This window comes from Myotis yumanensis, unplaced genomic scaffold (assembly GCF_028538775.1).
Source record: "Myotis yumanensis isolate MYYU_CA2020_CCGP unplaced genomic scaffold, mMyoYum1.0.hap1 SCAF_15, whole genome shotgun sequence".
NCBI lineage: Eukaryota > Metazoa > Chordata > Mammalia > Chiroptera > Vespertilionidae > Myotis > Myotis yumanensis.
Window position 1 is genome coordinate 15593282 of NW_027223766.1, and position 144179 is coordinate 15737460.

Genomic DNA, 144179 nt, shown 5'->3' on the forward strand with positions numbered 1-144179 from the left:
AGTGTTGAAAGATTATCTATTCCATGCTCTCAAAGGGGTTACAATCCTTGAATAAAGTGAGATAATAGAGGTGGATAGAATTCTATGGACACAGAGAGTCTTTAGCCTGAGTGGGTTGGAGAGAGGAAAGGATGGGTGGAGTTGGGAAAGGAAGGCTTCAGGAGGATGATCCACCTTATCCTGAGTGATGATTGGCGGTGGCCAGACATGGAAGGGGACACAGGTGTACCCGAGGTGGAGAGAAGCCAAAGGATGTAGAAGTGGTTCTCTGTGATTGGGGGACAAGGAGAGTGGTGAGAAATGGAAGCTGTGGCTGGAGAGACAGGTTGGGGTTAAAAGACATGTGAATCAACCAGTAACCACCTCATCTGAAAGGACAGAACCAGGTTTTGTGGCACTGTATGCTAGGTGTCTGTGATAAATGTTACAATTAGTAGGAACTATACCATCACCAGGACTTGAGTCTGTTTCATAGTTCTGGGATATGCAAATGTCTTCTGTAAAGAACACATAAATTGATCAAGTGGAAAGGACAAATAATCAGGAGTCAGAAGGTCTGGATTTGAATCCTGACTTGACTGACTTCTGGCAATGTCTTGGAGTGGAGTTTCTGGGATACAACCCTTCAGAGTCATTTGCCCTCCCACGCCAAAATCACTTTGCAAGAAAACATTCTTTGGCTGATTCTGAGACTTTAAGTTTGAGATACCTAGTTAACTGATGAAATTTCACAATAGAGCACTGTGAACTTTTAGCTCTTGATGTATGTTTAAAATATGTGTTGTGGTTGATTTCACATATGTTGCTTTAAAGGATTTTTTTTCCTAGGAGTGCTCGAGACTTTGTCTGGTCTCCCTTATGTTGTTGGGTAGCCTTTCCCTTAAACCTGGTCCTCTTGTGGCCAGGCACTGCAGGTAGGAGGCAGGACGATGGCCTGCTAGGTCTATAACAGGGGCCGAAGAGCCAGATCACTGTGACTCAGAGGCTCATGCAGCTGTTCCCCTTGCCCTGTCCCTCTAAGAAAGTTCTGTCCTTCTGGCCAGATAAAATAACCGGATGCTTCAAGAACCTATATTTTGGGGGGAAATTTGGCTTCCCTATAACTACTACCATCCCTTTCTCCTTTATTGGGTTGCAGTGAAACTGGCCGAGAATCCATTTCTTCCCCTTTATCCAGGAATTCTCCCTCTTCCTACAATTGGGTTCTGGGAGGCCAGGAGCCAAAATAAAAGCTTACTTGTAGTTTCATACATACTCTGTAAAATGTCTGTATAAATAACCCACTATAATATAATAAATGTGCCTTATTTTAAAATTAGTCTTTAATCAAATCAATGCAGGCCAGTCAACTAATTACTCTGGGTTTTAGAATACTTCCATACATCAGAGCTAAAAATCCACAATGCTTTAATACTAGGTTATGTCTCAGGTTCCTTATAGCTCTAATTTCTTCACATTTGTAAATATCAGTTTATGCAGGCATAAAACATCACTGTGCACAGCTCAAGGCTTAGCTATTATTTCCTTTATTCCTCTTTCCCTTCCTATGTAATGGAAATGTTTGATGTGAAAATTTAACAATATTCGGAGTGTTGATTGAATTTTCTCAATTTGTCAGGACAAGATCTGTGATGTATGTTCTTTGGTGTTTAAATTTCTCGGGAAATGTCAGTTGGCACTTGGTGATTACCCTTGGTATATACAGGTTATTATATTACTTCTATTTCAATTATCCATGTTTACTATTTCCTGTCTTCTTACATAAAAAAAAAAAAAAATTTGCTATGAAGAGAGAGGATTTAGAAGTCAGTTGGGTGGCAACCACCACTGGCTCCAGAAGTTGGTGGAGACATTTGTTTTCACATGGGAAATAAGAACCACATTAATTACTTTAAGAGGGCTGCCATTTTGGCAGAGGTCAATAGTGTATTCTAATATAATATCCTAACGTTTTTAAAAAATTTATCAAAGTTGTACATGTTTGAAACAAATAAAATAGTTTCGAATGCCTTAAAAAACAGTCTTGCCCTGGCCAGTATGGCTCATTTGGTTGGGCACTGTCCATGCACCAAAAGGACACTGGTTCAATTCCTGGTCAGGGCACATGCCCAGGTTGTGAGTTCAACAGGAGGCAACTTATTGATGTATCCCTCTCATATCGACATTTCTCTTTCTCGCTTTCCCTTCCTCTCTCTCTGAAATAATTAAAAAGATATTTAAAATAGTCTTATACATACTACCATTATTTTCTATCCCAGAAAGGCAACAAGTTTAATCTAACTATTTTGATAGTTATCTCTATATCTCAAAAAATATTGTTCTTGGTTGTATTATTAACGTTTCAATTTTAGTCCTCCACTGAAAATAGAAGACAGGCATCAGCTGTTTTTCACTTTCTTTTTTTCTTTTTCTTTTTTCTTTTTGGTATATATTTTATTGATATTTTACAGAGAGGAAGGGAGAGGGATAGAGAGTTAGAAGCATCGATGCAAGAGAAACATTGATTAGCTGCCTCTTGCACATCTCCTACTGGGGAAGTGCCCACAACCAAGGTACATGCCCTTGACCAGAATCGAACCTGGGACCTTTTAGTCCTCAGGCTGACGCTCCATCCACTGAGCCAAACCGGCCAGGGCTGTTTTTCACTTTCTTACTATCTTGCACACACAAGCATACTTCCTAAAACTTTGTCATTATTTTACATTAGAATTATGATGTAAATGCTCTTGAAAGCTTAACATTTTAATATATAATAATTATTTTTCCTGTTCTGTATGCTTTATTTTCACTGGAATTAACAATTGTCTATTTTTTTGTTTGCTAACTTTTATATGTATTTATTACTTATTTAACCCCCTTTAGTTATGTAAATCTCCTCTCAGTATGTTCAAACACTTAAAGAGAATCTACCACTTTTATCTTCATGAATAAGACTCTCTCAGAGGCTTCTGACCTGCTTTAGTCTGGATGGTTTTTCCTTATTCTTACAGCAAGAAAGAAATCTTCTTCCACCATCATCTTGGTGGTTACCATGATCTCTCCTGACCTGAATCTCTTGCATCCTGAGTTCCATGCCTTCTTTTTCTCTCTAATCCCTTGATATGTGACACGTCCTCTTTTAGCTTCGTTAAATAGAAAACATGGGGGTTAAGAGCTTTCTATTAATACCATCTGAACACTTCTTAGTTGTTCCAGGTATAAAATTTTAGTTTGGTGGTAAACTTTCATAATTTTGAAGATGTTAATCCATTATCTTATATCTTCCAATGTTGCTGTTGAGAAGTCTCTATTAATTTTTAAAAATCATTTCTCTTTCTTTTTATAAACATCATTTTGATTTCTTTTCTCATTTAGAAGTTTGTTTTTCTGCAGTGTTGCTGCACTTTTACATATTATGCTGGGTACCTAGTAAATCCTTTTATCTGCAAACTTGTATCTTGAAATTTTCTTGAATTATTTTCTCCCTTGCATTGTCTCTGTTCCTTTATATATAAGTCCAAATATCTGGATGTCCTCTAGTTACCTTATCTTCTTGCTATTTTCCGTCTACTTCTCTGTTTGCCCTACTTTCTGTACGATTTTTTTCAATCTTATTTCCTAAATTTTTATTCAATTTTGAAAATTTCTGAAATTATCTTTTATATATTACTATGAGGCCCGGTGCACAAAAATTTGTGCACTCGAGGGGGGGGGGGGGGTCTCCCAGCCCGGCCTGTGCCCTCTCACAGTCTGGGACCCCTCGGGAGATAATGACCTACTGGCTTAGGCCTGCTCCGGGGTGGCAGAGGGCACGCCCAATCCCTAGGTGCAGCCCCTGGTCAGGCTCAGAGCAGGGCCGATTGGGGGGTTGGGGCGCCGCCCCCTGTCACACTCAAGGCAGGGTCGATAGGGAAGTTGCGGCGCCACCCCATCACGCACAGAGCAGGGCCCATCAGGGGGGTTGGGGCTCCATACCCTGTCACACACAGAGCAGGGCCCATCAGGGGGGTTGGGGCTCCATACCCTGTCACACACAGAGCAGGGTCGATCAGGGGGTTGAGGAGCTCCCCACTGTCACTCACAGAGTAGGGCCGATAGGGGAGTTGGGGCACCGCCCCCTGTCACACACAGAGCAGGGTGGATCAGGGGCTTGGGGCGCTGCACCCTGTCACACACAGAGCAGGGCCGATCAGGGGGTTAGGGCGCTGCACCCTGTCACACACAGAGCCACAGGGCGATCAGGGGGTTGGGGAGCTCCCCCCTATCAGGCACAGAGCAGGGCTGATCAGGAGGTTGGGGCGCCTTCCCTTGTCACAAACAGAGCAGGGTGGGTGGGGAGGTTGTGGCCCCGCCCCCTGTCACACACAGAGCCGCAGGGCAATCAGGGGGTTTGGGCGCTGCCCCCTGTCACGCTGATCCCGGTGCTGGGAGGCATATTACCCTTTTACTATATAGGATAGAGGCCTGGTGCACGGGTGGGGGCCGACTGGTTTGCCCTGAAGGGTGTCCTGTATTAGAGTGGGGGTCCCCACTGGGGTTCCTGGCCAGTCTGGGTGAGGGGCTGAGGGCCGTTTTCAGGCTGGTGGGTGACTGAAGCTCCCAACCACTCCTTTTTTTATTTTATTTTTTTTTATTCTGGGCCAGCTTTAGCTCTGAGGCCTCGGCTGCTGAAAGCTGGTTTCTGGCCTTTGTTTTTCCTTCTGTATTTGATACAATGTTGTGGTCAGGCTGGCTGAAGCCCGGCTGACTGAAAGCTGGTTTCTGGGGTTTTGTTTAGCTTCTATATTTGCAACATAGTTGCTTAGAGTTGCAGCTGAGAGGCCAGCAAGTCAGGCGGGGAATGTTGGAGTTCGCCATCACTGGAGCAAGCAAGCCTCCCTGTTCGCTTCAGTGCATGGCTGCCGGCCGCCATCTTGGCTGACAGTTAATTTGCATAAGGATATGCTGATTAGCCAATGGGAAGGGTAGCGGTCGTACGCTAATTACCATGTTTCTCTTTTATTAGTGTAGATTCTAAGATTTTTTTCTCTAAATATCCTTTTTTCCAAGGATGCTATATCTTCCCTTCTCTCTTTATGATATTAATGTCTTTTCTTTCTTTAAAAAAATATTTTCTTCCCTCTCTCTTATCTCTATGCCTTACTTTTTTTCCCCACTTGTTCCTTTTCCTTCTAGCTTTCAACTTAGAATATTTTCTTAAATGCTTGGTGGTTCTTGGTGGTACACTGATATAGAAAAGTAGAGCAATAAACAGCTGATGGATCTGCATGCATGCTGGAGGGCTTGTGGAGTAATACAATTACCCACTAGAGAGCCTTAAAGAGTAAATCCCATGATAGAGCCAAGGGAACATTTAATATTCTCAGGGGCCAAAATAAACAACCTGTTTATATACTCATCCAGGACAGAAGTGTCAAGTCATCTGGCTCCTACTCTGCTATATGATACTAGAGGCCCAGTGCACGAAATTCGTTCATGGGGGGAGGGGGGGGTTCCCTCAGCCCAGCCTGCACCCACTACAATCAGGAACCCCTCTCACAATCTGGGACTGCTAGCTCCTAACCACTCACCTGCCTGCCTGCCTGATTGCCCCTAATCCCTCTGCCTGCCTGCCTGATCTTGCCCCAACTGCTCTCCCCTGCTGGCCTGATTGCCCCTCTGCCTGCCTGACCTCCCCTAACTGCCCTCCCCTGCAGATCTGATCTCACCCCCAACTGCCCTCCTCTGCCGGCCAATCTGGTTCTGATTGGTCAGTTTCTATGCCAGTCAGCGTCAAAAGCTCCGCCCCTAGGCAGCCATTGGCTCCTCACAGTTGACCCAGATTTGGTTCTGATTGGTCAGTTTCTATGCCAGTCAGCGTCTCTGGGCCTATCAACAGGGCCTGATCAAAAAGGCAGGGCTGATTAGTAGCCCCAGTGGAGGTCTGGAGAGAAATGGAGGTGCGCCTGCTGACCAGGCAGGGAGAGAAAGAGAGGCAAGTTCTGTTCAACAGCTGCCACAAAGGCTACAGATCAGACCCTGCCTCTCTCTCTGCAGGCCTCTCTCCGGACCTGATCCACAGCCCCCTAGGCAGTCAGTGCTGGGTTGGGGCACCTGCAATGCCCCAGTCTGACTTCCAGTCTGGTAGAGCCTTCGGTCGTAATTGGTCCTTACAACCATGGCTCTTTATTATATAGATTACATATACCTTTAGCACTCTAGAGCCGTGGTCGGCAAACCGCGGCTCGCAAGCCACATGCAGCTCTTTGGCCCCTTGAGTGTGGCTCTTCCACAAAATACCACGTGCGGGTGCACACGTACAATGTGATTGAAACTTCATGGCCCATGTGCAGAAGTTGGTATTTTGTGGAAGAGCTGGTATTTTGTGGAAGAGCCACACTCAAAGGGCCAAAGAGCCGCATGTGGCCCACGAGCCACGGTTTGCCGAGCCGCAGTTTGCCAACCACTGCTCTAGAGGAACTAATATTAAAAATAACAAACAAAACATTGTTTCACACCTAAGGTTTTCTTAATATTATAATCCATTTCACTTTAAAAAATTGTTATAAAATACACATTACATAAAATTTCCCACCTTAACCATTTTTACATTTACAGCTCAGTAATAAGTACATTTACATTGTGGTGCAACCAATCTCCTGAACTCTTTTTATTTTGCAAAACTGAAACTGTGCACCCATGAAACAACTGCCCAAACCTCCTCCCTCAGCCCACCATTCTACTTTCTATCTCTATGAATTTGATTACTCTAGGTAACTCATATATGTGGAATTATACAAATGGTCTCTTTGTGACTGGCTCATTTCAGTTAATATCATGTCTGCAAGGTTAATCAATATTATAGACTAGAGGCCTGGTGCACATAATTCATGCATGGGTGCAATCCCTAGGCCTGGCTGGCAATCAAAGTGCGAGCATCTGGCATGGAAGGGCAGATCCCAGCTGACCTCTGGGCCCTGGGCAGCACCTGATTGGTCACCCCCCTACGCCTGAGTCATGGGGCCCCCGCCCAGCTCCCTCAGTGCCTGGGAGCCAGGCAGCAACCCTCCCCCAGCCACCGCCACTGGTCGCCATCTACAAGGTGATTGGCAAAGCTATTGGGCCCCGCTCACACCCACCTTGGCTTGGTGCCCTTGATCACCTGCTCCACCATCCCACCGCAGTGCCATTCTCGTTGGGGCCCACTGGGGTCAGCAGCACCTCCACTGACGCCCACTGCTAGCGCTACGTCGCCGACGCCCACCATGGTCCATGCTGCCCCCTAGTGGTCAGCACACATCATAGCAAGCAAACTCCCGGTCGAACTCCTGGTCTAGGGGACAATTTGCATATTAGGCTTTTATTATATAGGATGTGTCAGAATGTCCTTGTTTTTGAAGGCTTAATAATATTCCATTGTATGTATACACCACATTTTGATTATACAGTCATCTGTCAATAAACACTTGGGTTGCTTTCACCTCTTGGCCATTGTGAATAATGCTGCTATGGACATAAACATGCGTGTACAATATAATCCTTTTCAATTAATTCTGCTTTTGCTCAGAACCTTCTTCAAAGGTCTCTAAATTTCTTCTCATCAGTGTTTTGTTGAAAATTTCTCTTTCTTCTCCATTCTCTCCTCACAATTTCTCTGTAGCTTTTATGGCGCTCAGTTTCAAAACGGATAGTAATGACCGCAAAAGCTCAGTAGATTCTAAACAACAACCCTGATGGGCTGTAATGAAGTTTTCATCCGTCCTCAGCAAAACGAAAAAAGGACCTTATAATCAGGGTATTAAAAAAATAATAAAACAGCCCTGACCAGTGCGGCTCAGTTGGTTAAGCATTGTCATGTGTACTGAGAGGTTGCCGGTTCGATTCCCAGTCAGGGCACATATCTGGATTGCAGGTTCGATCCCCAGTCAGGGCATGTACAGAAGGCAACTGATCAGTATTTCTTACATCGATGCTCTCTCTCTTTCTCTCCCTTTCTATATCTAAGCATATCCTTGGGTGAGGATTAAATATAAAACACAGTCTATTCCATTCTATTATCTACAATTTTGGTACTAAAAATTGTTTCATGAGGACATGCTGATAGTTGTTTTGATTAACACTCTTACTTGAGCATTAAAGTTGGAAATATTCCAAAAAGTTGGAATCTTAAAAAAAAGAATCTTAGAATTCTTTATATATGATAGAGTCACCATTAAGTGACCTCGGTGTAGTTCATTTTCTTAGAGCACCTTCCTGGTCTATTTAATATGTATCACTCCCTCAGTTATTTAGCATGACACTATGACCGCTCTACACAAGTAGCAGCATAATGCATGAATATGAAAGACATTTGGAAGTCACAAAAAATATTTAACTCAGATTTTATAAAGATTTTAAGTTATGATCTTTAAAAATAACCTATTTTCTTAATTATGATATTCCTGAACTCAGTCCTAAGAACATAGCTTTAAACTTCTGCAAAAAAGGGGGAAAACCTTTTATTCTCAATCTTTTCTAATGTAATCTAATTTATATGACTGGATGTCTGAATGAGGAGTCTTTCTAGCTAAAATTTAATAAGAAATTGTTTCTGAGAAAAGCTTAAGTTGAGATTTCTATAAAGAGCTGGACCTGAGATCAAGGTGGACTTAGAGAACACTTTCTAATGAGCTTAATTGTTCCTGGTGCCACATTCTCAGAAGAAAACAGCCTGAAAATGATCGGGATCCAAGGAAGGAAGGGGGATGCTCTCGGAAAGCTAATGGGTTTTAAAAGCCTCATCATCTTCATCCAGTGGATATGGGCAGCATTAAGCAGTTGGAAGATGGAAAGTGCTCTCTGAGAGTACAATTTTAATATTATTAAGCTTCTCACAATGACTTGAAGTTTCTTGTTCAGAAAAGTGCTGAAGAAACCTTAGCCCTGTTGAGTTAGAATAATGTGAAACCTGGATTGGGGGCAGCAATAGTAATTGGAAGCTGATAACACAGAGACAAAGGAAAGGGTTCACCTTACAGAGTTCAACAGCAATAACTTAGGAGGGAGAAGAGATTTCTCAAGGTCAGCTGAGACGAGAAGGGGATCCTCAGAAGTTGTTTGACTAATCCCAAGAATAGCAGCAATTATGGCACTGTGAGCTGCTGTTGGTACATTATGTCATTTGAAGCAAATTGGGTCTTCTAAGACAATAAAAGCAAAAGTACCTTTTTGATATATTAAATTATCTTCCAATGTTTAAAAGAAAGTATATTTACTTTAATGAAAAAGCACTCTCCAATGGTTTAGAATAAGGACATTCCTTATGCAGGTGAAATACAATGACTCCTGTAGTGTGAACAGGCCCGATCACTGGAGAGATCCCTGGAATGTGACAGTCAGAGCTGCAGACCCGGCCTCACGGCCTTTGTCTTTTTTATACCCATCCCAAGAGACTATCTCCTGGCCTGGCTTCTTAAAATTCGCTGTCCCTTCTTTAAAGTACTAGGCCCCAGAACACCAAATCCCTTCTCCCCCACCCCACCCCCACCCCTCCAAAGGAGTCTAACCTTTTCACAAAGAATATTACTTAAAAGAGGCTGGGGAGAAAGGCATATTTAAGAAAATATATCTTTGCGTGAGAAATTTCTATGCAAGGCCAAGGCAAGCATAACCAACACAGAATCCTCACTTTGGATTCCTGGTTCCCAGAATAGTTCTTATTTGTATCATTATTTTGCCATTTAATGGGATTTTGTTTTCTTTCCATCTTGTCCTTTTCTTGGAAATTGTTAAAAATCCCCATTTAGAGCTCAAATCCAATAAAACAAAATAATCAAACTCTCCTGGTTCAAACTTCTAAGACCCCCTCAGGTCCCTGCCACCCAGTTCCAGATTCCTATGTTTCCAGTTGCAGGTCAAGGTTGACACCTTGGAGCCTCAGGGAATGACTCAGCCCATCACCAATTCAAGGCACATCCTGGGGACTCTATGACAGTTCACTGGGGTTAATCCTTCCTCCCCACACTATGGTATCCCCAAAATACAAGATCAATGTGATTTTAGTATATTATAATATCGCATGTTTTATTGGTTAAGTGCACTAGGAACTGATTTGTGACATGTGCCCTGTGAAGGCACATACATGGGCTGATGAAGATCTTAGCAGAGTGCTGCAGAACACTGCCCTTGGACCTTGTATCTGTACGTGTTCTCAGTTGCAGACAACAGAATTCATTCAACCTATTTTAAGCAGAAATGGATGTGTTTAAGGGCGTTAGGTTGTTATGTTACCTCTCTAATGTCATAGATGTACACTTAGATGCTACACAGGCTTCGTGGAAGGAGGGGCAGGGAATCCCCAATGAACAACCTCAGTTTTGTTCTTACCTTTCCATCTGTTGAACATCAAATGCATAAGGATCCATTTACCACATTAAAGGTAGTGCAGGTGATTGTCCTTGTATTCAGAACAAGGGAGAGAGTGGCATCACTTCCCTTTGCACTGTCAAGATATCTTATCAGAGTTAAACTGGGTCACATCAAAAAAAAGCTACACCTCACCAGTGGCTTCAATAAGCACTTCAATTGCCTGCATCTTAAACAACATCTGAGGCTTTATTAGGTAGTTTAGGAAACACCAGAAACAGTTTTTACTGGTGAAATTTGTGGCTTACATATTATAAGTAACAGCTCATTGGTATAAAGTATCCAAAGTATGTGGCTTGACTAAAGTGATTGAGAAGTATTTTCTATCCTTGCATGAACAGGAGAAGAGAATCAGCAAGGCCTGTGCCCTGCACTCTGAGTGAGAACTTTCAAGGACTGAACCTTAAATGGCCCCATGGCCAACCATTCATTAGAAGATGGTGGACAGAACTAGATTTTATAGAGATTAAACAATTTGTTGATGAGTGTCTGTAGACAGAATTTGATCTGATACTTGTTTGTATTATACCTGGTAAAAAGATCATGGAGGAGTGGCCAAACCTTTGCAGTCTTTTCTATGACTACTGTCCACCAAAGAGGACCTAAGATTTATGCAATACCAAACTGGCTCAACCCATTTATAACATTTCACTCTACCTCTTCATGTGCAGTTCTAAGGGAGTTAAATAACCAGCTCAGCACAATAAGAAATCTTCATTTCAACTATGTTTAGCTATCAATCTGTAACTGAAATCCAGCACTGCCTAAAAGAAATATGAGCGTTGAAAAGTTAAAAGAAATATCCTCATTGCTACCTTTAAAAATCTAGTTTGCATAATTTATCTGACTTTTTCTGGTTGTTTCAGTAAGAGAGTAAGTGCTGTTATGCTATATAACCACATGCTTTGTCCATCTACTTTTCAGTATGTACAACTTCCCATTATGAAGTATAAAAAGAAAAAAAGTGTCTACAAAAGAGTAGGACTGATTCCATCTAGGTTAGGAGTATTCTCATAGTGGGGGTTTAAATAATGTGGTTGAGAGTTATTATCCAGTGCTTCAGTATATAGTTCCGACCTTCTCTGCATCTCCCAAGAAGCATTAACAAAGAACCAGTCTGCTTCATAAGGTATATATGAATGTCTAATTACTATGCTGTACACCTGTAATTAATACTGTATGTTAGCAGTAATTGGAAAAACACAACAGTCTGTAGAGCAGAAGTTGAATTTCATAATCCTTATTTAAGAATCTTCCCTTCATAGGGCAAAAAGCCAGAAAATAAAACAATGAGTACCTAGAAGAATATACTATTAAAGGAAGACAAAAAGTGATCTCTCCTACTCTCCAGGAAGGAGGAATGTTAAGTTTGCAATGTCAGGTAAGCAAGCATGACCACTGAGGGCAGGAAGCAGTGGCAGGAAAGGTTAACAGTTATGATAATAGCAAAAATAGGGGAAGTACTGATAACAAAATCAACTGATGGAGACTGAAAACTAACACAAGGTTGGTGTTTCCCCATATCATAATCTGTTCCAGCAAATGACAGCAACTTCTATTGGCCAACCTTGGGTTTTGTCTACAGCCAACATGTGGTCTTGTCTGCAAAAACAAAGTCAAGTAGTTGAGGATAAAGAATGTATGATAAAGTGAGTTAGTCACTGGAGGGTTTTGGTTGCAGGTTGCAGAAATTCCAACCTAAATTCTCTTAAGCAAAAAGGCAATATACTGGCTCTCACCAAAGTTGAAACTGTTTCAGGCATGAAGAATAGTGGGAACTTGATCCTCAAATAAAAATTGTGGCTATTCCTGAAAAGGGGGAGGATGGATGGTCAGAAAGATAATCACAAATGTCCACCTCAAAATATACCAAAGACATTTACTGAACAATGGCTAAAGTGGTAATTTTGAATTTCACTTGAGTCATGAACTCCTCTGAGAACCTGATAAAATTTGTATTCCCCAAGGGAAAAAATTATATACACATGAATAAAACAATACAATTTTTGTTGATTTCCAGACTCCCTGACATCTATTTTGGTCCCATGAATCCATGGGGCATTAACTCCTCAAATTGTAAATAATGGAGGCAGTAGGACAGGAAGTTATAGAGAGGTGACACCCTTCTAAAGTAAACTGATGAAGTCAGATGTTTTTCCTCTGGGAGTATCTGAAAATTCTGAGCATGGCTGAGGATAGACTTTAGAAGACACAGAGGGATTTTACAGGAGAAAGGAGAGACAGGCAAAGGTTTTAGTGGTTATATGGGGCTAGAATAATAAATTGGAGACTTATGGGGTTTCAGTGTATGGTAAATATCCCCATGGGCCATTTTCTGAGTCCCAGGTCTGCAGAGGAAGCTGAGGAAGAATATAAAACACTTCTAAAAGGCAGAGTGGGATCCTGGGCAGTTTCACTACCTAAAAACACAGCCAGTATTCCTCAAGATCCTTGCCAGGATGTAAAGCTATGTATAACCCATTTGGCAATTAGTTTAGTAGCATCTAAAAAGACCACCTGAGAAACTCCAAAGGCAAAAAAATTTACAATGTTTCACGACTACGCAGGCAAGCACCAAAACATCTCAATGAAAGTTCCCATTAAAATACATCTGAATCAGACCTAGAATAAAACCCATTAAAACTTCAACCCAGCCGAAACCGGTTTGGCTCAGTGGATAGAGCGTCGGCCTGCGGACTGAAAGGTCCCAGGTTCGATTCCGGTTGAGGTCATGGACCTGGGTTGCGGGCACATCCGTAGGAGATGTGCAGGAGGCAGCTGATCGATGTTTCTCTCTCATCGATGTATCTAACTCTATCTCTCTCCCTTCCTCTCTGTAAAAAATCAATAAAATATATTTTTAAAAAACAACAACAACAGCAAAAAACTTCAACCCAGCCCCTGACTCAGCACAATCCTTGACTGAATTGTTCATTTTTTCTCCCTCTCTTCCTAAGAAAGGAAATATGAAAACCTCTCTGGTGAGAAATTACATCAACTACAGCCTTTATGGTTCTTTCAACTAGAGTCTGTATGGTTCTTTACAGTATTTTTGTCCCACACATAATCAACAATTTCTAGACAGAGAACAGACCCATGAATGATCTAGATATTGGGGTTAACAAACAAGGTTATTAAAAATCCATCAACAGCAGTAAGGTAGTGTTTCACCAGTGCAACAGCAAGCAAACTGAGCATAGGGATTGAATCTATACTCCAGAAACAAACCTACAGATATTTTGACACCTGCATTATGACCAAGCTGACCTGGAAAGTACACTAGATGAAAACAGCTTTCTAATAACGGTGCTGGGTTATTAATTACATGTTCATATGAGGGACAAGTGTACTTTGACTCCCCACTTCACAACACATATAAAAATCAATTCCATATAGGCTGTAGATCTATATGTGACTGATGAAATATCAAAGCTTTTAGTAAGAAATGTAAGAAGTCATCTTTGTGACTTGAAATAGGCAGAGACTGTTTAAAATACTTAACTCAGGATGCACTGAAATAAAGAAAATAGTTGACAAAGAAGAGTATATTAAAATTAAGAACATCTGTATATCAAAAGATGCCACTATATATGCATAATCCATGGACAAGGACAATTAGGTGGTGAAAGCCTGGGGTGGAGGGTGGGGGTGGGCTGGAGGGGTTAATGAGGGAAATAAGGGACATATGTAATACTTTCAACAATAAAAATGTTTTAAAAAGATGCCACTTAGAGAGAATAAAAACAACTCAGAATGAAAGGCATTCTCTTACATATACTGAAAAAAGACTCTTCTCTAGGAGATATAAAGAACTTTTACCAATCCATTGAAAAACATAGACATCTGAAATATTTTGATAAAATATTTTAATATATACATCACCAAAGAGGATAGTCAAATAGTCAGTAAACCGGTAATAAGTGCTCATTGTTATCAGGGAATTGTACATTTAAACCACAACATGATACCCCAATACTCCTGCCAGAAATAAAACATATAAAAAGATGGAAAATGCCAAGTGTTGGCCAAGATATGGATAAACTGGAACACTTACACAATGCAGGTGTGAATATAAATTGATATAACCCATTTGGAAATTAGTTTAGTAGCATCTATTGTAACTGCATATACACGTACCCTATGATCCAATAATTCTAGGTATATACTCGACAACAGCAACAACAACAACGAAAAAACCCATGAACATACATTTGCCAATGGACATGAAATAGAATTTTCACAGTGGCACTGTTTGTAAAGCAAAACACATGAGAATTCCCAATGTCAATCAATAGTGGAAGGGGCAGGTGAATGGTGGTAGATTCACACATTGGAATATATGCATCAGTGAGAATGAATGATTTACAATTACATAAACCAATTCCAAAATATCTCATCCTAATAATGAATGAAAATCCTAGCTACAAAGGAGTGTTACATCTATATAAATTACATAAATAGGCAAAGATCTGATGTGAGAAGCCAGGATGGTGATCATCCTCGGGAAATACGGGTATTAAGACAAGAAGCACAAGTAGGTCTTCTGAGGTTCTAGTAATATTTTGTTTTCATCTGGGTGCCATTTACACATGTATGTTCTATTTGTAAAACGTAGTTGAGATTTCCATTACAAAGTTGTTTAAAATATACACAAGATACTAAAATGAACCACCATATATTCATGTAACAATATTCAGCTACAATGATCAGTTTATGACTACACTTCCCATATTGTTTTGAAGCAAATTCCAGACATCATATCACTCATTTCATGTGTAAATATTTTAGTCAGAACCTCTAAATTATAAAGCCTCTTTTAAGAACATAGCCACAATAACATTATCCAAAAAATTGGTAACAATCCCTTCATTTATATTTTAAAAATGCAGTTAGCCTTCAAGTTTCCAAACAGAGCATCTACACAGTTTTTAATGCAAGAGAAGTTTATTCAATATGGGATCTAATTCCTGTATTGTTTTTATTGTTTTCCTGACTTATTTTTTCATCTGTTAAACATCTATAAGCAAGTTTACTTAGTTACTAATGGTTTGTTTAATGAATAAATGACAATATTCCCTGAATGTTATTGGTATATATATATACACACACACACACACAATCACACTCTTAAATCTATGTATAAAATGTCCCCCTTTCTTATGAATGTCTATGATCAAGTTTTCTAGTTTTGTTAAAATTTTTTTACTATATCCTATTTTTGGAATGATGCATATGAGTAAATTTTAAAATTGCTTTTAAAATTTGATATTTTAATTTACAATTATAAGAAGGCTCTTAAGATAATTCAAGTGGCAGAAAATGGAAATTTAGCTTTCTGCAATAAATTACAGCTTTGTGGATTCCAGTGACATATAATAATACACTGGCCATGTTTATCGATGCGGTTTGGATATTTATATGAAGGAATTATGGTGCTTCTTGAGCACAGGATGTTTAAACCCAGGATATACTCTTTTATGCTGGCAAAAGGAATTTACATCACCCTGACCTATATTTACTCAACATGTGTTGATGTTAGGAACCTTGAGTCATCACTGAGGAAGTTGGCCTAAGCACTTGCAGTAGGATGGTGTTTTTCTGGAAAAATTTCCATGAATAAACATTTATGGTGATGGCAAGGCTACCAATACTGATCCTTCCTGCACCTTAGTGATCTCAGCAACAGATAAGCAAGACATGGAAGAAACTCCAGCTAATTATTTAGGCTTGAAAATATGGTTAATGAATGGTACTGTGCCCAGTAAAGCCAAAATTGGGGAGCTCATCTCTGCTTGATTTTGATTGATTTCCCCTTCTTCCAACTCCCAAGAGACATCTTCCAAATTTGTGCCATTTTTAATAAAGAAAAAAGGGCAGAGGTAAAGGCTTTTTGTTGCAGTTGTTTCATTTTTAGAATGAGGTACTAGTACTTTCCCTGTGTCATCATTGGCATTTCATTGAGAAATTGGGAGAGGCTATGTATCATAAGATGTGATGATGTGATTTACAGTAAGAAATTTAAGTTTGGTCCTCATCCCCCTTTCTGGCACAGAGCTCCTAAAACCATTGGAATTTCTTAAGTAGAGAGAGCTTTAAAGTTATCTTTGTTTATATTGATTTAACATAATGTTCACATTGTTATCATAACAATAATGATATGTTAATGAAATGTTAATGTCAGGTGATGTGTTCACCTAAAGATCGAGGCTTTTTCCCTGTGGATCCAACCTTGTGATTAGAGTATTGAAACTTTCAGTCTCACTCCCTGACCTCCTCAGAGGGCAGAGGGGCTGAAGGTTCAGTGATTGAGTTCAATTTCCAATGGCCAATGATTTGATCAGTCATGACTATGTAATAAAGCCTCCATTAAAAAAAAAAAAAGGACTGGGTTCAGAGAGCTTCTAAGTTAGTGAACACATGGCAATTTAGAGGAGATTGATGGGCCTGTGCATGGAAGCTTGGTGCCCTTCCTCCATACCTTGCCCTATGTTCCTCAGTTCTATTCTTTTATAATGAACTAGTAATCTAGTAAGGAAAATGTTTCCCTGAGATCTGAGCCACTCTAGCAAATTAATTAAACCCAAGGAAGAGGTGGTAGGCACCTCTGATTTATAGCCAATTGTCTGAAGTATGGGTAACAGCTTGGACTTTCTACTGATGTCTGAAGAGGGAAGGGGCAGTTTTGTGGGACTGAGCCCTTAATCCAGTGGTTCTCAACCTGTGGGTCGCGACCCCTTTGGTGGTCAAACGACCCTTTCACAGGGGTCGCCTAAGACCATCCTGCATATCAGACATTTACATTACGATTCATAACAGTAGCAACATTACAGTTATGAAGTAGCAACGAAAATAATTTTATGGTTGGGTCACAACATGAGGAACTGTATTTAAAGGGCCAGAAGGTTGAGAACCACTGCCTTAATCAGTGGAATCTGATGCTATCTCTCAGTCAGAAATGAGAAGACTTGTTTATTGGTAGTGGGAAACCTCCTCCAACACACACATTACTATTGCGTCCCAGGCCCTAAAGAGAAGGAATGTTTTTAACTGCAAAGGAAACAAAAGCCTTAATTGTTTTATTAACAAAAAGTACAGAGTCAAGTAGTTCCAGAGCTAGTTCAAAAGCTCAACAGCAGTGTCACAGACAGATTCTCTCCTAGTTCTGTGCCACTCTTAGCATACCAGCTCCCATTTTCATGCTGCTTGCCTCTTGTCACAAAATAGTTGCTGCAGATCCAGGCGTTACATCTTCACTAGACATGTCCAAAAATGAAAAAAAGTATGCAGAGTCCTGGTCAGGTAGCTCAGTTGGTTAGAGCATCATCCCAATACACCAAGGTTGCAGGTCCCATTTGCAGCCGGCACATACAAGAAGCAACCAAATAAATGAATAGTTAGAACAAATCAATTTCTCTCTCTCACTCTCTCTAATCAATAAGTTAAAAAATTTAATTGAGCATTATGCTAAGCAAAATAAGCCAGTCAGAGAAAGGTAAGTATCACATGATCTCATACGTGGAATCTAATGAACAAAATTGACTGATGAACAAAATAGATCCAGAGACAAAAGCAGAGAACAGACTACCAAATCTTGGAGGGAAGGCGGAGGAGGGTAGATGGGTGGGAAGAGATCAAAGAACTTGTATGCATATAGTATACATAACCCATGGACACTGACAATAAGGTGGGGAAAGCCTAAGGCTAGCGGTGGGGGCAGGCTAGAAGGGATCAATGGGGAAAAATCGGACATATGTAATACTTTCAACAATAGAGATTTAAGTTTAAAAAAAAATTTAAAAGGAGGTATACAGGTAGAAAAAGGCCTTTCATCAGACGGTTTTCTCCTTCAATCAATGAGAAAAATTATTCTCAGAAGCCCACTGCTCCCCAAATTCCCCAATGTCTCCAATTCTAGGTATTCACACCCAAACCAATCACTGGCAAAGTGGAATAGGATAACCATGATTAGTTTATCTACGATGGCTTAGTAACTGGGGCTTATCAGGCAAAACTGATGTTATCCAAGAAAACAATGGAACAGGTGTCAGGTAGATAAGGAACAACATCTGTCCTGGTTTTCACAGTGGTTGTCTGCTACCCACCATTTTCAACAAAAGTCCTCACATGAGTTTTCCAAAACTGCATTCTCTAATGTGTTATATGGAAGCTGGCCAGATGTAGGTCAACAGATATCAACATGAAAAGCAAGAAAAATAATTTATTTCTTAGTACTTCTGGGGCATAGACATGTCCTATATACATATATACATACATATATTAAATATCTATTTTTAACCGAAGGCTCATAAATCAGGTCACTTTACTAAACTTGCTCCAGCTAATTAATAAATTGAAATGAGGATAATATTTGAGCAGGTATTTTCAATCCTACAATAACACTATAAGGAATCAGTAGAAAGGACTGTGAACAATTGAATGCAAGTTCATCGCCATGACACAAAAATCATTAAAAGCATATGCACTCTAATGCTATTTCATCTTTATATACCAGATCACCAAGTGATTTTCCTCAAACCAAATTAACACTGCGAAATGTATCAAAGCATTCCAAAAGACAGCACAAAAGTCCACCAAAAGAATGTAAAATCAACAGATGAAGATGGAGATTATATGGTGATTATTATTCCGGAACAAACACATCTGAGTTTATCTTCTCCCCAAATATTTATTGCATTTGCTAAGACAGTTTTCCTGATGCTTTAAATTTTTCATACGGCTACCCACCCTTCTGACTAGGAAACAACACTCAAATAGTGATGAGGCAACTTGATAGAAAATCAGACATTTGGCAATTATAGACACCTAATATGTTGATCATAGTGGAAGATTCCTAAAATTGGGAAATTGCCTCTTGAAAAATCGTAAGACTTGACAATACAAGGCCCATGTTCCCACATCAAAACCATTACCTAGAGCCGAAAATCAATTACATCTTTTAGACCAGTGCTTCCCAAACTTTAGTGTTAAAATACCTATTTGGCCACAGCAGCTCTGAGGCTGGGCCTGAAGTTCTGCATTTCCAACAGGCTTTCAGGGAATGTCCATGTTGACAGTCATGGACCACACTTTGAGCAGGCTTTGGACAGGACATAGGCTCCCAGGTGAGCCACTCGTTGTGTTACGTGCACAGTACTTTTCCTTTCCCCACCAAGCCCTAGTCATTTATGACTGTGGTCTGCCTTGCAATCTTTGCTCTACTTACTCATTTTGGTTCATTTTATTACTCCAGTGGTCTCAACAGGACTTAAAGTTCAGACCTCCCTCTTGAAGTACCCACCACCCAGAAATAGTCATCTCAGACAGAATTCCCCACTCATGTACCCACAGGAATCCCTCCCAGTTCCTGCTCCTTTCACCAGGCTTTTATCCCCGTAAGGGGCCACCCCCACTCAGACCCTGATCATCACCTGCCTAATCGTCTCCTTGTTTTTAGGGTTTTGTGCCTTCAGCCCATTCCTCACACCAGCGCCAGACTAATTTTTCCAAGCAACAAACTGAATGCTGCTCCACTTTTCTGGTGTCTCACTCAACCTACAAGATAGGAGATAAGTAAAGCCTTTGATGATCTCACTCCCCTACTATGCAGCCATTCACTTGCCTCATCAGTTTGATGCCATGAGGGCATCGAAAAGCTCTGCCAGATTTCCAGGCCCGTAAGCGCTTTCTGCTTTTTTTACTGCCTCAAATGCCTCCTCCACATCTCTCAACTCCTGAAATCACACGTAAGGGGTTTTCCCTGTAAGGGATCTCCTTTCCTGCCAAGGGCCATTTGGATATCCGCAGGCCACACAAAATTATCGACTTAAAAATCAGCCCTAACCGGTTCGGCTCAGTGGCTAGAGCGTCGGTCTGCGGACTGAAGGGTCCCAGGTTCGATTCCAGTCAAGGGCATGTACCTTGGTTGCGGGCACATCCCCAGTAGGGGGTATGCAAGAGGCAGCTGATTGATGTTTCTCTCTCATCAATGTTTCTAACTATCCCTCTCCCTTCCTCTCTGTAAAAAATCAATAAAATATATATTTTTAAAAAATTAGCCTGCTCTACTGGGTCAAACGTTCAATTTTATTTCAAAATGTACATTAAGATTTATTTTAAATGTTGTTAGATATAAACACACACACACAGACACACACACACCCCTGATATTTCCCTTGATGTTTTCCGAAGCAGGGAAACACATTTTAAAGAAAGGGTGATTATGTTCCCGGGCTCTCACTTCGGCCTTCACGGAAGATGAACTGGCTGTCTCCCTTTGTTTGGGTCACCTCCCAATGGGCATGATAACCGATCCGTCCAATATTCACCGTGATTTGGATGAATTTTGTACCTTACTGAGCAATCGAGCAATTATCATTTGTTTTTGTTTTCTCTAACTACAACACAGGAGATTTATATCTGAAGGACTCCTCTCGGGCAGGCAATTTGTCTGGTCTCCGTGTTGACAGAAGAGGAGAATAATCGCGTGGGCAGAGCAATGAAAGGGGGAGGTGAGCAACTTGACTCACGGAGATTAGGAAATGTCAGAACTGACACCAAGATGCTAGGGAATCTCTCAACAATCCTTGAAAGCCGCACACAGTCGTCGCCCCTTATCCTTGCGGATGCCCCATGGATGCCCCGCGGGTTCCCCATGGATACCCCATAGATGCCCCGCGGATGTCCCATAGATGCCCTGCGAATGCCCCACGGATGTCCCATAGATGCCCTGCGGATGCCCCACGGATGTCCCATAGATGCCCTGCGGATGCCCCACGGATGTCCCATGGATGCCTGAAACCAGACAGTACCGAACCCCATATACACCATGTTCTCTTCCGCACCTACCCACCTACAATAAAGCGTAATTGCTAAATTAGGCACAGTAAGAGATTAAGAAGGACAGCTAATAAAACATAACAATACACTGCAAGAAAAGTGACGAGCATGGCCTCGCCCCCTCAAAGCACCTCCTTAGGCTGCACTCACCCTTTCCGTGGCGAAGCCGGAGGGTAACATGCCGGCGTGACCAGGGGAAGGAGGTGACCAGGCATCGCGACGGAGCCTTGGGGTCGGTGGGGGGACTGGAACACGAGCACTTGGAGGCGACCGCACAGGCCGTCCTGCAACCAAGATGGCGGAGCGCCTGCCGCGTGGACCCTTGGCTGGAGGGACGGGTCACGTGGGGGGGGCGGAGAAGCAAGATATCGCGAGACTTTACCCCCCTCTCGGAAGGGCCTGCCCGGGGACACCTACAGCTGTTTAGTTCTGGAGTTTTCCGTCCGTGTTTTCAGCCTGCGGTTGCCTGCGAGTAACTCCACCGAAAGCAAACTGACCTCGGGGTCGTTTCCTACCAATGTGGCCTGAACGTCCTCGTCCTACAAATGAGGGAAATGAAGGGCCCGCTTCGTAAGCTGCCATGTAAATGCAATGGGATAATAATTGTGAAGCACTGACATGAGATAACAAGTTCGAAACCTGGCCCCTGTGATGATGAGTGAGTGTTGGCATCGATATAACAAACAATGTCCAGTAATTACTGTAAGCATCCTGGTGACTCTGGAATGAGGCGGAAGCAGAAGGCATTCTTTGCCTTTTATTACAGTGACTCGATTAAAAAATGACTCCATGGTTCTTTCCCTGAGGGTCTATCTGATTCCCAAGAACCACAATGAAGACCTTTGGCTTCAGAAGAGCCCGAGATGCAATGTTCCGCCACCTGAAAGGTCCCTGGACGTTCTGTTGTTTGCGCTCCTAATGCTTTCTCCTGTTACTGAAATGGTCGCCCGCATAATAAATAAGCATTTTGTAATGCTGCTGGTAAAACCCTGATGACATGCTTTACCGTTTAATAGCATTTTTTTTCTGACATTGTCTAATTTGTTCCTAATGTCACCCTAATGAGGCTGGTTTATTATTTCTAATTAGTGTCCAAGTGATCAGAAATTTGCAGTAATTAAATGTCCAACCTAAGGTTACAAAATTGCCAGATGGCAGGTAGGGACTCAAACGTTGGTCCTCTTATTTCAAGTTCCAGGTCATTGTCTGACTTTTTGGTCTCTTAGTTTGGAAAAATCTGGTTCAGCAGAGCATTTGTGAAATCTTCTGTGGCTATGGTAACTTGGAAGTGGTTTTGCGGATTTCTTACTGGGGTAGTGGACCAGCTTTTGGAGCGTTCTCTATATTTGTTTTGTAATAGGGGGCTATTGTATTTACTTCATCCCTGGCGAACCCCCCCCCCCCCCCCCGCAAAAAAAAAAAACCACACACAAAAAACAAACAAAGGTAAAAGACAGGTTACTTCTTTCCTTTTTCTTTGTAATAACCCACCATAGTATACATTTAAAATAAATGCAGGTCATTCTCCACTTAAGCTTCTCATAGAATGTTTTGTGAAAAAAGAACACCATTTCAGTTTTTAAGTATACAAATGATTGTATAACCAAATATCTTTCTTAGTTGAATTTCAGAATCACTTTTATTTCTTTGGAATTGTGTTATTGCAGATAATAAAGTATTACACTTTAATTTTTAAGAGTTTATTTTCTTAGTAAAACCACAATTTTCTATTCTACCATTTCCAGTTTTGCTAATTTTCTATAAGCTGTTCCTTTTCCTTCAGGGATATTGTCCTGCACATGAAATGTTATTAAAATGTTCATTTTTGACAACTAAATAATAACTTAGAATATTATTACTCAGGATGAGGGTTTGAAAAATCCTTTCATATTCAGCAGACCTTGAAACTTTGTTGTTATAAACTCCACGTCATTTCATGTATAGCATCATTTTCTATCATTTTGACATTGAATTACTGAAAACATGGCAAACTACAAAAATCATGTGCATTATCATCAACAAATTTCTGAACAAATTTAGGCAGAGATGAAACTCTTCACATGGAGAAATATCAGGGTTGGAGTTTCAGTAGTTATGAACTAGAGATTTTTTTTTGTATTCAGAATGTAGTCAGATTTTAAACTTTGCCCAATATCATTATGAAAACCATTAAAGTCCATTCTATCTATAATTAAATCACTTCAACACTAAACTGTACTATTATTTATCATAATAAACATGATATTCATACTGAAACGCTTATTATTATAGATTTAAATTCTCACACAGCTCCTAGCAAGGTCATTAGTGAGATTCTAGTTTCCATATTAAAAGGATATTTTTGGTCCCCATTTTCTTTATCATTTTTGCAGATTTTGCAGAAAAGTTAAAATTTATAAAATTTTGAAACACTCTCATTTCATGGCTTTCCTTCCTTCCTATCTGAACACACCCCACCTTTATCATCCTCTTCTCTCCTCCCCAGGAAATCAGAAACCTAGAAGTCATTCTAGACTCTACTTTTACTCATCTCACCCTCAAATTGTCCTCCAACTTCTGTGGTGCCTATGTCCTGGAGGTCCACTAAATCCTCCGTCCCTCTTTATTTCCACTGCCACGGTTCAGGACTTTATCCTTCCTGACTTCATGATCATTATGCCATCTTTATTGATATTATTGACCCCACTCTTGGCCTACTTGGTTCATCCCCTACAATGCTATTGGAGGGAGCTAAAAAAAAAAAAAGTTTTAAACCCTATAATATGGACTACCCAATTATAAAAGCATCCACAGTTCTTTCCTTCTGCTCCCTCTGGAGAACCCATGTTGTTGCAATTCCTTAACGTCACCATCCTCTCTCACTTCATGATTTGCCCATGCTCTTCCTTCTGTCTGTGATGATCTTGTTCACATGCATCTTCCTTCACCGCCCCAATTTTCTCCTGGTTAGCTGCTACTCATCAAATAAGATGAGCTTTGCTTCCTTCAGGGAGCCTCCACCGACCCATAGTTGTGGGCCCAGAGAACCTGCAGAAGGGACTATCAATAAAGACGCCTCCTCTTCCTCCTAAGCACTACATTTCCTGGCCCCCCTTGCAGGCCCCAAACAATACCCCTCCAGCTGCTCCGGGCTTTTTCCTCTTCCATCTTATCTGTGGTAGACACAGATACATGCTTATGGTATGAGACATTTGTCATGATAATTTTCTATTGGGTAACTCAATTTTGTCTCCAATTTACTGGTATATAACAGATTTAAACAAGTAAATGACAATGTTGCAATCCTTCATTTACTTTTCTTGGTATTCTGCCTTTTATTCAGTAGAAGAATGGTACAGTACTTAGTTTTCTGCAAAAGCTAGATAATTCTCTTAAGGTTACCTATTAACTATTTTGATTTGTGGCACTGGATTATCAAGAAGCTATGCAACTGAGATAAACTTATAAGCAATAATTAAATTAAGTGATTCCTTTTCAGTAGCCAGTAATCAACTTTTAAAGCTCGAGTTATGAAAACTTAATGCTCATCCATCAATTATATTAGGTAATCTAATAAAAAGGCATAATATTGACTCTTAGAATGACACGCCCCTTGTATAATTATATGGGACTATAAAAGTGAGTGCCACCTACTGCCGGTGAGAAAAGGAACAGTTCTGTGCTTGGGTATTTTTGCCTGTGTAACTTCTGAAACAGGATGTCAAATTCCATGAATGAAGGTAAGCATAATTTTTATTCAATATCCTGTAACTTTCATATTTTTAAGGAATAATACACATATTTCAGATGTTAGATGAGTCAAGGTTTCTGACATAAAGAATTAGTTTAATTATAATAAAAATTATATATCTGAAATGCCAGTTTGGTTCACCACTGTAAGGAATGTAGATTGTCATTTTATATTTGATGTGATTGAGTTTTAGTGTAACTTAGATCTCATCATGAATTGAATGAAACAAAACTTTATTTCACATCTGATTCTGTTTGAACTGTTTGAGCTATGGTTGTTCAGAATTCATCAAGAGGCTTGGCAGATAGCATAGAAACAAATTTAAAATTTTGGCTATTGCTTCTAGTTAAATAATTAGAAATAAAATAATTCACAATGTAAAGATTAATTCTATCATAAAATTTTGGCTGTTGCTTTAGGTAAAATAGTTAGAAATAGAAATTTACAACATAAAGCTTAATTCCATCATCTGATTAAGTTAAGGCATAAAATATATACTGTTTTATAAGAACATAATACAAATAAAATAACTATATATACCTTACTTTATCCTAAAATTTGGAATTATGTTCGCCATGACACAATGAACTCTTAGCAAGGTTTTCCTTACCTAGGAGGCCAACTTAATTAGCTTTTTAACCATCTGACATTTTAAATAATCTTATCAGATTTGCATTTTATTAATGGCTCTGATAATCTCTCTAGACCACGGTTGCCAAGGGCCTTGGGAATGGTGCTGTGTATCAGCTGGTCTTGTGGGAGGCAGACAGGACAGAATCTGCTTCAGGTTTCTCTGTAACAAAGTACGCTGCGTTTCTCTGGTTCTCTGGTAGAAAAAAGCATTTCACAGTAAAATGTGTGTGTGTGTAATTATCTCACAATTTGTCCATATTAACCAGAATGTTCCATCTGGGACTAGGTGTCACCAAACTAGCACATGGCCTGGTGAGCAGTAGAGCCTCGTGAATATCAGTTTCCTCCCTTCCTCCTGACTCAATCCTTTTGTAATGTAACTTAAATATGTTAAGATGTGCTGTATAAAAAAAAAATTCCCTTTCCATGCAATTTGGCAGAAACAGCGTAGAATTTTAAAAAATCACCTAGGAAATAAGATAAAGCGATCTGATTAAGATCGTTGTCTGAGTACACACACCTATTTTCCTTCCCATCTGTAATCCTATGAAATGGCAAAGAATATATATATATAAGTTTTTGTAGTAAAGAGTAAAGTCAAACTAAGGTGGGTAAACAAAATAATTCCACCAGCAATCTAGAAATGTTAAAGACTTCTGGAAAAATGGAAGGCAGACAGGACCAGATCTACAGAGATGTAAAAATAAAGGAAAACTCCAGTTAAATGTAGGCAAAGCAATGCTGAGATGGGAAGAATGATGGGGGAACCAGTGACCACAGGACACAGAGATGGTCTGCAAGTGTTAACTGAGGAGCAGCAACAGAGAGGCTAGGAGGAAGGAAGGAGTAGGTGTCCTGGGACCCTCCTGCCTGCACCCCTCTAAAGCTGAAGTTCCCTGGCCCTCAAGGTCCTCTCTCAAAGCTAAATGATGCTTGCCATTAGGGCACACCCTCTGCCAGGCTTCCAGAATGACCCCTTTCAGAACCCTCTTCATTCTCTTTTTGCCCTGGTGACCCTTTTCAGCTAAGTGTTAGGAGAAAAGCAATTGATCAAAGTAAATTGACGATAACAAATAGAAAACCTTAATATTCCTCTGAGGCATTTCCTTTTTAAAATGAGGAACTAATAGATGTAAAATGCCAGCAGACAATAGTGACTCAACGATATTCTTTCTCCATCCCTCTCTGAATCTTTTTTTTAGATTTTTTTTCTAAATACATTACCCACTCCAACCTGATAGCAGCTGATGCCTGGTCTGTACTCACTGGGTGCAGATGCTGATGGGAAACTGCAGGTGGTAAAGCTGAATGCTGTATCCTCCACCAACCTTCCAGCAGGCCACATGGGTTGATGACTGGAGAGAACCTCAGTATTCACCTTCTAAAGAATTCCAGTCCAGGGGGTGAAATTGATGGCAACCTGTCATTTCTATTGGAAGAGTTGAGGGAACCTTCCCTTAGTGCCTCAATAGCATCATGACCACCCTACCACCCTTGAGTTCAGCCCAGGGTAGCCCCTAAGTCAGGCAGTCCACATACTTGTATTTAGTGCTGGCTCTATGCCAGAGCCTGCATCCATGCAGACTTGTGTCAGGTGTTGGAGACCACCACCTGGATATGACCACCCAGGGTCTCAAAGGGGTGCAGTGTGTCCAAATAAAAGATGGGCCAAGTTTTCTCCTGTGCAAGGTGCAACAGCTTTGGAAGGAAGTCTGTTGCTTCCTAACCCTGTGACCTAAATACAGTGGCAACAGTTTTAGAGGTCCCACTGTCTGCACCTCAATGAAGAACTAGCCTCTCAAAGGAGAGGACACACCTTCCACTCTACAACCGGCACCTATGCCGTTGATTATGCAGGCAGTGCAGGCCCATGGAGATAGGCCTTTCCAACAGAGCTGATGGTAAACAGCCATCAACTTGACTTCTTTAACCCAACAGTCATTTCATTAGCCATTCTGAAAAACCAAACCTGAAGTGTATTAGTATTGTTATCCACAGGAAATGTATCCAGAGGAAGTGGGACCTTCTATTAGAAAATAGGAGTTGTTCTAAAGACTGTATCTCCAAAGAGGCTTTTAAAATGAAACGGACAAGGAAAAACAGGCCCAGTGGCTTTTAGAAACAATAAATTCTAAAAAATAGAAATCTTCCCAGTGTCCCCAGTTATTATCTCATTCTCCCCCACCGCCAAGGTTGTTGGGTAGGGCATGTGTGGGGTGGGGGCTCAGTGTTTTTGTTAGCTAGACCCACCCTGACCTGACACCTAGACTGGGATGGGGGTGGAGGTGGGGAGGGGAGAGACAGGAAATAGGCGCTTTCCGCCTAAAGTGGTGAGTGAGCCCTGGGGACACGCGGTGCGCCGCCCCCGCACCCCCTATCTCTGCGCGCGGGGCCACGAGGTCACCCCACACCCCTTCTCCTTCCTGCACTACAAGTAGCTGAGGCCCGAGCGCTCCTCGCAGAAGCTCCCGGCCTCGCGCGGAGCAAGTTTTCCACGTCCCGGGACTGCCCGGCGGACCCGCCTCCCGGCGCCCGGCGGCTCACCGCGCTCTGTCGCCCCAGGTGCCCGCGCGCAGCAGCTGCAGCAGGTGGCGTCCGGGGTGGGGACCATGAGGCGCAACCTGAGGAGGATGCTGCGCACCGGGGGGAAGAAGGAGCCCCAGGGCGTGGTCTACCAGGGCGTGGAGGACGACATGGACGACTCCAAGGACTCCTTTAAGGTACCCTGGGCGATCGGCGGGCGGGAGCGTGTGCGGTGTCGCCAGACCGTGTTTTGTAGGTTTTATTTCAGACTGAAGAGCTAAATGGCTGTACCTGGAAGTCGGATTTCCCGAAGTGCCTTGGCGGTGGGAAGCATTCTTGTCCCGTGGAGTAAAACGGAGAAACCAGCACCTGAGGGAAGCATTACAGGACTCATAGAGTAAAGAATCCGGGGGCGGGGAGGGGGTAGGAGGGGCGGGATAGACCCTGCGGAGAGGAAGGCCCTTTGAAGATGGGTAGGTGGTCCATGGGGTCCCAAGGACTGGGTGGGGCTTCTGTTGCTTAAGCTGTTCCCTGGCTTCTGCTCTGAAGGCAGCATGAGCTACCGCCACCCTCCGATGGTGCAGTCTGAGGGCGGAGGCTCAAGCGCTCAGAGACCCACCCCTGGGTTTCCTCAGGTTGTCAGCAGGGGGAAGGGTCTCTTTTCAGACGTTAATCATCTTTACAAATGCCTCTCAAACCCCCACCACAAACCCCTTTCCGCAATGGAATCCTATGAACAGTTCCTGTGCATTTGCGGGGAGGGGGATTATTCAGATACACACTTTACAAAAGTGGGATGTCGCAGAGGCTTGCACTTTTATTTCCTCACAAAATACATTTCAGAATGCTTTTCAGATCAGCACCTGGAGAGGCGCCTCACGATTTTTAGCAGCTTTATAGTATTCCCTTCTCTGGATGCATTTAGCCAGTTCTGCATCCGTAGACACTTGGGCTGTGTCTAGTTTTGTTTTGTTTTATTTCATATGATGATTGAATGTATCTGCGAAGGGAGATGTGGCTTTGTCTGTCTGTCTACTGGTACCTTAGTGGGCATGTTTCGTATGTTAAAGTCCTAGCAGGATCAAGAGGTATGTATAACTTTCATTTTGGTATAAATTAAATTGACAAAAATCCCTCTAAACAGGCGGCAGGAATTGATACTTACCAATTGATACTCACGTGTGTGTGAGCCAGACATGTAGAGTAAATCGCATAACCCCACAAACCAGGCCTCCCAAGCTGAGTCTATTGGCACATCCACACAGAATACTAGCTTCCTCCTCAATAGTAGCAGGTCTTAATGTATTTAATATAGTTAATGAAGAGTAGAGCATTTAGGATTCATATAATAAACGGTAGGTTGAAATAAGTAAAACAAAATCTCTTAAAATTTTGATCTTTGATTTTTGCTTCATGACCTTTTGGTTTCATCCCTACTACGGAGATCATGAGTGAATTTCCAGCCTTAGAATAGTGTATCTGAAACTAATTTTATGGGACAGGAAAAAAATTATAAAAAATTGGAAAAATCACACCAGAAATACTTCCTTTGCGTACCTAAGTGAAGTAGTGCCATTTGTGTTGTGTTAGAAGCCACATTAAAACTTACAGAGGGAGGGAGGGCTTTATATATTTTATTTTATGACCTGCAGCAATTCCAGATCATTCCATAGAATTCTTAATGGTGAGAAGAATTAGAGATCACTACATAGAACACTCGTCATAATTCTGAACTCTAAGGATTTCCTGATTAAAAAGATACTGTGTACAATATTTTCTCCAGCACACACACTACCTCAGGAATACTAACAAAACTGAAGGATGGCAGAAACCTCACAAGATGAGAAATGTGGTTAAAACCATCTGACTTATACCTTTGCCCTTTCCCGATGACTTTTCTTCAAGAATTAATATTTGCCCTAGCTGGTTTGGCTCAGTAGATAGAGCCCTAGCTGCAGGGTCTGCGGTTCTATTCTGGTCAAGGGCACATGATCCCCAGTAGGGGGCATGCAGGAGGCAGCCAAACAATGATTCTCTCTCATCATTGATATGTATATCTCTCTCTCCCTCTCCCTTCCTCTCTGAAATCAATAAAATATGTATTTTTAAAAAGAGTTAATATTTTAGCATTTGACTGTCCATTTGTTTAATCTCTCACCTTAGCTTCCCTATTTTTGTCCCACTTATATGCATTCCATTAAAATAACCTGAAACAGATGTCTTTGATCTGTTTTAAAGAATTTGCTTCTTTAAAGGTGATCTAGTCTATTATGTTCTGTGTGTAGTTATATAATGTGACATACAAAACTACACTGAATGGATATATAATCATTGGTCTAAATCACAATTTTGGCTTATTCCAGAACTTTCTTTAAGAAATCCTTCCAAGGCTGACTTGGTATGTACTGTTCAGACTGACCATTCAGCGCCTCTGATGAGCCTGTATAAAGTATTTTGATGTGCTTGTGCCATTGTGAACTCAGCAATTCCTTGGGAGCATCTGAACCACATACTTGTTCCCAAAAGTGTTTAACAGGGTTGATTGCTGAACAGACCTATAAGTGGCTCTTCCTGGCTCTGTGGGGTGAGCAATGAGGTCCCTTTATTATCAGTGAAAGGACATATCAAACTCAGGTGCTAAGATACTTCCAGACAGAGTTAGGTAAACACTTGTTTGATAGGGTAAGACCTTGAGAATACTTATTTCTGTGAGAAGCCCATTTTTAAACTTAGTTCTGAATATGTGGACACGGTTGGATACCCCTTGTCATAGGCATCCACTAAAGGTATATGAAGCTTATGTAGAATTGTGTAATTGAAAATTCAGTGACACATCTCCATTTAAGGGCCTACCATGGAAGAGTGACTCCTTAGGTACTATTCTGTGTTAATGGAGCAAAAATCAAAGATCAAAATTTTAAGAGATTTTTATTTTATTTTATTTTATTATTTTTTAAAAAATATATTTTATTGATTTTTTACAGAGAGGAAGGGAGAGGGACAGAGAGCCAGAAACATGGATGAGAGAGAAACATCGATCAGCCGCCTCCCGCACACTCCTCACTGGGGATGCGCCCTCAACCAAGGCACACGCCCCTGACCGGAATCAAACCCAGGACCCCCGAGTCCGCAGGCCAACGCTCTATCCACCGAGCCAAACCGGTTCTGGCTATTTTATTTTTTAAAATATATTTTTACTAGTGCCCCAGTGCACGGATTCGTGCACATTGAAAGGAAATTAATTAGAAGGTGGCCGGTGGGGCAGGACTGGGCTAGATGGGCCAGACACACCCTGGAGCCAACCTCCTGCAGTCCCTTTCTGGCCGGCCACACCTGGGGCAGCACGCAGCTCAAAGGGCATCTGAAGAGTGAGTGGGATCCCTCTGGCAGATGGGGTTCCTCAGCCTGGCCTGGCAGAAACCAGCTCTCTGACATCCCCTGAGGCATCCCGGATTGGGAGAGGGTGGTTCTCCGGTGATGTACCCCAGAATCGGGCTCCCTCCTCTCTGGTTCTGGGGTGCATCACCCGAGAACCACTGCTGCCAACTGACTGCAGCTCAGCAGCTCCTGCATTGAGTATATGCCCCCTGGTGGTCAGTGCACACCATAGCTACTGGCCAGTCAGACAGTCGCTTAGCCTTTTATATATATAGATTGATTTCAGAGAGGAAGGGAAAGGGAGGGAGAGATAGAAACATCAATGATGAGAGATAATCATTGATCGGCTGCCTCCTGCACACCCCACACTGGGGATCAAGCCCACAACCTGGGCATGTGCACTGACCGAGAATCGAACCCTAATCTCCTGGTTCAGAGGTCAATGCTCAACCAGTAAGCCACACCGGCCAGGCAAGATTTCATTTTATTTATTTCAACCTGATATTTATTATATGAATTCTAAGTGCTCAAGTCTATTAACTGTATTAAAATACATTAAGCACATTAAAACTTTATTTTAGTTCATGATAGTTTTTAATTTTAATAGTGGGAAATGTTCTGGTCATCTGTAAGATAAGGAATCACGGGTTTTGACCCTATATTGCCATGTGTCAAATGTGACCTGTCATAGTCAAAAGTAGAATTAAAGCAAGTGCCTGCCTGGATCATTTGTTTGGGGAGGTTTCTGCATTTTTAGAAAATAGTCATTTTATAGTGGGTTCCATGGAAAGCTACTTACTGTCTTGTAGAACATTTTACTTCTGGTCCATGTGATGAAATATTTGCTAAGAAATAGCTTTGGAAAAAATTCAGTCAAATGTATTGCTTGGGCACATATTTCCAAAGTTTGAAAGAACACTGAGAAAAAAATCTTAGTTTCTATATTGTCACAGGACAGGAAGGAGGTTAAATTAATTTTTCCCATTGTTTTTTTTAAGTCTCTAGAATTGAAATTCACCAAGTAGTCTAAGGGAAGTTCTAGTGTGTCTAATAGTCCACATGGCATCACTTGATGTGTTTTCCTTCCTTCCTCCCTTTTTCTGGAAAAATTATTTACATATGAAAATAAGTATACAAATGTGTAGTGTACCTTTAGCATAGACAGTATTAGAAAAGAACTAGAGTTTTTTCAAACACTTTTTTTGGCCTCAGAACCAAAACTGATATTAAGAATTTTCAAAGAGTTAAATAGAGAAATAGATTATCAGTTAATATAGATATTAATAAAAGATGCATTAATTTTAGGAAGAACATAATATACTCTTTGATCATATATATATAAATTTAAATTATAATGCAAGGCAGCCTCATAGAAGCAAGTTTATGATATGAAAGCTGTTTTAAAATTGTAATTGCTATAGGAACATTACTAACATTGAATACAATGATTTTTAAGGATTTATTTACTTTTTAGTAAGCTAATTCTATGCATGTCATGAGCTTTTCAAGAAAAAGACCTATCTGGGAATTTTTCTTCATATCTTGTGAGAATGAATCAAACTCAGAATGTCCACACTGTTGCCTTAAAATTTCACAAGGAGGAAACATAAAATCTCCTGTGATAAATCATTTTTAGTCCAGTCATAATAAAGAATATAAAAAGCGGGACAAAAAGTAAGTGTTAGAAAAAAATGACATATTCAAAAAGCTCTTGCTCTTCCCCGGACATCATTGGACGTGAACATGTGTTTGGAATTCCACATTTACAGGCCAGTGTCAGCAGCCAATGATGCCAGAACGTACTGAGCCCACTCTACAAAGTCCCCTCTTAGGCTCCATAATATCTTATTATATAATGGATATTATTATATCCATTGTATGAGGGTGATTTTGACCTTAGCGCCTAGTGTATTTTTAGCATCCATCATTCAGCCAAAATATATATTCCAGGCATCTCCTGTTCAAGTTCTGAATTTGCCACTTACTGTGCCTCTGGGCAAGTGACATATCCTCGCAATGCCCTGATATAGGGTCCTCAGTAAATGCAAATAACACTAGCTCTTCCTGGGTGCAGAGAGCACCAAGGAGGTGAGCCTGACATGATTTGGCCGCAATAGGACCCCAGTGATAGGAATGCTCCTCCCCAGGGGTGAGTGGAAGCCATTCTAGATTACTGACCACGTGAGTGACATGACAATGCTCCAGAACTCTAACTCTGGTATATAAGAAGGGAAACATTGGATGGGAATTGACTGTAGGCGTGAAGGCCAATGACAGGATAGCAATTTAGATTCCTGGACTTAATTCTTGCATTCATGAAAAAAAATTTCTTTATCTCACCAAAATCCCTTTTGCTGTAGTTTACATTTTCACCTGGCAGGGAGAATTCCTCTATAGCATCACTATCCTTATTTCTCAGATCACACCCCTTACATTTGCTTCAAAACTTTTCTCGAGACCTTTATTTCTATAATATATACACATTTATAATATGAAAATAAAATCAGTTTCTTATTAATGTTTAGGCATTTGCTTGCACTTTCTTTATCTCTGTGAACATTTTGTGTTCTTAAAAAAAATATCTATTGTAAGCATGATAAATAGTTTTGGATGATAATAACTTTTAATGGTACACTTATATTAATAAAGTTTACATATGCTTATTTGAAGTGAAAATTTTTTAATATTCTTCTAGGTGGTTTTTGAAGGAAACGCAAATGAATTACAAAGCTGTCTGAAGAAACCAAAGAAGCCACACAAATATGATGATGTGAACGCCTCCCCTTTGCATTATGCCGCAGAAGAAGGTGACATTGGGCTGATGGAGATGATCATCAATGACTCCTCTTGTGAAGGTAACAAAATGTTACAGTGCCTGCTCCCTATCCATTATCCCATTAGGTTCATTGAAAAAAGTGCTGAGAAGTTACTCTGAAGGTGGACTGGTTTTAAGGGCCTGACTAGCTCACTCAGAATGTGACTTTCCCTATAGGCCAGTGGTCCTCAATTTTCCCTACTGAAACACTGCCAAGGACAGTGCAGAGACCAGGGACACTGCATGGCAAGCACTTCAGATCTTTCTTATAGGTCATAAAAATTCATACACATTGACTGTATCCCTGTATATTATTTCTATTGAGGTTATTCTACACTTATATTGCTCATCAGTGAATAAAACTAACACTCTAAGAAGAGGTAACATATTCCCACAACCCCGCTTCATACACCAGCCTTGTTTCAGAAACTCAACTGTAGTCAAGGAAGGTGGATGCCACAGAGACTTCAGCAGTGAGGTGGAAGGATAAGACTTTTATAAGTTGAGATAATTCTGTCAATATTGTGGAAGAGGCATGGAAGTGGAATCCCAATTAGAGAGCTATTTTAATGTAAAGAGTTGACCAGGGCTTTGAAGTTGAAATAGGAGAAAGGAAGAGATTCGAAAGCTATTTTGCACATGGAGTCAACAGTGTGTGATAAAAGATTGGATGTAAGGAGGAAGTGGCAAGAAGTGACTCTGAAAAGCGATGAGGCTGATAGTATAACCACAAAGAAAAGGAGGCATAGAAGAAAATACAGGAAAAGTGTGTCTGACGTGTGATGGTTTAATGACTTTGGTTTGGTCCTACTGAGTTTAAAAGGCCCAGGGGATATGCACTTGGGAATATCCAGTAGATAACTAGAAATATAGAAGGAAAGGCGCCAGCCCTACAAAGCCACTGTTGCAAAGGAAGTAGCTGGGACTGTGGGAATGCCCGGAGATCCTTTAGGAGACCAGAGAATTGCCCGTAAAGGTAGCTAAGGGGAGAGCACCAATATCAAGGGTCAGATGGCAGAGGAAAAGCCAGGAGCAGGATGGTGAAGAGAGTGATGGGAAAGGGATTGAAGATACACCCAACAAGGGAGGAAGATCACAGCACACCCTCACATTAGAAAGACTCAGGACCTTTGTGGAAATGATTTCTGAAAAGTGGCGGAGAAAAAAGCCAAATTCAAGTTATTTAATTAGTGATTGGAAGTATGTAAGTTTAGCCCCTGTTTAACCAAGTTTGGTGCTGATTGAAGTGCTCAATAAAGTGCTCAGTCTAGATCAGACAGAATGGTTAAGAGATGTGTGTGTGTGTGTGTGTGTGTGTGTGTGTGTGTGTCTATGTGTGAGTCTGTGAGTGCATGTGTATATATGTGTGTGTATAATTAAGAATGAAGCTTTTGGAAAAAAAAAAAAAAAAAAAAAGAATGAAGCTTTTGGATGAGTGAATGGAAATAGTGCAGAGATAATGAAAAACAAACAGACATGGCTGCAGCATGGGTCTAAGCATTGTAGATGGTTCCCAAATCATTTTCAAAAGTGAGTATTTTTCCCTCCTCATAAATAAAGATATACTGCCACTAATTAAAATGGTTGATAAAGAAGACAGGCATGTCTATTTTAGAACAGATATAAGATGCTGCCCATTCCTGTGCTGAGCTCACAGAATAAACAGTGTGAAATGTCATATTGTAGCCATGTGTGGTATTGGAGGCTCAAGTTCTAATTCCAGTCCTGTGGTCTCTTAGCATTGCTATGGGCCAAACACTGTGCATGAAGACATCACAAATATATATATTTCTTTTTTGTAATCAAATTTGAATATGAGAAAACAGGTTAAAAGAAGTAAGGCAACTTACCGAACTCTCTTTACTAGCGGTGTGATGTTGCCAAGATATTGAGCCACTCTATGCCTCAGCATCTTCATCTTTATGAAAAACAGTCAGGGTTCCTTGCAGGCTGTTGGAGGGTTCAGTGAAATAATGGTTATATGGAACCCAGTAGAGTGCCTGGCATATAATTATTGCTTTTATTGAGCACAATATGTCATAACAGTTCCCAAATTCATACCACAGATAAACACATGTAGCAATCGGAAGATCTGTTTTTCTTATCGATGTCATAGATGGATATCACTCATTTGACAAAGTCAGTGTCCTAATTCTATGCATCCCCTCGAAGTGTCTATCAGCTGTTTCTTGAGACCAGAAGCTATATTTTTATTTTGTATAACGAAGGTGAAGCCTGTCACAGTGGCACCTGGCACTGAGCTTTGAAGTGAATAGGGATGCAGTAGGCATTCAATCCCATCCATGCAAAACCTAACCCATATATTGGTTTCTTTTCCTAGTGCTAAATGTGATGGATGATGATGGAAACACCCCTCTGCACTGGGCTGCAGAAAAAAACCAGGTGGAAAGTGTTAGATTTCTTCTCAGCAAAGGAGCCAACCCAAACCTCCAAAACAACAGCATGATGGCGCCCCTCCACCTGGCTGTGCAGGGCATGCACAACGAGGTGGTGAAGGTAAGGCGGGGCTGGGACCCTTGGCCAGCTGTCTCTGCCTGGGCCAGAATGGCCCACCTCAGCTGCCAGGGCAAATGCGCCTATTATACGGTTGGCTTTCCTTCTGACCTACTAATGACCTTGCTAGTGGTGATGACGATGAAGAAGATGATGATGATGACATGGTCTTTATCAAATAAAACATTTACCAAGCATTTTTCTAAGGACCTTATGTGTTTCAGTTCTTTAAATCCTCATTTTAACAAACTATGAAGTAAGACTTACTCCCATTTCATAGCTGGGGAGACTGAGGCAAGGAGAATTAAATCACTTGCCTAATGTCAGGGTGAAAGCTTTCAGGGTGAAAGCAAGAATTAGGAATTCTGTTCTGATCTTCATGTTGGCAAGTTGATTCTTTACCGCTTTTTCCTGACTGATTTAATGATACAAAGGCAGAAGGTGACAAGTGCCTCAGTGAAGGCAGAAAACATAATAATCATTTACTAATTTGGTTCAAGTGGATGGCATGTGACCATCTTAGCAGAAGACATTCGATACTATAGGGAAATTAATATTTTTCAAGGCTTTCTCTCTTTTTTGAGAGTAAGTTAGGTCAAATAGAGGAAACCCTGGTAAGTGCCTAAAGGATAAGATTTGGGCCCGGGCTTTCAAACACATCTGAGTCTCACAGATATGCTGGGAAACTCATGCTTACTTAAAGAGGAATGCAATTTACAAGTGGAACGTATTTCAGAACTTTGTTTCTAAGGTAGGCAATTTGGAACTTATAATACGTTTTCCTGTAGAAACAATATTTCAAGTGACTTGGCTATTGTGCTAAGCCAACTTGGTCAGTGCTGAGCTGCTGTGACACAGTACCATGGGCTGGGTGGCTTACACAGTGAACAGTCATCTCTCACAGTTGCTGAGGCTGGGAGTCCCAAGAGCCAGGGTCAGGCTGATTCTATGTCCTCTGAGAACCCCTTCCTGGTTCATAGATGGCTGTTGTCTTGCTGCCTCACATGTTGGAGGGGGCAAGGGAGTTCTCTGGGTCTCTTTATAGGGACACGAATCCCCTTTATGAGAGCTCTGCTCCCAGGACTTAATCGGCTACCAAAGGCCCCACCTCCTAAGATCATCACGTTGGGAAATAGGATTTCAATTTTGAGGGACAAAAACATTTGACCCATCACACCACCCCACAACTTACTTTGTCTATAAAACACCAAAGACAACTCAGTTAAGACATAAAACATGGGTGTCTATGAGCTCTATGCTCCCTTTAGCCCTAACACTGTCCTCTCAGCCCCCTGAGTCCCAGATCCCTGTACTCTAGGCAGAGAGGGCGTGAGGGGAGCCCCCTTTCCACTTTCCCAGTCTGTCCTGATTCTTAGCGCAGGGTATTGTAATCATAGGTTTATGGCTTTCTCCCCGCCTCTGGCTGGTTATTCTAGAAGGAGGGGCTGTGTGTGACTCTTAATAGTCCTCAGCACTGGCACTGCTGATAAGGATGACTCTTAAATGAATGCATGGATGGATGAATGAGTAAATCGGGGTTCTGGCTGAAGCAAAAAAGGGGAGAGTTTAGGTATCTGCACCTAAAAAGGGGAGTCAGGGCGGCCCCTTGAGGAAGTTATTGGAAAGGCCTCTGCCAGTGGCCTGTTTGTTCTTTAAATGTCTGCATCATTCATGAACCATCTGAATTGAGCTGCTAGTGACTGTAGGAACCCCACCTGCCACCCCCAGAGATGTCTCTTAGTGTTTCCCCAAGGAACTCCTGGGCTTCCTCTGAAGGCTCTCATCAGAAACAAAGGCCCATTGACTTAATTAGTCTGGGCTCTGAAAGTGTGAATTGGGAATTCAAAGGAAGTAACAGTTGAAAGGCTATTGATAAATAGAAGTCAGAACTCTTCTGGCCAACAAATACAGAAAGGTGGATATCACACAGAAATGGAAAAGAAAGTTTAGAAATAAGCCCGCAAGTGATGTATAAATTAGAATGGCGGCTGTAACAAATTTTCCTGGGATACACCAGGACGAGAAGAGAAGCGGGGTTACAAGAGAAAGACATCAACTCTCCTTTACTTGCCCTTACCAGCCATAACTTCCTCTAAATACTACCTTCAAACCCCTGTGCTTCACCCAAGATAAAGAGAATAAAAGAAGGAGGAGGAATTTTGGAGTGTCTTATATGCTGGCAAATGGTCTTCCCCCTCCTTTGCCCCCTTACCCCAGAGGCAGGCCTGGGCCACACCGGTTCTGGCCAGTTTAGAATGCTCTTCCATTGTCTGGTCTGCCAGCCTTTCCCCAAACCTGCCACCATGGCCCATATGGTTGTAAACTGAAAAACTGTTACCCACGGTCACCTCTAGTTCTTGCAGACTCTGTTGGCATGCCTAGTGCTTCCCGGGGCACACTGGCCCAGTGCATAGTGTGCCTGGGGGCCTTGTTTCTCAGTTGCTTGCAGGCCTTCGTCCTTGGGGCTTAACTTCAAAGTATCCAGTGGCTTGACCCTCCCACGAGGCTTCTTGTTTTCTCATCAAAGGGACACCCGGAGGCCTCACCTGAGAACCTCCAGACGTGCCTGGACATGAGTGAATCTGAAGTGGGTGCACAGTTTAGTTGCACATATAATTAGACCCAGCTGGGCCCCTGCACATATAATTATACCCAGCTTTATGAAAAAGTGTGCTTATGGCAATACAAGAACACCCTAATACATGCCGCAGGTCAATGACCAATGGGTCTAAGACGGTAGAGGGGGAAATCTCCTCTTAGAGACTTGGGTAGGTTTGCATGTGACTTTACCATTTACTAGGAAAGTGCCTAAGTCCAGCTTGTGTTCTCATTTTCCTTCATCCATCAGTAATTTCTCTATATGTTCTTATGAACTAAGATCTGTTTCATTTGCTTTGGGGAACAATTTAGTAAGCTTAATTCATTTGCTGACATGTCAGCACACATTCTCTTAACAGGGAGCTCTGGTAGGAGGTTGTGTGCTTTTAAAAAAGAGTCAAGGTATTTAGGAAACAGCTTGTTTTAATAAGTTCTTTTTGAACAATTTAATGTGAAGTACATTATAGTTTTACAGCCTCGCCACAAGAGAAACGTCCTCTAGTAGGCCAATCCCAGACTTCTCTCTTGGGAGACCCATTTATGTGAGATAAGTATTGTTAGGTTTAATATAATATAAAGACTGGTTGTGATCAGCTGGAAGCCAACCAGGTGAGGGGGTAACAGGTCTTCAGACAAATTCCATTAGAAAAATTGCTTAACCATTTTGTCAGGAATGCTAATTTCTTACATCATAGAGAAAGTTTCTATTCCAGGCTAACTCTGAATTAAATGAGTTAAGCTATACAAGTGTTCTATGAAACTTTCTTTTCCCTATTGAAGACATTGGAGTTTTAATTGACATTTCCCAAAAGACTTGCAATCTCCGTAAAAGAAATATGACTAGAGGGAAAAACATATTTCTTCTCCTTCCCTCTCCTGCCATCCTTTTCTGCATCTTTCTTTTCCTCCTCCCCAATCCATACATTCCAACAGATTTACTTTCTTGAAGACTTTAGTTAACACAGTTCATTTAATACAAGTGAGAAATATGAAGTGGACTGTGTTAGCTAATAATCACAATTCTTACTGTATGTCCAGTTTCACAATTGCTTCAATGGATATGATGTAGAGATTGCCACTATTCATCTGATTGAGAAATCTATGTAGCTAATGAACAAACTGAATAGGAAGCAAAATAGAGACAGACTCATAGAGAATAGGCAGACAGCTCTGGGTGAGGGTGGGGGTTGGAGGGTGAAGGAATTGAGCAAAAAAGAAAAAAAAGAGAGAACTCATAGACATGGACCACAGTATGGTGATTGCGGGGCCAGAGAGGGATGGGTGGAGGTGGAAGAGGTAGAGGGGATAAATGTTGATGGAAAAATTAAATTTAAGCCCTAGATGGTTTGGCTCAGTGGATAGAGCGACGGCCTGCAGACTGAAGGGTCCCGGGTTCAATTCCGGTCAAGGGAACATGCCTGGGTTGCGGGTTCAATCCCGAGTAGAGGGCGTGAAGGAGACAGCCAATCAATGATTCTCTCTCATCATTGATGTTTCTATCTCTCTCCCTTCCTCTCTGAAATCAATAAAAATATATTTAAAATTTTTTTAAAAAAAATCTATGTAGCACCTACTATGTGCAAGGTTTTGTGGCAGATTGTGTGGGAGAGGGATGAAAAACAGTGAATAAGGACATGGTCCCAGGCATCAGAGTTTATACTCTAATACCCAGGTTAAATCTTGACAGTTGTTCCCTCTCTTACACAGGTCTTGATCGAGCACAGTGGTACGAATATTAATTTGGAAGGAGAAAATGGAAACACGGCTGTGATCATCGCATGCTCCAGAGATAACAGTGAGGCTCTGCAGATTTTGGTTTGTATTTTAACCTTATTTTTTCTGTTATCTTTCCCTTTTCATTAGTACAATATGAATTATTGTTATTTACAACAGCTCCCAGTTTCTCTTTTTAGGCAAAATATGAAGTACAGAAAATATGTCATAAAAATAGTTCTGTGGGTTTTTATGTATGAACACCCACCTTAAATCTCAAATGGATTCCAAAGACTAACAGGAAAGCATTAAAGGAAAAGTGAGAAGATCAAAGTGAAGGAAAGTAGAGACAGGAAAAATTAAGATGAAGCTGGTGGTCAGGCTAGAATATGAAACCCAAAGTGTAATAGCCTGTGTGTTAATTACAGTGGCTCATACTGTTGATTCTGAACTTCTGAATAGTCAAAGGAAAGGTAAATATAGTCATTGCAGACTTATTGTTGGGCCCATGAAATAAAAGCCAAGAGAGACATAGCCCTTCATGTTACCAAGACAAGAAAAATTGCTGCCATGGGTTCTCACAAAGGGAGCCCTGTGTGACAGCAATGGCTAACCCTCGGCCACAGCCCAGAAGGGAGCCGCCTTCTCTCTGGGGTCCATGGAAACTGGGCACGCCATCTGACAGACTCCTGCTTCCGCCAGTGTCCCTTCCAGTGTGGCACTAGAATTCCAGTAAAGAGCTTTCTTCCCAAGATTCCTTAATCGTTATTTAAAAAATAATTTAAAAATATCTTCCTAATATTTAATTCCATAAATATGTTGTAACATATTTACTGTATGTCTTGGAGAAAAATTCATATTCTTTTCAGCTGTCATGATTAGGACAAAAAGACAATAAAAATAAATTACATAACACTCAAACCAAGACTTTAGAAAAGAGCTTCAAATAAACCAAAAGAAAATTGGACTAAATAGTAAATTTGAACACAATTATGATTTTGAAATTATTTGATAAATCAAGAGTCATTTCTTTGAAAAAGATAATCAAATAGAGAGAGATTGGCGAGTCTAACTTAAACAGGAGAAGATAAAGCACAAATAAATAAATGAAATTAGAAATAAGAAAGGATTTTACCTGGATCTGATAGTAATTTTTAAATGACAAAAGATCAGTATGCATAATTCTAAAAAAAATTTATAAATCCCCTTTTAATGGATTAATAGCTGAAAATAATTAATATTTCAATATTAACTAAAAAAGTAAAGACCTGTAGGGACCTATAAGCCATTTTTAAAAAGTGCATTACAAATAAGCTCTGGAGCGAGCTAATATTACCATTTGCTCTACCATTTGCTAGGGAAGTGCCTAAGTCCATCGAGTGAAGCTTGTGTTCTCTTTTTCCTTCATCCATCAGTAAGTTCTCTATATGTTCTTATGAATTAAAATCTGTTTCATTTGCTTTGGCAATAATTTAGTAAGCTTAATTCATTTGCTGACACGTCAGCACACATTCTATTAACAGGGGACTCTGGTAGGAGGTTGTGTGCTTTTTTAAAAAGAGTCAAGGTATTTAGGAAACAGCTTGTTTTAATAAATTCCTTTTAAACAACTTAATTTGAAGTACATTTTAGTTTTATCATAGTCTTGCTGCAAGAGAAAAGTACTGTAGTAGGCCAATCTCATATAAGGTTTTTATGAATTGCACCATAAAAGTAAATGTAGATGTAAAATCTTAAAAGTACTAGCAATGAATTCATCAGAATATTTAAGAGTAACAGGAAATACATGTTGGCCTTAGGCAGAACATGTACGGATAGTTCAGTGCTGGATTATAACACATCAATTGGCCTGAGCAGACAAAGCATATGATTATATCTATATGTTTAATTTTAAATGGACATACATTAACCTATAAAGTATTCTTACAAATCTATAATGAGCCGAAACCGGTTTGGCTCAGTGGATAGAGCGTCGGCCTGCGGACTGAAAGGTCCCAGGTTCGATTCCGGTCAAGGGCATGTACTTGGGTTGCAGGCACATCCCCAGTGGGAGATGTGCAGGAGGCAGCTGATCGATGTCTCTCTCATCGATGTTTCTAACTCTCTATCTCTCTTCCTTCCTTTCTGTAAAAATCAATAAAATATATTTAAAAAAAAAATCTATAATGAAAAAAGCAACACTCCATGGGAAACTGGCAAGGGTTCACATAAAGTTTAATTAATTTCTCTAATAATCAAAGATGAAAAAAACTTTGTTGATATACAGTGCTAGAGAAATTTTCATGAGTTGGGGAATTACATTCACTGTGGGTGTGAATACTTTTTGACTCGCCCTTTTCAATTCTGGGAATACATCTTAGAGATAATTAAAGCTATCACTGATGTTAACATCAGTGTTATATACACTGAGTGGCCAGATTATTATGACCAACTTCATCAATACTTCATTGGGCCACCTTTTGCCTTCAATACTGCGATGATTCTTCTTGGCACTGACTCTACCAGATGTTGAAAGGTGATGCGAGGCATTTGAAACCATGCCTGATGAATAGCACTGTCCAGTTCTGTGGGATTTGATGGTTGTGGAACCAGCTGCCTGATGGCTCCTTTAACTTTGTCCCACAAATGCTCAATTGGATTGAGATCTGGTGATTGTGGGGCCACCTAAGCAAGGTAAAGTCTCCCTCATGTTCTTGAAACCACTCCTGCACAATATGAGCACCGTGGCATGACACATTGCCTTGTTGGAAGAAGCCAACTCCATTGGGATACACCATCAACATGATAGGATGAACCTGATCAGCAATGATACTTAGGTATGTCGTGCTATTCAGACGTTTGTAATGATCTGGCCCTCTAGCAACTTCAGTGCGAAATTATAGCTAATTTGCCTACAAATGTCAGGTGGTCATAATAATCTGGCCACTCAGTGCATATCAGCTGGAGAAAACTGAAAAAAATCGAAGTTCAATTAATAGGACTCATTGTATAAAGTTTAGTGTGCCCCAAAATAGAATTTAATTTTTAAATAATATTAGTAAGCAAATCTTTTCTGAACAGTATAACTACAAAGTATATACATAAAAATTACCTTAGCAAATAAGACAAAAAAGTATATTGTCTCTAAATATAACCCAATGCTGTCCCTAGAAGATGAGATTACAGATAAATGTTTGCTTTGTCACACTTTACTGCTTTTTCAAAATCTTTTCTTTTATGAAAATAAAAGGTACTTACAATGCAACCAAAGTCCAATGATCTATAGAAAATTACCACTGAAAATTATTGACTCTAATGTCAAGGTAATATATGATTCAGTACTTCTAATATATTTTTTAGGGAAGAATTTTCATTAGTGAAAATACTAATATATTTTTTAGGGAAGAATTTCCATTAGTGAAAATACCTGATTTTTATAGTTAACAAAAATGCTGGTCTAATTATTTAACTTTACATAAATAACAAAGGGGAAGAATCTGGAAAATATATCACTCTATTTGTATAAGGAATTGAGAAGGGTGTAGGAAGAGTCATGTTAATGTTTAAAAATATCTCATTAATCCAATTGAAAAATGTGTTCACTTTAGTTTTCTGGGCTATCGAGATTAATGGTTTGTGTCTACATTGTCACCTCATCTTTGGAAAATGTAGTGTCTCTATTTCAGAATCTTAGCCTACTTCCAAAGTTACCTTCTTATCTAGATTTCATATCATTTGAAGCTCTTCTGTATAGTTTTACATAGTTACAGAATAATGAAAAAGTTTTGGCAAGTGATGTAACTCCTTGTTCATCCTTGCCACGTGGGGTCTAAGTTGTGTCATCTTACTTTTTTGCTGTTATTCTTTCTTTTCCTCCAGTTAAGACATGGAGCCAAACCGTGTAAATCAAACAAATGGGGATGTTTTCCTGTTCACCAGGCTGCCTTTTCAGGAGCCAAAAAATGCATGGAAATAATTTTAAAGTTTGGTGAGTAGAGGCTTTCCTACATTATATACTATTACAAAGAAGCCTATATTGGTGGATGCTAATAATTTGAAAAATATTTAATAGAATCTACACATGGGCTTTTAAGTACTTAATGTCTTTTTAAAAATTGCTTTTATCCTATATAATAAAAGCCTCCCAAATGGCGAAATGACCGGTCACTATGGCGCGCACTAACCACCAGGGGGCAGATGCTCAATGCAAGAGCTGCCCCCTGGTAGTCAGTGCGCTCCCACAGGGGGAGCACTGCTCAGCCAGAAGCCGGGCTCATGGCTGGTGAGCGCAGTGGCGGTGGCAGGAGCCTCTCCCGCCTCCTCTGCAGGTGGGCAGTAAGGAGCAAGGGGTCACAGAATGCGAGAGGGATGTCTGACTGTTGGCTTAGCGGGTGGGATCGGGCCTAAGCCGGCAGACTGACATCCCCCCAAGAGGTCCTGGACTTTGAGAGGGCGCAAGCTGGGCTGAGGGATCCCCCAAGTGCATAAATCTCGTGCACTGGGCCTCTAATCTATACATAAAAAGGCTAAGTGACTGATCATCTGTCCGGTTGACTGGCTGACTGGCCAATACATATGACATGCACTGTCCTGCTGGTGCCGATCACACATGTGTATTTTGATCTGTCATTGTCAATCGTGAATTTGGTTGACACTTCTATTATAGAGAAAGGGCGAATGGCGATATTAAAATATTTCTTCTAATTAATTTCCTTTCAATGTGCACGAATCCGTGCACCAGGCCACTAGTTTATTTATAACTAGAGGCCCAGTGCACAAAAGTTTGTGCACTCGGGGGGGAAGGGGGGTCCCTCAGCCTGGCCTGTGCTCTCTCGCAGTCTGGGACCCCTCAGGAGATAACGAACTGCTGGCTTAGGCCTGCTCCTGGGTAGCAGAGGGCAGGCCCAATCCCTAAGTGCAGCCCCTGGTCGGGCTCAGAGCAGGGCTGATTGGGGAGTTGGGGTGCTGCCCCCTGTCATGCACAGAGCAGGGCGGATTGGGAGGTCGAGATGCCACCCTCAGTCACGCTCAGGGTGGGGCCGATTGGGGGTTTGGGGCACCGCTCCCTGTCACTCAAGGCAGGGTCGATGGGGAGGTTGCGGCGCCACCCCCTGTCACGCACAGAGCAGGGCCCATCAGGGGGTTGGGGCGCTGCCCCCTGTCATGCACAGAGCAGGGCCCATCAGGGGGTTGGGGAGCTCCCCCGTGTCACGCACAGAGTAGGGCCGATAGGGGAGTTAGGGCACCGCGCCCTGTCACACACAGAGCAGGGCAGATCAGGGGGTTGGGGCACCGCACTCTATCACCCACAGAGCAGGGCCGATCAGGGGGTTGGGGCGCTGCCACTGTCACACTCAGGGCAGGGCCAATGGGGAGGTATGGCTCTACCCCGTCACACACAGAGCAGGGCTCTTGGGGGGGGGGGTGTTGGGGCGCCGCACCCTGTCACACAAAGAGCAGGGCCGATCAGGGGGTTGGGAGCAGCCACTGTCACACTCAGAGCAGCAGGGCGATCAGGGGATTGGGGCGCCTTCCCCTGTCACGAACAGAGCAGGGCGGATAGGGAGGTTGTGGCCCTGCCCCCTGTCACACACAGAGCCGCAGGGCGATCAGGGGGTTTGGGCGCTGCCCCCTGTCACGCTGATCCCGGTGCTGGGAGGCATATTACCCTTTTACTATATAGGATAGAGGCCTGGGGGCCGGCTGGTTTGCCCTGAAGGGTGTCCTGGATCAGGGTGGGGGTCCCCACTGGGGTGCCTGGCCAGTCTGGGTGAGGGGCTGAGGGCTGCTTTCAGGCTGGGGGTTTTTGACTGAAGCTCCCAACCGCTCCTTTTTTTTCTCTTTTTTTATTTTATTCTGGGCCAGCTTTAGCTCTGGCTCTAGCTCTGAGGCTTCCGCTGGTTTGTTTGCGTCCTATAATCGAAACAATGTATAACTCCAGCTCTGAGATCCCGGCCTTTTGTTTAGCTTCTATATTTGTTAGAATGTTTCAAACTGCCGGCTCAGAGGCTGGCAAGGCAGGCGGGGAACATTGGAGTCCTCCTTCACTGCAGCAAGCAAGCCTCATGTTCGCTTCCAGCTGCCTGGCTGCCGGCCGCCATCTTGGCTGACAGTTAATTTGCATATACTCACTGATTAGCCAATGAAAAGGGTAGCGGTTGTACACTAATTACCATGTTTCTCTTTTATTAGTGTAGATACTAGAGGCCCAGTGCATGAGATTAGTGCACTTGGTGGGGGGGCTGCTTTCTTGCAGTCCAGGAGCCCTCAGGGTTGGACATCCTTAGCGCTGCTGTGGAGGCAGGAGAGGCTCCTGCCATCACCGCTGAACTCGCCAGCCATGAGCCCAGCTTCTGGCTGAGCAGTGCTCCCCCTGTGGGAGTGCACTGACCACCAAGGGGCAGCTCCTGCATTGAGTGTTTGTCCCCTGGTGGTCAATGTGCGTCATAGCTTCTGGTCATTCGACTGTTCGGTTGATTTGCATATTACCTTTTTATTATATAGGATTTGTTATCTTGAATTTTATTTTCTTCTAAAGGCGAAGAAAATGGATATGACAGACAGTTCCATATTAACTTCGTGAATAATGGGAAAGCCAGCCCTCTTCACCTGGCTGTTCAGAGTGGTGACTTGGGCATGATTAAAATGTGCCTAGATAACGGTGCCCAAGTAGAGCTGATGGAGGTAACTGTTTATATTCTACATGAGACTCTTCTTTTAGAACTGTCATATGTTATTTTCCAAAATGCTTCCTAGCTCTTGGACACTTGACTAGATTGTTACAGGTATTTCCTGCTGTTTGTGTAGAAGCAGCACAAGAGAATCTCCCAAATTTCAACCTATGTAATGAATTTTGAGAGCTACCCAAAACAACTGCAAACACAAATATAGATCCAGTAACGATAATGATACTATTGATAGAAGTATTGTCCGAGCTGTCAGGTCGCAAGGAAGCAAAATTGCCAGCTATGATTTTTACATTATGCTTTTCAATAGATGAAACTGATTACTACTTATCCTCTTAAATTCCATATTCCATGATTTTCTTGACCTGGGAAGAAAAAATAAACAACCTCCCGGCTGAATTTAGGTTATATCCTTCAACTGGGACTTAGACATTGATTCTGGTGTCACAACTCCTTACAGAACGGGAAGTGCACAGCCCTTCATTTTGCTGCCACCCAGGGGGCCACTGAGATTGTAAAACTGATGATAAACTCCTACTCTGGTAGCAGCGATATTGTCAACGCAGTGGACGGAAACCAGGAGACGCTGCTGCACAGGCAAGTTTCCTACTCACATTCTGTGTACAGACTCTCAGTCTTCAGGTGAGAAGTTATAGCCTGCAGGGAGAAGTAAGCATTCACACATCAGAGAGTCCATGGTTCAAAAATCCTCAGCTTCGTGCTCACTTCGGCAGCACATATACTAAAATTGGAACAATACAGAGAAGATTAGCAAGGCCCCTGCGCAAGGATGACACGCAAATTCGTGAAACGTTCCATATTAAAGAAAAAAAAATCCTGGGCTTCAACTGGAAACTACACACTCCTCTGGAATCAAAGTAGAACCTTAAATAGATTTTGGAAGAATAAAAATCACCAGTGGCATATTCTGAATCAATTCTTAATCTAGTGGATATAAATTCAAGACTAATTTTCTATATGCTCAGAAGGTCAACATCTGTGGCTTTGCACATGCTTTATAATCTATTCTGGTTCCACCAATGTCTTATCCTCATTTTTATGAAAATAATGGAGCAGATACATATAGGTGTTCCATTTTTCCTCCCTGTTCCCCTTTCCTCCCACACCCAAAATGATAAAGTTTTCAAAACATCATCTTAGGAAATGATAGCCAAGCTGCAAACAAGAGAAATATTTCTGTAGAGTTTAAACAGAAATACACATCAGAGAAACGCATCTAAAGCTATAGGTGTACTAGATGCTAGGACAGGGAACAGGCTGTGTAGGCTGAGAGTTCAATTCCTTCAAGAAGACAAGGACTTCATGCTTCCTAGTGAGTGCAAGAGGTGGTTGAGATGAGCCTTGTCTGTCTCTGTGTCTCTCTCTGCCTCTCTCTCTCTCTCTCTCTCTCTCTCTCTCTCACAGACACACACACACACACACACACACACACACACACAAGTGTGAATATGCTGGAAGCCCGGAATGGCAGAAGAGAGCTAAGATATACATATTGTAAATCTACAATACCTCTCAGGGAAATAGAAACTTTACCTACCAATGTAAGATTTGGTTCTACACTGGGCAGGGGGATGAATGTACATTAGCAAAACCACCAGGCACAGTGGGGTCGGTCTAGATAGAAACGAACTGCAAGGAACTCTCACTTAGGATGAGTTTGTTAACTAAAATTCCCCAGCATAAAAGGAAACTTATAAAAGGCAACAAAAGACTACTTCCAAGGAAATAGAAATTATATGGTAATCTGAAGATAATGTTATTTAATACTTTCAGAAATTTAAAGGAAGGAATAATCAGTTGTGTCAAAATAAATAGATTAAAACTGAAAATGCCCTAATCAGAACCAATTATAGATTTTGAAAGATTGTTAAAATTTTTTAGCATTTTATTACTTCTATGGTGCACAGACAGCACATTGCTCTGGCTGAAACAGAGAGCTTTGGAGTCAGGGGAATGGGGTTCTAGCTCACCTGGCTATGTAACTTTTGGCAAGTCGTTTGACCTCTTCAAGCCTCAGCATCCAGATCTAGTGAGAATTTTCATTTCTAATGGACTCTGGGTGCACCCAATATTGCTGGTCTGCAGCCCACACTTTGAACAGCAATGCTGTGGACTGGGGAGATAGAGGAATAAACAAAATGGGGCCTTGATGTCATTAATTATTTATTAAAATTACTAAATGCATTTAATATAATTTAGATATAATACAATCTCTTGTAAATTTTGGGTTAAAATTAGCAAGCAGATTCTGATATTTATATACAACGGGCTAAGTATTGCTAAGGCAATCTTGAACAGGAACAAGAAAATAAGCTTTGCCATAAGAAACAAAGTTTTAAGTCATTAACATTTGTTCTGGTGCTTTGATATAGATTGAAAAATTTTATTTGCCTTATTAATATTATCCTTACAATACCAAAATAATTTCAATTCTCGCCGTAATTATTTTGGCTTCATAAAACCTCAGGACAGCTAACCCTGCCTTGTTAACTTTTGCCGAAGAGGGGGCATTTTGAATCCTGCAGATGAATTTTAGGTGCATGGACTCTTGTTATTCTCCAGGGTCAATAGTGGTAACAATCAGTTCTTTTACTTCAAGCTCTTAGGACAGATATTACCACTCACTTCAGAACACCTTCATGATTTTACATGGAGAACACAGGTTTATGAAAAGATGAGGAAGAAAATCTTGTGATGTATTTGATGTTGCTCTATTACTATTATGTTGAAAATATTATCCTAATCAGAATTATAGATTTTGAAAGTTTCTTCAACTTTCTAGCATTTTACCATGTTATAAAATTACCATTTGCAATGACTTTCTGGATATAGTAGCTTTATTTTGTATCACTAGTAGTGTGATAAGCTTATAATTCTCCTTTTGCAGGGCCTCATTATTTGATCACCATGAACTAGCAGAGTACTTAATTTCAGTGGTAAGTACTCAGTTGATGTTTGTATTACTATTTACAGTTGAAAATCATATAAGTACATAGTATGAATTTTAAAAAAATAAACCAAATTTTAATTTCTTGCTTTTCAGCAAAAAAGTTTACAAAAAGATGATTGACACATGTGCAGTTAGAGTGTATTATGCATGAATACATAACAGCCAGATGTCACTACCATAAGTCAGAAGAACCCAAGGGTATTCTGATGCCAGAGTCAGTGTGTTTGGTGTGGGGAGTGGGTGGCTACATGGCAAGAAAAGCTCCTGAGTGCGAGGCTTGGCCACTTCGCTGACCCTTCTTCAGGTTGGGAGGCTTTGAGGGGTTGCGGGGAGGCGGAGGGCAGCACTGGCCACTTCACCACTCGCTGTAAGCTTCCACCCCAGCTGCCTCAGTGCTGCCTTTTAGGTAATGAAAAACTGAGGAATTAACTGTGGGTTAAATTTTAACCGATGAATATCTGATGTATTTATTTAAGTTCTACCATATCAGCAACGAATATAGTTTCCTTTGTAGTATTTAACATGTATTTGTTGTCAATAGCAACTCTAGATATGGTGATAGTTACATCTATTTCAGATGAAGGAGACTTTTTAAAAAGTGAACACTTTCTTGTGAGTGTTTTTAAATCATGTATGCACTAAATGCGGAAGATGTTTTTGTTGAGGACATTTAAAAATCTTAAAGTGAGAACTAAACTATTGCTAAAAGCCAAAGGATTTTATTTTTGCGGTGTAGGTAGTAACATAGATCTAACACAGACATCAGTTAATAGATTAACATGTGAGGGTAATTTTTGTTGCTGAAATGATAAAAGAATGCCTTGATTTCTGATGTTACACCGTATGAATTATAGGGAAATCTCAAACAGTTTTGTAGTCAGGTACATGCTTGGGTGCTGGCCACATTGTGGGCACTCTAACCTGATGAATGAGTATTACTTACAGGTTGTAATGTAAGCTGACTTGTCTGTGCATAAGCCTTTTGTTGAATGACTTGTCTTATTTTAGGGAGCAGATATTAATAGCACTGATTCTGAAGGACGCTCTCCCCTGTTACTAGCCACGGCTTCTGCATCTTGGAATATTGTAAATCTGCTCCTCTCAAGAGGTACCACGAGGGACCCAGCCAAACCTTTAGAACTGCCACACACTTTGGTTAAACATTTACTGTGGGCCAGGCATCAGGCCAGATGCTTGAATACAAAGATAAATAGAATATTTCCCATGTCTAGAGTAATATTCAGTGCAGTCAGGGATCAATACTTAAAAAGATTATTTCAGAACACTCATAGATAATAGTTACACAGCAATTATCATGTCCCAGGCATTTTGCTGAACATTTTATCTATATTCTCTCAATGGTTACGTTTTATGCAATAGAAGTACTGTAACTGTCCCCATTTTAGATACTAACCTGATGTGATGATAACAAAGAACAGGTATCGTCCCCTGGTCTTTCTTGATCTTTAATCTCTCCATCTTTGTAGTTTATGTTTTCAAAGGTAAGACCTCATATATTAATTAATGTAATAAATCATATATTCTCTCCCCCCTTTACAACACAGTACGCACAGTCAGGTAAACCCATTTTTAACTATATTTAGTTTAAGTTCAAGGTTGGAAGAGATTTAAATAAAAAATTTTTTGTTCAATTAAAACACCATAGGCCATGATTTAAATAAACAAACAGAAGTTATATTTATATTGTGCTTTTTCAGGTGCCCAAGTAGACATAAAAGATCATCTTGGTCGTAATTTTTTGCATTTGACTGTACAGCAACCTTATGGATTAAGCAATTTGCAACCTGAATTTATGCAGGTAATATATCTTTTATGTATGGATTCCCAGAAATAGCTGTGTTAGGCAGAGAGTAAACTGATTTTGCTTATTATGATTTTTATTATTATGAAGGCTGATTCTGGAATTTTAAAATTACTTTAAAATAAAAATTCTGTATTTAATATTTATTTACAACGTAGTGGTGATGATTATGATGATGATAATAAATTACACTGGGACTGAATTTTCCAAGTTACAGAGGGTTCCCATCTATCTATATTGAGTCAGCTTTCCTTCATTTTTTGACCATTATGAATTGGGTATCATAAAAAGGCCAAGTTCATGTGTGGGTTAGCAGTACTCTATCATCAATTCAGAAAAATTGCTCATCATACTTGACTTGATGGCATATTGAAAACATTATCTCCACAGTTATATTTACTGACTAATATTTATTGAGTGACTATTAGGTGTATCTGAAGTACATTATATTTTTCAGTATTGCCAATATCTTTAATGAAGAATAAAAATGTATGTGTTTGAATATTCTAAATAAAAATGTTTGTTATTGATTGGTTTAAGCTGCTCATTGGGCATCCATTTTAAATTTAACATTCATACAAAAGATAAAGTAAACCTCATTTTAATATTTCATCCCTTACTCCTAAAAGAGCACTTTAATATTAAGTTCTCAAATTGTTATTTGGGGGTGAGGGAGAGACAAGGGAAGGGTGTGGAGGATGGACTGTGGTCTGATATGCTTGGGAAATGTTAGGTTAAAACTGTTAAGTACATTTCTCACTCTCGGGATTTCCAGGGCCTTTGTACATCACAGTAATGTGCACTGGAGGGAGACAGCATGCACTGTCATTCACATTTATCTTACTCTATCACCCTCCAGGTTATTAATATTTTTTGTCCTCAAGGGATCCATATTGACCCTTGTTGGAAAATACTATGCTATAGAATAGTTTGAAAAACACTGTAATTAGCATGATAGCAGAGTTATGTTTAGAATATTAATTTTTTCCCATAGATGCAACACATTAAAGAGCTGGTAATGGATGAAGACAACGATGGGTGTACTCCTCTACATTACGCTTGTAGACAGGGGGTCCCTGCCTCTGTAAATAACCTACTTGGCTTTAATGTGTCCATTCATTCCAAAAGCAAAGATAAACAATCACCCCTACATTTTGCAGCCAGGTAAGGGTCAGCTGATGTGACATATGAGCCTGTCATCTTTCTGTTTGATATTTACTTTGAACATATGAAACCTAATTTTTTCAAGTTATGGGCGTATCAATACCTGTCAGAGGCTCCTGCGAGACATGAATGATACAAGGCTTTTGAATGAAGGTGACCTTCATGGAATGACTCCTCTCCACCTGGCTGCAAAAAATGGTCATGATAAAGTTGTCCAACTTCTTCTGAGAAAAGGTGCCTTATTTCTCAGGTGAGGGCATATGATTAGAATATTTACATAGTATTCTTTTTAACTAGTTAGCCATTTCCAGGCTGTTTTTCTATTTTATTTCTAATTATGATACCTAACTTTCTATCTCCCTATGTACTTTTATCTAATTTACTCCTTGAAACATTTGTGAAATATTGAAAGAGAAGTCAATGTTATTGCCAACTGATGAATGAAGATAGTGAGATTTATAGAGTTGAAGTTCAGGGCCACAGAATAAATGGCTTTGTGCATAGTAGCTCCCAGGAGCTTTGAAATACGATTTCTCATATTTTATTTCATCATAACGCTACCGTCTTTTAATGCAGGTATAAAACTGTGTGTGTATGTATGCACACCCCATACAAATGCAAAGACTCTACTTTTCATTCCATCTGATGAATGGTACACATAAAAAGTGGCCTTTAAACCACAACATGAGATATAAAATACCCCTGAATTTCATTATACTTAACTCTTACACAAGGAGCAAAACCAAATTAAAATAATTACGCATAATAAAAAGTAGCATAATTAAATGACATCTTTGTAAAAGGAAAATAAAACCCCAGAAAAGTTTTATAGATATATGATGAGCTAGCTGCTAATGTCACCCAGGTGAATGAGCAAAGAGCTCATTAAGCTAATGTTCAAAACCCCATTTCTTTGTCAGACTGTCAAACCCAGCAACATCATGATGCAGCTGGGAACTGCATGCTCTGCTCGTTCCTTCCTGCTTCCATGGGAACACCAGGCAGCGACCTGCAGAGGGGACCCCAGTGGGCCAGGCCAGAGAGTGGTTACTTAATTACATCATCACTGAAATAGCAAAGTGGCTCTTGCACCCTCATACAGCTGCTCACTGGCATTGAAATTAAATTGTGTCAGGATCTCACATTTTTTTTTCTATATATAATTTGGAAAAATGTCAAGCCTTCATTGTATTCAATACTAAATTTCTGTGAGAAAAGACAAACATTTTCCAAAGGGATTAAGTAAGGCCCAGCCAGCGTGGCTCAATGGTTGAATGTCGACCTATGAACCAGGAGGTCACAGTTAAATTCCTGGTCAGGGCACATGCCTGGGTTGTGGGCTCAATCCCCAGTGGGAGGTATGCAGGAGGCAGCCAATCCATGATTTTCTCTCATCATTGATGTTTCTATCTCTCCCTCTCCATTCCTCTCTCTGTAATCAATAAAAATAAGTTTAAAAACACATATAAAAAACAACAAAGGGATTAAGTAAGCATCTTTAAGGGCACAGAAGAAAGATCCCTTTGAACCTGAACACTTAGTAAACTAAGTGGCACTGAGTTAAGTATCTTATAGTCATGATGATATTATTACATTAGTAGTAGTAATAACTAGTGGTCATGAAGACTAATACCACCATCATGGAGATTTTTTATACAATGCTCAATGAAAGAAGAAACAGGACTTAAAATGTGTATAAATACATTACAGCCTTGGGAAAAATACATCTGATACAGACATGCTAGCTCTAGTTTCACCCGCCCCCAAGTTTCTGATATTATGTTTATATACTTTTATATTTTAATCTGCTAAATTAAAAAATATGTGTGAATCACATTATAGGTAGATCATTTAAGACCATTGATTAGGCTTGAAATGAGCTCATTTGTTATAAATATGTAATAAATATTTAGTTCCTAGAACTGAGATTGCTTTTTTTTTTGGTCTGATAAGACCTACCTTTCAAATGGGTGGCATGCCGTCCCACGCTTCAGCTGTAAGGGGAATGCACACGTCTTCTCTTATCTCTTTAACAGTGACCACAGTGGCTGGACTGCTTTGCATCACGCTTCCTTGGGCGGGTACACTCAGACCATGAAGGTCATTCTTGACACTAATTTGAAGTGCACAACCGATCAGGTTGATGAAGATGGGGTACGTACTGTGTTCTTCATTCCCACCCCAAATCTTGGCATATAAGAAACTTCAAAAATTGTAAGGAAGTCTGCTTAGCCACCCTCTTCCTTTCCTTGCCCTGTTCATAGCCTTTGATTGGGCTCTTACTATGCTGACCCTTAGAGAGGAACGTGTGAACGGGGAACAGAATATGGAGAATGCTAAGGGGTGGGTGCGTGTTGAGGACACCTCTTCAGTCTCGTAGAAACTGGCTCAAGGGTCTGTGTGGACTGATGATAAAATTTCCACCACTCTGGTGAACTGAGAGAAATGAAGAGGCGAGGGGTAAGTCTTCCTAAAACCAAGTGTATTTGACTTGAAGGACTATATTTTATTCTACTATGATGTTCTTCCTCCTTTTTGTGGGGGCAAGTATTGGATCTAAATTCTTTCATGAAATGATAGAAAATTGTCATTGCTTTCTAAAAATGCCTTTATGTAGAAAAACAAAAGATTGGTAGCCTTATAGAAGCTCTGACTTAAAAAAAAAAATTTACAAGCCTGTGAAAGCCCAAAATCTGGGAACCGCTGCTCTACGAAATGGTAAATCTCCCAGAAGTATTTTCTTCTATGTTCATTGCGGCATCCTTACCCTGATAGCTTGTCCTCTGTCCTCCTGGAGTCATTCCACTGCAAAAAATAAAGCAAAACAACCACTTGGAATTCACGTAACACACTCAGCCCCCCCCCCCTCAACCCCCCCTCCCGTCTCCCCACACACACACCATGCTTGAACTATAAACTCGTTATTTTGAAGCTGGATTCTGACCACCAGTTTTAAATTGTATGTATTTTTGGTATTGAATGGTTAGTTTTGTTACTAATTTCTTTTAAACAGTTCAACAATGAAACATGGCAGTAAAATAGCCAAGGGACGATGAGCCATTGTCATTGCATTTCCTTTCTTTTTCCTCTAAAAGAACACAGCGCTGCACTTGGCTGCTAGGGAAGGCCACGCCAAGGCTGCCGCCCTCCTCCTGAGCTACGACGCTGACATCCTCCTGAACCGGCAGCAGGCCTCCTTTCTGCACCTGGCCATTCACAACAAGAGGAAGGAGGTGGTTCTTATGACCATCAGGAACAGAAGGTGTGCTGTCTTCCTGTCCATGGCCTTGAGTGTCCCTGGGCATGAGGGATAGTTCACAGCCTGAGAGGAAACAGAAAGAGAATAAGTTTCAGCTGTTAGTCAACATTTTTGTTGTTGTTGTTGTTAATCCTTACCTGAGGATATTTTTCCATTGATTTTTAGAGAGAGTGGAAGGGAGGGAGGGAGGGAAGGAGAGAAGAGAGAAAGAAACATAGATGTGAGAGAGATACATTGATTGGTTGCCTCCCCCATGAGAGCCCTGACCAGCTTGGGGGGGTATCAAACTTGCAATCCAGGTACGTGCCCTTGACCAGAAATTGAACCCATGACTCTTTGGTGCTTGGGCTGACGCTCTAACCCAGGGGTGGGAAACCTTTTCTCTGCTAATGGTCATTTGGATATTTATCATATCATTCTCAGGCCATACAAAATTATTCAACAATTAATTAACTCACTGCTAATATCTTGGCAGGGCCAGACCAAATGATTCTGTGGGCCTTATATGCCCTGCAGACCCTCTGCTCTAACCACTGAGAACACCACCCACTTACAGAAACGTTTAATGAACTCTTTGGGTGACAGCAGACCTTTTGTTTGAACTCTGATTGACAGTTTCCATTTCTAAATCATGGGAGCTTGGACCGCCTTCGTGGCTGACTTGGGAGCCTCGGGGGTTCAGGCATTGTTGTGTCTGGCACCATGGTCACTGTCAAGCAGGCTGTGCCCTGCCCTATCTGAACTTCCCCGACACTCTCGTGCCAACAGAACCCCCAAAACTGGATGTTGCTGAAAATATTCTCCAAGTTGTTGTGATTAGTGCCATCTAATGGAATCTTCCTTAACTCATGGTCTTTTGTGGCGGTGGGTTTTTGAACCAGATTCCCAGGAGTTTTTATGATGAAGTTGGAGGGTGGTTTGTTCTACTTCTGGTGCCGAAGTTTTTCTATATAATCACAAGGGCCCAGTGTCACCCAGCAGTGCACACAGAGGTGAACCATCTCATGTTCCAGGCAGATAAGGCCTGTGTTCATGAATGTGGGACATCCTCAGGACCCCTGGCTGATCATTCTTTTGAAGCACCCATCAATGCAAGTGTGCAACGGGAAGTTTTCTACTGACTGTGCAGATACTCTAGATATGTGGTCGGCAAAAAGCAGCTCGAGAGCCACATGCGGCTCCTTGGCCCTTTGAGCGTGGCTCTTCCACAAAATATCACGTGCGGGCGCGCACGTACAGTGCGATTGAAACTTAGTGGCCCATGCTCAGAAGTCAGTATTTTGTGGAATAGCTGGTATTTTGTGGAAGAGCCATGCTCAAGGGGCCAAAGAGCCGCATGTGGCTCGCAAGCTGCTGTTTGCCGAGCCGCAGTTTGCCGACCACTGCTCTAGATCAGTGGTTCTCAACCTTCCTAATGCCGCGACCCTTTAATACACTTCCTCATGTTGTGGTGACCCCCAACCATAAAATTATTTTCGTTGCTACTTCATAACTGTAATTTTGCTACTGTTATGAATTGTAATGTAAATATCTGATATACAGGATGTATTTTCATTGTTACAAATTGAACATAATTAAAGCATAGTAATTAATCACAAAAACAATATGTAATTATATCTTCAATATGTGTTTTCCAATGGTCTTAGGCGACCCCTGTGAAAGGGTCGTTCAACCCCCAAAGGGGTCGCGACCCACAGGTTGAGAACCACTGCTCTAGATGGAGTTGCTGATAGGGTTAACAGAAAATCTATCTGAGTAGTTTTTAGAACTAGTCTCCTATAACATAGATTGGCTCTAGGGGGTAACATATGGGCTCTTCTTTACTTCCTATTGTAGATCTATTTCCTTTTTGGTATCGTAAGTATCTTATCCCGTCTAACTGGATGGAAATGAAGAAAGGGGCAGACTCTGCAGTGTTTTGGCAGGACCCGTGCTTGTTAACATACTTGACCCATGTTACTTTGTAGTTTAATTCAATACATGATGAATAAATAGATTAGATGCTAAATATCCTGTACCCAGTATTCTTGTTGCTATCCCATATATGTGAATGTGTGAATATCTACCCAACATGACCAACTTATGATCTCAGGAAAAAAAAGAAGGCAAAAGCCTACCTTTTCTAGAAGGCATTTAGAGAAAGAGAAAAGCAATGATAACAACCATCCTGGAATTTGCCCACATTTCTAATTCCCATTAATGGACAAGGACCCTTATTCATGGATTCATCTTGGTTCAAATATTGGTTCCATTGGAATCAATTCAGGTTTCTCATAAAGATACAATCTTGAGTATCAATTAATAGCTTTGTGGTTGTGCCGAACAAAAGAATTAAGACTCGTGTTTTTTTAAATTATTTTGTTTTACAGATGGGAAGAATGTTTTAGGGCTTTTAGTCATAATTCTCCAAGCAACAGATGTCCCGTTGTGGAAATGGTAGAATACCTCCCCGAATGCATGAAAGTAAGCTCTCCAAACAAAACTCCTTCTGAGTATATGCTTGGCATATAATATAATGTGTCGATTTACTGTTGTAATCACAACCTAAATAGTAGCAATTTCCATCTTTAAAAAGTTTCTAGTTTCCCAAAGGGCATAAGGGAAGTTAGCCAACAAATATTTAGGAAGGACCTACTTGAATGAAAGAATCCAATTGTTATGTGGAATACAGAAAATATGGGCAACCGATTTTTTTTATTCAAATAATCCAAGTCTAGAGCAGAGATTACTAATGGTGATTGCTGGCTGAAAAAATCCTCTAGTTGTTTTTAATGGAATGCATGTTATTGTTTCAAATTTGCATTAGTAGCTAACATTTAAAACTAGGAGCCTCCCCCCCCCCCCCAACCCCCCCACCCCCTTAAAGATCTAGATATCTGGCTTCCTGTAAAAATCAGAAGATCTGGTGACTGGGCCTCCCTGCACACAAGGCAGGAATCGCTGGGCCAGTGTAGCAGCTGCTCCTTTGGGTGGGCAAGCACCCTCCCACCTCTCACTCCTGCCTCCTCCTTTTGTATATTCAGCTCTAATGCCCAGTGTTAGTAGCCATGTATTGTCCTTCTTGTGCAATTGCTTCCCTGGTAGTAGAGTGATATTTCTCTACATATGCCTGTATCCAAACTGTGAAGAGTAAAAAAGAAGCATTTGGGGGGCCTGCAGAATTTCTCCTTGTAACATTATCCCCCCTGCCCTGGCCATGCTGCTCTAGATGAAGACTGTGTCAGTCCCAGTGCTCAGCAAGCGAGGTACAGAAGCAAACACAGTATCAGGCTCGAGCAATGCAGATAGGAACTCGGCCAAAGAAAGACCCCAGGGCTCCCCTGGAAGCAGATTAGGGACAAGAGACAAGAAATGATCACTACAAGGCGCTGGGCAAAGGAATCCTTAAGTATCTACATATTCTCTAGATGCCAAATCTTGGGCAAAACCAGTGGAAGATTTCTTACATTTTAGTAAATGTACTTTATTTCTCAAAGTGGATGGTATTTTACTGAATCACTTTTATTTCTGTGTGCAGTGGTTAATGTAATATTTTATTTTTTAAACTTTGTTCCTGAATGACATGGGTTATAGCTTACCTTGGAGGTGCAAGAAGCAAAAGAAGGGAAGGGATGTCTCAGGTATTGTTTTAGAGATGGGATCAAATCCTGTCTCCTCTCTACTCTCCTGTCCAATATCTTAGCCACTTTTCCTCCCAAAGGTGCTTTTAGATTGCTGTATGACACCCTCCACGGAAGACAAGTCCTGCCGAGACTACCATGTAAGCTTATTTTACCATAACAATTTGAAGTTTATTTTATTATAATTCTTTAAAGTATATTAAAAATATTAGTAGAGTTCCCCAATCTCAAAAGGTGGTAAATATTATCTTCATTTGTCAGATTACTCTATTTCCTACTTATGAGATAATTTACCTCTTAGATCCTCAGTTTCCACCTAATATTTTAATTGTTTTTAATAGCATTATTTAGAGTTGCTTCTAGTCTTCTATTTTCTTGTATAGTATTGCCTGAAGAATTAAATTGGGTGTAAGTGACTATGACTATGAGTTAAAAATCAATGATTATGAGTTAAAAATCAATCAAATAACAGCTTCCTAGGATGTTTTTTTTTTAAAGTAATATGCAATAAGTTAATTTACTTTTGTTCAGATGAGATGACTCAACTTTTATTTGAATCATGTAATTTTCAACAGAATTGTAAGCTTGTGTTTGTGATTTGTCAAAAACAGTTGTGGGTCTATACTAGACTAAAACTTTTAAAAATTATATCTCCTATAGATCGAGTATAATTTCAGATATCTTCAATGTCCATTAGAATTCACGAAAAAAAATGCACAGGATATTACATATGAGCCTCTCACAACCATCAATGTAAGTCTAGTGTTTTCATTATCCAGGTAATTTCTACATGGGCTCTGCAGTGTTTTTGTATTATAGTTCAGGAAGGGACCTGGAGAGAATTCCAGATTTATAGTTTTATGTCTGTCTGTCATGTGGCCCCAACCTTTATTTTTAGTAAAAAAAAAAAAGCAATAATTTTCCACAATTGCTATAATTTGGTCTCCTTAAAGTTCCACACTCTTGATCACTTCTGTCCTCATGGTCATGTTAAACTTGTCCCAACCCAGAATCCAATACACCAGGGACAACATGGGCTGTCCACCTAAATACAGACACACATATTTAAGAGTTTGCTCCATTGTAAATCAGAGGAAAATGTGAGGCTTGGCATTTCACAGTCATAGCTTCCAAGTTCAGCTGACCACTGGCCGCACGGTAAACTCTGACTTTCAGAAGCTCTTAGATCCTTCTGGAAGAGTAAATGCAATCAGAGAGCAAGCCCTACATGCTCAATATGGACCCAAATTTCCCGAGAGACTTGTTCTAAACCAGTTCTTAGTCCAAGGAGTTCTTGCACATTTCTAGCAGATGAGGCAATAAAAGCCATGAGGCTGATCTACTTCTGTCTAAACCAGGGTTTCAGACTCAGGTAACTGCACAGGAAGCAGGTGACAGGTATGTGATGAGCTCCTGGTGTGAAAGGACATTGCTACTCACTGTTGTCTCAGTGGGTGAAGGAGGCTCTGGGGCTTTCTCGTCCATCGTCTTGCTAACATCACTTCCTCTATGAATTTATTGAATAATTAAAAATTAATTTTGAGGTAGATATTAGTAGCTCAATAACTCATGACAACTTATAAAATACAGGCTAATTTAACCACTGTTATGTGTACTTTACTATTTAAAATGCTTCCAGAAAGATAAGCCTGGGTTTCTTAAAGGAAAGACTAAGGGTGTAGCTTTTGCTTATTTATCTTAAATGTCCTTTCCAGTTGTAACTTGTATAAGATTGAAAAGCTGATTTCTTTAACTAGTGAGAAAGTGAAACAGACAAACTGAACCAAATACTTGCACCTGTATAAAATGGTTCTCTCTAGCTTGTGTGTCTGTGTGTGTGTGTGTATGTGTGTGTATGTGTGTGTGTGTTTTAAATATATTCTTGGTAAAACTTTGGTTTCTCAAATTTTCTAAAACAAACAGTTGTTACTTTTGTAATATCAGATAAATTTATAAAACCAGCAAACAAGAAGCTTAATTTATACTTGATTGCTTCAAATGGTTGTATTTTTATGGATCTTTTTTTATTTCTCAGACAATGGTACACCATAACCGCATAGAGCTTCTCAACCATCCTGTGTGCAAAGAATATTTACTTATGAAATGGTGGGTATTAGGTAGTATTTCTTTTTAATAATATCTCCATTAATTTTATTAAAAGTCTTCTAAATAATTATGTTTAAATGGTATTTTCATGTTTGAAAAAGAAATGTGTTGAAGGCATATTTTTGTATTAAAATGATGATGATGTTTATTTTTTACATTAAATGACATATTTTGGGGTGGGGGGAAGTCACTATATAAGACAATGAGAGGCATTCCTGGGCCCTGCAGTTTAGTGGACATGAATGAAGTGAGAGGTGTGTTCCTGGGAAGAGCCAACATGGAATCAGTAGATATGAGCTAATGTCCCGGCTCTTCCATTAATTGCTGAGAGATTTTTAAGTAACTCGTGGCTTACTGGGAAGTTGTGATTCCTTTTTTAAAAATGAAAAGAATGAATTCGAAGGTCTTCTTGGTTCTAAAGTTCAATGGATTTACCAAATAGATTTCTGAGAGAGATCATAACTACTTTTTCCACGGTATCTTAAGGAAATATTTTTGTTGAAATTCCTCAATTATGGTTTACTTATTTTCTTTTGTAGGTTGGCTTATGGGTTTAGAGCCCATATTATGAACCTAGGATCTTATTGCCTTGGTCTCCTGCCTATGACCTTTCTTGTTGTCAATATAAAGCCAGGTATGGCTTTCAACTCAACTGGAATCATCAATGAAACTAGTGATCGTTTAGAAATATTAGACACCAAGGTATTTTTCCACTTATTTTCATATTTCAACCTTTTAAAAGAAAAGATTATTAAAAAGTGTGTTTTCCCTAATAATATTAGCCCCATTATAAGTTTGAAATACCAGGACTTTTATTATTATAAATAGCCTATAGGATTTATATATGCTAACAATTTCTCCTAAAGTCCTTTGTGAAGTGAGAGGGAATATAAATAAATGGGTCAGTAAAGAGTCCGTAAATTAATTTAAAGAAATTGACATGTATGAGATGCTAGCTTGAATGCTGAAATAGAAAACGTTAAAATTGGTTTCCAAGAAAGCAGATTTGTGGCTGCCAGGGATTGTAGGGAGAGGGGAGTGATGCTTAGTGGGTACAGGGTTTCCCTTTGGGGTGATGAAAAAGTTATGGAACTAGATGGTGATGATGGTGTGTAACACTGTGAATGTACTGAATGCCACAGAACTGTACATTTTAAAATGTAAATGTACAGATAAAATGTAAAACTCTCAAAATGATAAATTTTATATTATGCACATTTTACCAGAGTAAAATAATTTTTTGCGTAGGTTCATATTCCTTTGGAATTCCATTGGCAATTTCTGAACCTGTCTTAGGACATTATAAAATGAATATGTGTCTCCTTTATATTGGCATCACAGTAATTTTCTGTTTAAAGCAAATATGGACAGTACATAGAAATGAAGCAAAAGAATAACAAAATAAATATGTAATAGTGGAAATTATTAAGAAATTTGTGTTGTTTTAATGTATACCCTTGTAAGTGCTTACATTATTTTTTTGTTTCAGGATTCATATTCTATAAAAGTTTGTATGATTTTAGTTTTTTTATCAAGCTTATTTGGATATTGCAAAGAACTGGTCCAGATTTTCCAACAGGTAAACAATACATTTTGTATCTCTAAAATTGGAAATATTTTAATATGCAGAATGCAAATTAATTTAGTAAATATTTTAATATGCAGAATAAATATTTTAATGTCAGTATAAAATCACATACCTGGAAAAATGTATAGATGGGAAATACCAAGCATAAACTTCTCCAGATGTAGAAATCACAGGATGTTAGATACACTTTCTGCCCTGGTCGGTGCCTGTTGACACACCTGAAGCCGAGTTGGTCCAGAATGACAAGTCCATGTGGGTCTGTCTGGCTACACATGACTTTTTCTGTGTTTTCTCTGATAGCGACTTAATATTTTGCTGACATAAAAGTTAGATTTTGAATTTTCTAATTTTGAATGTAACTGTTTATAAAGAACTTACTTGGGCCAAGACTCCATTGCAAATGTGTTTTTTTTTTTTTTTTTTTATTCCTCTTCTAAAAGGAATACTTTATTTATTGCATAAAATGTTAAGTTATAACAAAATTGGGGAACTTTTTATCATACTTTTTACTTTCTACTTTACTTCTTAAAATGGATGAACCAAGTTCAGATCAGACACAAGGATTATGTAAATTACCTGTAGGTCCTTGCTTGGGTTGATAAATGGCATCAGTCTTTTATTATTCACTTTTGGAGTATACTTTTTGTGCATGTTACTGTCTATGTTTTATATCTTTTACACAATACCTCATTTTCTATGGAAATGTACCTCTCAACATAATATGAGCACATGGGTATTTGCATGATGATAATAGTGTTTTGCATTTGTTTTACATATGTATTGCCAAGTACTTTTATATGTATATAGTTTCAGTAAATTGTCACAATTCTGAGAGTTAGACTGTATTGTTCTATTGTATGTTAAATGATTTAGGGCATATTATGTAATATCTCTTGTCATTTTCAAACATGAGAACTACAGATTTGGTCTCTACATTTTCTTATTGATAATGGCCTATTCTACATGACACCTTTAAGAATAGAAAATACACCAAATCAGTATGGTAATTTAGTCTTAGCACAGGTCTCAAACCTCCTTAGAAGCAGAATGAGTTGCTTTGTATCCTGGGAATTCCACACGCATGTCTATATACAGGCAGAAAGGAATTACGAAGCCAACCTGCAGTCCCTCCATCCCCAGATTTTTCCTTAAGATGACGTGGACTCTATGGGGAAAGCCCAGAAACTTGTAGAGGCATCAGACTGCCTAGGTGTCAGGTCAATAGAAGAGGCTGGGCTACCTCCAACAATGATGCGAACCAAGAGCGCAGTTCAGTCCAGAATGGCAGGAGCTGGCTCCTTGGTCCTAAATCCCCAGCTTCTACAACGAAAAACTCTTGTGACTCATTACAAATATATATTCATCCATAAGATGTCAGGTCTTGATCTCTACATGGGGCAATTCTTCATTTTTTTAACCCCAGAAAAGGAATTACTTATTGGATCAGAGCAATGGAACTGAATGGGTTATCTACACAACGAGCATCATTTTCGTGTCACCCTTGTTCATCAGTATACCAGCTCACGTGCAGTGGCAATGCGGAGCAATTGCCATTTACTTCTATTGGATGAACTTCTTAATGTATCTTCAGAGGTAAAACTGGCTTCAATGATCTCTATATCCTTTAAACATCCTTTAGGCATGTTTAATATAAAAAAGAGCTATTATAAGTCCCATATATATATAACTGGCTTCTTCCTTTTCCAATGTTGTAAACTGTGAGGATATCTTTTATATTACTAAGGAAAAGGGGAGGGAGATTTGGAGTTCAGAGTGTAGACCAGGTTTCTCTCAACCTTGGCACTACTGAAATTTGTGACCAGATAATTTTTATTGTGGAGCTCTGTCCTGTGCACTGTAGGATGTTTAGTAGCATCCCTGGCCGCTCCGCTAGATACCAGTAGTAACCGTCCCCCACCCGTGTGACAATAAAAAATTTCTCTAGATAATTGCCAGTTATTCTCTGGGTGGAAAAATCCCCTCGAATCAAGACCCAACAGTCTAGTCAAATCTAGATTAAATGTTGGAGTAAATGGGTATAAAAGTATTGGCTATTCTTGTTTTGCCTGGTATTATTTGATAATTACTTACTTTATTTTTTTTTTTTATTTTTTTTTATTTTTTTCGCTTAAAGTATTACAAAGGGTATTACATAAGTGTCCTTTCCCCCCCCCCCCGCCCTTGACAAACCCCTACCTTCCCTTACCCCCCAGTGTCTTATGTCCATTAGTTATGCTTATATGCATGCATACAAGTCCTTCGGTTGATCTCTTACTCCCCTCCCTCCTGCCCCCCAACTCTCTCTGGCCTTCCCACTGCAGTTTGACAATCAGTTTGAGGCAGCTCTGCCTCTGTATCTATTATTGTTCAAAAGTTTGTAATGGTCTTTATTATCCATGAATGAGTGAGATCATGTGGTATTTTTCCTTCATTGACTGGCTTGTTTCACTTAGCATTATGCTCTCCAGTTCCATCCATGATGTTGCAAATGGTAGGAGTTCCTTCTTTTTAACAGCAGCATAGTATTCCATCGTGTAGATGTACCACAGCTTTCTAATCCATTCATCTACTGATGGGCACTTAGGCTGTTTCCAGATCTTAGCTATGGTGAATTGTGCTGCTATGAACATCTGGTTACATATATCCTTTCTGATTGGTGTTTCTGGTTTCTTGGGATATATTCCTAGTAGTGGGATCACAGGGTCAAATGGGAGTTCCATTTCCAATTTTTTGAGGAACCTCCATACTGCCTTCCATAGTGGCTGCACCAGTCTGCATTCCCACCAGCAGTGCACAAGTGTTCCTTTTTCTCCACATCCTCTCCAGCACTTGTCGTTTGTTGATTTGTTGATGATGGCCATTCTGACAGGTGTGTGATGGTACCTCATTGTTGTTTTGATTTGCATCTCTCGGATGATTAGTGACTTTGAGCATGTTTTCATATGCCTCTTGGCTTTCTGAATGTCCTCTTTTGAAAGGTGTCTATTTAGATCCTTTGCCCATTTTTTGATTGGATTGTTTATCTTCTTTTTGTTAAGTTGTATGAGTTCCCTATAAATTTTGGAGATTAAGCCCTTATCAGATATGACGTTGGCAAATATGTTTTCCCAAGAGGTGGGTTTTCTTGTTGTTTTGTTGATGGTTTCTTTTGCTGTGCAGAAGCTTTTTATTTTGATGTAGTCCCATTTGTTCAGTTTCTCTTTAGTTTCAACTGCCCTAGGAGCTGTATCAGTGAAGAAATTGTTTTGGCATAAGTCTGAGATTTTGTTGCCTTTGTATTCTTCTAGACTTTTTATGGTTTCCTGTCGTACATTTAAGTCCTTTATCCATTTTGAGTTTATTCTTGTGTATGGTGTAAGTTGGTGGTCTAGTTTCATTTTCTTGCATATATCTATCCAATTTTCCCAACACCATTTATTGAAGAGACTATCTTGGCTCCATTGTATGTTCATGCCTCCTTTGTCAAAAATTAATTGAGCATATTGGTTCGGGCTAATTTCTGGACTCTCTATTCTATTCCACTGGTCTATATGTCTGTTCTTGTGCCAGTACCAGGCAGTTTTGAGAACAGTGGCTTTGTAATACAGTTTGATATCTGGCATTGAGATCCCACCTACTTTGTTCTTTCTCAGGATCGCTGCAGCTATTCGGGGTCTTTTTTTATTCCAGATGAATTTTTGGAGAGTTCGTTCTAGATCTTTGAAGAAGGCCATTGGTATTTTAATGGGAAGTGCGTTGAATGTATAGATTGCTTTGGGTAGTATGGACATTTTAATGATGTTGATTCTACCAATCCAAGAACATGGTATGTTCTTCCATCTGTTTATGTCTTCCTCTATCTCTTTTTTCAACGTCCTGTAGTTTTCTGAGTAGAGGTCTTTAACCTCTTTAGTTAAGTTTATTCCTAGGTATCTTAATTTTTTTGGTGCGATGGTAAATGGGATTGTTTTTCTAATCTCTCTTTCTGAAAGTTCACTATTGGTGTATAGAAATGCCTCAGATTTCTTGGGGTTAATTTTGTATCCTGCTACATTGCCAAATTCATGTATTAAGTCTAGTAGCTTTTTGATGGAGTCTCTAGGGTTTTGTATGTATAATATCATGTCATCTGCAAATAAGGACAGTTTTACTTCCTCTTTTCCAATTTGGATGCCTTTTATTTCTTCTTCTTGCCTAATTGCAATGGCTAATACTTCCAGTACTATGTTGAACAGGAGTGGTGAGAGTGGGCATCCCTGTCTTGTTCCTGTTCTTAGGGGAAATGGTGTTAGTTTTTGTCCATTGAGTATGATGTTGGCTGTGGGCTTGTCATATATGGCTTTTATTATGTTGAGGTATGATCCTTCTATTCCCACCTTTCTGAGAGTTTTTATCAAAAATGGGTGTTGGATTTTGTCGAATGCTTTTTCTGCATCAATTGATATGACCATGTGGTTTTTTTCTTTCAATTTGTTTATGTGATGTATCACATTTATTGATTTACGGATGTTGTACCATCCTTGCATCTCTGGGATAAATCCTACTTGGTCATGGTGTATGATCCTTCTGATGTACTGCTGGATCCGATTTGCTAAGATTTTGTTGAGGATTTTGGCATCTATGTTCATGAGGGATATTGGCCTGTAATTCTCTTTCATTGTGATGTCTTTACCTGGTTTTGGTATTAGGGTGATGCTGGCTTCATAGAATGAGCTTGGAAGTGTTCCTTCCTCTTGAATTTTTTGTAGTAGTCTGAGGAGGGTAGGTTTTAGTTCTTCCTTGAATGTTTGGTAGAACTCCCCTGTGAAGCCGTCTGGCCCTGGGCTTTTGTTTGCTGGAAGCTTTCTGATGACTGCTTCAATTTCTTCCATAGTTATTGGCCTATTGAGGTTTTTAGATTCTTCCTGATTGAGTTTTGGAATGTTGTATTTTTCTAGGAATTTGTCCATTTCCTCCAGGTTGTCTAATTTGTTGGAGTAGAGTTGCCCGTAGTATTGTTTAACAATCATTTGTATTTCTGTGGGGTCTGTTGTTATTTCGCCTCTATCATTTCTGATTTGGTTTATTTGGGACCTTTCTCTTTGCTTCTTGGTGAGCCTGGCGAGGGGTTTGTCAATCTTGTTTATCCTTTCAAAGAACCAGCTCTTGGTTTCATTGATTTTCTGTATTGTTTTTTTGGTCTCTATGTCATTGATTTCTGCTCTAATCTTTATTATCTCCTTCCTTCTGCTCACTCTGGGGTTTTCTTGTTGCTCTCTTTCTAATTCTTTGAGTTGTAGAGTTAGATGATTGACTACCATTTTTTCTTGTTTTTTGAGATAGGCCTGTAGAGCTATAAACTTTCCTCTCAGGACTGCTTTCATTGTGTCCCAGAGGTTTTGGATTGTTGTGTTTTCATTGTCATTAGTGTCCAGGATGTTTTTAATTTCTTCTTTGATGTCATCGGTAACCCAATCAATATTTAATAACATGCTATTCAGCTTCCAAGTGTTTGAGTATTTTGGGTTGTTTTTTTTGTAGTTTATTTCTAACATTATGCCATCGTGGTCTGAGAAGATGCTTTTTATGATCTCAATCTTCTTGAATTTGTGGAGACTTTGCTTGTGACCCAATATGTGGTCTATTTTTGAATATGTCCCATGAGCACCTGAGAGGAATGTATATTCCGCAGCTGTGGGGTGTAGAGTTCTGAAGATGTCAATTAAGTCCATCTGATCTAGTGAGTCATTTAGGATTGCTGTTTCTTTGCTGATTGTTTGTCTAGCGGATTTATCCAGTGATGTCAGTGGTGTATTAAGGTCCCCTACTATGATTGTGTTATTGTCGATATCTCCCCTGATATCTTCCAGAAGTTTTCTTATGTATGTGGGTGCTCCTGCATTGGGTGCATATATGTTTACCAGGGTTATATCTTCTTGTTGTATTGATCCCTTTAGTATTATGAAGTGGCCTTCCTTATCTCTGGTTATGGCCTTCACTTTGAGATGTATTTTGTCAGATATAAGTATTGCTACCCCAGCTTTCTTTTCCTTTCCATTTGCGTGAAAGATATTTTTCCATCCCTTCACTTTCAGTCTGTGTGAGTCCTTTCCAATGAGGTGGGTCTCTTGTAGACAGCAGATGTATGGGTCATGTTTTTTTATCCATTCAGCCACTCGATGTCTTTTATTTGGAGCATTTAGTCCATTTACATTTAAAGTTATTATTGAAAGGTACTTGTTTGTAGCCATTTCTTTTTTTGTGTGTGTGTGTGGCTGATTTCTTTCTGAGCTTGATATTTCTTCTTTTACACCAGTCCCTTTAGCATTTCTTGCATGGCTGGCTTGGTGGTGATAAACTCCCTTAGCCCTTTTTTGTCTGTGAAGCTTCTTATTTCCCCTTCAATTTTGAATGATAGCCTTGCTGGATAGAGTATTCTTGGATTCAGTCCTTTGCTTTGCATCACTTTGTAGATTTCCGTCCATTCTTTTCTGGCCTGATGTGTTTCTGTTGAGAAATCATTTGATAATCGAATGGGAGATCCCTTGTATGTTACTTTCCGCCTCTCTCTTGCAGCCTGTAAGATTCTCTCTTTATCCTGAACATTTGCCATGGTAATTATGATGTGTCTTGGTGTGGGTCTTTTCGGGTTCACCTTGTTTGGGACTCTCTGGGCTTGTGTGACTTTTTTCTTCCCCATCTCAGGGAAGTTTTCTGATATTATTTCTTCGAATAGGTTTTCTAATCCATGTTCATCTTTCTGTTGTTCTGGCACCCCTATTATTCGTATGTTGCTTCGTTTCATGTTGTCCCAAAGTTCCCTTAGGCTCTCCTCCTGTCTTTTAATTTTTTTCTCCATTTGCAGTACAGTTTGAGTGTGTTTTGCTTCCTTGTCTTCTAATTCACTGATTCGGTCCTCCGCTTCTCCCAGTCTACTGTTGATACTTTCAATGGTGTTTTTTATTGCAGCTATGTCGCTCTTCATTTCTTCTTGGGACTTACTTAAGTTGTTGATTTTTTCATCTGTTTCTTCTAGCTTCTTGCATACGTAGTTGAGTTTTTCATCTGTTTCTTCTTGCTTCTTGAACATCCGGTGCATGTACTCTAGGAACCTTATTCTGAATTCTTTTTCCGTCATGTTGCATATCTCTGTCTCACTTAGCTGCTTTTCTGGCGAGTCCTCCTTTTCTTTCCTTTGGGGGTTTCTTTGTCTACCCATGTTTGATCTCACTGACATTACTTGTTGTTGAATCGTTCAGTGGCTGGACCCTGGGTGGCAGTGGCTGCTCCCTGGGTGGCAGTGGCTCCTCGGTCTGTGGTTGCTCCTTGGGCGGTTGTGGTAGCAGCGGCTCCTCTGTTGATAGCAGAGCCTCTGATGGGTGCTGTTCACAGTTGTGGTGGCTCTTCTGGCTGGTGGAGGGTGGCTTCAGACGCAGCAACTGTTCCCCAGGCAGAGCGTGTGGTGATCAGGAGGCCGCTGTTGCTTGAATCTTTCCGTGGAGGGGTGCAGGTCTCCCCTTGGCTCTTGCAGTCGCGCTGTTTGCGAATCGTTGCCTCCGGGTCAGTAGCCGATCTCTGGATGCCGGTGAACGCTGCCTGAGATGGCGCGGTCTCGCCGCTGCGCTGGCGCCCAGAGGGAGGTTTCAGCCTCAATCTCTAACCATCCGCATTTTTTAGGAGTTTTCTGTCTTTCCTGGCTGCAGACTCTCTCTCAGCTGAACCTCCCCAGCTTGATCGGGCCGATTGTTACCCGTTTCAGCTGCTCGCCCCTATCTGGTCCGGGACAAAGCACCAACACGTCTGTCTAAGCCTCCGCCATTTTCTCTCTCGATAATTACTTACTTTAGATTAAAACAATTAAAAGGAAGTGTTAGGTATGGTGAGTAATAGTGATAGGAGGGAAAAATGTCAACCCCAAAACTCTAATTCTAGAGAGGAAAGAAGGACCAGGCTCCCCTGCCTCCCACACTTGCTGCTGGTGAGTTAAATATGTTATTTCAGCCCTGGCCGGTGGCTCAGTTCTTTGTAGCATCGTCCTGTACACCAAAAGGTTGCTGGTTTGATTCCCAGACAGGGCACATGCCTAGGTTTCTGGTTCGATCCCATATATGTTTCTCTCTCATATCAATGTTTATCTCTCTTTCTCTCTGTCTCTGTCTCTCTCTCTCTCTCTCTCTCTCTCTCTAAACATATCCTCAGGTGAGGATTTTTAAAAATGTTATTTCACACAATCTTTACAATAACAAGAGGTAAATGTTATTACTCACAGTCTATAAAAGAAGCTGAGGCACTGAGTTAGTAACTAGCCCAAGATCTCAGCTGGTAAGTCAGATGTCGGCATTTTACCAAAGTCTGTCCAACCCTGGGACAGCGCTTTCCCCACCATAGTTCTGCATTGCTGTCCTGAGCACAGTGCAGTGGGGCTGAGCCCCGACCCCCGAAAGGACAGGATCTGGTGGGAAGAGCGCTGACCTGGAAGGCAAGAGGCATCAAGATAGGTCCAGGCAGTGCCACTCTGTTGGCTTTGCCACTATTTAGTGACCTGAGCGAGGTCCTGGATGTCTCTGGGAACTGAGCTTCTAAGTCCTCTGATGTCCCTTTCAGCTTTAAAATCTTATGACTCCCCCTTTAACAGGGTGTCTTGTCAAAGGGAAAGTACAAGTTAGTGGTCAGAAGACACCCATCATCTACCCAGACATTTCACAATGTAAGTTGCTGGGGAGACACAGGAAAGTGTAGGGAGCTGTAAGGATGGGAGAGTGAAGCATGGGTATGTGCCTGCGACAGATGCCCCCAGGAGCATGAGCTCATATCATCCCTCCCCACCGAGGCACCACACAACTCATCTCTCTCATCCCCTCATCGTCTGGTAGCAGCATCTTGGATACTGGGAAGCTATGTCTCTCTCCTACTTTGGTCAAGTGGTAACACAATGAAAGATAAACATTAACAAGAAGAGAAAAGAAAAAGGAAAAAGGCAGATAGTGTGAGTGGACTGAAAATAAGACTTGATGCTTCATGAATTCTCATGTCTCATTTTGGAAAGTAACTGGCCTCAGTTACCTCATCTGTGGAAGCTAGTGCCTAGTGCATGATAAATATTGACCCTGAATGAAATACACTGGGCCAGAAAAGTGAATAAATGTATTTTTTTCCTGCAAGGTTTTTTTATTTTTATTTTTTTCTTTATTGATAAAGGTATTATATATGTCTGTGCAATTCCCCATTGCCCTTCCCCCCAGCACATGCCCTCACCCCCTTGTGTCTCTGTCCATTGGTTATGCTTATATGCATGCATATAAGTCCTTTGGTTGACCTCTACCCCTCCCCCAACCCTCCCCTGCCTTCCCTCTGAGGTTTGACAGTCTGTTCGATGCTTCTCAGTCTCTGGATCTATTTTTGTTCATCAGTTTATGTTGTTCATTATATTCCACAAATGAGTGAGATAATGCAATATTTATCTTTCTCTGACTGGCTTATTTTGCTTAGCATAATGCTCTCCAGGTCCATCCAGGCTGTTGCGTATGGTAGGAGTTCCTTCTTTTTTACAGCAGCATAGTATTCCATTGTGTAGATGTATCACAGTTTTTTAATCCACTCATCTGCTGATAGGCATTTAGCCTGTTTCCAAATCTTAGCTATTGTAAATTGTGATACTATGAACATAGGGGTGCATATATCCTGATTTCTTGGGATATATTCCTAGAAGTGGAATTATTGGGTCAAATTCGAGTTCCATTTGAAAAAAAAAGTGAATAAATATTTAATTTTTCAAATCTTCCTAGATTTGAGAACTGTGGGATTTTCATCGTTATGTTAGAGGTAATTATGAAGACTTTGTTGAGGTCCACAGTCGTGTTTATCTTCCTTCTTTTGGCCTTTGGACTCAGCTTTTACGTCCTCCTGAGTATACAGGTGAGGAGTTGTGCCTGTGGTTCATTTTTTTTGCTATAAATATTGGGAATATATATTTATACTGAAGTCTCAATGGTGTATAACATCAATAATAACAAAACAATATTTGGATACTTTCATTTTATCTGATATATTGGCATTCAAATGATTTTCACTGCAGGAAAAATATAGCCTTATTACATGACTTTTTTCCATTGTCAAAACGCTTATGTGTAATGCACGATGATTTGTGTGCAGAAAAAGATTATTTTGATGACTTTACCACCAGTTTATTGGTAGTTTTTATCCCTGTATTTTAGTAGCTGTAGTCCTATGACTTTAAAAATATTTTAAATATGATTTTTATCATTTTACTCTCCAGGAACCATTTTTCATTATATGCATTTTGCATTTCATGGTTCCCTTCCCGTCTCTCCTCAGGATGCTTTCAGCACTCCATTGCTTTCCATAATCCAGACCTTCAGCATGATGCTAGGAGACATTAATTATCGCGATGCCTTCCTAGAGCCGTTTCTGAGAAATGAACTGGCATATCCACTTCTGTCCTTCATACAACTCATTACCTTCACAATGTTTGTCCCAATCGTCCTCATGAATTTACTTGTAAGTAATTTATCCTTGTATTTCCTGCTTGCTGATCATTTGAGGCAGTTCACAATCATTACTCGGAGCCTCCCCCCTCTCCCCCAAGGAGGGAAAAGGGACACCTATGAAATCCATTCTTTCACTGAGGCCTGAGTGTGCCGGGCACAACGTGGGGCCCAGGGGATACAAAGATGCATTCACTTGGCAAATGCTTATCAAGAATCTCCTAAGTAACCCAGACACTGACCCAGGTGCCGGGACACAGACAGATCAATACCCAGCCCCTACATGATTATAAAGTAGTCATGAAGTTAAGCAGTAAACAGATAAGTATGCAGCATGATGTCGTGGGGGTGGTAAATGCTATGAAGAACTACAAGGCAGAATAAGGATATAAAGATGAATGGTGTGTGCTGCGTTAGGGTTGCTGGGAGCAGGGGAAGGCAAAGGTTAGGCAGATACCTTCATGGAGTGAAGGAGGAAGAACTCATCTCTTGAATCTCTCATGGACCAGAGATTTAAGTGGGAAGCGAGGGTGGGAGGTATTTGTGACATTCAGGTGCCCCCTCTAAAAAGTCAGAGGCTGGCTACCCCCAGCAGATATGGACATGTCCTTGCCCTTCCACAGAGAACCTGTCCAGCCCTGAGCATCCTGGCTGATGCAGGCAGGCACGCATCCCAGGTCCATGGAGAGTCCTAGCCGGCATTACAGGGCACGTTTTTTCCTTATTCATTTACTCGAATGTGCACATAGTCCACACACTTTTTTGGAGCCTGACTATGCACCAGGGACCGTGCTGGGCAGTGTTTCCAGAAGGAAAAAATAATAATACAGACTATGTAATGTTTTGATTCACTGACTTGATACAACTCCAGTTTTATTTTGGTGACATAGAAAAGTAAAAGATGGCAACTAAGAATAATAAAGAATGACATGAAGCCCACACTTGTCTCTGAGACTCACTTCCGTTTGGAAGACCATTCTCCAGAGGAGAACCTGGGTTAGCAGCAGTACAGGTCGGTGCCACTAGCAGATCTGTCCGGCCAACAGCCAGTGAGCTTCACTACCTGCTTGTCCCAGAGCAAAATCAGACCCACCAGGGCCAAGACTGACACTGTTCTCCTTCCTCAGACTGACTCGATATTCTCCACCCACCCGGCCCCCTTTTCCTCATTTCTGCCAATAAACATTTGCTTCTCCACCTACTTTCTCTTAGCTCTTGCCCTTGTGGTGCCTCATCCCCACTGCTGCAGGAGACTGAAGAGTTCCTCCATCTCATCTCATTTCTCTGTCTAATCCTTCCCACAAATTATCACCACAGTGATGCCCTGATCATGAAAAATTGGGCCCGACAGTGTCTCTTTCAAAGGTTTTTCTATGACTCTTCTAAAGCTTCAGTCCATGAGCACTGCACACAGGGTCCTCATGATCCGGATCTGACCCAGATTTCACCCAACTCCCCACTGTCCGCAGCTTTTACCCAGACACACACCAGCACACGCGGTCACTGGGTGTGCCAGGCTTTCCTCCTGCCTCCTGGGCTCTGCTCTCCGTTTCCTGGGACCCCTCACCTTGGTTAACTCTTTCTAAGCTTTCAACATTCAGGTCAGGCATCATCTCTGCTGGGCAGACTTTCTTAGCCAACTACCCCACCCCAATCACCGGAGTCTGTTATCATAGTTTTGAGGACACAAATCAGAGAAAGGCAATAATAAAACCTACTTCCTAAGTTATTGTGAGGATGAAATGAGCTAATATGAAGAATTTAAAACATATATGCATTCAAATCTTAGCTACTATTAAATATTAATAGTATTTGATTAACATTTAATATTAATATATTGCTTATTTTAATCAGTAAGTGATGAGGCTTACAAGCTTATAACTTGTATTAATAAATTATGGGACGCACAGCTCAGCAGACTCAGATGTCTTCAGAGCCAGGCAAGCACCTCTGATGTAAGATCTAAACCAGAGAGACTGCCCATCCCAGGACTTGCAAATTAATAACAGAAAACATTATCCTGCCAGATAAAAGCTACTTGCTGACTATATTTGTACACCCTGGAATAGACTTTCACTGCTCATTCATTCAGCAGGTTTTTTGTGTGCCTACTATGTGTCCTGCACTATTCTAAGCACTGGGCATATGGTGGCAACCTGGAGGGACCGACAGAGCCCTTCTCTGCTGGAGTTTACTTGACTGTGAGCCTCTCGGGCCTCAGAAAGCAGGGGGCCGGGTCAGCAGACACAAGCCCTGAGTGTCTTCCAGTGGAAGAGTGAGTTAATTTGGACTCAGTAGAACTGAGCTGACAGCTTCCCCTCACCTAATTCTGCCCAGCCATGGATTTCTAGGAGGATTTGTATTACCAGAGCCTCACCCACCCCTAAAGTGTACCTTTTCCTGCCAAACATACATAATATATAAATCTCTTCATTCCCTCATTTTGATGTTTTAACTTTTCCATGTTGTCCACCTTAGATGCTAAACTCCTGCAGTTTCCAGGCATGGTGCATGGCTATTGCCAACGGCATTTGATATCACATCACTCCCATCCTCCCCCAAAAGAACATATTTTTACTTGAAATTAAAATGAATTTCAGATTTATTTTTATGTCTTAACTTTTCATGATAACACTTGCCATTACTGGACCCACCGCCATGGCCACTGCTGTTAGGAGTTATACAGGCTTCACAGGCTCTCCATGGGGTGTGGGAGCAAAGCGTTCAAGGGCCCTGCTGCTGAACTCCATGCCACACTGACAGCATCCAGGGAGACCGTAAGTGCATTTTGACGTGAGCCGTTACACTGGTCGTGATGCAATGCCGTGTTGTGCTTCAGATCGGTTTGGCAGTTGGGGACATTGCCGAGGTCCAGAAGCACGCACTGCTGAAGAGGATTGCCATGCAGGTGAGTGTCGTGTTTGTTTCGAATCAGCACCACCTGTTTACATGCAGGCTGAGTCCTGAGAACACTCTGCTGACCCTGGGCATGTTCTCACTACCGTGCCTGCAATGCATGCTCTCTGGTGCACCTGTGGTTGTCAGAGAATCAAAAATGAAAAAAAAAAAAATCCTACAACAATGTCAGCAGAGGAATTGAGAAACTGCCTAAGCCTCTTCGAGGTCAACATGGGGCCAACCAGGCAGCTAGCCGCTGTGGCGCTGGTGGATGTGGTGAAAGGCAGGGGCAGGTGATCGGCTGCCAGGGGCCCAGGAAACGGGCCGCCCAGCCGTCAGTGACACAGCAATCAGTGTTCAGTTGCTGTGCTAACGCTTTCGTCTATGCAGTGTGAGAATTCCAGCTACTAATGAATGATCCCTATCAATAAATCCAATATGCGCTTTAGGTGGAACTCCATACCAACTTAGAGAAGAAGCTGCCGCTCTGGTTCCTACGCAAAGTGGATCAGAAATCCATTGTCGTCTATCCCAACAGAGCCAGATACAGCCGAGGGTTACTAGTAAGTACATGGAACAAACATGGCATAGACAGTGCGACACTGCTTCATTGTGTGTTCCTAAAGGTTGCCTTTTCATTTTTATTTATTTAGTTACTTATTTTAATATATTTTTTATTTATTTCAGAGAGGGAGGGAGAGAGAGAAATGTCAATGATGAGAGAGAATCATCCATCGGCTGCCTCCTGCACACCCTCTTCTGGAGATCGAGCCCACAATCTTGGCATGTGCCCTGGCTGGGAATCAAACCGTGACCTCCTGGTTCATAGTTCTACACTCAACCACTGAACCCTATTAGCCAGGCCCAAAGGGTGCCTTTCTACACACCCTGAGTCACTCTGCTTGTGGGAAACAAATAAGCTTGTTTTAAAAAAAACAGTGCAGGATGAGAAAGTGATGGGCAGTGCAGTGGCCTCTCTCCATGTGGCTCAGCTAAAGCTTCAGTGTTAAACATGTGCCACATCCCTGTGAGAACACTTGGTGGATGTACTATTTAAGTATCCTTTTTACATTGCAGGTGTGCTGTTTTTCCTATCACATATCACTTACTTATATGTGGAGATGTATGTATGTGTGTGTCTGTGTGCCTATATAGAACACATGTGTACATATTCACAGATACACACCCATGGAGAATACATATAGAAAATACACAGAGATTAAGCCAGGCCATCTATACTAATAAAAGGGTAATATGCTAATTGACCAAACGACCTTTCAATCATCATTTCAGACATCCTTCTGGACAAAGCCATGGTGGCAGAGGCTGAGGCAGAGGCAATTAGGGGCGATCAGGCAGGCAGGCAGAGGCGGTTAGGGGCAATCAGGCTGGCAGGCAGATGAGCAGTTAGGAGCCAGCAGTCCCAGATTGCAAGAGGGATCCCAGATTGGAGAGGGTGCCGGCAGGGGTGAGGGACCCTCCCCACCCCTGTGCCCGAATTTGGTGCACCAGGCCTCTAGCTGTATTATAATGGGAAAGGGACTATACTAAGAGTCAGAAGTACTGGATGCTAATCTTAACCATGCCTGGGCTCCCTCTCTATGAATATTCTTTCTGAGTTCTTTGTAGGTTAAGTTTCCATTGTGCAGTCATAACATGATAAAGGGAACCTAAGTGTCAGCCTATGCTGACTTGACATCTTCCCTGGTGTGTCTGAGGTCCCTGAAATTCAGCATGTTTAAAACAAACTCTTGCAAAACAAGCTCATGCCTTTCACTCTTCCCACGAATCACTCCCTCCCAACATCCCCTACAGAGAAAGGGTGGAAAAGCTCATCCTTCTCCAAAGTTGCTTATGGCAATTGATATCCACACCATTTGCCTGTGCAGATGGCAGCCTTGACATTGCCCCTCCCTCTTCCTATCCCCTCACTTCAGTCAATCACAGGTTTAGGCCATCAGACTTGCTAGGTGGTCTCCTCTTGCCTAGACTCCCAGAATTACCTCACTCCTGGTCATTTCACATCTGCCCTCGATCCTCTCTAGTTCACCAATCATTTAAAGTTCCTAAATTTTAAAAATATTAAAATAGCATTTCAGAAATGTCCCCATGTGAAATTCAGTTGTGTTGCATACGATGCTGAGCAGTTTGAGAGAAATAGCTTATATTCTGTGAAATACCACCACTTATTTTGTTGTTGCTAATCCTCACCTGAGGATACTTTCTCTATTGCTTTTCAGAGGGAGTGGGAGGGAGGGAGAGAGAAAGAGAGAGAGAGAAACACCAATTTGAGAGAGACACATAGATAGCCCTGTAGCCTCCTGCACATACCTTGGTAGCTCTGATGTAACCTGCAACCCAGGCTGTGCCCTCGACCTGGAATTGAACCCAAGACCCTTCAGTGCACACAGTGCTCCAATCACTGAGCAACACAGGTCAGGATGAAATACCGCCACTTATGATGGACATTTTTCATGAGAATTTCCTCATGAAAATGATTCACTTAAACCTTTTCCTAAACAATCCTCCACTCCAGTTTACCCCTCCTTTTGTATTATTTATATATCCTGTACCTTGCTGTGTTATATGTATAATTTTGTTACACAGCTCTTTGCATGTCTATTTCTCCCAACAGACTGTGAGCTCCTTGAGGGCATGGCTCTCGTTAGATACCTATGCTAGCACGCCCTGGTTCAGAAGTTGAGTTATGGCACATGTTCAAGAAATAGTTTCCGAATTGAGTTTAATGTGAGTAACTATTAATCTTTTATCCCACAGTGCATATTTCACCAAATTTTTTGCACCCAAGAAGTAAGACAAGAAATACCAAATGCAGATACAGCTTTAGAAGTAGAAATATTGAAGCAGAAATACCGGTATGTATTTCTTCTTTCATCCATATTTGAGAAACTCAAAAGTCTTAAATAATGATGCATAGTAAAGGGTTACACTGTATATTTGTGTTTATCTTCTGTATTAAGGCATGCTTTAACTCAATAATGCTGCCAGGGGATTGGGAATCGTGAGAGAGTTTCTAGAACCTCCAACAACTTATTTGCTGCTACTTATCCAACAGTATCCTGAGCTGCATGCATCCCTCATGAGCCATCTCCAGTCATACATCAAAGCTCTGAAAGATTGTGAGGATCCCAGGAGCAGATGCATAGTGTACAGTGGTTAAATGCGAGGGCTTTAGGGTTCATTTACCTGAGTTCAAAGCACTTAACCTTTCTGTGCAACAGTATTTTAATCTTTAAAATGGAAACCTAAATAAACCAGCTGTGAACCAATAGTAGAACTGTAGGAAAATCGCTTATACTTTGAAAATATGTGTTCCTGACCAAGATTCTGACTGTCCGGAGGCTGTAACCTGAGCACAGGTAACCCGATACCCGTTAGCACTTCTGGTCCCCAGGCCTTGTGCACGTGGAGGGCTGAAATAAACTCATGAAACCTGTATATCCCTTTAGGCTGAAGGACGTGACTTCTCTTCTGGAGAAACAGCATGAGCTTATTAAACTCATCATTCAGAAGATGGAAATCATCTCGGAGACAGAGGACGAAGATAACCATAGTTCTTTCCAAGACCGCTATAAGAGAGAGCAGCAGGAGCAAAGGAATAGCAAGTGGAATTCTGTGCTGAAAGCAGTAAGGGCCCGAACACAGGGCCCTTAGCAGGAGTCACCCTTAGCAGTGGGCTTCCTGCATGTGCATCTCCTGCATATTAACACACATGCACAATATATACTTGGGGTCTGATCTCCAGTGTGGAGAGAGTGAGGAAAAGGCAGAAAGCTGATTCTGTTTCCCTCCCTCTGAAGCTGAATCCTGTGTAGAAGTAAACTCTCTTTCTAATCACATTTTCTGCCAGTCACTCTGCATTGGGAATATCCTTGCTGATATATTCAAGTTGGACTTTACCTCACTATTTGAATGGGTGGAAAGTGATTTGCTAGCACATACATTTTTGATGATAAGAAGTAATAAATGTAACAGTTGAGCTAGAATGCAAATGTCAATACTAGAGTCTTGCTGGATAATTATGATAATTATATAATGTGTAATGCATTGGACAGTGCAGAGTCGCCTCAGCTGCTTCCGTTTGGCATACTCTTTTGTGTTGGAAGATCCTGTGGGTGGAACCCTGTGTGCTCTGTTCTGATCGTAATAAATGGCCCCACCCTTCTGCTTCCAGCACACCTGATGCCACTCTGAGTTGAGGCTCAAATCCACAGGCCTTGTGATATGCATGACTTTTACTACAGATAGCATGTGTTATTTCTGTATTTTCTGTTTCTTAGTGATCATAATAAATGTAAAACCTATATAGTCACCTCAGTGATTATTATGAGATGTTCATTGCATTTAGTTTTTTTGAGATTTGAAAAAATGCCTCCATCGCATACGCCCTTTACTCTTTTGATGTCCAGTGTCAGTCACATGCCTCTTCATTCATCTTTTCAAGGTGCTTCTCTCTCTCTTCTTTTTTTTTTTTTTACAACAACAGTTCTGGAGGCTAGGAGTCCTAGATGAGGGTGTCAACATGGTTGGGTGAGGGCCCTCATCAGGGTCACAGACTTGTTTTATTCTCAAATGGTGAAAAGAAGGAAGGATCTCTCTGGAACCTCTTGGATAAGAGCATTAATCTCACCCAGGAGGGCTCTGCCTTCCTGACCGAATTACCTCCCAAACACCTCACCTCTTAATATAATCACCTTCGGGGGTTAGAATCTTAACATGAATTTTGGGGGAACACAAATATCCGGGCTGCAGTAAATGACAAGTAAGATATAAATTATTTGAAAAAGGTATTTACCATTCTCTGTGATCATGACCCTTGTCTGCCACTTATAAGCCATGTGAAGAAATGATACAACTAAAACATTGCAATAGAAATAGAAGAAGAAAATAGAAATGCAAACATACTAAAGTAATTTTAAAAGGTTAAAAGGCATTTCTTTCTCTAGCTATGATAAATAATGGACTTTGGACTAACTTCCCTCCCCATCATACAACTACTGGACAAAATATATGAAACTGATTTTAGACAAAAGGCAGATAGAACTCTGATCCATGAATAAGGGGCTGGAAGTGGTGTAACTACATTCATCCCACTCAAGGTACTGCTCCTAATTTATTTTCCTCTTTGCACCAATTCTCATGTTTATTCCCCAGGAGACACCCACTTTGGTGAATCTCTTTGGCCATGTATGTATCCTTGTGTTATGTTGAACAGTGTTGTTTGGGGTGTGCTTTTATTTATAGAGGTGCTATCATGCTGGTTCTTGTTCTCTATCTTACCTCTTTACAATGGGCATCATGTCTACAAGATATGACTATGTCACCTTCTGTCCATCTAGTACAGGGCTTCCAACAACTGCTCACTATCATTGTGTGCACCCCACACAAGCTCCTGAACAAAGGAGTTCCTTCCCTTCTCTTGGCTTGCTCTCTCTCTTGCTCTCTGACTGCTTTTGCTGACTCTTGGCTTGTGTAGTGTTATGCCCAGATTTCAAGATTCCCAAGAAGCCACCAGGGAGCCATCCAATCCGATGCAAAAGCAGAGTCTTTTATTTTAAGCCCGGGCTTAGCTCCTCTACCTTCCTTACTGACGCAGCAGCCGGTGGCAAAGAGAGAGCAGTCTGCTCGAACCAGGGGTTTCATAGAGGGTTGGAGTAGGGGCGGGAGAGGGGGCTGTGCCCCCCGCCGATTGGCCAGGTGCGAGCTGGTGACCCATTACACAGGATGTGGTCATAGCGATGGCGTGCACTTCCCTTGATTACCATTGGTTAGTCCAGAGAAATGGTGGGTGTGGCTAGCAGAGGCTCCTTCCGAGGGGGAAGGAGCCTTCGCTGAGCACATGGTTCCATACAAAATGGAGGTCCCTTAATGGATGGGAAGCCAGCCACTCGGCTCCCATGCAAGGCCTGCCGCCGTGGGCGTCACCGGGAGGCGGGCCGCCCACCACCCCACCTGGCCCTTGGGTCGCCCGCTGCTCGGCCCGAAAGTGACTCGGAGGCCGAGGAGGGCGGCCCGGGTCCTTCTGGGCGTCCGCGGGCCTGCGCCTATCTGGTCAGGTGCTGCCTCGGCCATGGCTGCCCGTCATCCTCCCTGCCGGATGCCTGCGGGGCCACGTGCCCCGCCGGCCCTTTCATGTAGTGCTCACACTTGCCCATATGGCCCACAGTAATGTGGACCCCACACACACTGGACTGATGGGCTACTAGCCTGATGCTGTGCCGGACTCAACTCCACCATGAGCGGAAACACTGGACACTGGCTTTGCTTTTAAGCTCTGCTGGATCCCCGGCTGCACGTTTTCCAGGACTGGTTTAAGGGCAACCCAGGGATGTAATTCCATGTAAACAAAGCTTTCTACTACATCTCATCCTCCCTTGGGGGCCTCCGGAAATTCTTACTCTAGCAGCATCCCCAAACCCCACTCCACTAGCAAGGGAGAAGGGAAATCCACACAATTCCCCACTAACAGTTATGTTAGTATACATAGTTTTATATGTGTAATTACAATTTTTGATTAAGGCAAGAAGTATCAGATGCTTTCGAATGAAAGAAAAAAATGTATCACTGATAAAGAAAAACAACCACTTAGTCTTGAAGCAGCTATCATAACCTTAAAAGGAGAAGACTTAAGGCAACACAAACAAAAATACACCTCCAACTTAACCTTACCATGTAAATATTCCAAAAAGTCAGCTCGGGGTGGCCTCGGCCCTGCACTGCTAATGACACTGGGGATCCAGGGAATTCCCAGCTGGATTCAGCCTGTCTGCGCTGTGCTTTTCAAACAAGTTAGAGAAAGGCAAACTGTCCTGCTGCCCTGTGCGTATATTTTGGCTGCTTCAGGACAGAAGGTAATGGGGGGAAAGCACCTTTCGTTTCATTTTTCACCATAATGAGGAGCACCATTTGACACGTGACAATTCCACCAGATAAGACAAGAGCAATAAAAGGCAGGGCAGAAATGTGAAATTTGTGATATTTTAAAACTTATTTTTAACTGATCATGCCTGAGCCTAACCTTTGGAAGAAGAAACTCCTATGAATTCTCACTAACAAAAGTTCCCAGAGATGGAACACTAGCGTGATATGCATGACACTGCATACATGTTTATGGGGAGATGACTAACCCATAGCGCTGTGTAACTGCAGAGTATGCCTTCAGCACTGAGCAACAAAGGCTCTTAGAACTACAAAAACCAAGTGTTTGCATTTCAAAGGTGGGGAGGTGGGGAGGAGTGAGCAGGGGATGGTAAACATTCTAAATCACCCATTCTTCTCAGCAAGGAGTCCATTCTATTCAAATCAAAGTTAAAGACACTATTTCATACCTGACATTTGAAGCATAGGTTGGATAATTCCTTTTAAAAATTGTAACCATAAACACAATTTAAATAGAATAACTATGAGTACACTAAAAAAAGAAAATAAACAAACAATATAAAAAAAGCTTTAAAAAAGGAAAAGCATCAAGACCCACAAAAATCCAAAAGCATAAACAAGACTATACAAATAAAACCTATAAATCCTGATCACAAACATAAAAATCACTGAAGGTAAAATACTCTCCATTTGGGTTTAAAATTTTAATTCCTAGAGAATAATCTAAATTAGCATTACAGAAAGATGAGCAAAGAAAAATATAAAATGTAAACAACAGGAGTGACAAAATGAACTTAATAGAAAAAACTCAAGGAAAATGAAACATAGGCAAAAATAGTGCTTTGTCCCTGATTGAGGTTTTGATCTATTAGGAAGTTGTGAGTTACTAAAGTTTTTGTTTCAAATAAGTTATCAAAATATGTCAAGCTATAACTGCTAGAAATGAATCATTGGTAGATGTTGTGGGAGAACCTTAACACACCTCCATTAGGCTAATCCTAGCTCTACATTTATGAATTGTGTGACCCACAGTTTATTAAAACACAGTTGCCAAGGAACCGGAGAGGAGAGCCTCCTAGGCAAGGCAGCCAGCAGAGAGCAGCAGCCGCTGCAGCTGCAGTAACACGGGTGCCAAGCCGAGGTTCCCAGAGGAGAACAGAGCCTGGTCAGAAAGATGGGTATGTCTGCAGGAGAGAGAAGAGTTTATGAACCCTTTAACTCCCTGATTGTTGCGTGGTGTGAGCTCCTCACCTGACCCAGCTTAACCTATTTTTATGTCTGCCTACTTTTCCCCTTCGAATGTCAGATAATATCCCGTTCTGAACAATAAATTAAAGAGTAACCCATGCAACTTGAGTTTGTGGGTAAAGAGAGATAAGAGTAACTAGATCTGAACCAGTACCGCTTTCTTTCCCCCTTACCTAAGTTTTAATGACGAAAAAATGAAGCTACCTTCGTCTATATGCCAATAGAGAGGCTATTTGACCACCCCATGTCCCTTCCCCAACAAACTCACCACCTGAACGTCAGCTGAATGAGACCTGCCCTGCATAAGCTCGTCCTCCACATTTCCTCTTGCCCTTTGCTCCCTCCAGAGCTTGCTCTTCGTGTGGGTTTGCCCCACAATCTCCTGTCACCTCTGGACAGCATCCTTGTTTAAACAGTGGTCCCACCGGGAGTAAGATGTGCTTCAGTGGAGTCATTTGCCCTCTTGCTGGGATGGCGAATATTTCTTCTCGACCCTAATATGTCCTAGTGCCTCACTATGCATAGTGGGCCAGTAGCACAAGCATCCTCAGGGCTTGTTAGAAATGCAGAATCTCAGAAAAGCAGCACCTGCATGCGACCCAGATGGCCCGGTAGTTTCCATGCACATCACAGGCTGAGCACACTGCTCTTGTGAAGACTTCACACTGTTACCACTGGATCCATAATTTAAAAACCTCTACTCTGCCTGGCCAGCATGGCTCAGTGGTTGAGCATTGACCTATGAACCAGGAGGTCATGGTTTGATTCCTGTCAGGGCACATGCCCAGGTTTCGGACTCGACCCCCATGGTGGGGTGTGCAGGAGGCAGCCAATCAATGATTCTCTCTTATCATTGATGTTTCTATCTCTCTCTCATTCTCCCTTAATCTCTGAAATCAATAAAAATATATTTTTAAAAATAAATAAATAATAAAAAACCTCTGGTCAAATATGGAAATGCTACCTACTCTAACACCCCCACTCCTGGTTCACAATGCACACTGGCTTAATAAAGGCTCGGATAAGACCTGTAATAAATAAACTTGTGAGACTTGACGTTGCTTTAAGTCAGGTGCCAACCCCTAAGGTAGCTAAACCAAATTTTCATAAAAGATTCAATGTCTTGTTCATCTCCAGTTGTAGCTACTGAAGGTAAGTCTTAGCTACATGGCAGAGACAACTTTGTTCGATCTGGTCTCTGAAATGGACAAATATCCACAAAGGTCTTGTAAGAAGAGATATGGGAGGAGGAGAGGTCAGGCTCAAGGCCCGGTGTGGAGACAACTGCATTATTGATCTATGGCTATGTGACAACATTACCCCAATGTCAGTGGTTTAACCAACAAACACACACTTTCTCCCACTTTCTTTAAAATCTGAAGAACTGGGGCCCTTGAGGGGATTCCTTTTTTAAAAAATATATTTTATTTATTTTTTACAGAGAGGAAGGGAGAGAGATAGAGAGTTAGAAACATCGATGAGAGAGAAACATCGATCAGCTGCCTCTTGCACGCCCCCTACTGGGGATGTGCCCACAACCAAGGTACATGCCCTTGACCGGAATCGAACCTGGGACCCTTAAGTCCACAGGCTGACGCTCTATCTGCTGGGCCAAACCGGTTAGGGCAAGGGGATTCCATTTAACCTCAGATCCTCACCAATACATAGTAGCCAATAACTCTTTGGGGGGTATCAGCTAGGTGTTACCATCCTATATAATAAAAAACTACTATGCAAATAGTCCGAATGGTGGAACAACCAAACAACCGGTCGCTATGATGTGCACTGACCACCAGAGGGCATGTGTGGAACATGGCAGGCATCAGCAGCAGGTGGCAGAGTGTGGAACATGGCGGGCGTCAGCCGCAGTGGGATGGCAGAGCAGGTGAGCAAGGGCACCAGACTATGGCGGGGTGCTGGTTGCTGTCATCGGGGTGAGCCTCTGGTGGTTACTGAAAATTCTTTGCTCCCGCATGCGATGGTCCTGCCGGTGCCCCGCTCTGGCCCCAATTGCTTGGTGCCATCAGCAGGTGTGAGCAGGGGCTGCTGGCCCCAATCGCCCCTCAGGGCTTCTCCACCTCCCCCTGCTCCTGAGGGGCGATTGGGGCAGCAGCCACTGCTTGCACCCACTGATGGCGCCGGCCCTGCTTGCACCTGCTGCTGGTGCCAGCCCCAATCTCTCCGCACCTTCAGTGGGTGCGAGTGGGGCCGACACCATCAGCACCTGGGAGTGGCGGCAGTGGGAGCAGGGCTGCTGGCAGACAGGGGACCTGGGGTCATGTCGGGAGGGGCTGGGTGGGGACTTGGAGACCTGCCCCTGTGCCCACTGCAGTCTCAGGACCCACAGTTCCTTTCAAGGTGCACAAATTCATACACTGGGCCCCTAGTGGTGAATTAAACAGATGTGGTTTCTTCTCTCTGGAGCTTAAAGTTTAGAAGAAAACAGACTAGGGAGGGGATAGTGACAGGATCATTTTCTTTTTTTTTTTTTTTTTTTTTTTTTTTTTAAATTAAATCTTTATTGTTCAGATTATTACATTTGTTCCTCTTTTTTCCCCCCATAACTCCCCTCCTTCCAGCTCCCACCCCACCCTCCACCCTCACTCCCCACCCACTGTGTTCATCCATAGGTGCATGATTTTTGTCCAGTCACTTCCCGCATCTCTCACACCCCTTTTTCCCCCAAGAATAGTCAGTCTATTCCCTTTCTATGTCCCTGATTCTATTATAATCACCAGTTCATTCTGTACATCAGGTTATTTATTCACTTGATTCTTAGATTCATTTGTTGATAGATGCATGTTTGTTGTTCATAATTTGTATCTTTACCTTTTTCTTCTTCTTCCTCTTCTTAAAGGATACCTTTCAGCATTTCATATAATACTGGTTTGGCGGTGATGAACTCCTTTAGCTTTTCCTTATCTGTGAAGCTCTTTATCTGACCTTCAATTCTGAATGATAGCTTTGCTGGATAAAGTAATCTTGGTTGTAGGTTCTTGGTATTCAGCACTTTGAATATTTCTTGCCATTCCCTTCTGGCCTGCAAAGTTTCTGTTGAGAAATCAGCTGACAGTCGTATGGGTATTCCCTTGTAGGTAATTGAGCCTCTTTCTCTTGCTGCTTTTAAGATTTTCTCTTTGTCTTTTGCTCTTGGCATTTTAATGATGATGTGTCTTGGTGTGGTCCTCTTTGGATTCCTTTTGTTTGGGGTTCTCTTCGCTTCTTGGACCTGTAAGTCCATTTCTTTCACCAGGTGGGGGAAGTTTTCTGCCATTATTTCTTGAAATAGGTTTTCAATATCTTGCTGTCTCTCATCTTCTGGCACTCCAATGACTCTGATATTAGACCGCTTAAAGCTGTCCCAGAGGCTCCTTACACTATCTTCACACTTTCGGATTCTTTTTTCATTTTGCTTTTCCAATTGGGTGTTTTTTGTCGAATCTTTGGTTTGATTATTGTACTCCTCTGGTCTGCTATTGGGTATAATATTCTTTATTTCAGTCCGTGTATGCTTACTTTCTAATTTCTTTATCGTAGCATCGAGGGTCTCATTAGTTTTCGTGAGGCTCTGCACAAATTTATGGCAAGCCCTCAAAATTGCGATTCTTAGCTCCATATCCTCCATTTCTGTCATGTTTTTTTGTCTCCGCATCTTTTATGCTTTCTTGGTGCACCCCCTTGTGGTCTCTGTGCGCAGTCTTGTTCTAGCCAAGCCTTAATTGTTGTAGTTAACACTAGAGGGGTTTGACCACCAGGCCGGCTGGCTGTGGAAATCAGCTGTGTGGAAAACGTCTGCCTTCTGGGGAGGTGCTAATCCAACCTTTGCCTGAGGCAATCGGCAAATGGCTGTGCGCAGGTTTTGGGCGGGGCGGGATCAACAGGGCGGGCGGAGGGAGCAGTTATGGCCACGCTCAGTCCCGTTCCCAGAGGCTCTGCTTCTCAGAACCCCGGCAGCCGCTGCAAACCTCGGAGAGAAAGCTGCCCTCAGGTCCCAACTGATGCCGGATAATCCCGCTTCTCCCGTTTGAGTCTGGGTCCCTAGAGACTCGCCCGGATCTGGAGCCCAGAGTCTGAGACTCACTCCCGACAGAAAACGACAACCGCGCCCTCAGCCACCAGCCCGCTTTGCGCGCGCACCTCGGTACCTTTGTATTTTCCACACTGCGCCGCCTCTGAGCCTCGATTTGCTGTTCTCTTTCCTTCTAGTTGTAGAGTCTCTCTTCAGCCAGCCTTCCTGTGGTTCTGGGTGATGTCCGTTCAGTCTTTTAGTTGTATTTTTGAAATGGTTGTTTGCGGCAGCGGTCTCCGGTGTTTACCTACGCCGCCATCTTCTGAGCATCCAGGATCATTTTCTTACAGTGGGGATGACTTGCAGAGGGGTGCTGGAGTCTGCTGCTAGTGGCTCCAGGAGTAAGTGCCCCATCCTCAGGAATGTGTCAGCCCCTTTTTAGACACTGCCATTGCAAAATCAGCTAAGGTGGGAGTAGTAGGCCATTGACAAGAGCCCCTGCTGTTAACCACTGCACCACTGGAGACCAGCATGTCCTATGCCCCTCCTGGTTGCTGAACAGGATGCAATGGGTATATCCAATGACTAGCTGGGCTGCGCTCTATCCACTGAACCAAATCGGTTAGGGCTTATGAATCGTAATGTAAATATCTGATATGCAGGATGTATTTTCATTGTTACAAATTGAACATAATTAAAGCATAGTGATTAATCACAAAAACAATATGTAATTATACGTGTTTTCCGATGGTCTTAGGCGACCCCTGTGAAAGGGTCGTTTGACCCCCAAAGGGGTCACGACCCACAGGTTGAGAACCGCTGCTCTAAAGGATACTTTAAACACTACCATTAATAAAGGCAATATTGTTTGTAATAAATAGAAAGTGATCATAAAAATAACGCAATGAAAACAGAACAATGCTATTGAATGCCAGCTCTGAGCTTGAAATCTGCTCAAAGATGAAATGTCAACAGGTATGACCGGTGCCACCTGGCAACATCCAGGAGGCCATCAAATGAAAAGAAAATAACTTCATCAGTGGGTGGTTTGACATTAATGTCTTATCTGAAAACCACTTAAAATTACCTCATTACACCAGGGGGGTGATGATGATGATGATGATGATGATGATGGTGGTGGTGGTGATGCAGTAGCTTTGTGGCTGTTCCCTCCCACCAAGTTTTAAAAGAACACTGGACAGTGATGTGTCTCATCACCATGGGCTACAGGATGGAGACATTAAAGGAAATGTAAGAAGCAAGAACATAATACCTGGGAAAGTCAATGGTTTACAGGAGAAGAAACCAAAAAGGGTGGGGCTGGGACAACCTTCAGGCCACCTGTGAACAGAAGCCAATATTTTTCTTCTTTAGGGCATTTTATTTTCCTATTGAATGTCCGCTCCATCTCATAATGACAATTTAATGCAGGATGTGCGTTGTTTCCACTTACTTTGAGGATCTCAGAGTTGGGAATATGCCTGTGACAGTGCTGAAGACCAGGCAAATTACAAAGAATTGCTCCCCCGATGTCATAGCCCAAGGTTGATAAGCCTGGAGGAGAGGAGCAATATTCAGGGCTATATAAAAGTCTGTAAGACCCTACAGGAATTAAAACTGTATCAGAATAGAAACAGAAACCGAAAAGGGTCATTGCTTAACTGTTCTCTAGAATTTCCAGACCTGGTCTATTTATCTCCTGTTACTGTGCATGGGCTCATTCACAGGTCTAGTCACAAAATTATAAGATACCCTCACAAAATGTGTTCGAGCTACCCCCATGGATGTCCCTCAAAGCTAGATCAATTTTCTCATTAAGGAACTTCTGCTAATTCTTGAACTACCTCCTTACTTTGCATTTCTGTAAGTCCACCTAGCATTGTATCTGAAAATAGAAAGATGAGTCAGAAACCAAAAATGAGCATTTCCTAGGTACTTGATTTGAGGGCAAAAGGCTTACTCACCAATTGCAGTTGCATTTTGAAAGACATCATAGTAAGAAGTGGGGCGCAAAGGCCTAAACCAGTGGTTCTCAACCTTCTGGCCCTTTAAATACAGTTCCTCATGTTGTGACCCAACCATAAAATTATTTTCGTTGCTACTTCAGAACTGTAATGTTGCTACTGTTATGAATCGTAATGTAAATATCTGATATTCAGGATGGTCTTAGGCGACCCCTGTGAAAGGGTCGTTCGACCGCCAAAGGGGTCGAGACCCACAGGTTGAGAACCACTGGCCTAGACCTAACCGGGAGGGTGGGATGAATTGAATTTTATAAAGGTGGGGATGCAGAAAATTGTCCTATTTCTTTATGAATGAAACTGTCGCCTATTTCACTTTTATTTCAGATGGTACTAGGTAATCAACTGACAGTGAGCAGCAGAAGAGAATGCATTTGGCAATTACTATGCTCTTTCATCAATGTGCCATGTGACATATAAGGAAAAGGTGCTACCTCATGGAGGTGAAAAGTCACCATATGTGGAGCTGCCATCAGGGTTTGGGAAGAAATATGTAAACAGAGAATGCTGCATAAACATGATGAGGAAATGGGCTGGGCTAGAACCTAGAGAGGTCAGAGTAAACACAGCTTGTTTGGAAAACAGAGATGGTCCTTTAACTTCAGCTCTCGTGGGTGCAAGCGGCTATGTCTGATTCCAGTCTGTGGTAGCAAGACCCTTCTTCACCTTGAATAAACAGGAGATTGCCACCAAAGAACACGCTGTAACACGCGGGAGCCTGATCTCTTCTGCCCTGTGCACTCTGCCTGCAGTGTTCCTGGATTTGTACAGAAATACTTCAGAGCTTCAAATGGTCAAAGGCCAGACCTGTTTATCGCTGCATTGTGTACTTGGGAATTAAGACAAAATTAAGGAAATGACTTACTGTTACAGTAAAGGCCTTGAGCATAATGTTTATAAAATGAAATTCCTTTCCTGAGAAAATGTGGGAAACTATGTTGTGGGAACTTTAAAAATGACACGCAGAACCAAGTGTTGGTTCTGCAGTGCACTGTCCTTCCCTAACACCCTCGGCTCGGAGCGGTAGTGCCATGTCAAACAAGCCGATTGGAACTGAAGGTGAGCCTTTTCCACGGCTCTCCATTCCTGGGTTTTATCAGAGACTCACTTTTTGTCCCTCTTGACGAATTAGCATTTATTCCCAAATGGGCTCATGAAACCCTTGCCCCAAACCTCTGCTCAGAGCCTTCATTTGGGGAAGCTGTGGACCTCATCAGACAATGCCTGGGGCACTGTCCTTCGCGGGGGGGGGGGGGGGAGGGGGGGGGCGGTCCTGAAATGTCAAAGGCAACAGCTAGAAGTGATCTCAGAGAAGCTTTGAGATTTGCTCAGGGCTGTGCAGATAGGAAGGGACCCATGACTGGGACAGGACTGGCACCCTGGGCTTCTGATTCTAGCTTCGGGCTTGTCTTTCCTCCCCTAACACGACTGGTCCCAGACCTCTCTACAGCCTACAGCCGAGTTCCTAGACCCACATGGACCCACCTCAGTCTGAGGGGCTCTCTCAGTTATTCCAATCATAGAAACCCATTTGCATGTGTAAACCACGCCTAAGGGTATTTGATCTGAAGGAAAGAATGGAAGACAGTCCATAGGCATGCATTTCTCTGGAAGCCTGAGAGATGGCCCACGCTCCCCAATGTATCTTCAGTGCAGCCTCATATCACTTTCACTTTTAGTATGAGTTCCTTGTACAAAGAAAAGATGCTGCTTGTCATAGAAGCACAAATGGCACAAAGACCAGCTAAAGAACAATTTTTTAAAAACCTACAATCATCCAGTGTTCGCATTCAGAAATACCACTTACTGCCAGTGCAACTTCAGGCTGTTATTTAACTGTGACTCAGTTACTTCTCCTGAGATGGGGATTAAAAATAGCATCTTCCTTGTTAGAACACAGACTCCTAGTCCCACCCTCAGAGAATCAGCAGTGGGGTGTCTGGCCCAGGAACTGGCAGTTTGGGAAAGTTCTTCACCTGATTTTCATGCTCAGAGACATAGAAACCACTAGTTACAATAATTCCAAGGAAAAAAAAAAGCTACCATCTCTGAAGAATAAAAGATATTTATATTTAATGTTAATCCAAACCAGGTGTCAACCTGGGAGAATATTATTTTAATTCAAGAAAGGTTTGCATTTAGCATGTATAATTCTATGGGCTAAGATTAAGGCGGGGGTGCGGGGGGGGGCGGTGGGCAGCAAGCTCTTTGGTTGCTGAAAAAAATGTTCTTAGCTGATTTTTATAAAGTGCTTGGAACAGTGCTGGGTACACAGTAAATGCTCAATAAATGTTAGCGATTACTTTTAGTATTGAGTAGAAATTGTATTGGTTAATTTAGGAAATTCATAAATGATCATTAAAGTGGGAGTAATCCACTCTGTATGCGAGCAAAATATCCTTTAGAAATTACATACACTGAGTGGCCAGATTATTATGACCACCTGACGTTTGTCGGCAAATTAGCTATAATTTCGAGCTGAAGTTGCTAGAGGGCCAGACCATTATAAAGAGGGAAGCAGGTTGTTTACCATGACAGTAGAAGTGATTTTTTTCTGAAGATATGGGTAAACAATGCGATTTAACAGCCTTTGAACGTGGGAAATACACACACACACACACACACACACACACACACACACACTGAGTGGCCAGATTATTATGACCACTCCATCAGTACTTCATTGGGCCACCTTTTGCCTTCAATACTGCGGCGATTCTTCTTGGCATTGACTCCACAAGATGTTGAAAGGTGATGCAAGGAATCTGACACCATGCCTGATGAATAACACTGTCCAGTTCTGTGGGATTTGATGGTTGTGGAACCAGCTGCCTGATGGCTCTTTTAACTTTGTCCCACAAATGCTCAATTGGATTGAGATCTGGTGATTGTGGGGGCCACCTAAGCAAGGTAAAGTCTCCCTCATGTTCTTGAAACCACTCCTGCACAATACGAGCACCGTGGCATGGCGCATTGTCTTGTTGGAAGAAGCCATCTCCATTGGGATACGCCATCAACATGAGAGGATGAACTTGATCAGCAATGATACTTAGGTATGTTGTGCTATTCAGACATTGTTCCACATGAATTAAAGGGCCCAAATCATGCTAGGAAAACATGCCCCAAACCATAACACTGCCCCCACCAGCTTGAAGGGTTGTACTCATGCATGTGGGGTGCATGCTTTCATGCTGTTTCCGCCAAATTCTCACTCTGCCATCTGCATGATGCAACTGGAAACGTGATTCATCGGACTACATGACTTTTTTCCAATGCTCGACTGTCCAATCCTTGTGTTCCTGTGCGAATTGGAGACGTTTTATCTTGATAACTGCAGACAGCAAAGGTGTTCAAACAGGCCTTCGGCTTCCATATTCCATACGATGCAATGTATGGCTAATTTGCCTACAAATGTCAGGTGGTCATAAAAATCTGGCCACTCAGTGTTTACATAGCAAAGCACATTAAAACTTCATCCAGTATGTTAACTTCTTACATTTCCCCACCAGGCAACTGTGGATAGTCCTCTTATTCACCTCATGTTTCCTTCCTTAACACTGATGTTGACAATCCTTTTTATCTTTCTGAGAAAAAATACCTAAAATTATCTAGAAAAGTCTGCCTGGCCTGTGTGGCTCATTGATTGAGCATTGACCTATGAACCAGGAGATCAGGGTTTGATTCCCTATCAGGGCACATGCCCGGGTTGTGGGCTAGATCCCCAGTGGGGCATGTAGGATGCAGCTGATTAATGATTCTCTCTCATCATTGATGTTACTATCTCTCTCCCTTCCTCTCTGAAATCAATAAAAATATATTTAAAAAAAAGAAAAAGAAAAAAAGGCATATGTTCTTGTTCAAAGAAACCTGGAGCTGGAAAAATCCTTTAGGTCACTTAGTCCATCCTTGGCACAAATGTTAGAGGAGTATTTTGAAATGTATGCCGATTAAACACATGGCTATAATAAAATTCCTAAACTTTTCCCACCTCGTACTTGTTTACAGTACAAGATGTAGGGAAATAGGCACATGGAAGGTATGAAGGTATGCAGGTATAACATGTTTGCTTTGGATGGCTTCATTTTTCTCACTGACTCACTCATTTGCATTTCAGGGGAGTCTGGGTTCTACCTTCCTAAGCCTCTGCACCTTGCAGGCAGCAGCCCACTTCCCTGTTCTCAGCTGGGACAGGTGACACTTCATAGCAGATACAAACTGACTGTTACTTTTATGCCACCACATGCTGGGTTCTTCATGCAAGGCCACCTTGTGACCCTGCTTAATCCTCTTAACCCTTTCTTCTCCCCAAGGTGTCCCCTAGCCATGCACCAGCCACTATTAAAACATGATTATAAATCATGGTTCTTTGCTTACTGACCCTTCTTACACATCAAAAAAAAAAAAAAAAAAAAAAAAAAGGCTGTAAGCTCCGAGGGCGCAGGCCTAACTTAGACAGCATCACTGCTGTTGATGAATCTTTATGGAAGCCTTATCTTATATTTCTAACAGCAAAGCGCAGCTCTGTTTGACTGAAGCTGTTTATATATCTAATCAGAGTACATCAGGAAACGTGGCTGACAGCACAGGGCTGCCTGAGAAACATAATATTTGCTGGCCAGCACTAAGGCAACCTTTCAGCTCAGAGGCATGATCAATGAAGTGTGCCTGAGGCTCTGTTTAGATGAAGGGAAATAACACATTGGTGGCCACATTCGTCCCAGCAAATCGGTTTCCTTCACGCGGGCTGCAGTGCAAAGCTTTGCAATAAACCGATGACAGGATTAAACTCAACCCACTCCTCACGTGCCCCTCGTGTGGTTGCTGGCCACAGGCTGGGAAGGAACAGGGACGCGACTTTGACTGGAAAGGGGGTGGCGCTGCGGGAAAGAGCAGCCTGCAACCTGCCCTGCCACTAATTAGCTGCGTGGACCGTTGCCGGTTATCTTCTCTCCCCAAGACTGCTTCGCCAGCCATAAAATGGAGAGGTACTAGTCAGGGTGGTCCAGGGAAATCTCGGGGGTCGGTGGGGAGAGAGCGACTGATTTTAAGGAGTTGGTACGTGTGATCATGGGGGCCAGCCAGTCTGAAATCGGCAGAACAGACCCGAGGGTGGAGACCCAGGTGAAGAGCTGATGCTGGAGCCCGGAGGCCAAAAGGAGTCTGGAGTCAGCATTCCCTCTTCCTCAAAAATGGTTTTCTTAAGGCCTCAGCTGATGGGGTGAGGCCCACCCCATTGTGGACGGTAGCCTGCTTTACTCAAAAGTCAACTGATTTAAAGCCTCATCTCATCTACAACATGCCTTCCCAGCAACGTCTAGAGTGGTGTTTGGCCGAAACTGTGTCCCCTGGGTACCATGGCCTAACCCAGTGGTCGGCACACTGAGGCTTGGCAAACCATGGCTCGCAAGCCACATGCGGCTCTTTGGCCCCTTCAGTGTGGCTCTTCCACAAAATACTGGCTCTTTCACAAAATACCAACTTCTGCGCATGGGCCACGAAGTTTCAATCGCACTGTATGTGCACGCCCGCACGTGGTATTTTGTGGAAGAGCCACACCGAAGGGGCCAAAGAGCCGCATGTGGCTCGCGAGGTCCTAACTGAACTGACACAGGACATGAACCATCACAGGGGACCATCGTGATGCCTGGCTCAGAGGGGTTCGGGGAACATTAGATGTTCATGCCCATGAAACACTTTGCACAGGACCGCATCACTGGCTTCGTGTCCCAAGGTTTTACACAGATTCGACTAAAGATTTAAGATTAAATTGTGAAATAGCAGAAGACATGAGCCACCATCGGGTTTAATTCAGGGTTAAACATCTGTCAGCATCGCCTTCCGATTCCTTCTCGGCCACACTGGGGAGCCTCCACCAATAAGCCTCTGGGTCACTGGGAGCAAAGGGAAGTTTCTAGGCTCTTAAAAACAAGAGGAACACTTTGGGGTGCAGTCAACTTTTCTGGGTGTCTTCACGCCACCTGGCCAGGCCTGGGCTGGAGGAGGAGTCAGTTCTGGCTCCTTGAACACAGTCTCCCAAGCGCCTGCCCCAGAGCTGGAAAAGGGGCTTAAACAGGTGCCTCCCCTGCAAGTCTCTCTCTCCCAGGGATGAAACGGGGCCTTGAAGAAAACGTCCTTGTTTCCACGTCGAGGTCCTTTCGTGAGGGGAGAAACGGGCCGTCGCTGGTGGAATGCTACCTCCCCAAGATTTATGAGGAGTCCAGAGGCCCAGTAAGCTCGGAAGGTAGCGTGTGCATCCTACAGCACTCAAGACTGATTTAATTTCATGTCAGTCCGGGAACTGCAACCACAATATGAACTGCAAGTTTATAAATGGCTCCTTGGAGCAGCTGACCTTGCTGGAGGGGGAGGCAAATGGGGTGGAAAAGCGGAGGAAACTGAAGACTGGGATTCGGTCTGTGCACCAAGCGAGCGAGCAGATCCAATTCCCCGCAGCTCTGGGGTTCTCATCTGTCCCCAATTTCACCCCCACTCCCCTTCTTTCCCGTGTGTTTGTCTCCTGCCTAAAATAGCCTTTCCTTTTTAATTTTTTTCAGAAGGATGTCAGATGGGATAGCGAGGGAGAAGCTGGATTGTGCCACCCTGGTGTATAGGGTCTTTTGGATTTTCAAAGATGATTATCATCAAGATTCTGCTCATGAGAAACTCAGAATAAGTAAGGTAAAGCCTAATTTACATCTCCTCGCACAACAGAATCCCTGATGGGAATGTTCGAGCAAACTGATGTCACTGTGAAAACAAAGCTAATACTCAGAGGCACTGAATTCTTCCAGGAGCTGGAGTGGGTGGTTCGGTTTCTCGGCATCGTTGAAGTCAGGCCTCCGAATGGGCAAGTGCCAAACGGTGTTATTGGAAGGAAACCACATATTGGGGATCAGGATAAATCTCCCCACAGCCCATTAGTTGCATCGCAGCGGAGCGCTGTCTACGAGGGTGACTGCAGCCTATTCCCTGTTGTCACTTGAAATTATTCTGAGCCAAGCATTTGTGAGCAACGGGAGGACAGTCTTAGCTTGGTGACAGGACGGTCGTAGTAGTTTGAGAGCTATTTCCATGTGTCAGAATGCACAATGGCCAAGAAAGAAATTTCCTGTAGGAGAAGTATAATCTAAAACTAAAGCTAAGAAATCCCAAATAATAAGATGCATTGGCACAGGCAGCCAGTTGTACTATGCAGATTTGACATGCCTCCTATTACACCATTCACTGCACTCATAACTCACCAACATACAGACCCACAGTCACGTGGTCTCAATAGTTTGTAGAGAAACATAGTCTTCGATTGTGCTGATCACATTTCAGCAGTTCGATTTCTAGACTGTAATTGTGTATGTTTATATTCGCCCTAGCTAATGTTACTCAGCATGGCACTATATGGGGTATTTGAACAATTAGAAAACATGGAGGAGGAAGAATCATAACTACATGTTTACAAATATCTAGACTTACGAACATCTGCCAGCCTTCTGAAGAGGGCACATTGCTATACATTGTCTCTCTCTCACACACACACACACACACACACTCGCTTGCCTAGGGCAGGTGGAAGTTAACCTGGCACAATGTTACACTATTCCTATGCTGTGTGCTCACTTAAATAAGGGAATTTCCTTGTGCGTCATCTTATCTGAAACCAGAGAAGAGCCACAATAAATGTCTTTCTTGTCCCAACTTCACAGCAGAAGTGTGGGCCTCGGTCTGGATCTAGTGTTGCCCTGTGGTCTGCATTTCCCACTCCTCTCTCTGCATCACACAATGACACCAGGATGAGTCCAGGTGGAATTCAAATTATGCAGGTGCCTGGATGTGTTTCTCACACTGGGGCTGCACATTTGCTTCAAGATTGAGAGTGAGGATAGCCATGCATGTCTTCATTTACTGCCGGACACTGTGAAATGGTGGCCAGGGTGATGGATTAAAGCTAGGTACTTATCTAGTTCTAGAACATCTCCATCACTCCTGGCTGTGCAACACTGTGAATGCACTAAATGCCCAGGAATTTTCACTTTAAAATGGTTGCTTTATATTATGTGAATTTCACCTCAACAGATGATTGTTTTAAAATGTATTTCTCTTGCTGAAACCGGTTTGGCTCAGGGGATAGAGCGTCGGCCTGCGGACTGAAAGGTCCCAGGTTCGATTCCGGTCAAGGGCATGTACCTGGGTTGCGGGCACATCCCCAGTGGGAGATGTGCAGGAGGCAGCTGATCGATGTTTCTCTCTCATCGATGTTTCTAACTCTCTATCTCTCTCCCTTCCTCTCTGTAAAAAATCAATAAAATATATTTTAAAAAAATGTATTTCTCCACAGAGTAGTCATCTAAGTGATCAGAGTATCCAGCAATGGCCCATCCTTCCCTTCTTTTTCCCTTCCCCTTTCCTTTGGCCATTTCCCACTATTTGAAGCTCCTGATATTGATCTCTTTGGCCAGGCTGGCCTTGGCCCCACTGTGAGCCAGGGGAAGTGTGGCTGATGGCCTCCTCAGCCCCTTCAGGGTCCCCAAATTCCCCATGAGCAAGGGCCAGAGAAATGGATCTGGTAAACACAGGAGGTAGTGGCTTGATGTTTTACTCCCAAATGTTGAAGTTTTGGTTCTACCATTTATTTGGCAAACATGTCTTGAGCACCTACTGCATGCCAGGTACATGTGTGCTAAGGCACAGGGACGCATAATGCAGCATGTCAGTGACCCATCATCAATGCTCGCAGGCAGCTTGGCCTAGTGGAGGGAGGGTATCACTAATAATATGTTATAGTACAACATGCTACATGCTCTAGGAAATATGCTGCCGGGACACAGAAGGGCCAGCCAGGGAAGGCTTCACAGAGGTGGTGGCATTTGAGATGAACACTGACTGGTGAGTCTTTTTTTTTTTTTTTTTTGCTTGTTTGTTTGTTTTTATCTAGGCAAAGTAAAATAAAAGCACAGCCAGAAAGAGGGAGTGATGGGTTGTAAAAGGGCCAGAAGTGTTCCAGGAAGAGTAAAAACTGAGTGTGCCTGAAGCAAAAGACAGGTAACCAGTGACAAAGGAGATGGAGAGCCTGGGGTGGAGATGTGATTCTCAGAGGCCCCAGAAAAGGGCCAGGAGAGTAGAGAAGGACAGACTTTGGGAAAGGTATTTGTGACCAGTTGAGTGTGAAGAGGGTAAGGAAGAGAGAGGAGAGGGAGATATACAAATTTCTAGCAAGGGAGGCTAGGAAGGAAGTCGCCCGTTTCACTAAGGCAGTGGTTCTCAACCTTGGCTGCACATTAGAATCACCTGGGAATCTTTTTAAAAATCCTCCGGAATGAGGCCCAGAAATCAGGATTTTAAAAAGATTCCCAGGTGATTCTAATGTGCAGCCAAGGTTGAGAACCACTGCACTAAGGCATCACCTAAAGTAACGAGAAAGACCTATCATGACAGACCCCATCGCTGTGGCAGCTAGAATGGGAGACGGATTCGGCAGACAGTTTTCCCTGAGACCCTTTAAAGTCTCCTTTCAAATGAATGACAACTGAGCCAATTCAAGAAGTCAATCCAAGAATATGGAGGAGGATTTGTGTCAAACTCCACAATCTGAGTTAATTTTGAAAGAGAATTTTGATCATAGACATCATTGTTCACATTCAAGTGTATAACTTGCATGTACATTCCAAAATAAGCTTCCATCTTTGACCAAAGTAAGTTCATCTTCAATTAAACTTTAAAATATGCCATTTCACTTTAGTCAGACGGAGAATTAGTTTATTTCACAAGGACCTAAGAAAAAACAGTGTGTTCACAGTCAAAATAGCACAGAACATTCATCTAAGAAATTCTTCATAGGAGGTACTACATTTTTTTTTTCTGGAATACTTTTCCTCTATCAGATCTAATGGGCCAAATATGCAATAAATTACTTCTTTCAGTGTGAAATTCCATCTAGATCAAGTTACACTCATTCTATACATACATTCGTCTACCTGTGAAAACACCCAGCCATTTCCACAGCCAACACCTCATATACCGTCAGCATCATAAAATTTATAGTCACTAATTTTATAAGGCGAGGGGCAAATTTCATATAAAGTGACTTTCATTTGGATTCTTTTTTGTTATATCATAATAACATTTTTACTGTAAGTATTTCATTTTAAAAGTGAGGAGAAAAGTAACAGCACTACATAGAACCATAAATGAACTGAAACTAACTTAATGAGTGTTTATATAAACTAATTCAAATTCATTTATTTGTGTGAGCTATGCTATAAATAATCCCAGTTAGAAAACATTCTAGTTGTGAAAATAACCATATAAAAATATTTTCATACACTGGCATTTTTTAAAAAAATCAACTTGAATATTATAAAAATTATCAATTCCTCATAATAATGAGATAAAAAATCTCTTCTATTGTGAAAGAAATGTAATACATTTCATCATACTATGTTTTATGTAGTCATTAATAAATAAAAACTAATGGTGTTAGGTAGTAACTAAATATTAAGAATAAGATTAATATTTAATCACAACCTGGTAGGCTAAAGTCAGAACATGTGGACATTTGGAAATGAATTTGAAATTTTGCCCCCAGTTCCCAGTTTTGTGTTGTCTTTTTGTAAGTATAACATATTGAAAGGGAAAGTGTAACACTAGCAAAGTTCCAGCCCAACACAATGAAGAACGTTGGAAACTCGGCTTTGGTTTTTAGGAAATCTATCGGCATGTCTAAATAAAAGTTATATTTCATTACTATAGGCTCTACTTGTAGTTTACCTTCTTGTAAATGAAGAAGAAGAAGAATTGAGTGCCCAGCACAGAATGCAAATAAAATGAAAACTTTCCATATACCCATCAGAAGTTTTGAAATGTTACTAATAGAATTTAGGTAAAAGTAGACAGTACAAATAATTCTAGAAAAAAAATATATTTGGAAGGACTCTGAATCATTGTGATTTGAAGCCTTCCAGAAAAAGAGCTCCCGTGGTTTCTGTATCAGTTCTCAACCTGTGGGTCACGAACAATGAAAATACATCCTGCATATCAGATATTTACATTACGGTTCATAACAGGAGCAAAATTACAGTTATGAAGTAGCAACGAAAATAATTTTATGGTTGGGGGTCACCAAAACATGAGGATCTGTATTAAAGGGTCGCGGCATTAGGAAGGTTGAGAACCACTGGTTAGACTCTAATGCTGAAATACATATTTCCTGGACTTACTGAACAATTTCTGACAATACACTTTCACAGAGTCATGTTAGTAAAGGTTTTAAGGTTAACCTGGAAAATATGTTAGTGTACTAATGAAAAGTAAAAACTTATTATCCTAATTTAATTTGGTGAATGTCATAACAAATCACGAATCACATATTTTTAGTGTCACTTTTTTTATATAATAAGAAATAATTATGGCCAAGCCGGTGTGACTCAGTGATGGAAAGTCTCTCAGGTAATGCTTGGGACTGCCACCTGTTAGTCCAGGCTCTGCCTATAAATCGAATGTTTGTGTCTCCCTCAAATTCATATGTTGAAATCCTTATCTCCAAGGCGATGGTATCAGGAGGGGAGCTGTTGGGGGTGACTAGGTCCTGAGGGTGGAGCTCTCACGAGTACAGTTAGTGCCCTTATAAAAGGGACCACGGAGAGATCCCTCGCCCCTTGTGAGGTTACAGCAAGAAGGCCTTGTATGAGGAAGTGGTCTGTCAGCAGGCACAGAACCTCTGGGAATCATGATCCCAGTCTTCAGAACAGTGAGAAATAAATGCCTGTTGTTTTTAAGCTGCCCAGTCTCCGGGATTTTGTTATAGCAGCCCGACCAGACTAAGACAATCCTGTTCAACATGCCAAGTTTTACATCTTTTCATGATTCTAAGAGAAAAGTCCATAGCATTTATCCAGGGAATAATTAAGCATAGGAGGGGGATGAAAAGCATGTAGGGAGAGCCTAGAGGAGATTCAACCCCAAACTCTTAAGTGAATTTGACTTTTTCACTCTGTCTTCTGGGTTAACAGTCTTAGGCATAGTCCTTAAGGACACATCTGTTTCTCATGCAAAACTTCAGGTCACATGTACAAAAAGACATTTGTGTATACAAATGAGATAAGGGTAAGCAAATCTCAACACCCACATGGACACAGGTGTCAGTGTTTTAATGGAGAGTTACTGAAGAGCACACTTAAAATGTCACATTTCACGAAACTTTCCTCCATCCAAAAACGTAAGAATGTGGCTGGTTTTATTTGTAAAACTGAAATTACTCTCAGAGAGACTTAGCTCACCTTCCCATGGCAACCAAAACAAATTTGGAATTTAAAGGATATGAAACTGCCGATGTCCTCTTTAAAAAGATCATATGGACATGGAGGGAGGCATTGGGAACCGGGACATTCTCATAAACATTAGGTTTGCCTAAGCTGCCTTCACATTCAGTTTGTGGGCTCATACATAGCAGAGTGCGTTTTTAATACGGATATGAGCAGTGCCTCTTCCCGACCAAGCGGGAAAGCTGTCAGAGGTCCCGCCACAGGTTTCAGCTCTTCACAGTCCATGTTTGTTACAATCAGGAAGTGGAGAGGCGGCGGGGAACCTTCTTCAGAGTTCTCCCGGCCCCTCACGCACACCACAGTCCTATCATCCCTGTCACATCGCATTTGGAAAAGTCTTCATTGGGAGGGTGAGTTCACAATCACCTATAAAACACGATCACTGTGCAGTAAACCCTGCCAATGCCCTTCACATGTCAGCGCGGCTGCTCATATATCATCAGCACAATCAAATCTGTCCCCGCACCTTGGGCTGCTGCTTGGGTTTCCCTGCTAATGCATTCCCGCGGTGCCCGCCTTTCATGTTCTGACTTTGCTCAGAATAAAAACGACTGGGTGTCCCTACTCTGTATATTCTGAAACGCAAAAGAATCAATTAAACTGGCCATATTTCCTTCAGGGGGGCTACTGCGGTTCCCCAAACAGCTTAAGCTGTCTTCTCATAGTTTATGATGTCAGCAGGATCTCCGGACTGAAATACGGCCTTGAAATCTCACCCCACCCCCTCCCTGGCCCTCTGTCTGCAGTATATATTATGCTTGTAGTTTTCAGAGACAGCTGTGTGAATTAATGAACTGATGTGAGAATCAGAGTTGGCCTACAGCCCCATTTAGAAGTCATGGCGATGACCTCATAAAAACAGCAAAGAATGCTTACAGTTTGCTTGTAAAGTAAATCCATTTCTTAATAACTTGGAATGCCCACATAATTCAGCACATATTTTAACCCAAAATGATCATTGCATAAGACAATGAAAATTTCCCATGAAAAAGACATTTAGCCAACACAGGCAACTATAAACTTTAATTGCTATTTCACAGTGTGTTCTCGTTGGTTCTCCGGGGAGTATAGAATATCATTCTTGCACCTGCACTTTAACGCCAGCGGTATAGTATTTCCACCATTAAACATTTTTCATTAAAGCACTTCATATAGAATTAGTCTAATCTGATTTTAACAAAAGTATTCTATATTTAGTTGTTCACACTGTATTAGCCCAAACCGTTAGCACCAGAAAGCTTGTCCTTTTGTTCGCTGGCAAAAGCGAAAGGGTGGTCCGTGTCCACTCACTCCAGAGATGGCCCTTCCTGTGTGCGCTGTCCTTTGAAACAAACACAGAGCTTCTGAATGAAGTCCCCCTGGGCAAACTGGGGGTCCTAGAGGCATGGAGACACAGGGTAGCCCAACAGGTCTGCAGACCCTTCTCCTTTCCCTGCGAACAGTCGGAAAGCCCCATGGAGCAACCGCCCTTAGGAAGCAGGGGAGGAGGCGGGATGTTTATGCTGGGCTAGAACTGAGAAAATGGGCAAGAATTTGCATCTTGCGGTTGGAGTTTTATAGCTGTTATCTTGCTGGCAATCTTAGGGGAACAGCTGCAGGATTTTAGGATGTGTGACTTGAGCAACAAGGAAAAGGACCTTTCTAAATGTTTCACGTGAGACTGGAGAGGAGCGAGCAGCTAAGTGACCTTGAACGAGAACTATCCAGTTCCAGGGAACCACCGGCCCTGAAAGGCGAACCTCCTCTCTCGCACATCCAGCATTAATTGCTGGGAATTGAGAACACCTGAAGCAAGTTAAAGTCGCTCTTTCTGAACAATGGTTCTAACTGTTTTTCAAGTGAGTCCACAAGTACTTTCCTGGCTTAGTTTCTTGGGTTTAGCATTTATTTAAGACATTTTAATGTTATTTCTTTTATTGATGTTTCAACTTGACATGCAATCATATTTCATGTGATATATGAGTTTAGAGTTAGCTGCGCTAAACAGACGCTGCTATGCTTGACTTCAGAAAAACAAAACAAAACAAAAAAAACCCCAAAAATGAAATAAAACAGAAAACCCAGTGTGCCAAAGACGGGCCACAGGTGCACACTCGTATGATGCAAGGAAACTTGAAGAAATAAACTGATAAAAAGGTTTCCATCAGGTTTAGTAACACATTAAATCTTCTAACACAGTTCTGAGTAAATGCCCAGTGGCTGACTGCACACAACACAAACCTGTACTTGGGTTTGGTAAGTGCGAGAGGCTGGGTGAACACAGACCAACAAGCTGACATTTGACGTTTGACCTGCAAACATGGCTACTTCACATGGCCTCATCCAGCAGTTCCAAGTCCTCCCTGATTGTCACCTGAAGTGGGGACCAACCAGGATGGTGAGCCACAGGAGGGAAGTGAAGCCATGCATGGAGAAAGCTGCAGAGGAGGGGTCCCAGCAGAGGGGTCCTCGGTTAACAGAGGCAGGGGAGAAAAAGCACCAAAATGGAAGACCTCTTGTCCGCACAGTAGGGAGTCAATCTTGTCTGCACTGAAGAAGTAGTCTGCATGCTGTTGTCAACAGAACATGCAGAGTCATTGTTGGGAAGTGTTTAACTGGTTCTGGAAAATCACTTCCTGTCTGTCATTTCTCTGGCAAGTGAGGCAGGTGAAGTCCCTGGAGGCCCTGGGTTCCTGGGCGGGGGTGGCTGTGATGTCCCTAGCTTGCCTCAGACGGCACAAGGTCAGGGGAGAAATATTAGAGCTCTGACCTTGTACAGGAGAGAGATGCTCAAAGCCAAAGACTCCTCATCTGTCAAATGGACAATAAATGTGTGTTGTAGTGAGACTTAAATGACAAGCAGGCAAACACCTGGTACAGAGTAGGCACTCGGGTGGTATTTTATAAACATCATCATCATAGAGGCCACAGCAGTAGGAATAAAAGCCCAAGATGAGCCCTGGCAGGTAGGGTAGCTCAGTTGGTTAGAGCATCATCCTAATATGTCAAGGTTGCAGGTTAGATCCCTTGTCAGGGCACATAGGAGAGTCAACCTATGAATATATAAATAAGTGGAACAATAAGTAGATGTGTCTCTCTCTGCCTCTCTCTTCCCCACCCCCTTCCTCTCTCTCAAATCAATTAAAAAAAAAAAAGTCCAAGGTGGTAGGTCAATTATGTGTCTGGTTGGGCAAATGAGAGGCAGTGTGGGTGAGCTCTACTCACAGGAGTTACATATTGACACAGGCCAGTGTAAGGTATGGAGGAAGTGCTTCTTGTTTCCCTGGAAATAACTACTACCTCCCACTGAGGAGGACACAAGGGCTTAGCATCTCCAGTTCCATGTTTAAAGAATTCCAAGCTACCATTTTAGGAGAACTGGGACAACCCCTCCCCCCCCCCCCACACACACACTCCATACACACATTCCTACAAGAGGAGGGCCCAGAAGAGGGAAGGAGGGGAACACACTGCGTGTGCCATCAACTGTCTCTTCCCAATGGACTCAGCCACCTGGGCGAGAATTCTTCCTACAAGACGCCTGACTGGAGACTCTCTTGTCTGAAAGCACCTGGTCCACAAACCCAGCAAAGTCCTGGCTGGGGTGTGCAGAAAGGGGCTGGACAGAGATGGAGGGGCAGGGAGAGCAGGGGCCGGCCATCTGGCCAAGAGCAGTCAGAGAAAGGCTCGCCCCCTGTGTTTCTCCTCTTCCTCCCACCCGAGTCCTCTGTTTAGTAAGGTGAGGAAGCTGGATTAGTAAGCTCTCTCAACTGGCTTGGAGTTTGAACATGAAATGGTTTCAGTTTTCTAGTATCTGCTCTGTCAAATCTCGACTCTGGCTGATTTTCAGTTTTAATGATGTGAGTCCAAGTCCATCTTTTTAAGTCACTTCAATTTGTTAAAAACAGTTTTTTGTTCTTAAAGTGCACTCTGGTTGTTTTATTTTTAAAACTTGACCCTCATATTCCTTTCAAGCTTTTCTCGTCCCTGGACCAGCACAGGCTGGAGGGGCCTGGAGTGAAGGGGGTGGACTTCCTCCCTATACCCACTCCTTTGAGGTTGAGTGCGCAAGAGGCAAAAGGAGGCCAAGTGGTGTCAGCCTGTCCGAAGGCGCCGGATGAGCTTGCTGTCTTTTTCTGTCCTGTGTTGGCTTCTCCGTGCCGTCCTGAATGGTTCATAGTTGCCTCTGTGGATCAAGGGCAAGGGATGCATGTCTGGTTCCTCGGCATTGCTGAGGCCCAGGACCAGCCCAACAGCTGGCTCCCTGAGAGAAGCAATCCCTCAAAGCCCACTCTGGATACACCGCCTTAGTTCTGAGTCCTTCGCCTCCACTAGCACTCCACTTGCTTTGGGGTGAGGTGAGTGGAGTGGGTTGGCCAAACGTAGCCAAGTTTCGGTTTTAAAGGCACTAGTGTCCCCATACCAGGGGACAGCACATGAGATTAACACCTTTGGGGGAAAAGTAGTTACATGGCCCTATACCATAAAGACCAAAGGAGTGGTCTTTGAAAAGAATCCCCTAGAACTGCTGCCTCATTGTGTTGTGTTTTGCTGTTGTAATAAAACCACGGAGATAGGAGAAGAGAGGAAAGAAAGTGAAAGAAGGGTGGGGTAGAAACTGGGACATAGAAAATTGAAAAATAACACAGTGACTTCTTTGACAAAGAATATATTCCTGATAAATTTTCCCACTATTGTCTAAGAGGAAAAATTCCCAGGAAAAGCACGGAAATGAGTTGAGCTGACCCACAGTCCTTGCAATCACCACAGCTGGATTCCAGATTTCAAAGTGGTTAAGGTTTCATTATCTAAGAAGATGATGCAAAAGAGTGGGGATCAGCCCTGAGATTAGCCCTGTGGGGCACGTCTGCAGGGAGGGGACATCTATTCCTCCCTGTTCTCTCTTTCCTACTCCACTTTTACACTGGACATGACAGGCTTAAATCGCACAGATAGCATTTTCCTTGTGATAACAATGAAGTGAGTAGCTACTGCTACAATAATGCTGCATAACAATCAACCACAAAAATCTCAGCCGCAGACCAAGACCTGCAGGAAGGCAGGGGTCAGCTGGGCTGGGCTCGGCTCGCCTGCTCCATGCCTGCGTCACCCTCCTCCAGCAGGCTAGCTTGGGCCAGTCTTCTCATGGACATGGCGCAAGGGAGCAAGCCAGACCACAAAGCCACTGTCCAGGGCTTTGCTCACAATGACATGCTTGCTAACATTTCATTAACCAAAGCAAGTTACAAGAGTGAACCCAAATATAAGGGGTGGCCAAAATGTTCCTTCATATTGAGAGAGCTATAAAATCACATGGTGAAGTGCAAGAATATAGAGACTGGGAAAAACTGAAGCAGTAATATGATTTTGCAAAATAGTAGCTAAAATTTTGGAAAAGACAGGTGAGGATAAACAGAAAATTAAAACTTATTCCCTAATCCCACCACCCACCCACCAGTAACCATGATTAATAATGACTTTATCATTCTGGTATTATTTCTACAGAAAAAATAAAAATTCTTTAAAAAAAAATTTTTTTTCCATAGAGATCAAATTAAAATAGCAATAAGGGTTTAAAAAATTTCACCAAATTATATTAGAAGCATTTTTTTCTGTGCCATTAAATATTCTTGGACAATGTGCTTCATGCTGCAGTCCAGCATACAGAAATGCTATATTTTATTTAACCATTCCACTGTTATTGGACATTTAGGGTTAGGGCATAATGTCCATATATGCCAACCTAACTTTATAGTGTTTTGCTTTATATGTAACTAGAGGCCCGGTGCACAAAATTTGTGGATGGGGGGGTTCAGGTGTCCCTCAGCCCAGCCTGCACCCTCTCCAATCTGGGATCCTTGAGAAATGTCTGACTGCCCTCTCACAATCCAGGACTGCTGGCTCCCAAACACTCGCCTGCCTGCCTGCCTGATTGCCCCTAACCACTCCCTTGCCAGCCCGATCGACGCCTAACTGCTCCCCTACCGGCCTGATTGCCCCTAACTGCCCTCCCCTGCTGGCCTGGTCACCCCTAACTGTCCTCCCCTGCCGGCCCGCTCACCCCTAACTGCCCTCCTTGGCCAGCCTGGTTGCTCCTATCTTCCCTCCCCTCCTGGCCCGGTCACTCCTAACTGCTCTCTCCTGCTGGTCTGGTTGCCCTCAACTGCCCTCCCCTGCAGGTCTGGTTCCCCCCAACTGCCCTCCCCTGCTGGCCTGGTCCCAACTGCCCTCCCCTGCAGGTCTGATCAACCCTAACTGCTCTCCCTTTCAGGCCTGATCGCTTCCACTGCCTTCCCCTGCCGGCCATCTTGTGGAGGCCATCTTGTTTCCACATGGGGGCAGCCATCTTTTGTACTGGAGTGATGGTCAATTTGCATATTACTCTTTTATTAGATAGGATGCCCTTTTTAGCAGTAGAAAAGTACTAATAGCCAGCAATTAAATGCCTGGCTGAATGTTTCCAAGTGGATTTCTAGTGACTATGCCATTCAATCAGAGGAAATCTTATGCCATGAATGGTTAATTACTTTAAACTAGAGGCCCAGTGCACGAATTCACGCACCAGTGGGGTCCATTGACCTGGCCTGTGGGACTGAGTCAAAACTGGCTCTCTGACATCCCCCGACAGGTCCTGGATTGCAAGAGGGCGCAGGCCAGGCCAAGAAACCCCACTGTTGCACAATCAGGGCTGGGGAGGGACGCAGGAGGTTGGCCAGTCAGGGAGGGACCACAGGAGGGCTCCAGGGCGTGTCTGGCTGGTCTTGCTCAGTTCTGATCCGCCAGACCCCAGTAGCAAGCCAACCTACCAGTTGGGAGCATCTGCCCTCTGATGGTCAGTGCACGTCATAGCGATTGGTCAACCGGTCAACTATCTGCCCCCTGGTGGTCAGTGTATGTCACTGCTAGCGGTTGAGCTGCCTTAGCATATCATTAGCATATTATGCTTTGATTGGTTGAACGGATGACCGAACAGTTAGCATATTAGGCTTTTATTATATAGGATTATATAGGATGGTTGAGTTTTCCTTTTTCAAAAATAGCATGCAGTTACTCACTCTGGTCACTAGATGGTGCTTTTGTGCACAATAACTACTGGCTTTGCCACCTTTGCTCCATCCCTCCTAAAAAGTGATTTCTTTGAAATTAAAATATACCTTCACCTTCTTAACTAATTAGACTTTTTGCAGTAATTAACTATTTCTTATGAAAAAATGAAAAATATTTCTGTATCAAATATATCAAAACAATCAGAAAAATTTTCTAATATGCAAGCTACCGGACCTCCTCTATAATAATATGGTATGAAAGGTCTTTCCAAAGAAAAGGGCAATTTGTTATCAACTCCTGCTTCTCTAAACCAACAGATCTGCTCAAAGAAAATAGTACACAGCTTAGTAAGGTGTTGGCTGAAACTAATTAATGTATCAAAAGCTTAGTTCTTCATAAGTTTGTGGGTTACAAACTCACAGCATAACTTCTTTACTAAAAATGTGACTGATTTAATTTTACTTTTTGCACTCCAGTTCTGGAGCCTGATTATTTTAAAAAATATTGGGCCAGTGTTAACCCCCCTAAGTGAGGATTTTGCTGCTCTTCTATCTTCCACCTCCCCCTTCATTCCTTTGCATGCAGGAGCAGCAACACAAGGCTTTGTAAACAGAAATTGCTGTTAGGCAAGCAGGTAGAATGGGAGCACAGTCATTTCTTAGCAGTGCTGTTGTCATCAGCATTCATGTAGCTTTCTTCACGGGGAGCTCTCAGAATATACAAATCAGGTTATTTTATGACAAAAAAGATACTCCAAACACCTTGAACCTCTATAAAAGTTTCCATCATTCACTAATAAATTAATAACAAAGCTCTTTGGTAGAAAGATACTCGAAATAGCAACCCAAATTTGCAAAATTCCACAGGACATCTAAAGAGACAGGGCTAGCTCTGTGGGTCTCCTAAAAATCTCTGTTTCTCTTCTTTTCCTTTGTGCTAAAACATAAAAAAATCTATGATTTTCTGTGGTATCACTGTTGAGTTTATCCTCAAACTGTTACATTTTTAATCCGATTCCAATCATGTAACATCAGGACATCTGTTAATTCAAGATGGTTCTTCACTCAGAGACCCAATAAACAGGAAAGATGATGAAAAACTCACCAGAAAATATTCTCTCTTTGAGAATAAAAGGGTTTGGTGAGTAAATGTCAAAAGCAATAATCAATAATCAATGAACAGTTAGTCAGATTTAGCACAGATAAGCTGGCAGATGAATGAATTCTTGATTTTAAAATGTTTATTAAGTGTGAGGATAGCTCACAGGTCAACGTGGAGAGGGTGGGTAAGGTGTGCACACCACCATCACCTGCAGACCCCAGATCACCACGAGCAGAGCTTTCTTACTCACCTTGCTCCTACACAACCATGGTTTACAAGCCCTCCTTTCTCAACCAAGAGTGTGGTTGAATCAGCGGCCACTTCCCTATTTGTGATCTAGCCAATACAGGGGCAAATGAGCAAAGAAAAATTTACCTTCCATTTTTGTTTGGAAAGAATAAAACATTTAAAATGGAAAATATTTGTGTGTCATTCTGCAAAATAAAGTGTATAGGTATCTCTCCTATTCCCTGAATGAAGCCCAGATCCCCAGCCTTCTGTAGTCTGACCTTGACCCATGCTTCCTCCATTTCCTCCAATCCCAGTTCTCCAGGCGCATTAGATCTCTATCCAGAGCCCTCTCTGCTCCCACACCTTTACCCTGTTTTCTTTACTATATTTTTCCTGTTTCAGGTGAACATCAAGTTTCCGGACTCTTCAAAGTAACAGCCATCTTCATTAAATCTATATCCTCTCTGGGTACCAGTTCAATGGTTTCTTCCCTTTCGTGGTCAAACCTCTGGAAACAGGGAACTCGTGTCACCTCTACTTCACCTTCACTCACTCAATAACTGCCACACAACTTCTGCTCACATCACTGGGCTGGAATCACCCCACCATGGCTACCAAGGACCTGCCAATTTACAAACTGGCTCAATTCTTCTGGTTGTAATCTTGACCTTGTTGACAATTCTTCTTGAACTTTCATGTCCCTTGGTTTTAGTCATCAGACTCTGAGGGCACTCACACTTCTCTGCTTCACACACACACACACACACACACACACACACACACCCTACACTTATTATTTTACTTACTAGAGGCCTGGTGCACGAAATTAATGCACAGGTAGGGTCCCTAGGCCTGGCCGGTGATCAGGGCCAATAGGGGCCTTCCAGCTGCCAGCCGGGGCCTTCCTTCATTCTGTGTCACCCTCTGTTGGTCAGCGCACATCATAGTGAGCAATCGAACTCCTGGTCTCCCGGTTGAACTCCTGAGGGGACACTTTGCATCTTAGCCTTTTACATATATAGATAAGGAAGTAATTATTTTTTCAACTACAAACAACATAAAATATAATTTAAAATATCAGGGGGAACATCTAAAGTATATGGCTGTCTAAACACTATGCTGCATACCTGAAATTAATACAAAATAATATTGAATGTAAACTGTAATTAAAAAATAAAATTTTTTAAATTAAAATTAAAAATAGAATATAATTTAACAAACATCCACAACCCAGAATTAATACCTATTAGCAGTGAGTGATATTTGCTATCAGACTCTTTCTTCCTTAATTATGCCCTTAAGAAAATTACATATGTAACATAATCCTATAATCTCCTTTGAAAACAAAAAGAAAGATTGCATTTCAGATAAAGTTAGAGATTCTTTTAATCACCATCCTCATTCAACCCCACTTCTTTTCTGGCCCTTCTCCTTAGGCAACCATCACCAGGACATTGGTGTGTGAGTGTCCAGCTCATTCAAAATTTTACTTACAGCTTACACACATTCAGATGTTATTTGTGTCTGTGAGTGTTTTATAAATTTACATAAATGATACCATACCAAAATGTTCACTTTTCCTGTTTTTTTTTCCAACATTATTTTAAAGTCAGTCTATGCTGCCATAAAAAGATCACGTTTATGCCACGTAATTGTGCTAATTCGTGTATTCATGGGACTCTGCAGCATTAGACAGATTTGATCCTTTGATGCTAAGTATTTGGATGCTGATTTTTTGCTATTGCAGAGGAGGCTGTACTGAATCTCTCTGCCCGTGTCTCTTACATGTGTGTGAGGAATTTTCAATGGTATGTATACCTGGAAGTGGCATTGCGGGGTCTTCTCAAGTCTAGCTTCAGTTAGATGCATTCCCACTCCCCCAAAGTCATCTTTCTATCACAAAAACCCAACTATGTGACTTTCCTGCTTAAAATCTTCAATTGGCTTCTTCACTACTAAGTGTCCTTAGGGACTTAAGACAAAACTTGCACCTTCTAATAATTAACTGCCAAGATTACTAGTCAACATTGCCTTCCCCTGGGTCCTTACATTCGGGCAAAGACCCTACAAAGTGTTCTGCCCAGAACAAGTAGCATATCGGGCGGGCGTGAGTGCCCTGGAATAAACCCATCTCCGTGGTCATCCTTTCTTTCTCGTTGAGAACACTAGGAGGGGAAGCTGACTGCACACAACTGCTCTTGGGGCCAAATTAAAGAGGGGTGAGTACACTCCACTCTTCCAGAGGAAGTCAGTGTTACCTTCTCTTCTGTTAAATGATGCTCTCTGGTCTACCCTCTCTCATCTTTCCTCACATATGCTTTTAAAAAATAAATATTTTTATTTATTTCAGAGAGAAAGGGAGAGGGAGAGATAGAAACATCAATGATGAGAGAGAATCATTGACCGATTGCTTCCCGCATGCCCCCTACTGGGGACTGAGTCTGAAACCTGGGCATGTTCCCTAACTGGAGTTGAACCTTGACCTCCTGGTTCATAGGTTGACGCTCAACCATTGAGCCACGCCAGCTGGGCATAAGAATGTTTTTTACAGACACAACTCAAAAACTCCTTTTCTCAGTGGGGCTATAGTCACTACTGAAACATGTGTGCCCTGTTTCACACAATCTCCATGAACAAAGGCCACAAAAGACCCACGTGGGCTAAAAAGATTTCACAGATTATAGACTTCACTGTGTCTTACTTATGAAAACCTTGCCTCCCGCAGATGTGAACTGTTTTGATTTACACAAATCTCTGACTGGTGAACTTGATCAGAATAGCAATTTAAAACTATTGATTAATCACAATAATCTATAAATTCTATTAAAAGTGATTTCTTAGTAATATTTTGGCTCTGGAATTTAGAAATTGCTCTTTGCAATTAACCTGGGGAGCTTCAAGTTCATTTCTACAATAAGGCCATGCTCACTTTCAGTCTGAGATGCTAGTTGGGTGGGCTAGCGGGAGAGGGGAGGGAGCTATAACTGCTACATTGGAACTTAGGCACTGATGTGGTTGGGCTGGACGGGAAAGTCAGCAGTCACATGTGGTTCAAGGGAAAATGCTGAGGACTGAGGGGATGGGACATGTTGGCAAAGGACCTCCACCTGCTGGGGATACACTGGTGAATGCCACTGGCGTGACAACAGAGATCCACTCACCATGACATCGCTTTCACAAAGGCAAACTTGGAGAGCGTTAATTATCATGATGCGGTGGGAGATACCACTGGTCAACTATTAGGAGACAATATTTGAAAATTTTACCACCACGTGTAAGAACCGCAAAGGAGTCCCAGTATTGCTGTCAGGAATGTCCCTGCAAAAGCTAGCTGAGGTCATTCCCTTTAAACTCTAGCTATAGTTTGTTTTGTCCTGTGTCAAATCTAGTCTGCATAATCTTATTTAATCTTCACAAAGCTGTATGACCGGAATACTTATTCAGGGCTGGGTAAAAGTAGGTTTACGGTTGTATTTGCCTGTCCTGTATGTTCCATTATGGAGAAGAGGAGACAGAGGCTGAGAGAGATGAAGTAACTTGTCAATGGTTGTTCTGCTGGTAAGCAGTTCTGTGGGACTCCGAAGCCTGAGCCTATGGCCATGGTGCTGAACTGCCTCTTCTCCGGCCCCAGGATTTCCAGGGCTGTTGGGAGGCGATGTCCTAGGAGGAGTGGATGGACCTTATGCCAGCCCAGCTCAACCCTGTAACACTGCACTCACTGGGGACACGTTCCTGGAAGCAAGAACATAGCCTGTGTGACGCTTCCTGCTTAAACAGGATGCAGCCCTGGCTCAGAGGACCTACAGGGCGGAACATTCCTTAGATGGAGGTGATTGTGGTGCCTACCTCGCAACCCTAAGGAAATCTGGGTGAGCCAGAAACCTGACACTCGAGTAAACGTCTGTGATGATAATTCTCTGTTCCTCTCCTTAGGACGCGATACACAAGCACAGAGATGCTGTTTTGTTCGCTGTTGTGACCAGGCAGTGAGAACAGTGCCTTCCAGGGCACAGATACTCAGTGGGGTGGAACTTGATTCAGTTAAAACTGTAGAAACGGCCTTGCAGCCGCTGAAGTTACACCACCGAGGTGGAGTGGGCGATCGGCTCCAGGAGGAATCTGAGTGGAGATGTGAGAGTGGGGAGAGGGGCTAGGGTAGGGCAGCAGAGCTGGGAGATGAGTGAGATGGACAGTCAGATCCAGGCTGGGCAGGCGGGGAGGAGAGCTCAGGCCTCAGAGAGCCCTAACCCAGGACAGCTCCATGTTCTGAGTCACTGGAGGAAACGCAGTACTAAAGCATGAAAATTAATATGTAGTGAGTACATAATAGACGACAAGCCCTGCTCCAAGTTCTTCATGCCCATTGACGTTGAAACCCCACACCAACAACTGATTGAGAGAGAGTCTAAGTCACAAGGTTATCCAGGGAACGGTAGAGCCTGGATTCGAACCTGGGCCAGCTGGTTCCAGGGCTGCTACTCCTCATGATGAAAGCTCAGGACTATAAAGGCAGCCATCAGGGAGGGTGCCTGCATCAGATAAGACGTGGGTGCTGATTTACACTCTCAGCGATGGGTGGGTGAGAACACAGGGAGTGTCTACACACAACATAAAGAACGTTTTCCTGAAGTTCTCGCACAAAGTCTCAGGGCCATGGCTTCCCATGGAGGGTTTCTTCCCTTTTGGAATAAGATGCACAGAAACAATTACATAGGGTGGGGCAGGGGTGAGCCTTCTGGGAGCCTGGGCACCTCAGTATAACAGGCACCATTCTAGTAAAGGGGACACCCAGGTGAATAAGAGAGCCAGGCCCTCAAAAGGCACTTTCAGGCAGTCTGCACCTCACACGCACATCTCACACACACACACACACACACCTCACATGCACATACACCTCACACACACCTCGCATACACACCTTGCACACACACCTCACATACACACCTCGCACACACCTCACACGCACATCTCACACGCACATCTCACACACACAAATCTTACACGCACATCTCATACGCACACGCACCTCACATGCACATACACCTCACACACACACCTCGCACACACCTTGCACACACACCTCACACACACATCTCACACACACAAATCTTACACGCACATCTCACACGCACACCTCACACGCACATCTCACACACACTTTGGGCACACACACACACACACACACCCCTCACACAGCTCCACAGAAAAGCTGTACTGTCACAGAGACAACAGTCACCTCAGTCCTAAGCGCCTCCTATAACAGCAAACAGAAAAAAATTAAATCAGAAACAAAGAGTTTTTACCAAAACCTGCCTGCAGGGCTTTCTTCTACCTCAAATATACACAAGACCACACACACATATACTCTCTCTCTCTCTCTCTCACTACTTCCCATCTTACATGCACAAAAGTCACTTTACATTTTATCCAGCCTAATGTTCAGTTTAGCCTGAGAAAAGGTCCATACCTGGGTAGATTTAAAAACCTGACTACCTAGTGACAAATACAAATAAGACTGTTCATTTTGTAGGAAACACGAAGTTAAACTTGAAAGCCCAGAAATAAATATATACCTAAACTCTGAACCCCGTAGGTCCACTCATTTTCCTAGAGGCAGTGCTGCTCAGCACGCTGCCAGCTGGCTGGGGCCGGTGTGAGAAAACCGTGCACGTGGGAGCTGTCCCTGCACCAGGCCTTTTTCTCAGCACTGCGGCCGCTCGGCCACGCTGTCTGGGCACCTGCAGGCTCAGTGGGTTTGCACAAGCAGCTTCCCAAGCGGATGACGTAGCTCCCCTTCTGTTGTTCCCAAGGACCAACATCTGTCAGAGATCAGCGTATGCATCCGCGTATTAAAGCGCTCCCTGTTCGGAGGCCCTGCACTTAATTTTCCCTTGGGTAAACAGAGCCAATAATGGATAAATCCTGAAGGATCACATATCCTTAAACTAGTGGAGGGAGCTGTGAGTGCAGACTTTAATCTACATCAGAAGTGAGAAAGAAAAAAAAGACAGAGGCTCTTCAGATCAGGAGTGAGGCGCCTGGGAAGGCGTTCCAGCACTGGCCATATCATGTCTGGGGGCGTCTCCGCCCAGGTGGCTGGGCAGGGCGTTGGGAGGTATGTTGCTGAGTGTATTTAAATGTTAAATATGATGTGACCCAGCCCAACTACCTTCCCCTGTTCAGCAAACAGCACAGGGCTTCCTGCTGCGATCGCCCACGGTGGGGGAGCCCACATTCCCTGTAACTTACACCGGAAGATGCCTACCCACGGCCTAATGGCATTTCAAGGCAAGTCCTCATAGAACTTGGAAGATGAACTTTGGTCAGGCTGGGAGTCCTGGCCTTTGAGTCCACGGTTGGCCTTCTAATGGCTGAGCCAGGCCCGCAGGGAAAACACACAGCTTGAGTTTATCTTTCAAATGTAAACGTCTGAGGATGAACATTTCAGACCCTCGGGAATTCTTGTCTAATACAGGGGCATGGCCTACTTCATTATTTCTATGCAACGCTTTCTTTCAAAAGAAATGCTCCAACCTTTCTTATAAAATTTACCTCAAAAAGGTAATTCCTCCCAAACTCCATCACCATTATGCAACCACACTATTATTTTCTAATTTGCTTAAAAAAAAAAAAGCAGTCAGCCATTCCATATTAGAGATTTTTTTTGGTGTTACTTCAAAACATCAGAGGTTTTTTTCTTATTACTTTAAAAAGAAGTCTATAAATTAATCTTGCCATGGACTGATATTCATCATTGCCATGTATCCAGCTCACTGGCACCATCTGGGTCTACTTTTGAGTTATCCAATAAAGAGGTTAAATATATAGCTGATGGTTAAGGTGCCAGTAGGAAAGCAGGAAGAGAGGTTCCAGGTAAGATGCTCCTTGGAAACTAGGCTGACACTACCAGCACAGGTGTCTGCTCTGGGTTGCTCTCAGCCTCCTAAATTGCTGCCCCTGTGTGCCCTTTCTAGTTGGAGCTGAGGTCTCCACTCTTATTCATCCTGGCCAGAAAAGCACCTGGGTAACCTTCAGAGTGGACAAGGCAAAATATCTCTTGTACGGGAATAAGAGGCAGGAAATCAAAGGACGTGGTCTAACTCAGACATGGGTGTCCAGCTTTCTCCTCTATGAGGGATCTGGTAGCACAATAACCAAAGAAAATGAGAAACATGGGCAGCAGCCCCTAAGAACTACATCATTGATTTTCCATTGGGTTAAAGAATGTTTGAGCTTTGAAAAATCAATGAGGGAATAATAACACATAGATCCTATAAATAATGAATGAGCTGGATATATAATCAACTGTGTTAAAACTGCATTAACAAAATCACCAGCCCTGGCTGGGTGGCTCAGTTGGTTGGGCCATCGTCTGTGGTGCACTGAAGGGTCACGGGTTCGATTCCCAGTCAAGGCACATACCTAGGTTGTGCGTGCCATCCCCTGTTGGGGCATGTATGGGAGGCAACTGATCGATGTTTCTCTCTCTTTCTCTCCCTTCTTCTCTCTCTCTAAAAATAATCAATAGACATATCCTTGGGTGACGATTAAAAATAATAATAATAAAATTACCAATAACTGAGAAGGCAGAGACAGCCAGAAAGAAATAAAGTCGCCATCACTCGGGAAAGCTCTTCATTTTATTGCTTGTGTTTTTGCAAATGTGTTCCTTCCATTTATGTAGTGAGGAAAACCTGAGCCATGCATGCATGTTTAAGAGGCAACAGTGATATGACTGTTATTTTATTTTTTCAAATATATTTTTATTGATTTCAGAGTGGAAGGGAGAGGGAGAGAGAGATAGAAACATCAATGATAAGAGAGAGAATCATCGGTCGGCTGCCTCCTGCATGCCCCACACTGAGGACTGAGCCTGCAACCCGGGCATCTGCCCTTGACTGGAATTGAACCTGGGAACATTTAGTCTGCAGGCCGATGCTTATCCACTGAGCCAAGCCAGCCAGGACATGACTGTCATTTTAAAGCCCACTTGACAACATTTCTCCTCCTTTCATTGCATGAATCCATGTACTTGTTGATATCCTTCCTGGAAAATTTATCTCTGTGCTTCCATCTTGCTCAGAACCAAAGATCTTCAAATCTAGTTTTGCATGTATTTTCTTACGTAATAGTCACAGTCTACAAGCTGAGTATTATTATTTTAGAGTGAGCAAAGAAAAGCTTAGCAAGGCTAATAAATGCTTGGGGACAATATATAAAGAGTTATAGACTTCTAACCCAGAGGTATCCGAACGCCAAATCCTGTTTATTAATACATCCTGCTTTCCCTTCTAAAGAAATGGGTCCTGCCTTTTTGCCTCCAAGAGCCTCTTTTTAATTTTTCCTGCCTCTCCCACTAAACCCAAGTTTTGATATAATTTTGACCAGGAAACAAGTTATAAAACTTAAATAGCAACTAGTTCTCCATTTTTAGTCATAAAATATTTATTAAAATACAAATGAGTTGGTCAATTAAGGCCAGAAGCATGGAGGCACGGAACAAACTGATATACCTTGATGTGGGGTTGAGGGGAAGAGAAGAGATAAACCAAATAACTTATATACTTATATGCACAGCCCATGGACATGGCAATAGGGTAGTGAAGACCTGGGGGTGGGTAGGGCCTAGGAGATATCTGTAACACTATCAACAATAAAAAAAACATTTAAAAAATACAAATGAGTATGTCTGAGCAATGTGAGATAATACTCGGTAAATTTCAGTCAAAAGGTTTTCAAAAGGACATTTTTACTTGTCTATTCAATGCTTTGGGTTTGAATGTTTAATTTGTATAATTAGGCTTTTTGAGATATTAAAAGGAGTCATCTGTGGGTCCCTGGGACTCTGGGGACTTCTGGTCTCTAACCGGCCAACAGGAGACACCAGATTCTATGTTTTTAAACAACAGAAGCAGGAGATGGGACTGTGCTGTTTGTGAGAAAACTTTACCTTGAGCCAGAAATCCTTTCATATGCCAGTCTAATCCCCCGCTCCAGAGTGAGCCCATTTCCTCCTCTGGCCTCAGGAGAAATGGGAACAGCTGTGGGGCGTCTTTTAACTGTCCCTCTGTGACCCACGGCTGGTCTGACTTCATTGTCCGCACCACACTGCTAGCCACCCACGTTGGAGAAATTCCTAGGGAACTGGATTGCAGGTTTGCCATCCTGACTCTCACTTCCCAACACATTTTCCAGGTTCGTTTTCTGTTATGCAAGAAGGAATTTGGATGCTGGGGATCCCAGCTAGAGAAGCATCTCACAGGACTGTGTGTTGCTCATGTAGCGCAGGCTGGAGGAGAGTGACAATCTGATATCGTGACAGCTGAGCCTCATATCTGTTGCTGCTGTTCCAATTGTATTTAGTACTTCTGGAAATTCTTGCCTTGGGTCACCGTCCTGCTACCAGCTGGGGTCAAAATACACCAGATGAAGGACTCAGATTTCCATCTAATTCATTATACTGATGGCTTTTCTGAAGCATCTGGATGGGGCTCACTGCGGGATTCCTAGAGAATCATTTGGGATAAAGACAAAACTCTTCTCCATTATCAACCGAATACTGCCCAATCGTTAATGCCATTTTCCATGTCCCATTAACAAATAAAAATATAGATATAAAAAGATTTAATCTCACTCTCAGACAATCCCGGGGGAACTTCGGGAAGGGATTTGATCCATCTCCATAGGTCCCAAATACCCCAAACCGCGTCTCCCACGTGAAATCTTTCCTATTGTGCTTTGGACTTCCAAGTTTGAAACATCAAATAATGGTTGTAACATTATTGAAAATAAATTTCAATCTTTTATGCAGCTCCTATGGAACCAACTTCCCAATTCTACTGGAAAGCAAAACAAAACAAGTCCTTTCAAAGTGTATAGATTCTAATTCCTAAGAAAACAGTGGCATTCCCTTCAGTCAGCGCTGGTTTTCCTAAAGCCAAGTTCCAATAAGCGCAGTATTGTCCATGGGCAGGTGATAACATCGCTGGGTCTTTAAAGAGCCTGTATTACAAAACTGTCCTTTGTCCACAACTGTAAGTTTTTATGACAATTTTAAACATGTTTTGTCACTTTATTTCCCTTTGGCTTCTGAAAGACGCTTTCCATAATCATTCTCTTTCCATTATTACAATAAATATTGATTAGAAAAGATCTTCTGGAAACAGAAGCTGAAAGTTGGCTTTTCCTACTAAAAAAATGTCATCCTAAGAACCAGGATTCAGATAGAAATCCAGTGAATTCAACTTGGCTGAATTCTCTAAACTACCTCCACAATGTCCACAAACAGTTTAGGAAGGCAAATGGCAAGTCTATTTACATTTCTAACTCCATCTAATCACAGAAAGAAAGTTTACATTGTGTTTTTATTAAAAAGTAACAATGTCATTTCTGCTGCCAACTAAAATAAAGCAAAGCTAACTACCTTGGTGTATATGATGCTATAATGACATCGGTCCTTGAGAACAGACAATTACTTCAGGGTTGAATGGTGCCCCTCCCCTGAAAGATATGTCTGGGGCACATACAGGGGACCTGTGGATGTGACCTTATTTGTCAAAAGAACCTTTGAAGATGTAATTAGGTTAAGAGGAAGTCATCCTGGGTTATCCGGGTGGGCCCCAAATCCAGTACCAATCTATATATATGAAAAGCCAGTGTTCGTGACGACCAGGACGACCAAACGACTGGTCACCATGAGGTGCACTGAGCACCTCTCGGTCCCTCCCCCGTGGCCCACAGGCTCTGATCACAGCAAGGTGGGTGGTGGGTGGGCTGTGAGCAGTGGCAGGCTACCATGTGTTATTTCACACACTGGGCCTCTAGTTATCCTTATAAGAGAGATGCTGAGGAAAACAAGTGGATAGGAGAGGAAGAGACCATGTGAAGACAGAGGCAGAGGCTAGAGCAGCCGTGGGCAAACTACGGCCCGCAGGCCGGATCCGGCCCGTTTGAAATGAATAAAACTAAAAAAAAAAAAAGACCGTACCCTTTTATGTAATGATGTTTACTTTGAATTTATATTAATTCACACAAACACGCCATCCATGCTTTTGTTCCGGCCCTCCGGTCCAGTTTAAGAACCCATCGTGGCCCTCGAGTCAAAAAGTTTGTCCACCCCTGGGCTAGAGGGATGTGGCCCTAAGTCAGACTCACAGAGGAGAAGGTGATGGGGACAGAGGTGGAAGTGATGCCCTCATGAGCCAAGAGACACCTGCAGCTACTAGAAGCTGGATGAGGCAAGGAATGAGTCTCCCCAGGAGCATTCAGAGGAACCATATTCCTGCAGACACTTGATTTGGGATTTCTGGTCTCCAGGAGGTGAGAGATTTCTGTTACTTTAAGTCATCAATTTGTGGTAATTTGTTACAGCAGCTACAGGAAAGTAGCATGATTATTTTTAAAAATTGACTATCCTAATAACCAAATCTAATTGTATAGCCAAATCTACACAAAGCTATTGTCCATAAATCAGTAATAAGATTCTAGGGAAAAACAAGATTCAACGGCAGCTTAGTCATTCATAAAACAAACATTAACTCTGATTGCCAGGCTTCAAGGATAAAATTATGAGTGAAAACTGACATAATCCAGACTACAGAGGCCTGAGAATCATCCTATTCTACTCTCCCTTCTCAACTCGTCCAGTCACCCAGTCCTATTCCTCTACTTCTAAGACTTTCTGAAATACATCTTAGCTCCTTCTCCCTGCCCATATGTTTGCTCAAACTTTCATTTTTTTCTCATATGGTCCCCTCCCAAGGCCCCTCCCTGCTCCTAGCCTTCCTTATAATCCCATCTCAAACCCATCACCCCCCTGGTCCCTCTCTCACACAACCACCAGGATACACAGACACACACAGTTCACCCTCCTCTCCGGATGCAACCCTCCTGGGGCCACTTGTAACCTGTCTCACGAAAGCTGACCTTTCTTCATAGCACACGAGGTTCCTCTCTCCTCTGTGTCTCCTGCGCTTCAGATACACTAAGCTGATCGCAGCTCCTAGAGGCGCCGTTTTCCAAGGCCTCCACCACATCTCTGCTCAGCTATGCCTTCTGGGTGGTACCTCTTCTCTCCTCTTTCGCAGGCCAATCGTCCTCTTCCACCCAAGGTCCACGCCCTACTCTAGGCCAGACCTGCTCTGAGCAGTCTCTGCATTCTCTCAGCCCCTCCTCTGGTCAAGACTGAATTGGATTTCCCTCCTTTGCTTTCCACAGCTTTCGTGTTCTCATTATTTTCTGTATTTCCTACTAGACAGAAAATACCATGCGGTCGACAGCTGACTGGTTGTCCTCTGACAGCCAGAGGAGCGGGTGTCTTCCAGCATTGGGTGCCGCCTGCACCAGGGGAGGGGGCCACTGCCACAAGCCCTGCAGGTTTGGGGGTTCTGCAGAGCCCAAATCCTCGGAGGCATCCACTTAGGTCCCAGGTTTTGTGAATCAGGGTTCTGACTTGGACAAGGCAGGCCCGGGGCTCCATGAGTCTACGAGGTCAGCGGTCGCTGCTCAGCTGCTCTGACTTCCCGCAGGAAATGGGGGTGGGAGGGGTCTCTCCTCGTGAGCCTGCAACTGCTTGGGAATGGCCCTTCAGTTCTCATCCTCCCTCTGTGGGGCACCTGGACAATTCAGCAATCACCCGCTGACTCCGCTCTCTTGCAAATGTTCCTCCAAATGCCCAAATCACCACATCTGGAAACACGCTATTTCATCAGGACATTTTTCTAGGTCACCATCTGAGAAATCTGTACCCTGCATACCACTCATGATGGCATTCTCTTCACCAGCATGTGATGACAGACCCAAATCTCCGTACAACCCCTGTTTTCTTGGCCCACTCTCAGGATTACTTGTATTTGTTTAGAGAAGCAGATGCCAAAATGAGATTGGACGTGCAAGAGATTTATTGAGGGAAATGTCGGCAAGAGAAAGAGCTGCAGGAGGTGGGGAGAGCCTTTGGACCATGATGCTGGTGAGACCCCTATGAAGGAGAAAGGAAGGAAGGAGGGTTGGGTGAAAGTACCACAGACTACGGCGCAGTTCTACAACATGTCAGTGAGGCCAATGGGAGTCCTTGAGGCAAAGTCACCCATCTGTCAGGAGTGGGTCTCCTTGCCTGTGCCACCCTCCATAGCTCGCTAGGAGCAGCTCCTGGGAAGCGCTTCTCCGAGCAGAGATGTAAGTGGCCACCGCACTCATCTAGTTGTCAAATGACTGGCTTTATTATACCTTGGTCGATGACCAATTGTGTCGCTTTTATCAAAGGCTACGGTGATTGGTCACTATACACCAGTTACAAAATTCAGAGGGATATTGTTTGTAAACTTAAATTTTACACTGTTCCAAAGTGCATGAATTTCAGTTATCATGATTTAGTTAAATAACAACAATCCTCCAACAATAGGCTCAAATTTCACTTTCCAAGTTCTATTAACGGTGAGTAAGTAACATACAGTACGGACTTTGCTGCTAGCTCTTCAGTCCAAATATCACTACATAAGTAACAGATGCATATCATGGTCAATGAGCAATCATGTTGCTTCTTTCAAAGTCTGTTGTGATTGGTCTTGAAAACCATCTTTACACCTTCTCCAAGAAGATGGGAGCCCATGTCCTCCTCTAAATATCCAGGACTATTCTCTGTGCCATGAATGAAACTCTCCTGGTCTAATTCAGAGGCAGATGGCAGTCACGGCCCCTCCCCCTCCACACTGTGTTCATTCTGCCATTACTTGCCTTGACTTCTTCCACTCTGCCTTTCTCTGACTCCCTCTTTACACTGGACTCACAGGTTGTCTCCCCCTTATGATAGTTTCGGGACTTGTTTCCCATTTATCCAAACCATTAAAACTTCTATTTTCTTAGTGGCTCACCAAGCATGTTAGCCCAGAGGATTCCCACGTATCTGGCCTGTCATAAACCCCTCAGGCGCTTGGACAAGTGGGGTCTGGTCAGCTTCACATCCTTGGCTGCCCGCGCCTAGCGCACCGTGACTTAAAGAGGAAGTCCTTCCACTAAACGAAGGAACATGTCAAGGCATTTCTCACCAGACAAGGGAGATCAGAAGTCTGCTGGAGCTTGGGAAAACCATGAAGAGCCTTCTAGAAGGAAGTCAAGCAGATCTTGGCAAGTTCCTCCTCCACACACAGTTCTCTTGCTGAAACCTGGTAGAAGACAGAGGGATCTTGTTTGTAAACTTAAAATTTTTCACTTAAAAATATTATCCTAATTTTCTAATTGCTCAACAAATTTGTCAAAATGACTATGAGAACGTTCTCTTGTGTAATCCTTTGTAATGGCTAGACAACCTAAAAACCCCACTTTTTAAAATTCAGATAGCTCGAGGTCCCATTAACAAAAAACAAACAGGCAAAAAAAAAAAAAAAGTAGGGTTCTCAGCTTGTGTTACCAGCCACTCCTCTTGGTCTAGGACCAATTGGAGACAGAGCTGGTCCAATGGACCCAGGAGCAGGTTGCATTTGTGTGCCCCGAAGAGGGTGGGTTTCCAGATAAAGTTGCTCCAAGTGGAAATCAGTAGAAGGAACACCTGGCCCGACTCCCAGCCACACATTAGTTAGAAACTGGAGAAAGAACCACTTTCGACCACTAATGAGCCCCATGTGAAAAGCCTGTTAACGAGAAGTCCCCTTTTTTCAAAATTTCCAGTGTTTTGATTGATGAGCAAATTGTTTCGGATTCCTACTTTTCCATTACCTTAAACACAACCTTTGTTTTACCTCCCCACTGAAACGGTGTTGTCTCTGGCACCACGCATGCCTGTCGTGAGCTATAGAACAGGCCAGCTTCCTGTTGGGGCATCAGTTTGAGTCTGGGGAGGGTTTATAATTAAAAAAAAAGTAAAATGGGGCATACTTCAGGGTTTAAGGTGGCTAATTAATTTAAGCATATACTGTTGCATTGTTTTACATTTGTACCATTGTTACATTTGTCAAGATTTAGAATCTTCCAATATTTTTAAAGAAATGACCTGTTTTATAATTAAAATTGTAATTTGTAGTTAAAATGTGCAAATATTTAGTTACTGTCAAGTCTCAGGTGCTAAGAACCACTGATTCTCAGGGAAAAGAACCAGAGAGTAATTTATGGTTGTACAGCATCATTCATCCAGCACGTATTTATCATGCACACTGGGTTATGATCCAAGAAGAAATAAAGCATTCACAAGAAACTCAGTCACACTCCACATTTGTATTAAGACCAAAGTTTTGTAGATAACTTTGAGAGTGTTTTTTAGTTTGACCATTATTTATTTTAAAAATTAGTTACTGGCATCACGTTCACTAGGCAACACAGCAATGACTAAAACAAATATGGTTAATGTATTCAAGGAGTACATAGCCTACTGATGTTGATAAATACTGAAAAAGAAATATAGAAATTTTTATAATTAAGACTGAATAAGCCGTAAAGGAAATGTGTAGGGTACAATGAGAGCACATATAATAGAAGGACCTAATATTGACCAGAAACTGAGAGGAGAATTCCTGGAGGAAATAACATTAAGTTAAAACCCGAAAGATAACAGAAATAACCCACGCGAAGAGAGAGGAAAAAAGAACTTACATATAGCAGACAAGTCCCTGTGGGGCAGTAAACTCTGGATTAGAGAAAAGATGAATCTCAGTGACGGTTTACATCTCTCTACCTTCGTAACTAAATGAGCTGAGTGTATTACAAACTTTTCTGGCTTATTCAAGTCATCATTTTAATCATCAATGATTCCACTCTGCTGAGAAACGCTATCTTGCTCAGCTTGAGTAGCTCAGTTGGTTGAGTGTCATCCTGTGCACTGAAAGGTTGCTGGTTTGATTCCTGGTCAGGGCACATCCCTGGGTTGTGGGTTTGATCCCCGAGTAGGACATGTACAGAAGGCAACAGATTGATGCTTCTCTCTCACATGGATGTTTCTTTTTCTCTCTTGCTCTCTCAGCATGTACTTGGATGGGTGCAGGGGAAGCCCTGGCCACTGGGGGTCAGTTCGTGGGGCGTTGTTCCATGCACTGAGGGGTTGTTGGTTCAACTAGTCAGGGCACATGCCCGGGTGTCGGGCTAGATCCCTGGTAGAGAGTGCAGGGGGCAGCAGCTATACTATATTTAGGATTTCATTGTTCAGATGTGCAGTAGACCTAAGCTTTGGCATTTCTCTTGGGGAGAATCCCTGAGCAATAATTCTATAAAACTGTAATATATGCCCTGCTGTTTAAAAGATGGTCACAGCAATTTGAGAGGATAATTGGAAGCATTATCATAAAGAGTGTAGGAGCATTTCTATCTAGGAGCATAACAATGAAAAGCACAGTTAAAAGGAAAGCTAATTGGAAAAATGTAATGAGGATGCCATGATGGCATAAATGGGACCATACTTTTTCCTCTCACGGTAAGCAACAATTTTAAAATGGACAAAATATCTGAAACAAATCATTTCAAAAATTGGTAACAGATGGCACAGGACTATCACTTGGAAAAGCAAGTGAATAAATGAAGTAAGCCCTGTGGTAACTGGAGCATTCAGTCTGAGGCACATTTTGGTCACTGTGCAGGGAGGGGACCCCAAGTAGAACAGAGAGTCGCACTGAGGTGAAAAGACGGAGATTAGATAGAGTTCAAGAGATGAACCAACTATCATTTGAGCATCAGAGTTTGAGAGAAACTTTTTCTTCATAGAAAAAGTTCCAGAATTCTCTGCATCATTCATCTTGCATCATTGGCTGAATACCAATCTACACGTGTATAGTCTGAAACTCCATGGAACTGAACAATTCCCAAAGCTCACATGGGGCTGAGTGATGTTCAAATTCTGACTGGTCAGAGTAAGAATCCTTGTTGAACATTGAGAACATTTAATAAAGACTCCAGCAGGGCCATGCCCCAGAGTTAAGGCTACTCTAAACTCTCCCTAATAAATATTATAAACAACCCCCCAAAGGATCAAATGGATCCATGTAACTTAACTGCATGACAAAAGAAAGTCCACCACTCTTTGGGGAAAGACAGCAAAATGCAGCACGTAATAACCTAATAAGTATGATGTCTATATTCTGCTCAAAGAAGTCTAGCGATGCAAAGAGGCAGAAAAATGTGACCCATAACCAAAATTAAAATCAGTCAACGAAACAGACAGGAATGAAAGAAATGATATATTTTTGCAGCAGGGACTTTATAAAACTACTTTAAATATGCTCGTGGATTTAAAATAAAACATGATTTAATAATAATAATTAAAAACATAAAAAGAACCTAATGGAATGTCTGAGATAATTTGTTTGAAATAAAAACGAAATCAATGGAGATGAGAAAGAGTATATTAGACTCTGCAGGAGAAAACCCCAGTGAGCCTGAAGACAAATAATAGACAGTTTTCCAATGTAAGCACAGGGACACAGGAAGACTAACTGTTAAATACTCAGAGGAGTGTGACTATTCAATGATCTCTAATATTTGTAATACACAGGTGAGCTTATTTGTCTTCATTTTTTAACTTCTGAGGGTAAGAAAATGACTACCTAAAACAAAAATAATTACAATGTTTTGTGGGTTTGTATGTAGAGGTCAGCACATGGGAACAATAACAGGAAGGACAGAGTTGAACTGAAATAAACTGTTGCAAGGTTTTTCTACTATAAGTTTGGCTCAGTGGATAGAGTGTCGGCCTGCGAACTGAAGGGTTCCAGGTTCGATTCTAGTCAAGAGCACATGCCCTGGTTGCGGGCTCCATCCCCAGTAGGGGGTATGCAGGAGGCAGCCGATCAATAATTCTCTCTTATCATTGATGTTTCTATCTCTCTCTCTCCTTCTCCCTTCCTCTCTGAAATCAATAAAAATAAATTTAAAATAATAATAATAATAATAATAATGGAATAGCAACATTAACCAATAAATTAAATAAAACAGATATAGCAAGCAATAGTGGAGACAATAAAATACAAAAATATTTAATCAATACAAAAGAGGCAAGATAAAGGAAAGAAGGGGATAAAACGATGGGCGAAAGCAAACATTTCAACTCAATAATATAGACAATTATTTTAATGTGAATGGTGCAAACACACCAATGAAAAGTTAGAGATTATCAAACTAGATTTTAAAAAACAACCTAACTATATGTTATCCATAAACATTAAATATAAAGACACAGATAAGCCTAAAGTAAAGATTAGAAATGATATGCCCTGCAAAGGCTGGACATGAGAGAGATGGAGTGGCAGTTTTTATATAAGGCACATTAAACTATGAAACAAAAAATATTACATAATGTTACATCAAGAAGATATAACAATACAGGTTTAACTAATTCCTATTAAAATGCAAGAAATTTTTATTGTAGGTATAGTCGAGATTATTCTAAAATATATGGAAAAACAAGAAAACTGAAATAGCTAAAATAATTTTCAAAAAGAAAAGTGGAGGAACCAGTCTACTCAAATTCAAGACATTTATTATATGGCTACAGTCACCAAGACAGTTTGGTTCTGGTGGAGGGGTGGACACACAAATGAATGGAGAGCTCAGAAGTGGACCCACACATAAACATGTCCATTTACTTACCTATAACTGTGATAAATATATACATCATAAAATTTGGTATTTTAACCATTAAAGTGTGCAATTCAGTGGCATTAATTACTTTTACCATGCTGTGCAACCATTACCACTATTTCTAAAACTTCTCCATCACTCCAAAGAGAAACTCTGTAACCACCAAGCAGTAGTCCCCCTCCTGCCTCCCCACAGCCTCTGATAACCTCTAATTTACTTTCTGCCTCTACGAATTTGTGTATTCTAGATATTTTATACAAGTGAAATCATACAATATTTATCCTTTTGTGTCTGCTTATTTCACTTAGCATATTGTTTTCAAGGTTCATTCACATTGTAACATGTATTAGAACTTCATTCCTTTTAATGACTGAATAATATTCCATTATATGTATATACTACATTTGTTTATCAATTCATCTGTTGGTGGACACTTGGTTTGCTTCCACGTTTTAGCTATCATTAGTAATGTTTCATACACTTATCTGTAATATGCAAACACATATTGATCTCTATTTAAAACATGTATATATTTAAAAATTTTAAAGTTAAATTAAAAAAAATAAACCTGATATGAATACATAAGAAGAGTGGCAGGTTACCCAATAGAGAACTAGGCAAAAGGAAAAAATACACATTTCTTTTCATCTATATATAAAAAAGCCTAAGTGACCGAATGACCGAATAACCATTTGAACAGTTGCTATGACGCACACTGATCACTAGGGGGCAGACGCTCGAGAAGAAGCTGCCCCCTGGTGGTCAGTGCACTCCCACAGTGGAGCACCACTCAGCTGACCGACAGGTGCCAGACGCCGGGCTCACACCTCTCCCACCTCTGCGGCAGCACTACCGAGTGGCAGTGGCAGGCGCAGTGGGGCCAGGATGAGTGGGAACAGTACCTTGCCAGGCTCAGGCTCCTCTCAGATGCCTGCGGCTTCATGCACTACTACATCCCTCGGGGAATGTCAGACTGCTGGTTTTGGCTGATGTCTGTGGGGATGGGGCCAAAACCAGCAGTCTGACATCCTCCAAGGGGTCCCAGATTGCGAGAGGTCGCAGGCCAGGCTGAGGGACCCCACCAGTGCACGAATCCATGCACCGGGCCTCTAGTAAAGGAATAAAAATCAATGGCAAATATACATGGCAAAAGGGGTTAGCATTATTGGTAATGAGAGAAATGAAAACCAAGGAAATAAAGTTGGGTGTGCATGCGCACGCGCGCGCACGCGCGCACACACACACACACACATCTACACATGCTGTTCTTTCTACCTGGAAAACTCTTTATGCCACCTAAAAACAGATACACACTTCTGACTGGCTACTTCCTTATTTCTCACTGTTCCCTGCAATGACCTACAGCAGTGGTAGGCAAACTCATTAGTCAACAGAGCCAAATATCAACAGTACAATGATTGAAATTTCTTTTGAGAGCCAAATTTTTAAAACTTAAACTATATAGGTAGTTACACTGTTATTAACTTAACTAGAGGCCCAGTGCACAAAAATTTGTGCACTTGGAGGGGTCCCTCAGCCCGGCCTATGCCCTATTGCAGTGTGGGAACCCTTGGAGGATGTCCACCCCAGTGGGGACCCTCACCCCATGGAGGTTTGGTCAGCCTGGGTGAGAGGCTGATGGCTGTTTTCAGGCTGGCCACACCCCCTTTAGGGTAGGGGTTCCCCACTGGGGTGCCTGGCCAGTCTGGGTGAGGGGCTGAAGGCCGTTTTCAGGCTGGCCAAGCACCCTGGTAATGTAAGCTCCCAGCCTCTCCTTTTTTTCTTTTTTTTTTTTTTTTTATTCTGGGATTTATTTACCTTCTATAATTGAAACTTTGTTGCCTTTAGCAGAGGCCTGCAGAAAGCTTGGCTTCCTCCATCGCCAGGGGCAACCCACTCCTGCTCCCTCCAGTTCCATGGCCACAGCTGGCTGAAAGCATGTATCTGGGGTTTATTTACCTTCTATAATTAAAACTTTGTTGCTTTCAGTGGAGCTCAGAGCCGGGCCACAGCAGGTGGGGAACCTTGGCTTCCTCCATCACTGGCGCAAGCAAGCCTCCTGCTTGCTCCAGCTCCATGGCTTCCGGCCACCATCTTGGTTGGGTTAATTTGCATATAGTCGCTCTGATTGGCTGGTGGGCATGGCTTAAGCCATAGTGAAAGTACAGTCAATTTGCATGTTTGTATTTTATTAGTATAGGATTAGGGTACTCCTAAGGGTTAGGAAGAGCCACACTCAAGGGGCCAAAGAGCCGCATGTGGCTCGAGAGCCACAGTTTGCCCACCACAGAAAAGCAATGACACTCCAGCAGTAATGAGTACATATAACATGAAGGTCTTGGTTTCTAAATTCCATTCTCTGCTAAAGGAACCAGAACTTCTTGGGAAAATGGCTGATTCTAGGGCTGGGAAAAGGAAAGTACAAGATAAGCCTAACACATTGTATGCAAAATATAAATAAGGAAGTGCTCAAAGAATGGCGGGACATGTCAGTGGGTCCTAGAGGCAACTAAAGGGGCTCCCCATGGCCAAATCTGTGTTAATTTGAGCATCAAAATAAATAATAAAAGTAATGGATCATTACTGACTTGAAAAACAAAAAAGAATCATGAGTCCATATCCATGCACGTGTGTGTGTTTGTGTGTGTGAGTGTGTGTGTGAGTGTGTGTGTGTGTGTGTGTGTGTGTAGAGAGAGAGAGAGAGAGAAAGGGGGAGTGAGAAGGGTGTGTGAGTGTGTGTGTGTGTGTGTGTGTGTGTGTAGAGAGAGAGAGAGAAAGGGGGAGTGAGAAGGAAACACTTCCTCAGGTGACAAAAACTCCCTATATGTGTTTTCTATGCTAATTAATCAACAAGATTTTCTGTCCTCTCCCCTCCTCTCCCAATAGAGCCCATTCCCCTCCACGAGGTAGTGATGATAGAGCAGTAGGAACACTCTGGGGAGGTATCTGATCTTCAGTATGTTTCAGTGTTTCTAGCCAAGAAAATTAAAGGGTCACAAGGTGAGTACATGTAGCACTCTCTAGTTATAATAATACCTTACATTATGCAGGACTTTACAAGTTTCAAGGCTACCTTGATTTTTGTAATGAGTTTTAAAAATATGCTGGGTGAGTGAGTATTCCCCTTTTGCAAAATGGGAACAATGAAGCTCACAGAGTCAAGTACACTGCAGAGATGGAATTACAGAGTTTTCTGACCCAGTGTGTTGTTTCAAGAAATACGTCCTGTGGAACTTTTGACCTTAGAGAAGAAGCACTTCAGATAGTCAGGTATGTTCCATCCCTCTTCACACTCAGCAGCAGCAGCCAAGCCAAGTATGAGGCCATCTGAGCTCATGAACCTGGGCAAGTTTCACAGGCAAAGGCCATGCTCCATTCCTGCCACCCATTTGCTCTGTGGCCAGTTAATAACAGCGTGATGCTAGTTTTCTCATATGTTTTACATTTCAAAAGATAAAGATGGGGCTCGGTAATGTAGACAGTTATAAAGAAACCAGAACCCAATCGCATATAGAGAATTCTCTTGCTTTTGACCTCACGAACACTTCTAGACTCTAAACGAGGATTTGCATGTGGCAGTTCGAATCTTGCGTCTGGGGTACTTGCAATATATTAAACACTGTGAGTGAGTAGTAGAGTTTACATTTGCAGTGAGATCGTCCTCTGAAGGGCTGAGGCTGAGCTACTATTTAATTTTCCAAGTTTGGAAAAGGAACTGAAATAAGCACTTAAATCCCTTTCCCCCCATTTTTGTAACATGAGTCAACCTTCAGGAAAGTTCTCCTCTTTCCCCACACAAAGAAAACTGTTATGTTCCTATCTGCTGTAGAGCTATCTAATGACCCAAGAAAATCCTGAGATCATTTTTCCTGGAAAAGCCACTTGCTTTAATGGAACATCCGCCTGTCAGGGAGCAAACTTAATTGGCAGCGGCTGAGCAGATGGTTCCCGGAGTCTGGTCATGCACCTGATTCGGCTAAAACACAACTATTGGAAGGCCACCATGTGGTTTTTGCATTGCAAGGGACTGACTATTATGAAAACTCCACTCTTACAATTTGTGGCATCATTTAGTATTTTACAGACTGTTATTTCCCAGATTCCTCTGTTAATAAAGACATCCCAGAGAGAACATTCTTTATGATATTTGTTCTGGACACTTAATTTCTCAACAAATTCTCAATTGACTAACAACCTTAAAAAGTTAGGACTCCTCAAATTTGTGCTTTTAACATTAGTGTTCTAAAATATAATGCTTTTTGTTTTGCCAAATGTTTTCATATTTCTTACTCATTCAACAAATACTGTACATCTCCAAAATACAAGATACCATGGGGAAACCAAAACTATTGATAATCTCTTCTCTTATGGAGCGTAAAACCTAGAATAGGGGTGACCCAGCATTTATGTGGCTAAGCAACAGGAGATGGCTCAGGTGTGAAGGAACTGTTGAAAGTTTCATGGGGGAAGTGGCGCTTGTGCTGTGTTTTTAAGGACGGGGAGGATTTCACAGGTGAAGTTGTAGGATGGTGAGATGGCAACAGCATAACCAGCGAGGTCCAGGCAGAAACATGTGTGACAAGCACACTGACAGTCAATCTAATCAAATGCTAACATTGATGACCATGGAAATCCATTACTGCTCACATTACATTAAACTATTTGGTGTCTTATTACATACCAACCCCAGCATTCCAATAATTTTTAATGGTAATGGTTTCATGCTATTCCCATTAGAATTGAATAAAAGAATGAATAATATAATAGTGCACCTCAACATCTAATCAATCCAAACAACCTTAGTTAGAACGTAGTAAAAACCCACTTCCTGTTAAGTCTTTGATAGAGTCAAAGTTCAAAGGCATACACTTTGCTTTGATAGAATATTCCATGACATTAGGACTTCTGAATATTGAACTGATGGCCACTAAATTTTCTAGGCGTTTGTTTCCTAATCTGCAAAGCAGAGACTTAGATTACTTGATCCAAATAACTCCTTCCAGCAACATGATTCTCTTAACACACTTGAACTCAATGGCACACAGCTACGTATCTAGATATTATGCAAATTCAGAAACTTCTCAACATCGGTGCCCGAATTGAACACAAAACTGAATAATTTGACAAAAACATCATTTGTTAAGTTAGGGACAAGAGGTGCCCAGACACAGCTGTGTCTAAAGCATCCTCCTGGAGACTGTGCTGGGAACACTGGGCCTGCAGGGAGGAGAGGAAGCAGATGTGGCGAAGGGAAGTGCACTGACTGGGAAGAGGAAATGTGTTCTGTTCCCAGCTCCACCACAGACAAGCTGTATGACTTAGGATAAGTCCTTCCACTTCTGTGGACCCCAGGCTCCTCAGCTATAAAGAAATTGATCCAAGTGATCCCTTTGACCCAATTAAGCTCTGTGAAAAATCTATGATTCTATGTGATTCAACACTTTGGTGCTAAACCACAACAATAATGCCCAGATTCACCAAAGAACGCATATCATTATTTTACACAGGCACTTTTTATAATTCAGGGAGTCTCCTACACCCCTTCTGGTCCAGCCCAGTGTTTTGCTTTTATTGCCGAGTCTTCTGATTAAAACCAATTGTTCCCAGTAGTGTAGATGCTCCTGCTTATCTGCTGAGCCCTTGGGGAGGAGGGGTTCTGAGGCTTGTGGGTGACCCCGTTCTCCTGTTCCACTCAGTTATGTGGGAAACAAGACTCTCCTGATGCTCCCACTGCTAAAAGGGGAATGAATTCAGCCTAGAGCTCCAAGTTATTAGCCTGGAAGATAAGACGAAAAATAATTGAAACTCAGAACAGCTGCAGACCTGCTAGGTCCTTAAATTTCTAGTAATTGGGCACTAAAGGGAACTTAGCATATGTGATTCTGTCATTCGTTTGCAACGGGTCATGAAACAACTTCAAGTAAAGATGAGGGTTATGACAGTTTATAGAACACATATTTATGAAAATTGTTAGTAGAAAGTTACTCTACTTGGTATTAAATTAACATTTATCCCTACTTTATATGAATTATATCCCTGGGGGAAAAAACACACAAAAATTAAATTGCTGTTTGTTAAGAAAGTTTAACTTCATTTTTTGGATAAATTATCTACATAGTACAATTCATATGTTCAGTGTATGGACATTTTTTTGGACTAAGCAGTCTTTGCATAGAGTGTCCCCAAAATTTATACACATTTTGAGTAATTATTAATTCTAATGGGGTAAATCTGAAAAGAAAGAAACATCAGTTGAGCTGTCAGCTGTTAAGTGTGTATACATTTTGGGGGGATATCCTGTATTTATCCATCCATCCATCCATCCATCCATCCATCCATTGAAAGAAGGCACCTGGCTTCACGAGCACCTGATTTACTGCTAGTTCACCACATAGCTGCGACAGGAGACACTGAAGGTAAATTACAGCTAGCTACTGCACATGAACTTACTTGTTAGTGATCTAAGATACTATTATGATCATCCTCTCTCATCCTGCCCTTGTAACACACAAATGTTTCTTAAAATAATTTTAGAAGTTTTTATCATATCACTTTCCTAAAAAAAATGTAACAACTTATATTTTCTTTTCACTTCATTTCTAAAATGGACACACTCTGGAATGAATTCTAAGGCAAAGAAAGGTGTGTGATACAGTGGATATATGTAATCATTATAGAGTTAAGGAAGAATCAGAGAATGAAAAGCCTGTGAAACAGACAGACAGGAAGCATAAGCTATGTTCAGAGGCGGTCTAGGATGGGTGAAGGCTGCTGGAAATGCAGGTCCATACTTTTGAGACATATGGGGGTTTATTGGTTGGTGCTATAAGAAAGAGGAGCCGACATTCCCTGGCACCCACCCTGCTGTGAGCCGGACTATTTCTGTATTTTTAAGAAATAAAAATATTCTAAAATGAAAGCTTAAGTAATTGAGTGACTTTCCTAAAGTCTCAGAGCTAGTCCTGCCTGAGTCAGTGCCAACATCCAGGTCACCTCTGACTTCAGAGCAGATCTCAGCTACCCAGCCTCCCAGAGAGGTCAGCCCCTTCCTCTCAGAGGCCCCCTGTGTACTTCCTTCTTCTGATGCCCGACTCCACAGGAAACGTGCCTCATGCACAGGAATTCTGTTTCCCATTCACCTCTCCCACTAAGTGCCGTAAACTCCAACAGGGACTTGGGGTCTGACTGAATCTTTGCTAAAGTCACATCATCAATACGGTCTTTGGTATCTTGTGAATAGTTGCGTCTCCCTATTTGGCTTACACTTTCCTGTATTTTGCCAATGTTGCAGGTAAGTCCTTTCTCTACAGTCTGCACTTCAGTATCTAAAGAGAAGGTGCAAGATTTTGAGTTCAGATTAGGTTCTTTTTCTTTCCTCCCTCTCTTCCTCCGCCTTATCCTCTCTCTTTCCTTTTCTCTCTCTGTCTCTCTCTTCCTTTCTCTACATGGCCCATCCCTATCACTAGTATCTGGAAATAAAATGGCCTCTGATCTAAGGAATATAAATATTGTGTGTGTGTGTGTGTGTGTGAGAGAGAGAGAGAGAGAGAGAGAGAGTTAAACTTTGAATTTATTATAAATTATTCCAGACATATAACATGTGTGAAGAATAGTACAAATGCATATATATATATATATATATATATATATATATCCATCTTAACAAATAAAATCCTTCAAATACAGTTGAATTCTTCTAATATTCTACTCTTAAGTAAATAAATACTCTGTGATGAATTAAATAGAAATTATAGTGCTTGCTTCCCATTTAATGTTTTAATTAATTTTTCATTTTTGAATTCTTTAAATTTCATTTTTAAATTGTTTTGAAAACGTTACTTTCATTAGTAACAAATGATCTTCTGTGACCTAATTCTATGTGTACTGTCATATCGCTCTGCCACTTCACATTCAAATCACTAAAACCAGAAATTACCAACTGCCCACCAAGCTGCCTCCCGGGTTTCCCCTGCTCTGCAAGAAGCACCACAAGTGTCCCGTCACCCAGGTGTGATGTCTCAAATCATCTGAGACTTCCCTTTGCAGCTCCCCCTACCCCCCGGTCTGCCTCTAGATGCTGCTGTTGTGTGTCCCTGTGTGGTTCTGTCTTTCTCCATCTCCTGGGCCACACTCCAGCCCAATGGCTCTTCAACTGCGGTCCAGGGGCCCTTGGGAATCCCCGAGAGTCGTTCAGGGTGTCGTGGGCCTATTTCACTTTCTCTCACAAGTGTACAGTGGAGTTTTCGGAGGCCACATGTCGTGTGATGCTATAACACATCATACAGATGACAACTGAATGTGTGACAATCCAGCTGGATTCTATTAGGAAATATGTAAAAGTGTAAAACAATGTCATTTTTCTCAGTTTTTTTTAAAACATAGTAAGTTTTCATGAAAATGTTTTGATGATAATATATTATGGGTTTATTATGTATTTTTAAAAAATTTAATAAAATATTTAAAAATTTCTCAGATATGATAAAAAAAATGAGATAAAAGTCACAGAAACCAAAGCTGTTGGGTCTTCCCTCATTTGTAAGTTTATCAATGGTCCCAAGGTCAACTGTCTGAGAACTGCTGTGCTCGTCCATGTCTTCATTGTTTCATCTCTCTCAGTTTTTGCAGCACCTTCTCAATAACTTCCTAGCCTCCAGTCCGTCCCTCTTCTGTCCATCTATCTACACCTGACTGCTGAGTTCACCTTCTTAAGAAAATAGTATTTTCCATAATATTATTTCCCAATCTTATCAATCCTCCAGTTTTATCAACCATAACTTTAGGCCACCCACGGGTCAGGCCAGTTGCACTGACCCCAGAACATACTACCATTCTCCTACTCACCTCCCCACCTTTGTCTAAGCTGTTCTGTCCCTGTCCACTCCCTGGCCTGGGCACCTCTCCTCTGCCCTGTCTGAGCAGCACAGAGAAGTGCAGTTAAGAGCATGTGCTTTAGCATCTGGCTGGAATCCAGTTCCCTCTCATTAGCTATGTGATTTGGCAATTCACCTTCTGGAATTTTAAAATATAAAATAAAGTACAGTAGCACCTCGTTCAATGGACGTTGCAAAGACTACGTGATATCATGTTGAATAAAGTAGGTATTCAACAGGTGTTAGGCAATGTTGTTTCCAAATCTTGCTAAGATTTTAGCTTTTCCATGAAGGCTTCTCAGCCTTCTTCATCCAACACTGTTCTCCCTCTTCTTCTCCACTCACTGGCATGGAAGGTTCTCGCCCACACCTCTCGATTTCCCAAGTGAGATAAGAAGGGGCCATGTGAACTAACTCCCCCTTCCTTGCTCCACCCTGCCCACCCGCCTCTCCATAGAGGTGTGTATCTGTTTTCTTAGACCTGCCCAGTGCTGTTACACCTGACCCCATAAATTCAGTATGTGTGTCACTGACCCTCTGCTTTCCATAAATGACACACATAAACCAATCCTCAGCGGACAGGGCCACATGAAAGACATGTGATCTATAACCTTTCCTTTGTCCTGCCCTTCTCAGAACAGTTAGGCCAAGTCTTCCTCCTGGATAATAAATCCATTCACTTGAAAAAGAAAACTCAAACAGGAAACATTTTATATAGAGAGGCAGATTTGATGATAGAATCATCCAAACCACACAAAAAACGAGGCCAAAGCCTGGTTGATTCTGGCTGCAAATCACTCCCACTGTGAAATGCCTTTTAGCCACCCCAGCTTCTGAGAAGTGTGCTGGGAATTTAAAGGGCTTGGAGCCTCCAGCTAGGGCTCTGTCTGTTAGGGGTGGGTGTGCATTGCTACAGGGTGTGGAAAGGCCTCCAATCTGGAGTCCAGACTTGACCTGACTCGCTCTGAGGTCATGGAAGCCTGCTTCACGACTGTGAGCTGGTCCTTTGGCCTCTGGAGATCAGCTTTATGGTCTGCTAAATGGTTGTTAAGGGACCAAATGGGATTAAATATATACATCTATATTTTATAAGATTGATGCATAATGCTGAAATCTACCTAATATGAAAAATACTTCAGAAGTTAAAATTCTAAAAAATTTGTATATGTTAGTCTTGAGATAGTCCAATGTGTTTTTATAAGCATTATAGTTTAGCATAGGCATTCATAAAAAGAAAACATGTAAACAATTCGGCATTATCTATCCTAACTGAACATGTATTTACTCTATTACCCACCATTTCTACTGTTTGGCTTATACCCCAAACAAATGCATGTGTGTACCCCAAAAGAAATATATAACCATGTTCTCACCAGCACTATTCATTATTCAGACACCAAAAAATTACACACAGCACTGCCTAATTCTATTTATACAAGATGCAAAGTGAAAAAGCAGGCCAAAGAGGTGCATGGTATTATATGTTAGGGTCCTGCTTGCCCTTAAGGGTAGGAAGTGGTACTGACTGCAGAGAACAGGAGAGGGGCTCAGGATCATGCTCCGATGATGGTCTAGTTTCTGAGCTGAGTGCTGGTCACCTGGGTATCTTCAGTTTGTGAAAACTCTTCTCGCTGTACACCCCTGAACTGGGTGTTTTATGTGTGTATTTTCCCTCAGAGGAAGGTTCACTTCAAAAGCATAACAGATAGAATAATCTGCCATTCCTATTTTTATCCGTCATGGTTTTTTTTAAAGCAAAATAATATTATTTTCTTATAATTTTTTTAATTTGTAAAAATGTCTTCTACCAAGATAAACTAGTGTATTAATTTCATTGTTGCATTAACAAAATATACTTATTTACAAACTTTTTTGCATATGAAAAGCTTTCTCTGTAGAGAAAGGAAGAAAGGGGAAACATTTTACCTTTTTCTAAAATGAGTAAGTTGATTTTTCTCTGTTATAGCTTAGAATCCATTACTTCTTAAACTTGGCAAAGAAATTGTCCGAGAGGAATTTGCTGGGACAACCTGAGTAAGTGATGATGGAGCTGGAGTGGATGTTTGGACTTTAAGTGCTATATATAACCATAACCAATGTGTTTAAACCAACTCCAGCAGCACTGAGCGACACCTGTGGTGCGTGTCCCTTTGGATGAAAGTTGTGGCTAGCTTGTTTACTTGACTGAGTTTCCTGACCTTTATTTTAACATGAGCCTTGAAGGGGAAAAAAAATGCTTTGCAAAAACATTTTATCTGAAGTTCTGGAAAAAATCCTAAAGGACAGTACAACTATTTCATGATACCATGACTAGCTTTTAGCACTGAAAATTGGCACTAAAAATGCCTTCCCCAAAAGTCTATGAACAAACCCAGATACAAAGAAAATACTTTGTGACAAAGGGATCTTTGATTTAGGGGGAAATTCAGATGATAAGAACCGTTACTTTTATGATGCTCTATTTTTTTAAATCCTCCCCCTGAGGATATGTTTACTCATTTTAGAGAGAGAGGAAGGGAGTGGGAATGGGAGGGGAGAGAGAGAGAGAGAGAGAGCGCGAGAGCGCCTGACTGGGGGTTGAACCCACAACCTAGGTATGTGCCCTGACCAGGAATGGAACTCACAACCTTTTTTGGGGTATGGGCGACGCTCCAACCACTGAGCAACCCGGCCAGGACTATGCTCTGTTTTTATTTGAGACCCTATTGGAGAGTACGCACAGACCTTTCAAAAACAATAGCAACCTACTCTTAGCCACCAAGACTGCCTCTTGGAACTGTGCCACCACTGAACACCTCCTCTGCCCAGCCCAAAGGCTACAGGGCCCTCTGGCCAGCTCCACCGTCCACTCCGAAGCTCAATGTCTTTGGGCAAGTCTTTGTCACTCATTCTGCATTCAAAAATATTTACCAAATGTCTAATATATGCCAGGCATTGAATTTTTTACATAAATTAATTACAGAAACTAGTTTATTTCTATAAAATAAGGATATTTATCATGCAAGGTTACTGTAAAGTTAAATGAGTTATACTATGTAAATCCCCTAACATTTGATCTGGTAGGAGTTCAAAAATGATAGCTATTAATATTGAATACAATGAAATGAAATTTAACCCTAGTCAAAAACAAAACATTATCTGGGAAATATTATAGTAGTTAGAAGCCAAATAGGGAATTGTTTTTAAATCTGCAGTTTGAATATTTTCTGACTCTCTCTGAACAGTTGCTATTATTATCTATCTATATAAAAGCCTAAGCAACCATCACAACTGAATGGATGACCAAACAGGCTGCATGGGGTGACCAGGCCAGCAGGGGGGTTAGTGAGGGGCAACCAAACAACCAAACAGCAGGCTGCAAGGGATGACCAAATGACCGAGCAGCAGGCTGCATGGGGTGACCAGGCCAGCAGGGGGGACAGTTGGGGGCAACCAAGCCAGCAGGGGTGCAGTTGGGGGCAATCAGGCTGGCCGACAGAGGCAGTTAGGGGTGATCAGGCTGGTGGGGGGGGTAGTTAGGGGCAATCAGGCAGGCAGACATGCAGGTGAGCAGTTAGGAGTCAACGGTCCAGGATTGTGAGAGGGATCGGGCATAAACTGTCAGTTGGACATCCCCCAAGGGGTCCCGGATTGGAGAGGGTGCAGGCTGAGCTGAGAGGACCGCCCCCCCCCATGAATTTCATGCCCTGGGCCTCTAGTGTGTGTGTGTGTGTGTGTGCGTGTGTGCAGGCGCGTGTGTGTGTGTGCATACATATATATAAAAGCCTAAGAGACCATCCGACTGTTTGACCATTTGATTGTTAGCTATGATGCACACCAACAACCAGCAGTGACTTGGCAGCTGTGGTTCTCAGGTGACACACCCAGAACCAGAGAGGAGGGAGCCCAATTCTGGGGTGTGTCACCCAAGAACCACCCTCTCGCAATCCAGGACCCCTCAGGGGATGTTGAAGAGCCAATTTTGGCCTGATCCCTGCAGGCCAAGCTAAGGGACCCCACCTGTGCATGAATCTATGCACCGGGCCCCTAGTTAGTTTATAATTTAAAAATGCACTGCCCTGGCCAGGTAGTTCAGTTGGTTGGAACATTGTCCCACACACACACACACACACACACACACACACACACACATACACACACACAAGACTGTGGGCTCAATTCCCAGCAAGTATGGGAGGCAATGGATCAGTTTCTCTTGTACATGATGTTTCTCTCTGTCCCCCTCCACCCTTACTCTCTCTCTCTCTCTCTC

At 42.1% G+C, this 144179-nt stretch overlaps 1 protein-coding gene and 1 non-coding gene across 2 annotated transcripts; both read left to right on the plus strand.

The window, feature by feature from the left end:
• Positions 1 to 28170: 28170 nt before the first annotated feature.
• On the plus strand, positions 28171 to 81978 carry TRPA1 (transient receptor potential cation channel subfamily A member 1). Its single transcript, XM_070392017.1, has 27 exons — positions 28171 to 28281; positions 34158 to 34317; positions 36619 to 36794; positions 41097 to 41204; positions 44961 to 45069; positions 47620 to 47765; positions 48228 to 48364; positions 50676 to 50724; positions 51747 to 51846; positions 52457 to 52557; positions 53555 to 53724; positions 53810 to 53974; positions 55761 to 55878; positions 56820 to 56986; positions 59353 to 59446; positions 60684 to 60743; positions 61264 to 61356; positions 62639 to 62709; positions 63249 to 63411; positions 64199 to 64288; positions 65721 to 65890; positions 74041 to 74170; positions 74591 to 74773; positions 77600 to 77668; positions 78108 to 78221; positions 80437 to 80534; positions 81129 to 81978. Exons 1-27 carry the CDS (start codon positions 28171 to 28173, stop codon positions 81331 to 81333), a joined length of 3357 nt encoding a protein of 1118 aa, XP_070248118.1. The 3' UTR covers positions 81334 to 81978.
• LOC138993587 (U6 spliceosomal RNA) lies at positions 48486 to 48592 on the plus strand. Its single transcript, XR_011468303.1, has one exon. It is a non-coding gene; the product is annotated as a U6 spliceosomal RNA (small nuclear RNA).
• Positions 81979 to 144179: the final 62201 nt, after the last annotated feature.

What these genes read in the sequence shown, in the direction of transcription:
- TRPA1 (XM_070392017.1), top strand. Translation starts at nt 28,171, where the DNA reads ATGAGGCGCAACCTGAGGAGGATGCTGCGCACCGGGGGGAAGAAGGAG. An exon ending in TGCAACCTGAATTTATGCAG is followed by an intron (nt 52,558 to 53,554) that starts GTAATATATCTT and finishes TTTTTCCCATAG; the next exon opens with ATGCAACACATTAAAGAGCT. An exon ending in GATACAGCCGAGGGTTACTA is followed by an intron (nt 78,222 to 80,436) that starts GTAAGTACATGG and finishes TTTATCCCACAG; the next exon opens with TGCATATTTCACCAAATTTT.